At 48.1% G+C, this 121,896-nt stretch overlaps 2 protein-coding genes and 1 long non-coding RNA gene across 9 annotated transcripts; 1 reads left to right on the forward strand and 2 right to left on the reverse strand.

The window, feature by feature from the left end:
* Positions 1-18,264: 18,264 nt before the first annotated feature.
* ARHGAP40 (Rho GTPase activating protein 40) lies at positions 18,265-87,997 on the reverse strand. 5 transcript variants are annotated; one of them, XR_010307627.1, is made up of 17 exons: positions 87,873-87,997; positions 65,317-65,519; positions 57,468-57,688; positions 55,340-55,415; positions 54,632-54,783; positions 53,892-54,057; positions 53,439-53,530; positions 53,244-53,321; positions 52,152-52,311; positions 51,325-51,407; positions 50,822-51,028; positions 49,575-49,715; positions 47,098-47,258; positions 45,998-46,053; positions 39,105-39,223; positions 37,632-37,821; positions 18,265-20,293 (listed from the first exon to the last, which is right to left on the reverse strand). XR_010307627.1 is itself a non-coding variant. In XM_064167542.1 (16 exons), exons 1-15 carry the CDS (start codon positions 87,992-87,994, stop codon positions 39,150-39,152), a joined length of 1,992 nt encoding a protein of 663 aa, XP_064023612.1. In that variant the 5' UTR covers positions 87,995-87,997; the 3' UTR covers positions 37,563-37,821; positions 39,105-39,149. The 5 variants fall into 5 exon arrangements, 3 of the variants coding, with proteins under 3 accessions (XP_064023612.1, XP_064023610.1, XP_064023611.1); XM_064167542.1 differs by lacking the exon at positions 18,265-20,293 and having other exon boundaries at positions 37,563-37,821; XM_064167540.1 differs by lacking the exons at positions 18,265-20,293; positions 37,632-37,821; positions 39,105-39,223 and adding an exon at positions 41,973-44,482.
* Positions 87,998-92,821: 4,824 nt separating this feature from the next.
* LOC135188132 (uncharacterized) lies at positions 92,822-95,719 on the reverse strand. The gene is made up of 3 exons (XR_010307575.1): positions 95,588-95,719; positions 95,402-95,437; positions 92,822-92,872 (listed from the first exon to the last, which is right to left on the reverse strand). It is a non-coding gene; the product is annotated as an uncharacterized LOC135188132 (long non-coding RNA).
* ACTR5 (actin related protein 5) lies at positions 93,112-121,351 on the forward strand. 3 transcript variants are annotated; one of them, XM_064167411.1, is made up of 11 exons: positions 93,112-93,131; positions 94,117-94,241; positions 100,109-100,338; positions 101,685-101,854; positions 103,071-103,288; positions 103,583-103,765; positions 106,459-106,581; positions 107,754-107,893; positions 109,240-109,372; positions 110,771-110,968; positions 119,948-121,351. In XM_064167411.1, the coding sequence occupies exons 3-11, from the start codon at positions 100,172-100,174 to the stop codon at positions 120,272-120,274; spliced, it is 1,659 nt and encodes a 552-aa protein (XP_064023481.1). In that variant the 5' UTR covers positions 93,112-93,131; positions 94,117-94,241; positions 100,109-100,171; the 3' UTR covers positions 120,275-121,351. The 3 variants fall into 3 exon arrangements, with proteins under 3 accessions (XP_064023481.1, XP_064023479.1, XP_064023480.1); XM_064167409.1 differs by lacking the exons at positions 93,112-93,131; positions 94,117-94,241 and adding an exon at positions 98,684-99,282; XM_064167410.1 differs by lacking the exons at positions 93,112-93,131; positions 94,117-94,241; positions 119,948-121,351 and adding an exon at positions 98,684-99,282 and having other exon boundaries at positions 110,771-111,846.
* The last annotated feature ends 545 nt before the right edge of the window (positions 121,352-121,896 follow it).

Genomic DNA, 121,896 nt, shown 5'->3' on the forward strand with positions numbered 1-121,896 from the left:
GGGTTTGGGGGTTTTTTTGTGTGTCTGTGTTTTCTTCTTGTTTTGGGGTTTCAACGTTATTTTTCTCTTGATGTTATTTAATCTGTGCAGGCTGTGAGGAAGAATCTCTCTGAGCAGAGGCAGCCAGTTTGCCTTTGGGGTGTTTCTTGTCAGGAGGGCTCAATCTCAGCCAGCTCCACCTCCCATCTGTCCATTTTCCTTCTCCATGCCGTGTTATTTCCTGACAAAGGCAGGGTGACAACACAAACAGCTACTCACATCTTTTGCAAGCATCTCTGAGTCCCCTACAAAAGCCAGCACCAGCACACTGAGGAAAACCTGGCCCCAGCTTTGTGACATTCCTAGTGACTCAGCCAGGGAAAGGCAGCAGACACAGGCTTGTGCATTTTCCTCTATCAGGACCTTGCTGGATGTTTTTGAGTCCCTCAAAGAGGGTACACCTAAGACTGATGCTAGCAGCAGAAACATCTGGATCTTTCAACCTGGTCCCTATTTCTCTTTGTGGAGCCTCACACATAGGGGCTGCTGTTTCCAGAGGCAGGATTTGGAGGCTCAGTCTCTGCCTGTTGCTATCCATTAGTGTGGGTCAGATTTTGTTGGTTCTGCTGTTGTTTGTTGTTCTTTATGTGGTTGTTGTTGTTGTTTTGGCCAGAGGCCAAAAATAGCAGCCATTATAAAGGATACAGTCAAACTCTGAGCAGAGAAAAATATCATGGGAAGCTGTTTCTGTGCTGTAAGGGAAACCAAAGGGCCAAGTGAGGTGTCGTTGCTCAGTCCAAAGAGGTTCACAGCTCAGCACATAGCAATGCTTCCATCTGCTGCTGGAAAGGCTGAGCCAGATAACCCTGCTTCGTGCTTGTGTTGGTGAACCCTCTGCATGCCCACCGAGATCCTGGTGCCTGTGGGTGAGGGCTGGGTGCTGTACTCCCTTCTGCAGTCCAGGCAGGGTCCTCTTCCTTAAAAAAGACAGTTTAAGAAAGAGGAAAAGCCTTTTTTTTTGTAGAGTGGCTCCAAACACTTTGTTGTCTTTCATCCCAGGCACCCCAGTGTGAGCATAGCAGTGCACAGCATTGGCCAGAGCTGCAGCCCACTGGATTTCTGCAGCCAAAAGGGACTCAGCATTGAGCTGAACCAGCTTTCTGGGGCCAGTGTTGTAACTGGGGGTAAATGCAGGGAAATATCTTTGTCTACTGCTGCTCAGAGAGAGCAACTAACCTCAGTGTTCCAATTTGCTGTTGCATGCTGCCCCTGTCTAGCATCTAATTCTCACTAGCACAAGCAGCTCATCTCTTCCTGCTGCAGACAGCTCCTCTGTGCTGACTGCAGTGGACAGTCCATGCTCAGCACACTCGAAATGTAGCTTTTCTAGAGAGTTTATCAAATACTCTGACCTGAAAAGCTTTCCTGGCAGCAGTGCAGAACAGGAAAATGGGGGCAGAGTGATGTTTGCTGTCCTCACGAGCAGGTGAGCAGCGAGACATGCTGCAGGAGCACTCCCTGGCCAGGGGCACCTGCAAAGCCAGACCAACCCAATCCTCCTGCCATCAGGAATTACAGGATTGTTTTGCTTGGAAAAGACCTCTGAGGTCATTGAGTTCAACCACTGACTCACCACCACCATGGCCATTAAATCGCATCCCCAAGTGCCATTTCCACACGTTTTTTTAACACCTCTAGGGATGGTGACTCCACCACCCCTCTGTGCAGCCTGATCCAATGCCTGACCACTCTTACAGGAAAGAAGTTTTCCCTAATATTCAATCTAAACCTCTTCTGGCACAATTTCAATCCATTTCCTCTGGTTCTATCACCTCATACTAGAGAGAAGAGACCAACCCCCACCTCATTCCAACCTTCCTTCAGGTATTGCACAGAGCAATGAGGTCTCCTCTCAGCCTTCTCTTCACCAGACTAAACAACCACAGTTTCCTCAGCTGCTTCTTGTAAGGTTTGCCCTCTCAGACTCACACCCAGGGGCTGCTGAATCCCAGTTCCATGGCCCCATCCTGCTCCTGCTCTGCCCAGAGGTGTCTTCACAGCCACTACTAGCAGTGCTTGGGGTTACTCAGAGACGTGTGTGTGGTGCTGCTGGTGCTGCTGTGTGGGTGGAAGCTCCGTTGTCCTGCCTTTCAGCCCCAGTAAATGGAGGCAGGAAGGGCCAGGTACAATGGGTATACACATGTCTAGCTCCCACATTACCTCCTGCAGCAAACTGCAGCCCATCACTTCAGCACTTAGATACATTTTCACCCGGATGAGTGGTGTGAACAGATTTTTCACACACACCTCAGCCATCACACAACTGATGTCCCAATCCCACGCCCGTGTCCATCATCCTGAATTTATTGGAATGATGCTAATGCTTAGGTGACCAGACCAGCTTGTGTGATTTCCCTGACATAGTTCCTGGAGGGAGAACCAACTTTAAGGCCCTTTTGAGTTTCCAGGTCAGCTGACAACCCCAAAAGGAAGGAGGAGTAGGGAAATATTGACTACTCCATCTCCCTGGTATCTTAAATGACAACTCCATCATAAGGTCATAGATCCCAAAGTACTAAAGACCCAAAGCCAAAAGTCCAAGACCCAGAGCTTTGACTTACCAGTGGGTGCTTGCTGGTCAACCTAGGTTGACCCACCTAAGAACCAGGTGTGGCTGGTGATGTTCTGAGTTAACATCTAAATTAAAGCTGCAGATGATTTAATCTGAGCTGTCAGTTGTCCTGACAATGAACATCCACCAAGGCTCCAGACACCACTCCTGCTTGGCAGGGACACCAAAGATTCTTCAGCAAAGACAGCAACCAATCTTTATCCATCCATGGAATTTTTCATCCATTCATGCCTTGGTTTAGACCTCTGTAAATGCCTGCCAGGATATTAATTTCACAGGGAAGTCTCAAGCTTTTGAACTTTGAAGAGAAGGTAGCAGCCCTAAAGCTCAAAGCACTGCTACCAAACAGAGAGTTCACACAGTAAACCATTTGGCATCATAACACTATCTTCTTTTAATAGCAAAGTACTTCTTGAGCAATTTAGTTAATTTGATTTATGACAAAAGGGAAATTTGGAGAGTGTAAAACCTCAGGAAAGGAACAGCAGGGAAGGGAGTTCTGTGATTACCTCCCCCTGCATGCACATAAACTGTGGCTGAGGCAAATTAATGATGAGGCTGAAAGTTACTACTTCTCCATGTTGCACATCATAACAGTGAGTGAAAGGAGCCTCAGAGAGGAGGGAGCAGCAGGATCTGAGAGGAGGGCTGTGATTCAGGAAGTTTTCTGATACAAACCCACCTAAGCCAGGGTCACAGAGCACTGGCACAGGCTCTCCAGAGAGGTTGTGGAGTCTCCTTCTCCAGAGACTTTCAAGGCCTGTCTGGATGCATTCCTCTGTGCCCTGAGCTAGATTGTGTGGTCCTGCTCTGGCAGGGGGGGGGGTTGGACTCAGATGATCTCTTTGGGTGCTTCCAACCCCTGACATCCTGTGATCTTAGGTTAGCTTTACTGATTAAACATGTGTTGGTGTTTGCACTGGGCAGAAGATCCTCAGGAGTTCCAGTTTCTCAAGACTTGCAAGAGTCACTGAGCTTAGCAAGCTAAGTACAGGACCTGCACAACGTTTTCAGGAGGTCCTGAAATCCTTCTGACTCTGTCAGAAGTTATCAAGTCAGAGGTTTAATTTTGCCCAAACCCCTCTTTTATGTGGCATAAACCCTTGATGGGTAAGGAGCAAGGTGGGATCCCAAACTCTGCCAACTGGTGTAAGCAAGCAGAGGTTAAACTTTCTTGTCCCCATTTCATTCACTGAAGCTTTGTGACTGTAGATAAACCATTTAACTCTGGTTCAGCTCACAGCCCAACTGATAGCAGGACAAAAGTGCCCAGTGGTGAGGTTAAACTAGAGGGTCTCTACTTCCCGTGGGCTTTCCAGGTTTATCTCTCTACAAATCAGGATGCCTTCCTGGTCATCCAGTACCACAGTATCACAGTATCATCAGGGTTGGAAGAGACCTCACAGATCATCAAGTCCAACCCTTTAGCACAGAGCTCAAGGCCAGACCATGGCACCAAGTGCCACGTCCAATCCTGCCTTGAACAGCTCCAGGGACGGCGACTCCACCACCTCCCCGGGCAGCCCATTCCAGTGTCCAATGACTCTCTCAGGGAAGAACTTTCTCCTCACCTCCAGCCTAAATCTCCCCTGGCACAGCCTGAGGCTGTGTCCTCTTGTTCTGGTGCTGGCCACCTGAGAGAAGAGAGCAACCTCCTCCTGGCCACAACCACCCCTCAGGTAGTTGCAGACAGCAATAAGGTCACCCCTGAGCCTCCTCTTCTCCAGGCTAACCAATCCCAGCTCCCTCAGCCTCTCCTCGTAGGGCTGTGCTCAAGGCCTCTCCCCAGCCTCGTTGCCCTTCTCTGGACATGCTCAAGCATCTCAATGTCCCTCCTAAACTGGGGGGCCCAGAAATGAACACAGTACTCAAGGTGTGGTCTAACCAGTGCAGAGTACAGGGGCAGAATGACCTCCCTGCTCCTGCTGACCACACCATTCCTGATGCAGGCCAGGATGCCACTGGCTCTCTTGGCCACCTGGGCACACTGCTGGCTCATGTTCAGGCAGGTATCAATCAGCACCCCCAGATCCCTCTCTGTCTGGCTGCTCTCAGCCACTCCGACCCCAGCCTGTATCTCTGCATGGGGTTGTTGTAGCCAAAGTGCAGCACCCTGCACTTGGAGCTATTGAACCCCATCCCATTGGCCTCTGCCCATCTGTCCAGGTGGTCAAGGTCCTGCTGCAGAGCCCTTCTGCCCTCCAACTCAGTCACATCTGCCCCCAGCTTAGTGTCATCTGCAAACTTGCTGATGACTGACTCCATGCCCTCATCCAGATCATCTATGAAGATGTTAAAGAGGATGGGGCCCAGCACTGATAGAGGATGGGTACCACACCTCCCTCTGGCATTCCTCTACCACCTCGCTGGCTGTCATCCCCTTAGTGCCCTCCCCAGGTGTGCCTTCCTCACCACATGGCTCTGCCAGCCTCATCAACCAGTCATGCTGGAAGCTTGTGCACACGCCAGGTTCATCCTCCCCCTTCCATTGCCACTTCTTTGCTACCCCAGGAGGTGTCATGCATGATGTGCCCACCCCTAACCCATGTGAGTGACATGATGCTGTGGAACTGGAGGGGCCAAAGGCAACACTGACTTGAGAGGTCTGAAGCTGCCAGGCCTGATAAATGAACATTAAGATACTCCTTACCTGCTTCCATTTTCCAGCTTGGCCAAGAACAGAGCATGCCAAGCCCCACTCTAGGAGGACTAAGAGTGACCTTTTATGTCCTTGTATCACAGACATGCTGCTAAGAGTAGCACCTCCTCTTGCTCTGAGTTCAAAGCTATTATCTGTTCAGATCATCACCCACGGCTTCAGTTGTGTTTGTGCCCATCAGTCAAATCTTCCAGAGGAAATTCAACCTTTAAAATGATTTCCCCATTAACCTTCACTATAGAAAGCCACTCTAAAGGACAGTAAAAGAGTCACCTTTGAAATCAGCTCTGGGAGCAAGCAGAGGTCTGGCCACCAGCTGCTGCCTGGCACCTCCCTAGAGCTATGGCAGCTAAAAGGTGACCATTGCTGAAAGAAACTTCTCAACAGCACAGTTCCAAAGGAAGGAGGAGCCCAGCACAGCTAACTCCATGTTCCCAGGAGCTCAGCTGGCATCTCTCAAGGAGACAAGGGTGTCCACAGGACCATTACTAGGGCTGAAAGCTGGGTAATGAGTCAATAATTGTGTAATCAGTGGCATCTTACTTTTTTTTAATGAACCTGTAGGAGGAGGATTTCCCCTCAGCATCCTCCCTTTGCTCTTTTCCCAGAGCTCATCTTTCACTTTGTCATGCAATTCCCAGCTGGCCAGCTGCAGGCTGCCTCACTCCCTTTCCCATTACACACTTGGCTGAGCCGAGGAGGGAAGGGCCCCTGGATTCCAGCGGGAAGGTAATTAATTGACTTTCTGCTCTCGTTGCTATGCAGCAAAGGTGGAAGCTGCAGCAGCTACAATTCGGTTTTAATCCGGGAAGATTAGTCACAAATGGCATCGTTGTGGAGGCCATCAACTGCCCACGGATCAGTGGCTGGATGAGGAGCTGGGATGGAGGACAGCAGGAGCTGTGAGGAGCACACACCCTGCTCAGCCATCAGCCAGGTACTGGTGCTCAGAGAGGGTGAGGAGCTGGGATGGAGGACAGCAGGAGCTGTGAGGAGCACACGCCCTGCTCAGCCATCAGCCAGGTACTGGTGCTCAGAGACTCTCTCCTGGGTAGGCTTTCTATTTTTCATCTCAAACCTGGGCTAAACTCCAGGCTGGGCAGAGATCAGAGCCACCACAGCTTTGGTGGCTGGTGTCACAGGATCACAGGGTGTTAGGGGTTGGAAGGATCCCTAAGAGATCATCGAGTCCAACCCCTCCTGACAGAGCAGGACCACACAATATAGCTCAGGGCACACAGGAACACATCCACACAGGCCTTGAAAGTCTCCAGAGAAGGAGACTCCACAGCCTCTCCAGAGAGCCTGCTCCAGTGCTCTGGGACCCTTGCAGTAAAGAAGTTTCCCTCTTGTGTTGAGCTGGAACCTCCTGTGCTGCAGCTTACACCCATTGCTCCTTGTCCTATCCCAGGGGACAAGTGAGCAGTACCTGTCCCCCTCTCCTGACCCCCAGCCCTCAGATACTCATAAACATTTATTAGATCCCCTCTCAGTCTTCTCTTCTCCAGCCCCAGGTCCCTCAGCCTCTCCTCATCAGGCAGTGCTTCAGTCCCCTGATCATCCTTGCAGCCCTCCCTCTCCAGCAGATCCCTATCCCTCCTTGGGGAGCCCAAAACTGAACCTGCAGTGAGGTGGTAGGAGAGAACCCCCCCACTTCTTGAAGCTCCAAGTAAAACAAGTGGCTGATTCCACATTGTGAGCAGCTTTCCCTGCTGTGAAGGCAGCACTGTGTCCTTGAAGGCACAGACATCACCAAGATGAGTTTCTCAGGATGAGGGAACAGCAAGTTCTACCAAAACTTGCTAGAGGATCACTTGTCAGCTCAAAACACTAAAAACTACTCTGCAGCAAGACCACCCCCAGAAAATGAGGCAGATGCTGAAAATCTGTTTGAATTTCATCTCCAAACTCACACTGGGAGTGATGAATCCCTCTCTCTTCAGCAGCAGCAATTCCCTGCAAAAAGAAACCAGGTTTACTACTGGAAGAAAAAATTGCTGAGCCAGAGGGATGGTCCCATCCTAAGCTTTAGCAAGTTTATAGTAAACCTGGGTCAGAATAATGGCTTTGTTAATTGTGCACAAGAGCTGCTTCCTCTTCAAGAGCTGGGTGTTTGCCTGATCATTTTCAACTGAGCTGCTCTTCTCTGTCTGCTGAGTTGTTGTTTAAGCACTTCCTAAGTTGTGTTCCAGATGTCACAGAATCACAGACAGGTTTGGGTTGGAAGGGAGCTTTAAAGGTCATCTGGCCCAGCCCTCCTGCAATCAGCAGGGACATCCCCTTAGAGTGGTTCTCTCACAGCACCATGCAACCTAACCTGGAATGGTTCCAGGGCATCTACCACCTCTCTGGGACAAGTGGGCCAGGGTCTCACCATCCTCAGTGCAAAACATTTTCTTCTCTTTAGTTTGAACCTCCCTCTATTAGTTGAAGTCCATCCTTCTTTGTCCTGTCACAACAGGCCCTGCTAAAACGTTGGTCCCCAGCTTTCTTTGCAGTCCCTTTAAGCACTGAAAGGCCACCAGAAGGTCTCCCCTGAGCCCTCTGTTCTCCAGGCTGCATAACCCCAACTCTCTCAGCCTGGCCTCAAAGCAGAAGGCTTTCTGAATATCCATCATTGCTGTGGCCTTCTCTGCACCCTGCTCCAACAGGTCCCTGTCTCTGCTGTGCTGAGCAGTCCAGAGCTGGCCCCAGCACTGCAGGTGGGATCCCAGCAGAGTGGAGCAGAGGAGCAGAATCTCCTCGCTCATTCTGCTTCCCAGGTTGCTGGGGATCAGCCCAGGACATGATTTGCTTTCTGGCTGTGAGTGCATGTTGGCATTTCCTGTCCAATTTTCATCCCCTAGTGCTCTTAAATCCTTCTTCACAGGACTGCTCTCCATAAAGTCATCCCCCAGCCAGTGTCAGTACTGAAGATTGCCCTGACAGACACAGGACCTTGCACTTGGCCCTCTTGAACCTTATGAGGTTCACATGAGCTCAATTCTCAAGCTTGTTCAGGTCCAAGATAAAGCAATGTGCTAAGAAAGCTCCCCCCCCAGGGGGCTAGAGGCATGCTGGTACCACAGGGCTCCCAAAACTGCTCCTGGTGTTGCCTAGAACCTGTGTCTGTACTGCTCCTGCAGCCAGCATCAAGCAGGGAGAGGGTGGGCAGCTTTGGACCTTCCTCTCACAGCCTAAGGGGCTTTTTGGTGCAGGTTCATCCTGATAGGAGCTTCTCCCTGTGCTGGAATTTGGGGAATTCATCGTGGCTCTCTTGATTAATCAGCTGCTTCTGCCCAGCCCTCTCTGCTCTTCTATGCTATCTCCCTCCCTGCAGCTTGATGCCTCCAGCCCCAGAGGCCTCCACACTATTTGCATGAGAAGGTCAGCAGCAGAACAAATATTTGCCCTTCCTGTGTCTCATTCAGGGCTTTGTAAGAATTAAAGTTTTAGTTTATGATCAGAATCTCTCTCGATATTTTTTCTCCTGGTTCTTCATTACTCCAGACCATTTAATCTGATTTCCAGGTAGTGCCAATGCCCTTTGCTTAGCACAGGAACACAAACATAAGACCCTGCAGGGCTCTAACTCTGTCTTAGTGATGGCCCAGGAAAGCATTCTTTCAGCCCAAGATTTCTGGATGGAAGCATCAGCCTAAGATCTGAGCCCTATACACAGCTTTTATAGTCTGAAACAGAAGCAGACCTGCTCAAGCAGCAGCATTTGCAGCAGTGCCCCATGCTTCATGAATAGAAGCCAGGACAATGACAGCATTACACACAAGGAGAGACCAAAGCAGAATCACAGAGTCATTAAGGCTGGAAAAAACTTTTAAGGCCATGGAGTCCAACCATAACCCAACTACCATGGCCACTAAAGTGTGTCCTGAGGCACCACATCTACAGCTTCTTGAATGCTGCCAGTGATGGTGACTCCACCACCTCCCTGGGCAGCTTGCCCAATGCCTCACCACTCTCTCAATAGCTTTTCCTAAGGTCCAGCCTAAACCTCCAGGGGAACAGCTTAAAACCATTTCCTCTTGTTTCCTTGCTGGTTACTTTGGAGAAGAGACCAACATCAGCCTCAACTATACCTCCTTTCAAGTAGTTGTAGAATGCAGTAAGATCTCCTCTCAGCCTTCTCTTCCCCAGACTGTACACCCCCAGCTCACTCAGCCTCTCCTCATAGACTGTTCAACCCCAGCTCACTCAGCCTCTCCTCATGGACTGTACACCCCCAGCTCATTCAGCCTCTTCTCACAGACTGTTCAACCCCAGCTCAGCCTCTCCTCATAGGCTGTACACCCCCAGCTCACTCAGCCTCTCCTCATAGGCTGTACACCCCCAGCTCACTCAGCCTCTCCTCATAGACTGTACAACCCCAGCTCACTCAGCCTCTCCTCATAGGCTGTACACCCCCAGCTCACTCAGCCTCTCCTCATAGACTGTACAACCCCAGCTCACTCAGCCTCTCCTCATAGACTGTACAACCCCAGCTCACTCAGCCTCTCCTCATAGGCTGTACACCCCCAGCTCATTCAGCCTCTTCTCACAGACTGTTCAACCCCAGCTCAGCCTCTCCTCATAGGCTGTACACCCCCAGCTCACTCAGCCTCTCCTCATAGGCTGTACACCCCCAGCTCACTCAGCCTCTCCTCATAGACTGTACAACCCCAGCTCACTCAGCCTCTCCTCATAGGCTGTACACCCCCAGCTCACTCAGCCTCTCCTCATAGACTGTACACCCCCAGCTCACTCAGCCTCTCCTCATAGGCTGTACACCCCCAGCTCACTCAGCCTCTCCTCATAGACTGTACAACCCCAGCTCAGCCTCTCCTCATAGGCTGTACAACCCCAGCTCACTCAGCCTCTCCTCATAGGCTGTACACCCCCAGCTCACTCAGCCTCTCCTCATAGACTGTACATCCTCAGCTCACTCAGCCTCTCCTCATAGACTGTACACCCCCAGCTCACTCAGCCTCTCCTCATAGGCTGTACACCCCCAGCTCACTCAGCCTCTCCTCATAGGCTGTACACCCTCAGCTCACTCAGCCTCTCCTCATAGGCTGTACACCCCCAGCTCACTCAGCCTCTCCTCATAGGCTGTACACCCTCAGCTCACTCAGCCTCTCCTCATAGGCTGTACACCCCCAGCTCACTCAGCCTCTCCTCATAGGCTGTACACCCCCAGCTCACTCAGCCTCTCCTCATAGGCTGTACACCCCCAGCTCACTCAGCCTCTCCTCATAGACTGTACACCCCCAGCTCACTCAGCCTCTCCTCATAGACTGTACAACCCCAGCTCACTCAGCCTCTCCTCATAGACTGTACATCCTCAGCTCACTCAGCCTCTCCTCATAGACTGTACACCCCCAGCTCACTCAGCCTCTCCTCATAGGCTGTACACCCTCAGCTCACTCAGCCTCTCCTCATAGGCTGTACACCCCCAGCTCACTCAGCCTCTCCTCATAGGCTGTACACCCCCAGCTCACTCAGCCTCTCCTCATAGGCTGTACACCCCCAGCTCACTCAGCCTCTCCTCATAGGCTGTACACCCCCAGCTCACTCAGCCTCTCCTCATAGGCTGTACACCCCCAGCTCACTCAGCCTCTCCTCATAGGCTGTACACCCCCAGCTCACTCAGCCTCTCCTCATAGGCTGTACAACCCCAGCTCACTCAGCCTCTCCTCATAGGCTGTACACTCCCAGCTCACTCAGCCTCTCCTCATACACCATATCCTCCATATCTCTCACCAGCATTGTTGCTTTTCTCTGGACATGCTCCAGAACCTCGATGTCTTTCCTATGCTGTGGTGCCTAGAACTGAACACAGTAGTCAAGCTGTGGTCTCACCAGGGGCACAATCGCATCACAGGCAGAGAATTGGCCAGCAGGACGAGGGAGGGGATTCTCCCTCTCTACTCTGCTCTGCTGTGACCCCACCTGGAGTACTGCATCCAGTTCTGGAGCTCCCATTACAAGAAGGATGTGGAGATGCTGGAGCGTGTCCAGAGCAGGGCCAGGAGGATGCTGAGAGGCTGCAGCAGCTCTGCTGTGAGCACAGACTGAAAGAGTTGGGGCCGTGCAGGCTGGAGCAGAGGAGGCTCCCAGGGGACCTTCTTGTGACATTCCAGTATCTGGGCCTACAAAAAACCTGGGGAGGGACTTTTTAGGCTCTCAGGGAGTGACAGGACTGGGGGGAATGGAGCAAAGCTGGAGATGGAGAGGTTTAGACTGGATGTGAGGAGGAAGTTGTTGAGCATGAGAGTGGTGAGAGCCTGGAATGGGTTGCCCAGGGAGGTGTTTGAGGCCCCATCCCTGGAGGTGTTCAAGGCCAGGCTGGACAAGGCTCTGGCCAACCTGCTCTAGGGTGGGGTGTCCCTGGCCATGGCAAGGGGGTTGGAACTGGCTGATCCTTGTGATCCCTTCCAACCCTGCCTGATTCTATGAACTGTGGAGAGGTCTCAGCTGTGACAACACCAGGAGCAAAAGCAGATTGTTAAAGGTGTCAGTTTACAGCACACAGCTGGCTCAAGGCAGAGATTCATTTTCACCTTTCTGAAATCATTGCAAAGCCTAAAAGTGTTTGTTCCCTGCCACTTTTCTGTGAGCATTGTGAACTGCCTTCTTCATCCCTGTGTGCTCTTTACTCTGAAGCCTAATGAAGATGACCTGTATGGCCACATCACCTGCAGGCAGCAGCTTTTGTGTGATCCTCACAAACCACAGGGCTTTGTAGTCTGTGGTACAGCAGCATGGAAGTCACTTGATGATGTTCCAAACCCCCTCCCCATCACCATATTCAAGGGATTTCTGCTTGTGCCATCAACAGCATTAGTAGGCTTACCTGCATAAGAGCTGTGTTTCCCCTCTCCTCCCCAGCAGTCTGCTGTCAGACCTGGAACACAGCTCTGAGGTGCTCTCTAGACGGGTGCTGAGCCAAAGCTAAATCAGTTTTACTCTTTGAACCTTCACCACCACACACAGACCTCACCAGCTTTAAATTCACAACCCACTGGACCTGTCCTGTGCCGAACAGGCTCAGTGTGAGCTGTGGTTTGTACCCATCTGTGCAGCTGCAGCACTTCCCCATGCCCACAACGAGGCTGGGAGCTGCTGTACTCTGCCTCCCTGTGGGGCCCTGTGGAACTGGAGGCATCATGCTGCAAAGAGGGAGAGCATTTAGTATCCGAGAAGTCAGGAGACAGCCACAGCAGCCTACAACTGGTCAAGCACTGAATCAGCTGCCCAGGGAGGTGGTGAAGTCACCATCCCCGAAGGTGCTCCAAAAGCTTGTAGACATGGCACTTTGGGACATAGTCTAATGGTCATGGAGGTGTTGGGTAGAAGGCTGGACTTGGTAATTTTAGAGGTCTTTTCCAATCTTAATGGCTTGCAGCAGCAAAACATTGCCTGGGGTTGTCAGGAAGCCTTTCTGGATGGGCACACAGCCTTCAGCAGAGCACTGCTTTATGAAGGAGAAGTTTATTGCCTGAGCCACGGTAAGGCCAAAGGTGACAAACTGTATGGTATGCCCAGCATATAGATGCAACTGCCATGGATATGCCTGAACAGAGAGGCCATGGCAGGTATTTTTCTGATCTCCTGGAGTCACAGCAGGGTGTGACTTGGCTTGTTAGTCTGATGCCCTTAGATTCTAAGGACTCTGTCCTGCAGGTTACTGGGCAGATACCAGAGGTACAGCCACCCACTGACATGCACCCATAATTACTCCAGTCACCCCTATGCTCAGGCAGTTCCATTACTCTTTGGAGGTCACTAACTGAGCAGCCAGCTCCTGCTCACACCTTTCAAAGTGGCTGAGGTGTGGAGGCTCAGAGCCAATGAGCTCAGAACCTCTGGTGGTGGCACCGAAACGCTGCGCGGGGATTGTTGTGACGGACACCAAGAGCTCTGCGCTCGCAGACCAAGGCTGTGATGATGTAGATAAGAGGCCTGAAGCAAGGGAGGCAACAGGGAATTATTCCTTGCCTTATCTCCCTCCTTCAGGGTACGTCATCATCCCTGCTATTCCCTGATCTGGCAGATCCCAGGAGGACATGTGTGCTGGTGTTGCTCACCTGATAAGGTCTGCACGGGTTCCTTCCTGATGTACTTTGCACAGCCACAACTGTTCATCTGCGTGTTGTCACTGTGAGGAGACACAGAAGGAAGCCCACACAGCTGACTAACATGCAAGCAGAGGCTGAGGATGTTACAGCCTTCACAGTGGAGACCAGACCTGGAGGCCTGATATTTGCATGTTGTAGTGTAACATGCAAATCTACACTGAATGCCATGATGGGAAGCAAAGCGATCACTACCCCAGAAAAAGCTGGCTGCAGAAAGAGATGTGGTGCACATTTCCTTCCCTGTCTCCCTCTCCTGTGTTTCAACAGCAGAGGTGAGATTTAGTGTAGCATTTTGAGATGCTCTGTACAGGGCAGCCAATCCCCAAGGGCACCATTTTACCTCCCTTACCTGCAACACCCACCCTGTCTGAGCTGGAGCCTCTGGTTTCCATCTGCAGTTGCAATATACTGTAAATAAAAAGCAGAACTTTTTAAGGTCCTGTCACCTCCTCTTATGCACATTCCTATGGCAAAGGTGAGCTCCATCACTCAGTCACAGAAACAAAACCCCAGAAAGCTAGCTAGAAAAAGGAGGTCAAACATTGCTCAGAATCACAGACTGGTGGGGTGTTGGAACAGACCTTTGGAGATCATCCAGTCCAACTCTCCTGCTAGAGCAGAGGCACTCATAGCAAGTTGCCCAGGATCACAATGTTCAGGTGGGTTTGGAATCTCTCCAGAGAAGGAGACTCCACAGCCTCTCTGGGCAGCCTACACGAGGGCTCCAGCACTCTCACAGCAAAGAAGTTTCTCCTCACATCCACATGGAACCTCCTGGGTTCCAGTTTGTGTCCACTGCAGTGTGTGGGCCTGCACTTGGAGACATGGTTTAGTGTTGCTCCTTCATTAATGGCTTGAGCATTGCACTGGATGATCTTGAAGGTCTCCTCCAAGCAGATACATTCTGTGATTCAGGGCATGGTTTGGTGGCCATGGTAGAGTTCAGTTGATGGCTGGACTCAGTGATCTTTTCCAGCAGAAACGATTCCATGATTCTATGATACCCACTGGGAATTTCAGAGCTTGTCCCTCTTCTGCATTTCAGGCTTGTCTAAGAATTGGCTCATTGTCTAGCCTGCTAATGTTTTCAATTATGTGAAACCCAATTCAATATCTTTACCTGATTAGGAGGCAGCAGGAGTTGGCTTTTTGTGTTCTCTGACCTAGAGCTGACTCCATTTGCTGCCTATCTGACTGACTGGTGAAGCAGAAAACACACACAATGCAGCACAATTAATGGCACAGCCTGAGAAACACACCAGAGCCCAGCAGAGGGGAAGGAATTAGGCTCTTGTACAGTGAAGGAGTTTGTTGACAATGTTTTACTATTTATAACATTTTAAAGGGGTGGGAGGGAGGTGTTAGGCTCAGTGGAAAATCCTCACTTTTGTTTTTCCTCTAAAATTGGCTTAATTCTTTCTTTTTTTTCACCCAATTGAAGTTGATAATATTAAAATCCATCCCAGCTGTGTGGCACTGCAGAGTGCCAAGAGAGGGAGAGGCTTTCTCTGGCCTCTAGCAATCTGCCTCTCCTGGCAAATATGGCACACAGTTTAAATCTGCAGAGAGAGAAAGGTGCTTCTTAAAAGCACAACAGTCTAGAGCCAAACAAATAGTCAAGTCAATAGTCTTGCTCCTCTGCTGTGCTGATTAGCTGTCACTACACAGGAATTTGTAACACAGATCTACATAGAAGACATCACAGTTTGACCTCTTGTTTGGTTGGGTTTGGTTGAGGTTTTTTTCCCCCCATCCAGAATGAGTGTGACATCTATTTTCATCCTGAACACTGCGTTTCTTGTGCCATACTGCAGTCAGCCAAACCCTTATCCTTCTAGATCCCAGAGCACCAAACCTGGTGCTGCAGTTCTGCTGAGTGATGCACATGCAGCCAACCCTTGAGCCAGGTATGAGAAGGGATGCAGACAGCAGCTACCTACCACCACCACCCCTTCAGCTGCAGCTTGCACCATAAACACCTCTGTGTGTAGGAAAACACCAAGGCTGTGTTAATCAAGCACTCGTTTCAATAAGTTCACTAATGAGATGAGTCTTTCTAATTGCCTGGTCTTTAGGTCTTGCATAGCAAGTGCTTTCAGAAGCTGTGAAAGAACTGGTGTGAGCAGCATAAACTCCTTAAAGTGATGCTAATGGAGTGGAAAGGAGCCCAGGTAGCAAAATGAGGTGTGACAAGGGGAAAGAGCAGACATATGAAGCTGCCTCAAGACATACATCCTTTAACTCAAGACTTTCACCTTAAAACTGGCCTGGGCCATCTTATCTAGACTGCTTTTCCCAGGAAAGATTGGACCAGACAATACTTAAGATCCCTTCAAGCCTGGTGTTCTATGATCCCCTGGCACAACTTGAGGCCATTTCCTCTCATTCTGTCACTTGTTCCTTAGAAGAAGAGGCCAACACCCATCAGGCTCCGACCTCCTCTCAGGGAGCTGTAAAGAGCAAGAAAGTCCTTCCTCAGCCTCCTTTTCTTCAGGCTAAACAACCCAAATTCCCTCAGCTGCTCCCCTCCACACCCTTCACCAGCTTTGCTACCCATCTGTGGACCTGCTCCAGCAGCTTAATATCCTTCTGGTAGTGAGAGGTCCAAAACTGAACACAGTATTTGAGGGGTGGCCTCACCTGTGTCGGGTACAGGGGGGTGAGCCCTGCCTTGGTTCTGCTGGCCACACCATCGCTGACAGGAGCCAGGATGCTCCATTCATTGCACAGGGGCAGACATTGTCCTGGCTGAGTGCACAGCAGCTCTACCAGCACAGCAATTCAGTAGAGCACAGCAGCATTGTTGCCACCTTACCTATGAAGCACAGGCTTTAACTCCACAGCTAGCTCCATGCACAGAGAATCCCATACTGTCCAATGGAGTCTGACATTCCTTATCAGCTGTGCAAAATCCAAACCCTGTTGGCTTCCATGGCAGACTGGAGGAGCTGGACTACTGAAAAACCAGGTCTGAAGTATCAAGTTGTGAAATCCCAACATAGCTCCACACATGTTATTTAATGAGCATTTTCTCTAAAAACAATATTCTTTAGTTTGGGAACATTTATTTAAATGCAAAACTCTTGCAGTCATCCAGTCTGGGGCACAGAGAGTGCAAACACTCAGCCCTGCACCAGAGCCAGGGCTGTGATGAGCAGGATTGTGCCTTTTGTCTTCCTCAAACTTGACATCTGCATATTTGACACTGAATTTCTAATACTCTGCTATTTACAAGAGCCACTGAAGCTTGCTGGGTTGCTTGGGTTTGTATTTGGGGCTTCCCCCCCCCATTGTTTTCCTTCATAACCAGTACATTGGTAAACTGATTATGTATTTTAGCACAAATAATGGAATACACCTCAGAAATTCCAGTTCCTTGCTGCTTTCCTGCACTTTCCACCTGTTTATTAGGAAGACTTCTTTCTGGGTCCAAGTGGCTCAAGAGAGCTTGCAAATGGATTCTAAATTACTGTTTAAAAGCCACCTTCTTTCCAAATGGGAGAGGCTAATGAGGATTAATTCCTTGGAAGGTCAACCCCTTCAGTAAAAAAGGAATTTTCTATCACTGGCAAATCATCTGTTTTGCAGACTGATTGGGTTTGTTTATGTATGTCCTGACCAAAAAGCATTTGATTAAGGCTCTGCTTTGTCAGTCAAGAAATCACAGAGAGTACACTGCTGGAGCGGGTTTCACTTTGCAACCACTCAAAAGGAAATAGAGGAGGAGTAGAATAAATGCATCAGCTGAAGGCCATGATTTGGCCACTTCTGCCAGCACTCTGGGACATAAATCATTTTCACGTGCTCATAGCAGCACATGGGGAAGCCACAGAGAGTGTGACCTACCTACAGGAAAAGCAGTTGGGTCCTGTTTCCACACTAAAGCCAAGGATAAAAATTCAAGTCCAGGCTCTTGACACAACCACAGAATCCCAGCATGGTGAGGGCTGGAAGGGACCTTTGCAGTTCACCCAGTCCAACCCCTCTGGCTAAAGCAGGGTCACCACCAGCAGGTTGCCCAAGATCACAATGGCCAGGTAGGTTTTACTTGAGTGAAGTAATGGAGCAAAGCTGGAGGTAGGTATCATAGAATCAACCATGTTGGAAGAGACCTCCAAGATCATCCAGTCCAACCTATCACCCTGCCCTAACCAATCACCTAGACCATGGCACTAAGTGCCTCATCCAGGCTTTTCTTGAAGACCTCCAGGGACAGTGCCTCCACCACCTCCCTGGGCAGCCCATTCCAATGGCAAATCACTCCCTCTGTGAAGAACTTCTTTCTAATATCCAGCCTATACCTACCCTGGCACAACTTGAGACTGTGTCCCCTTGTTCTGTTGCTGGTTGCCTGGGAGAAGAGGCCACCCCCACCTGGCTACAATGCCCCTTCAGGTAGTTGTAGACAGTAATAAGATCACCCCCAGCTAGGTTCAGACTGGATGTGAGGAGAAAGTTCTTCAGCCTGAGAGTGGTGAGAGCCAGGGAGGTGGTTGAGGCCCTATCCATGGAGGTGTTCAAGGCCAGGCTGGATGAGGCTGTGGCCACCCTGATCTAGAGTAGGGTGTCCTTGGCCATGAGAGTGCCAAGACACTAGAACAGGCTGCCCAGGGAGGTGGTGGAAGCCTCCCCCCTGGAAGTTTTTAAGGCCAGGCTGAATATGGCTCTGAACGACATGACCTAGAGTGAGATGTCTCTGCCCATGGCAGGGGTCTGGAATGACCTTTAAGATCCCTTCCAACCCTGACAGTTCTGTGATTGATGAAAGCCAAAACTAGAAGCCTCAGGAGTGAGATTTACCATTTGGTTAGCAACATCCTTCCCTTCCCCACCACCCCAGCAGGAAAAGAAAAAAAAAAAAAAGGAAGGGCTGAGTGGCTTTATCTTTATTCAGTGCCGTGGTCCTTCTGGGACACTTGACCATGATTGCATCATTTTCTGTGTCAGCTTTGATAAGATGCTGAATGTGTTTCCGCCCTTTTCCACGGCGGAGGACTCCCCAGCAGCCAGGATGGTTAATGGGAACTGACTGGCTCTGCACAGTCACCAGTGCTGTTCCCTTTGGCTGCCTGCTGCAGCACATTAACACAACAAATTAACAGTGTAATTGCCTTTTAACTATTTATCGTTGTGGGAAAAGGGAACAACAACAGAAAGGGAAAGGGGGGGAAAAAAAAAGCAAGAAAATATCAGGGGCAGCAGCCCAAGAGATACCCCAGGAGGGCAGGTCTCTGTCTGCCCCTCCCCTTATTTCTATTTATAGCCAGCCATTAAGTTATGCTAATAAACAGCCAGCTGCAGGGGATGGCAAATCCCTTGCTCAGGCACAGAAAAAAAACCCACCAAGTTAAATTTGCTCTTACAAACCCAGTGGCTGAAGTGGGCTACAGGAGAGCTGAGGAGGAACTTTCAACAAATATATGGAGTGATAGAACAAGGGGCAATGGTTTTCATCTAGGGCAGGGTTGATTTAGATTGGATATTAGGAAGAAGCTCTTTAGTATGAGAGTGGTGAGACAGTAGAGCCCACGTTGTAGAAGTGTTTAAGACCAGGCTGGATGAGGCTTTGAGCAACTTGGTCTACTGAGAGGTGTCCCTGCCACGGCAAGAGGTTTGGAACTAGATGCTCTTTTAAGGTTCTCTCCAACTCAAGTCATTCTACGACTCTATTCAGCTCACCCAGCTGGCAGGGCTGGTGTGACTGCTCCCAAACCATGGCTATCCAACCGCAGCCTTGGTGGCTTCCACTGAGAGCCACCACAGGAGCATGGCACCTGGCATGTGGTGCACATGGGAATGAAGCACAGGCTAGGTGAAGTGAGGAAATTCAAACAGAACACCCAGTATCAGTCACTCATCAGCTATTTTGACAAAGGGCAGTTCACAAACTGATTCGCTGGGGAGGAGACATCTCTCTCCTCCAAAAAGCAGCACTACTCCTCCACCACTGCTTTCTCCAGAGCAATTGTGTCAAGAGGAGCATTTACAGTGACTCTCCCTCCTGTACAACTGCTTCTTTTGCCATCTCCATCTCCATGCAGCTGCTCGTAAAGAGCACTGCATCAGGTCCTCACATAACCTGTATCTTTAATCAGACAATCCAATTAAATATTACAGCCTTGAAGGAGAAGTCTGCTGTTCCCTTGAGCAGCTCTGGGGAAGCTCTCATTGCTTGTTCTAGTGCTTAAAATGTACTAAGCAGCACTGCCTTCTGCAGCTATTTTTAGCTATCCAGACGTTTGTAAAGCACCCATCACTAATTTCTGGTTGTCAGTCCCTTCTTTTCCTCACCAGGTTACAGCAGTCAAAAATGTCACATCAATCTCTCAAGTCACAGAGCACATAAAAAGAATGATGCTGGCTTTGTCTTTTCAGACTGTGGGCAAATGCAGGATGAAAAAGAAATTGCTGCTGGTAAGGTTTGGGTAGGGCAAGGAGGGGAATCCCAGCTGGGTGATGAGACTGCTGTCCCCACACGGCACCTTTTGACATGTGCCAGTATGCACCTGGTAGAGAAGCAGCCACGGAGGCTGGGTGACCTTCGGGATTCCCTACCGTGTCCCCAGCAGCCATCACGATGAGATGTTGTGTGACAGATTCAGTTCTTGGGGTGACTCATCACGGTTCATCCCTGGCCACGGGACAGCAGCAGCTCTGCCATGTGAACCAACAGGGCAGGAGGCAGCACTAGCTTGTGCTGGGTGATCCTTCCTCAGGGATTCCAGACCTGAGTCTTTCTACAGCCTTCAGAGGGAGGGAAAGGCCTTTTATCAGTCCAGAGCAGAAAGTGCTGGAGTTTGCAAACGTCCAGGAAGATTTCACAGGTGGAAGGTCCTTGCAGGGCTGGATTTCACACAGGGAAGATCATCGCAGAGCTGTTGCGGAGTTAACTTCTTCCAGCAGTAAACCCTGCAAAGAAGGTAACAACACCTCTGGTTATTTTACCACCCGGTCTCCACAAGACATGCTGCCTTACTATCAATTCACAGCTCAACCCAATGTCTCCATCTATTTTAGCAACGATTAGACAGGCCGTCAGGAGGAGGGCCGGAGGTGTTAGAGCACTGCGGTCTCCCAGGCAGCGGAGGAAGCAGCGCAGCGTTGCAGCAGACACAAACACCAACTATTAGAACAAGGTGTTTGCCCAAGGGCGAAAGCAGGGAAAAGTGGCAAGCTCCATCTGAGCAGGCTGGCTGACCAGTCTCTGCTGCTGCTCTACCGGCTCTGCCGCAGCACTGCAGTCCCTCCGAAGACAAGGCACAAGGTCCAGGGCCGCCAGCTCCGCTCGCATCACCCAGCAGGACCGCACCGTGGAGCTCCTCTGGTCAGCGCTCAGGGGTTTCTGCCAGCCTGACTCTCCCGAAGCGCCCAAGCTCGGGCAGATGTAGAAATGCTGCCCAGAGCCCCAGAACACATTCTGTGTTCAGGCACCAGTTGAGCCACAGCCCTATGTCCAGAGCTGGTTGCTTGTGTTTGCCACTACCAAGCTGACCAAAAGATTCTCCAGCCACTTTCCTCCATCCCTAACACCAAAAGGTAATAAAATCATTTGGCTACTTAAAACCTCTTTATTTCTTTTCTCCTCCCTACCCCACACGCCCCAGTAAAGCAGGTGAGAGGTTTTCACCCCTGTGTTCCAGCTCTGGGATGTTCTCCAGCTTCCCGAACCTCTGCTTCCCCCGGAGAGCAGTTGGCTGGAAAGGGGGGGAGGTAACAGTCATGGAAATTTCGTTTTCTTTTTAAGCAGACACGCTGCCATCCCAAAAGCTCCCTGATGAGAATGCGATTGGCAGTCTGGGGAGGAGAGAGCTGAGGGAGGGGGGATGCAGAAAGGCAGCGACTGCGGGAGCAGCGGAGATGCTGTCAGCACGGGGAGGAGTTGGCTGCTTGCCAGCCTGCTCCGAGCTCTGACAAATAGCAGAGCTAATAACCTCAATTACAGCCCGGCCTCTCGGGGGGAGCCACTGATGCCTTTGTTTGTCTCGATCCCAACGTGAAAGCAAAGATTGTGTTCTGCCTGCAGGGGCAGAGGCTGTGCCGACACCTGAGAAAGAAGCGGCTTGGGTAAGGGAGAGAAAGGTCAGCTAGGCTTCCTTCCAGAATTCACCCCAGGTGCTGACAGCTTTCACTCTGGCTCCTTTGAGCTCTCAAAGATTTTAATTTGGCAGCCAAAAGGCTGTAAGTCATTGCCACGTTGGTGGCTTCCAATGTTTCAGCCTTGGCTGAGACAATGAGGGGTTTTCACCCTCTGTACCACAGCTCCCAATTCCACTGTGGCTCTCGCCACAGAAAATTACTTTCTGCATAAGCTTGGGGCCATTCTGTAACAGTATGTGGGGACTGATGTCCAAAACGTTTCTTAGGCAGGGATACCTGGATGGAATAGGCAGAAAGAGATGGATGGAATAGGCAGAAAGAGAACACTCAGCACCTGTGGAGATACTGCTCTTTTAAGCCATATCTCAAGGAACAGTTGTGACTTAAGCAACACTGTTAGACTTGCAGTTGTCCTCCGTGGTTGCACATCTAATCTACACTCAGGAAACCTGGAAAGATCAGGTAAGTAAACCCTTGTCTTCATCACAGGATGAAGGACCAGGAGACAGAGCAGGGCAGCAGCACCTCTGCAGGGTGAAGAACAGCACTGCAGGTTGTAAGAGGTGGGCTCTGCCAGCACCTCCACGAAGAAGAATTGCCTAGAATAGATTCCAGAGAAGGTGACTGTCACTGGAAAGTGTTTGGTCATATTTAAGCACTGTTCCTGTGACCAAATGAGCAATGCTTTTCCTCATGCGTGGCTTCCCTCCACGTGTCACTGGACACTGAGCCCTGCAGGCTCAGCCGTTCCTTTGGCTCTGCCAGATAGTCCATATGGATGGTCCCACGTTGCTGTTTTCATGCAGCTGGCTGTGCTGCAACTTCATTTCCTTCTCCTAGGAAAAGCCACACAAAGGCTTGTTTGGCCCAATACAGTCTGTGTGGCATTTGGTTCCAGGCTCACCTCAGTTTGTCAGCACACCCAAACAGATCTGCCACCCAAGGTGCTCACAGCAAGATGCCTTCAGGTCGCATTTGTGTACATTTCAATGCAGGTGACCTTATGGAATGGAAGTTAAACTCTCCCAAGTCCCTCAGGAAGCAGAGGCCACCAGCCAGTGCTCACAGACGGGTCACAGGTCAGCTCCATGCCCTGGGTGCACACACAAGACACACAAGGTTTGTTCACCTATGGTGGCAGAGATCCAGAAAAGACCTACTGAGTCCAGTTCCTACACTCACCAGATATTAGATGCAGAGAGACAAACCACTTGATCCTGGTAGAAGTCTTTAGCACCCCAGGTGTTGGATGGGTTATAGGTAGCATGCTACCAGGGTGTGTTAGATCAGGTTTACACAGCCTGACTAAAATCCATTCCTCCTCACAGCAAACACGGACAGGGAGGTGATGCTGGCAGTATGTTTTGTCTATGGAAAACCAGGGTCTAACAAGCTCGATAACAGCTCAGGTTAGCTCCCCTTGCCTCAGGCAGAAATCAGATCTTTTCTTGGCTAGGAGACCCTTGCAATTTAACCTTGCATGTGACTAGCTCTTAAAAAAAAAATACAGCAGACAAGCTGTGAAAGAAGGAGGAGGAGTTACTGTGCCTTTGACCTTGTTTGCTTGCATTAAATAACAAGGTACGGAAGGGCAAAGGCTGGGATCTGCATAGCCAGGCTAAACCTCACCATAGGCACAGGCTGGTTTCCACTAGGCACAAAGACATGATAGAAAATCTGTAGGAGTCAGTCATGCACGACACATAAACCAAAGCAGATGTCATTGTCTTGTCCTCAACTGAGAGCAGGTCTCCAGCTGCACTGGACCGGTGCTGCACTGCTCAGCAGCGACTGGAGCCTTTGCTACCCGACACCGCAGGCTGCACAGGTTGCACCTTCTGACTTAGACTCACTTTTCCTCTTTCAAGACAGTAAAGATTGCACAGAACTTAAGGCTGGATGCCTACCTAACAGGTATTACCTGACTTCTCAGTAACATCACAGAAATGCAAGCCAAATCCTCCTGAGACACCTCCAGGACTCCAAGTCCTCTTTTGCCCCCATACCTCTGCAGAAACACTTCCTATTCCTGCCACATTTGAGCACAGTGATGAGAACTGTGATATCAATGACCCAGGCAACAGCAGACAGAGCAGCAGAGGAAATGGGAGTGGTGACAGGAAAGGCCAATAGGGTTTTTTTGGGGTGATATATGCCTAAACAATCCAAGGAGCATGGATTGTTTGCCATCTAGTTGGGAATGTCCCTACTAGCTGCAGAGCAGGGGTTGGACTAGATGACCTTTAAAAATCCCTTCCAGTCCAATGCATTCTATGATTCTGTCAAGATCATCAGGGGCTGGAAAGAGGGCACTTAGCACAGGTTAGATACTCCAGTCCAAAATAGCTATGTGGGTGATGGACCAAACTACCTCCAGGTATCCTCCTGCAGATAATGTGGTTCTCCATACAGCATCCTTACCCTTTGGTGAAGAAATACAGTTTGTCATCCCAGACCTTGCCACCTGCAGAGGTGCCAACTGAACTCTGGTAGCACCCATACTCCACAATCAAGTCAGTAAGTGCTTGGCACTAGCTGAGAATCACTAAATTAACCAGGTTGGAAAAGACCTCTGGGATCATTGAGTCCAACCTATTATCTAAACTTTCTAATTAATTAAACCATGGCATTAAGTGCCTCATCCAGGTTCCTTTTAAACACTTCCAGGGATAATGACTCCACCACCTCCTTAGGAAGCCCATTCCTATGCCAGTCACTCTTGCTGTGAAGAACTTCTCCCTAACATCCAGCCTAAACGTCCCCTGGAGCAGTTTGAGGCTGTGTCCCCTTGTTCTGTCCATGGGTGCCTGGGAGAAGAGCCCCACCTCACCTAGCTACAATCTCCTTTCAGGTAATTGTAGACAGCAATGAGCTCTGCCCTGAGCCTCCTCTTCTGCAGGCTGCACACCCCCAGCTCCCTCAGCCTCTCCTCACAGGGCTGTGCTTCAGGCCCCTCACCAGCTTCGTTGCCCTTTTCTGGACATGTTGAAGCACCTCAACATCTTAAATTGAGAGGCCCAGAACTGGACACAGTAAGGTGACATCAACACCCAATGACCTGTCTGGGGCTCCAAGGGAACAGGACTTGCAGCGCATCCCCTAAAGCAATGACAAAGCCAGAGTGAGAGTAGTTCTATGCCACACACAGTGCTCTGGTACAAATACTGGTGTTACTGGTGCCAGGAGGAGATCTGATCTTCTGATTCAGGTCAAACTGTGTGACCCATAACTCCAGACTTAAGTAGCTCTCTGCTTAAAAATAAAGTTCAGCTAAATGTCAGCATAGCAACTAAATGAGCATAATAAATTGATCAACGTTTATAAACATCTGAGGGCTGACCAGGAGGGGGGGGAGGACAGGCTCTGCTCACTTGCTCCCTGGGATAGGGATGTAAATTGCAGCAAAAGAGGTTCTGCCTCAACACAAGGGGGAACTTATTTACTGTAAGGGTCACAGAGTTTCAACTCTTAAGCTTAGGGAAAATGCAGACAGCAAAAGATGCTTTCCCCTCTCCCCCATCCCAGTAAGATGAGAAAGAAATGAAGAAAGAGGGGACCATACAGATAGTGTTGATGATTGTGGGAGACCCGTGGGGTCGAGGTTGATTAGCAGCTGACAGTGTCCTTTCTGTGTCAGGAGCAGATAAGCCAGCAGCACAACACTGCAGGCAGCTGATAGCAGCAATTCCCAGATCAAGGCTCGTGGGGGCTGAGGATGCAGAGCAGGAAAGATTTCCCAGAGCAAACAGCTCATGATGCTGAATGGTTCTGAAGTTTGTGAAAAGTGCCTCAAGCCCACTAAATAAAAACATGCCACTGAACTCTTCTCATCTTGAAAAACCAAATTTTTTCAGCAGAGAGCACTATCTTCCTAAACTCAAGCCCAGACACGTTCCAACTGTAAGGAAGTTTGCCGACCTGCAGCCCACCAACCATCACTAACCACCTGAACTGCTTAAACTCACTCAAGTTCCTCCTTAAAAACATCACAGTTTTTACACCATCTCCCCATCTAGGTCTTCTAGCAAGCAAGGGACATGAAATTCACAGTTTTGCACCAGACTTAGGGAATGGTTGGCCTCAATGATCCAACTAAAAAGATCCTGTGGCTCTATGAATGCCAAACTTCTTCCCCCTAGTTCTCAAACAGAGCAATCACTCCTGGCCCACCTGGAGGTTTACACGAGGGTGTAGGTAACTGCAACAACCTGGGTGTGTTTAATTGTTTTAACCTCTGAAAACAAAGCTGTAGAGGGGGAAGTTTGAAAGCAAATTTGAGCTGTTTATTTACAGCCCCCTGTCGTGGTACAGAGGACAGGTTGAGAGCTCCCAGATGACTGTGAAGAGGGGATTCTCCCCCTCTACTCTGCTCTCATCAGACCCCACCAGAGTACTGTGTGAAGTTCTGGAGGCCCCAAGACAAGGAGAACATGGAACTGTTAGAGTGAGTCCAGAGGAGGGCTGCAGCAGCTCTGCTATGAGCACAGGCTACAAGAATTGGGGGTCTTCACCATAGAGAAGAGAAGGCTTCAAGGAGACCCCATAGTGGCCTATAGTATCTGAAGGGGGCCTGCAGGAAGGCTGGGGAGGGACTATTGACAAGGTCTTGTAGTGACAGGACAAGGGGTAATGGGTTTGAACTTGAAGAGGGAAGATTTAGACTAGATGTTAGGAGGAAGTTCTTTGCAGTGAGGATGGTGAGACACTGGCACAGGTTGCCCAGGGAGGTTGTGGCTGCTCTCTCCCTGGAGGTGTCCAAGGCCAGGTTGGATGAGGCCTTGAGAGACCTGTTCTAGTGGGAAGTGTCCTTGCCTATGGCAGGGGTTTGGAACTGGATGATCCTTGAGGTCCCTTCCAACCTAAACCATTCTATGATTCTAAATCTTTCCACTTCTTGTGTTCCTTGCCCAGAAACTTTCCCTTCCCACTGGCCCTGCTGGGGAAAGACCTCAAAGCTCATTGCTATGTCAGATAAAACTTTCCCCCTCATCTGTCTGGATGAAGCTCTGGACAGCCTGATCTAGCTTCAGATGTTCCTGCCCATGGCAGGGAGGTTTGAGCTAGATGATGCTTGTGGTATCTTTAGACCCTGCCTCATTCTACAGTTCTTTGGTATTGCAAGCAAAGCACCAATCTGGATGGTTGGAGCCCTAGGCTCACGGAGTGCTCCAGAGCAAAGGCACTAGCTGAGCACCACAGATGAGGGCCAGGCTGGTGACTCGGGACAGATTCCTTGTGCTGACCAAACCCCAACTGCTTCCCTGCATCAAACAAGCCCATCTCCTGCTCACCAAAAGGGCAAAAGAGCCCTAACAGCCCTGGGGCCACACCAAGTTCTGCAAACCCTTAGCTGCCAAGGGAAATAAAGAGACAGAGAGTCCACAGTCCTCAGGCAGGGCCACTCTCCCCCAGCCAGCTGGGCAGCAGAGGGGCTCCTCCTTACAGACAGAGCTCCCTTATGTGTAATAGCCCTGCAATTTAGACATCAAGCCCAGGCCAATGAGGGCTCAGCAGCCACAATCACCACTATTTCAGCCATCCAGCCTAACACAGAAACCCTCCTGCAATCCCCTTTTCCCAGCACATTATCCTTAATCATAGGCATAATAGAGATTCAATTGCAGCCCCCAGCTGCATTTACTTCCTTATTATTCACAGGACTGCACTTTCCTCAGCAATAAACAATTTTCCCCTGTCCCATTTTGCATTGATCTGCCTTGGAGTTCAAAGAGAGTCTTTTAAGGCTTTTGCAACCCTGTGTGGAAGCTCCTGGCCAGTAATGAAGGTAGGAACTGGGGTCTTACCCAGGTAACTGAAATCACAAAGCAACTGCCAAGAGAGCATCCACCACCTTTGGTTTCCTTCAGATAACATCTCTGGCAATTTGGCAGTTTCTGCAGCCATTTGCCAGTGCTGTTTTCATCCAAGAGCCCAAATCTCACCAAGCAAGGTTCCTCCAGCATGTGCTGTTCAGGATGATTCTCTCCCAGAGTGTCCCTCTAAATGCTTTGTTACCAGAGGTCAATGCTTCACCTCTTTCCTCTGGTACCTTCTCCAGTACCCAGTGAAAAAGGGGTGTGTGTGGTGGTAGTGGTGCAGGTTGGAAGGGACCTCTGGAAATCATCTGGTTCAAACCTCCTGCTAAAGGAGAGTCACCCACAGCAGCTTGCCCAGGATCACAATGCCCAGGTGGGTTTGGAATCTCTCCAGAGAAGGAGACTCCACAACTTCTCCAGGCAGCCTGCTCCAGGCTTTCAGCACCTTCCCAGTTAAGCTTCAACTCACGTTTTGGTGGGACCTCCTGGGGTCCAGTTTGTGATTATTGCCCCTAGTCATGGCTACCACTGGCAAGAGTTTGACCCCATCCTCTTGCCCTTCTAGCCTTCAGCTGTTGATCAGCATTGAGAAGATCCCCTCTCAGTCTGCTCTTCTCCAGGCTAAACAGCCCCAGGTGTCTCAGCCTGCACAAACAAGTTCTTTATGCAATCTGAGGAGACTCAACTGTCTAAAAAGAAAGTTGCCAAGCCACAGAATTAATCCAGGCTGTGTAAATACACAGCTTGCCCTTAATTGACTCTTTAGGTGCACCAATGTCAATGCAGCACCCCAGCGATGGATCAGCTTGCGAGACTGAAAGGTCTGTTCCCCCCTAGAGGCATCTGGGCTAACATTTCATAAATTACAGTCATGTTTTCCTCTTCTGTTAATATTGTCATTCCAAAGGTCATTTGCCACACACACACACACTCACAAATCAGGGGAAGCTGTGGAAGCTGTTTGATTTCCAGACTTAGGAATCGCAGTCCGGCTGTTAACGATGCAAATCCACAGCCTTACTCCAAAGACAGATCTATCTACAGCCACAGCACTCACCTAGAAGCAGCTCCATTCTTCACATCTGCACATGTAAGAACACCCAGGCTATGGGAGCAGGTGTGAGCTGCTCTTCCACCTGTCTCTTTGGCTACTGAAATGCCAGATGACCTTTTCTGAAGCTGGGCACCCTCACGCTGCACGAAAGCAGCCAACCTTCAGCGACCAAAGCCCTGGAGAAAGAACAGCTGTCTTGCTCTGAAGGGTCCTGCAGGTGATCTCTCCTCTTCCATAAGGATCAGAAAAGACCAGGCCAAGCAACAGGCAAGGGTCAGCACAAAAAGAGGGGCCCCAAATGTGACCAGAGTGTCAAGCCTGCTCTATTGCTTCTGTGTGAACTGAGGTCTGTAAGAAGGGATCACAGGATCGTGCAAGAAGCCTTCAGTGATCTAGTCCAGTGCTCTGCCACAGAGAGGGACATCTTTCACTGAAACCATGTTCTTCAAAGCCCTGTGCAACCTGACACTGAACACTTCCAATGATGAGGCAAGCACAAATTCTCTGGGCAAGCCGCTCCAGCATCTCACTTCCCTCACCATGAAAAGCTTCTTACATCCGACCTAAATTTCCTCTCTTTCAGTTTGAAACTGTTGCCCCCTGTCCTGTCACTATCAGCCTCAGTAAAAAGTCTCTCTCCACCTACAGTCTATAGTAAGGTTCCCCTGGAGCCTTTTCTTCTCCAAGCCAAACCACAGCTTCCTTAGGAGATAACATCCCCAGATACTACAGGTGTGTTGTCTTCTGTTTAAACATTTGCTTCCTGATGCCCATCCCAGAAACAAGCCGTTGCCTGAGCAGCATTTAGGTGAAGTGGGCATGGTTTATACATATAGATCTAGGAGCCTTCAATGAATGGCCAATTTGTTTTGGGACTACCTAACCATAGAATTGTTGAGGTCAGAAGATACCTTTAAGGTCACTGAGTCCAACTGCTTGCCTTGAGCTTGTAATTCCACCACAGCAGCTAAGCCACGTCCCCAAGCACCATATTCACATGTCTTAGGTACCTCCAGTGATGGGGACTCCACCAGTGCCCTGGGCAGCCTGTTCCAGGCTTGGCAACCTTTTTATGGAAGAAATTGTTTCTGATGTGCAACCTGAACCTCCCCTGGTGCAACTCGAGGCCATTTTCCTCCTGTCCTGTGACTTGTTGTGTGTGAGAAGAGACCAACCTCCACCTGGCTCCAACCTCCTTTCAGGGTCTTGGAAAGAGGTAAGGTCTCCCCTCAATCTTCTCTTCTGAAGACTAAACAACTCCAGCTCACAGTATCACCAAGGTTGGAAGAGACCTCACAGATCATCAAGTCCAACCCTTCACCACAGAGCTCAAGGCCAGACCATGGCACCAAGTGCCACATCCAACCTTGCCTTGAACAGCTCCAGGGACGGCGACTCCACCACCTCCCCGGGCAGCCCATTCCAGTGTCCAATGACTCTCTCAGTGAAGAACTTTCTCCTCACCTCCAGCCTAAATCTCCCCTGGCATAGCCTGAGGCTGTGTCCTCTCATTCTGGTGCTGGCCACCTGAGAGAAGAGAGCAACCTCCTCCTGGCTACAACCTCCCTTCAGCTGCTCCTCACCAGACCTGTTCTCCATACCCTTTCCCAGCTTCATTGCCCTTCTCTGGACACACTCCAGCACCTCATTGCCTTTCTTGTAGTGAGAAACCCAAGAGTGAAGGGGCACAACCACATCCCAGGGCCTGCTGGCCACACTGTTCCTGATATAAGCCAGGATGCTGTTGGCCTTCTTGGCCACCTGAGCACACTGCTGGCTTATACCTAAGGCCCACAACATTTTCTCTTCATATTACCATACTGTCCTGAGAGGGTTTGTGTACTCATTCTCCAGGGTGTCAGAAACTTAATGGTAATTAAATAGCAGACTTGGGGTTATTCCTCATCAAGCCAGCTGTGATCTGAATGATTGCTCCATGATATTCCACTTCTACTTGCTCACTGCTTTTGATGAATTATCTGCATTTGCTGCTTTCCAGCATACACATATTGCTTCAGACAGAGGCAGCTTTTGTGATCCTAACTGCATTACACTGCCTGGTCAGATGATGGATTGGACTTTTGAGCCTACCATAAACAGTAGCCCGTTCTTGCCAGCATGATATTTATCTGTATTCCATATTCACTCTTCAGTGTATCCTGTATTCAATCATCCTCATATTCATTTCTCCTGATATTATTATGATTAGCCTTGGGGAACTTGTTTTATAGGCTATTTAGTTTGAATTAAGCATGTGTGTCAGTCATTCCTTGTGTCCAAAAGAATGCAGATGATAAATGTTGGGATTTATGGACCAGATTCCACCTAAAGTAATTGTTGCATTAGGTTACATCATTTATATTAAGCCTTTATCTCAACTCTTTGTTTCAACCCAGAGTTTTTGTGTGTTACTTCTCCCTCACTTCTGTGTTAGGGGAGGAGGGGGAAACAGGCAGGTAAATCATAGAATCAACCAGGTTGGAAGAGACCTCCAAGATCAGCCAGTCCAAACTAGCACCCAGCCCTAGCCAGTCAACCAGACCATGGCACTAAGTGCCTCATCCAGGCTTTGCTTCAACACCTCCAGGCACGGTGACTCCACCACCTCTCTGGGCAGCCCATTCCAATGCCAATCACTCTCTCTGACAACAACTTCCTCCTAACATCCAGCCTAGACCTCCCCGGCACAACTTGAGACTGTGTCCCCTTGTTCCGTTGCTGGGTGCCTGGGAGAAGAGGCCACCCCCCACCTGGCTACAGCCTCCCTTCAGGTAGTTGTAGACAGCAATGAGGTTACCCCTGAGGCTCCTCTTCTCCAGGCTAAACAACCCCAGCTCCCTCAGCCTCTCCTCATAGAGTTTGTGTTCCAGGCCCCTCACCAGCTTTGGACTCATGATAGTGCCTTAACCTGTTACACCAAGTCACACTAAAAATCAGAGGGTTGCATTTACAACCCATTCTCTCTCTGCAGGCACTTGCTCCTTGACTCTGGCAGCACAATCTAACGTGGCTGTCACACACCACCAGACAAACCTGTACCTTAGTCTGCCCCAGAGCTCCAGGAGCAGAAGTGAGCAGCCTAATGCATGCAGAAGCGGATTAGGAAACTATTTAGTCACATCTGCACTGGAAGATTAGAAGCTATCAAATGATTCTCATCATGGAAACCCTCTAGAAAGGTTGGGAGCAGTTGGCACACCACCACCAGAGCTGCATATTGTAAAGGCTGGCAGACTGCCTGCTTTCTGTGTCTTTTTTGACACACTTCCAGCTCCCTGACCAAAGATTAAGGCAGAGAAGCCTCAAATCGGGCACAGCTTTTCAGACAGGAATTTTCCTCAGCCTTCAGTAGACAGTAGGTTGGATATTTGGGAGGGAAAACTAGACAAAGAAGTCATATCACAGGATGGGAAGTGTTGGAAGGGACCTCCACAGATCATGGAGTCCTCAGATCAAAAGTAAAGCATCTGTGAGCCAAAACATGAACAGAGAAGGAAAAAAAAGCACTCACAACCAGAGGCTATGCCTGAAAGTATCACAAATAATTTGCAGTTTTTCAAGGCCAAGCTGGATGAAGCCTTCAGCAACCTGGTCTAGTGGAAGGTGTCCCTGCTAGTGCAAGGGGGGGCTGGAACTAGATGATCATCAAGGTCCCTTCCAAACCAACCCATTCTACAGATCTATGAATTTAGATCATGGAATCACAGATTTGACCAGGTTGGAAAAGATCTCCAAGATCATCCAGTCCAAACTAGCACCCAGCCCTAGCCAATCAACCAGACCATGGCAATAAATGCCCTATCCAGGCTTTGCTTTAATGCCTCCAGGGATGGTGACTCCACCACCTCCCTGGGCAGCCCATTCCAATGCCAATCACTCTTTCTGCCAACAACTTCCTCCTAACATCCAGCCTAGACCTCCCCTGCCACAACTTGAGACTGTGTCCCCTTGTTCTGTTGCTGGGTGGCTGGCAGAAGAGACCAGCCCCACCTGGCTACAGCCTTCCTTCAGGTAGTTGTAGACAGCAATGAGCTCTGCCCTGAGCCTCCTTTTCTGCAGGCTGCACACCCCCAGCTCCCTCAGCCTCTCCTCTACAGGATTTATGTTCCAGGTCCCTCATCCACTTCATCATCCTTCTCTGGATGTATTTCAGTACTTCAACCTCTCCCTTGAATTGAGGAGCCCAGAACTGGACACAACCCTCAAGCTGTGGCCTGAACAGTGCTGAGTACTGCAGCAGAATAACCTCCCCTGTCCTGCTGGCCATACTGTTCCTGATGCAGCCCAGGATGCCATTGGCTCTCCTGCCCACCTGGGCACACTGCTGCCTCAGCTTCAGCTACTATCTACCAGTACCCCCAGGTCCCTTTCTTCCTGGCTGCTCTCAGTCACTCTGTCCCCAGCCTATAGCACTGCTTGGGGTTGTTGTGGCCAAACTTCACACTTGACTTTGCTCAATCTCTTCCCATTGGCCTCTGCCCACCCATCCAGCCTGGCCAGGTCCCTCTGCAGGGCTCTCCTACCCTCCAACAGCTCCACAGCTGCTCCTAGCTTGGTGTCATCTGCAAACTTACTGATGCTGGACTCAATCCCCTGGTCCAGATCATCAATAAAGATACAGCATCAATAAAGGTTACAATTATTGCTTTTCACAGCTCTTTAAGCAGCATATCTAAGCAAAATGAATCCCCACACTGGCAGAAAGCCTCAAAATGAAAGGAATAAACAAGGAATCCAAGGAGCAGGCAGCAATGCAGGCTCCTGGTCACCTGATCTAACAGCGGGCATCCCTGCGTGGCACATTGTGGTGCTGGGGACTTTGTCAGTGTCCCTGCAGCCAAACTCATCAAGCCATGACTCAGAAATGGCTTTGAAAGCAGAGACATCCCTGCGGATAGAACTGTGGGAGGATGAGCCATAATGCATCTATTCCATTTAATCCTTGCAGTGTAAGCAGGCTCCAGGACTCCTTTCATTCTGGTAAGAAAACAAAATGCATAGCCACCAGAGAAGCAACATTTGTCCCACTGCATTGTGCCTGCATCCTGCTGTAGGTCTTCACATGGATGTCCATCCCCAAGGTGCACTGAGCAGCAGAAGTGGAAGAGAGGTGATGAGAGGCTGTAGCCAGGTGGGGTTGGTCTCTTCTCCCAGGCAACCAGCAACAAAACAAGGGGACACAGCCTCAAGTTGTGGCAGGGGAGGTCTAGGCTGGATGTTAGGAGGAAGTTGTTGGCAGAGAGAGTGATTGGCATTGGAATGGGCTGCCCAGGGAGATGGTGGAGTCACCCTGGAGGTGTTCAAGCAAAGCCTGGATGAGGCACTTAGTGCCATGGTCTAGTTAACTGGATAGGGCTGGGTGAGAGGTTGGACTGGATAACCTTGGAGGTCTCTTCCAACCTGGCTGATTCTATGATTCTAGGCTTCTATGATTATGATATATCTCTGGTGGCAGAGATCCTTGCCAAGAGTCTTCATTCACTGGGTCAGAGAGAGATCACTGGCTTCAGGACAGAGAAGATATCTTTATACCTGACCTTTCTTTGAAGGTCAGAAGTTCAGGGGTTGTTTCTTGAAAGATTCAGGGCTTGATATCAAAGGAAGCTTTGCTGAAATGCTGCTGCAGAGGCAGCTTTTGTAGGTACCCACACTCCTAGGACGTCCAAGAAGCATTCTGAAAGGAAACCTCACTGAGAGAAGACAAATTCCCAGTCCCTGTGTATTAACAACAATCTACCCATTCCCACTTTTAAGAACTTATTCAGCTATGGAACATGGCAGATGCTGAAGGAAAGACCCTCTTGAACTGGAGAGCTCAAAGTTTCCTTCAGTGGAGCAAGTCACAAAGCAAAGCAATTCAGTTTGGTTCTTCAGCACACTCCATGATTCAGCAAGAGAAAATAAAGCCCAAACTCACCAACATCTCTGCTGGAATAGCCACAGAGGGAAGCAGGAGATAGGTGACTGTTGTTACACATTCCAGCTGACCTCCTCAATGTCCCATGTGGTTTGTAAAAGGTGTTTTCAAACAAACAGCATTAACTCACTCTGTTTCCTACAAGGTACTGATTTCCAATACTTGGAACAAGTCCTCTGAAACACGCTGCGATGTGTGCATTTATTGCTTGACTAGATTTGAGGTCTCAGGTGCAAAAGACTGCCTGGGGCTACACCTCTCTCTCTCCACCATGAACTTGATTAAAGGGAAAAAAAATCCTGACTGACCTGGAGAAGAACAATTTCACTGCTACCAGGAACAAACCTGTCTGGATGCGAGAGGAGCAGGATTCTCTCCCTTTGGCCACAGACGTTGCACTCGCTGCCAATAGTTCAGCAGGGAAATGTTGATTACAAAGAACATTTGGTTTCTGAAATAAGTCTCTGATTGGGTGGTCCTAAGAGCTAGACTATTCTCTGCACAGCCAGCTGAACTTGCCTGTGTTCTTCTCTCAGAAATCAGCTCTCTTCCATGCAAAATGCCTGCCACACTGCCTTAGTTATTACTGACCCGTCACAGTTTGGAAACACAGCTTAAAATAAATGAGCCTGGATGCCATGGCTGGAGAGTTATTAAACTGCCTGGCATTGAGGAAATTGCTTTTCATAAACATCCTGAGCTCCTCTGGGTTTTTTCCTTTAAGTGTTTAATACAGTGAGAGTCCAAGTTAATCTGAGTCAGTCTGCAGACTGAATTGCTAATGAGAAGGGAAGATGTATTATTGTTCAATCTGGAAAGGCTGAAGTGAGAGGGCAGAGTAGAGACAGGATTTCCACAATGGACTCATAATTCTCTCCTACTTGTTGTCACAGAACCCCAGCATGGTGGGAGTTGGAGGAGACCTTTGGAGATGGTCCAGTGCAAACTCCCTGCTAAAGCAGGGTTACCCAGCATTGCAATGCCCAGCTGGGTTTGGAACCAACCCAGAGAAGGAGTCTCCACAACCCCTCTGAGGCAGCCTGCTTCAGGGCTCCAGCAGCCTCACAGCAAACAAGTTTCTCCTTCTGTTTAAGTGACCTTCTTGCACTTAATGCACCAGCTCATCAGGTGTCTATGTTTAGCTTGTGTCCAGGGCCCATCTACAGCAGATGCTCTGTCACCAGCAGAGAAGGGGAGTCAGGTGAAGGGTCACTTGCCCTTGTTCTTATCCGTGATTTTAACCTGCCAGCCATCTGCTGGGACTTTAACAGTGCAGAGAAATAGCAGTCTAGAAGGTCCCTAGAGTGTATGGAGTACAACTTCTTACCTCAGCTGTTACGTGAGCCTAGCAGGGGTGCAGCTCTGAAAACGGATTTAATCAGCCAAACTGATTCTAAAGCCCTGACTGTGCAGAGCTGTAGAAGCCAAATAAATACCCATGTAGCTATTAATTCCCTGCTGAACACCTTCCCTTGATAGCACTCAGGCATGGCCCTGCTGTGCTAGCACTGTCTGGGGCACCCAGAGAGCAGCGTAGGTGCTGCATGTGAGTTCCCTTGGAAAGCCAGATGCCCTGCCCAGATTAACATGGACAGTGAGCTTCCCTGTACCAAGCTCACATCTCAGCACATCCAGTAGGGATGCCCAGATGGTGCCCCAGCAGCTCAGTTCCTCTTTCAGGGCAGACTGCCTCTACCACACTGCTGTTCCTACACCAGATGCACCAAAGGTGAAGCTGGGTAAGGCTCTTCGTGCCCCTTCTGTGTAAACTGAGCTGCAGCAGGACAGGCAGATGGTGGGATTCACTGTCCTGCCTGCACACTTGGCAATCCCACTCCTCAGTGCTGGGAATTGTTTCTTAACTGTAGAATCAGAGAATCATTTCACTGTTGAAACTAAAGAAACTTTTAAGATCATCAAGGCCAAGCATTAACTCAGCACTGCCAAGTCACCACATCTACTATGTGGCTTTAAAGCCCCTGCAGGAACAGGGAGTCCACCACTGCCCTGGGCTGCCTGTCCCACAGCTTGACCACGTTTTCAGGGAAGAGATGTTTCCTAATACCCAGCCTAAACTTGCCCTGGTGCAACTTCAGGCCATTTGCTCTCTTCCTGTCACTTGCTGCCTGTGCCTGGCTCACTGCTTGGGCCACATAATGATACTCTTCACAACAATCCTGGTCAAGGTCCCTTCACCTCAATCTCACCATCCAAGATTCCAGCCATGAAGCAGGTTGGTGAATCCATTTCCTAGCCACTCATCCAACAGCCCTGAGCATCTTCATAGGTATTGCAGATGGGAAGCTGCTCTGACCACTTCTCCAGCCTGGTATGGAGATACAGTAGGAGAACCACTCCCCTTCTGCTCTTGACTCTCTGAAGGGGGCTGAGAGAAAAGGAAACATGGTCACCTTTCTCACCTCCAACAACTGCCATGGTACCAAGGAGGGCTCCTAGAGATGCCTTTACTTCAAGCCTGAAAGGGAAAGTGCATTTTCCAGTCCTCATCCCATTTCAAGCAGGACCAAGGGCTGAAAACCAGCAGCCAGCCCTCGATTGTCCTGGGGTCATTTAACCCCTGAGTTTGTACCTACACAACGGAGGTACAAAGGAGGCTGCCAGCACCTGCCATCTCCTCAGTTGTAAAATCTGAGTGAATCCTTCATCAGTAATGAATTCCTGTTTGCAGTGCCTCTAAATTGAGGAAAATGAGTATTTCTTTTTGCTGGAGGAGCAGCAGTGCGGTACCCCAATGGGGTTGCTACGCAACCACCTCCTGCACATGGCTGATAACGCTCACAGCATTATTTCCCCGCCTGGCTGCACCCTCAGAACAAAGCCCTGCTAATGAAGCTTTCAAATGCTCTTGGCTCTGCCTTTGACGGCTCAACACGGGTTTTCCTTGCGTGTATGTGACAGTTGCAGCAGTGACTCGTTGTAGCCTCCAGCCAGGGATGGTTCCCGAGCTGAGCAGAGGAAAAGCCCAGTGGAGAGCGATGGATGGGGTTGGAGAAGAGCAGCAAAACAGCTGACAGACACAGCCAGCCTCGGCAACAGAGGGCAGCCACACACACCATAGCATCCGAGAACCATTTAGGCTGGAAAAAAACCTCAAGATCATTGATTCCAAACATTAACCCTTCTCTATCAAGTATATCACAAAGCCATATCCCTGAGCACCACATCTACATGGCCCTCTGAAACCTTGAGCCACCAGCATGAGACACCAAGCCAGACATCCTCCAGCACCCATTTATTCACAAGATGCAACACCCTTATCACAGCAGAGTTGTGGATTTGGGGACAGCAAGGATAAACCTCCCCCCAGTATATGGGAAGAGAGACTGGATGAAGACAACTCACCAGGATAAGCAGTTCCAGTCCCTTGAGGCACTTCCAGATTATTTCTTTTAAGAGTATGTTGAAATAAATCCAACCATGATTTTCTTAGCCAGCATGTGTAAGCAAACCCCTCTTCTGCTCGATGAATAGGTGTAGCCAGAACCAGCAGCAGCAAGGGGCACCAGCTTCCACCATAGACATCTTCACCCTCCTGTAAGAGCAATTAGCTGATGTTGAAGCAGTCCCATTTTGTAACTGGGACCTATTCTTCCTCCATCACTGCCAGATCTGCCCTTCATGGAATCAACCATAGGGACTGCCCCATTTCTGGCACTGAGCTACCCTCTCCATTCCCATGCTGACAGCTAAAGCTGCTTTCTCCTGCTATAGCAGATCTACCCTTTACCAGTTTGTTTCACATGAGAGAACACAGCAAAATGGAAAGAATCCTTCCAGTATCTTGTCTACTTCACAGCATCACCTTAACTTCATGTGCCAAACAGCCCTGGAGTGAGAAGACACTGAGGATGGGCTGAGGACCTGTGCACAGACACACCTCAAGAGCTTCAACAGGGACAAGTTCCTGCAGCTGAACATCTTTGTAGAGAGCATGCAGCTCCAAGTGGTGTTTCCATGAGGAAACTCCCATGAAATAAGCCAGGCCATGAATTCAAAGCCTGGTGACTGTTCTACACCCTGTGTTACTTGTACACACCCAGCACAAGCCAGGTGCAGCCTGACAGACCATGGATCTGCTATGGAGACGGTACCCACTGCCACAAAGGAGAGCTGGGAGGATTGGCCAGGGTTAAAAAGACATAGAATCATAGAATCAACCAGGTTGGAAAAGACCTCCAAGATCATCCAGTCCAGTTCTGGGCCCCTCAATTCAAGAAAGATGTTTAGGTGCTGGAACATGTCCAGAGAAGGGCAACAAAGCTGGTGAGGGGCCTGGAGCACAAACCCTATGAAGAGAGGTTGAGGGAGCTGGGCCTGTTTAGCCTGGAGAAGAGGAGGCTCAGGGGTGATCTTATTACTGTCTACAACTACCTGAAGGGGCATTGTAGCCAGGTGGGGGGTGGCCTCTTCTCCCAGGCAACCAGCAATAGAACAAGGGGACACAGTCTCAAGTTGTGCCAGGGTAGGTCTAGGCTGGATGTTAGGAAGAAGTTCTTCACAGAGAGAGTGATTTCCCATTGGAATGGGCTGCCCAGGGAGGTGGTGTTGGACAGCAAAGCAGCTGGAGGAATCACAGCAGGCAACATCTGCCACCCATACAACAACCTGAAGGATTAGCCTTGCTCTCAGCATTACTCTTTGAACACTGCACTTTGGAACGTGGCTTAATGGCCATGCTGAATGGTTGAGCTCAATGACCTTGGAGGTCTTTCCCAGCTGGAACAAGTCTGTGTTTCTGTGATTCCAAGACCTACATTCTGCAGATGCACAGATAAGAATCACAGGTGAGGAGAACACTCAGGGAATCCAACCCACCTCTGCTCCATATTTAGGGCAAAACAAGCCAACCCTCCTGGCTACTCACTGGCCCTGGCTCTGCCAGGCTGAGCTGAAGAAAGCACAGCTTGAGTGCTTTTTGTTGGAGGCTGAAATACCTAAAAAGAGACAATTATGGGACATTACCATTAAAAGCAGAGTGTGAAGAAAAAAATAATAACAATAATAATCCTCTAAGCCTGTGTTACCCTGAGATCTGCAAACCCCTTCCTCCACCTCTGTGCTAAACAGCTCTCATTTAGCCCATTTGTTCTGTCCCAGCCAGGCAACCTGAAAGTAGGGTTGATCGATTTGTTAATCACAGTAATTTTGTCTTAAATACAAGCAGCTGAGTGTTCATCAAGTCACAAATTCGCCTGTTACTGAGAGACCTCCCCCCAGCTTCATAATTAGGGATAATAAGTGCCTCATAATAAATGCAACCCACAACAAGGCGCTCCACGAGCGCGGCGAAGGACCAGGAGGGCTATTAGGGAACCCCCCAGGTCTATGTCTCCTTTTGAAGCAAACAATGCAATGTCTTTAATTGTCTCTCTTGAAACCCTGGGCCAGCTCTGCTGGTTTGTTATAAGTAAAAGGCAATTATTCCACTTTCTGGCTGCCTCTTGTGTCCAGAGAAGGCTTATTAGAGAGTCATCAGCACAGATTAGAGCAACTTTCTCCACCTGCACTCACTAGGCAGGTAAAAGGACTGAGACAGGAGCTAATATGAGCGTGTTACACACCACTGTGCTCCTCAGACCTCTGAAACTTCAGATGAGGCTCCAAAAATTCCTGTTTCAGTGCAAGCTACAAGCTGTTATAGAATCATCTCTAGTCTAAATACCCCTCTTTTAGTTTCAAACGATCACCCCTTGTCTGTCACAACAGACCCTGCTAAACTTTCTGCCCCCATCTTTCTGTTCAGCCCCTTTAAGCACCAAAATGCCACTATAATATCTCCTCAGAGCCTTCTCCTCCTCGAGCTGAACAACCCCAGCTCTCCCAGCCTGGCCTCACAGCAGAGAGGTTCAAATCCTTGAATCATTTTTGTGTCTTCTTCTGGATCTGCTGGCACAGTTCCAGTCAAGGCCAGAAAAATGATCTGAAAGCTGGACAGGTGGAGAGAATTGGGGCTGCAGTTGAAGCTTCCTTTGCTCCCCTGAGCAGGCTGTATTTCTGCAAAGACTTTTTTCCTCAGGCAACTAACTTGGGGTTTTTTTTTCCTTTATAATAGGTGATATTTCAGTTCCACTTCATCCACAAACATGTTTAACCAACACTGGCAAGACCCTTTTATGCCATGTCCCATTATCTCCACATACAACTCCAAGTTACATGCAGGATACACACTGGGCTTTTGTTCTGCCTGGGGGCCAGAGCTGTGCAATGACCAGTCAAGGAAGGCCCTTGGGAGGTGGGAGAGATTAGCACTTCGATGCTACTGAAGATGAATGGGTGAAAAGAGTTTGATACGCTGCTGTTTTCCTCAGATAATTGCTCCCAGAGCTTTCTAAAGCTGCTTGGATCCTCCTCCCTTCCCTTTTTCTGGATGGGAGAGCAAGTCCTGTGCTTCTCTCAGCAATACTGGACAGGCTGCTGCTGTTACTGGTTTTAAACTGATAGCAGGGGATGTGTGACACATTTCATCACTGGCTCTTGAGCACTACAGCATTAGCCACTATTTAATCAGAGATTCAGGTTCCATTCTTGTCATTCATGGGCAGCTTGGCCAGGCCTCCCAGCACACAGGTTACTGAGCACGGTCTCAGCAGAGAAGGGACTGAAGGGTGAGAAGAGGATCTCTTGTGAGCCAGGGGACATCTTTTCTCCAGCTTCAATTTTTAACAGCAGCTCTTCTTCCTTCAGAAGTCACTAATCCTTGGTGCTTACAGACCTTCAGCCTGTTGTGAAGACAGGGAATTAACATAGCACAGTCAGGAATATAAATAAAAATAGAGTTGTTTTATTTTCCTGAAACCTGCTCCCAAAAGTACATACAGACACTAATTTAATTAGCAGACTCAGTTTGATTGAGAATATCTTACAAAAGCTGCTATAGGTAAATCTGGCTATGTCAGAAGTCAGGAAATGGAAAAGGCTAAGCTATAAACAGAGCATTCCCCACTATTAATCAGGCTGAGCAGAAAGTTTACTCACAGGTGTGTCAGGCTGGCTGAAAGGGCAGTCCAGATGCTCCTCAGCTCGCTCTCTTCCCAAAGACATCCCAGGCTCTTAGGCCCATTAAGCTTGCACAGAGGAGTGCTTATGGTGAGAAGCCATCCTAAGCAGGGACGGTCCTGTTCCTCAGGGGCTTGTCCTTCACAGTGCCAGGGGATGCTCTGCAGGCACTATCCAGGCGGGGGAGAACTCTAAGGCAGGAAGCACCCCAATATTTACCCCTTTTCTAGACAAAGAGCTGAGTTACCACTCCCTAGGCACGAAGACCACAGCCAGTCCCCAGCCTGATTCCAGCGTGGGCATCTGCACAGGGCATCCCTCGTGCTGGAGGGGGCCTTTGCTCCTCCCTGCTACAAGCCTGCAGGGCTGGGGGGGGAAAACAGGTTTTTCACACCTTTCCTCTCCCTTTCAAACCACGGAGGGAGAGGAATTTTGTGGTATCCAGGACACAGCTATACCAACCTTTCTCCGGGCTTTCTACACCCAACACTGACCTATGCTTCCTCCTCGTGGATCCTGCTCTCACCACTCCCCCACAGGATCCAAGGAGAAACCTCTCCAGAAGCTTTAACATGAAACTTCCATCCAGGTCTCCTCAGGCATGAGGCACATCTGGGCATTCACAGGCAAGGTGGCACTTGCCAGGCTAACTCATCTTCAGACACTAATGAAACCTCAGCCAAGAGATTTTTGTTATGCTTTTATTGTTTTGTTGAATAAATGAATTTTAAATACAGAATTAAAAACTGGTCAAATAAAAAAGGGTACTAAAAGTCAGCATTTGGAAGCAGGCTGCACCTCAGTGATGGAAAAAGTCATATTTCTTGGAACAGAGAGAGGAAGAAAGAGTTCAGGAGCATAACCATCATCAGGAAAGGGAGAAGTTTAGTTGTGGGGTGGGGTTTTTTTGCTCTTCTTTCTAATTTGAGAGCTGATATTTGTCTCATGAGATTCTCCCACCAACTTGGCTTTCACAGCACTGATTCACATGGGTTTTGGTGTCACCTGCACCCCTTCAGAGCAGCAGTGACACAGCCTTGTCCCCTCGTGAGGCGTGGGGGGGAAATGCAGCATTATGTGATTTGCATGGATGCAATTTAGCTTACAAGGGATCTTTGAGTGGGAAGAGGTTCCCCTCTCTCTCTCTCACTGATACTCTGTGTTGGGTACTTCTCTTAAGAGTATCATAAACTCCGGCACTGGCTCTTTGCTAAGCTCCATCACTGCAACAAAGCTCCCCAGAAGTGATGAGTGAATAGGTACCATCAGTTTTTAATGCTCAGTTTTAAAGCAGCTTGGTCAACCCAAAAGCCACAAAACATCCAGCCTCAAGGACAAATATCAGACTCTTTCAGGTACAATTTAAGTCCATAACAACAGTAGTACCTCCAGAGGTCTTGGCTCTGGGATTCTAGGTCAGGCTTGGAAGGGGAGTTCTTTTGCATGATGGGTTTTCAGTGAAGATGATTCCATCACTCAGTCCATCTGCATCATCTCAACCAAAAATATAGACAGATTCTCTAATACAAGCATCATTTGAAGACATGAGCACCACTCACACATTACATACAACAGGTCAGAATCCATGTGGACTACAGCTCAGCTGTTCCTCAAGGATCTTAACCACATGGACAAAGAAGCCACAGAATGAAATGTCCTTACAATAGAGACTAGGACTTGGAGATACTGAATGGAGACAGCCACATATCAGCCTGAGGTTAAAAAAGAGCAGAGGAAGGTAAGTTCAGACTGCAATGGAGACAAATACACTGAACAAAGGAAATAATACTGGAGATTGTCACTAGTGCAGCTAGGGTTTGGCAAATGAAATCCTTGGAGTATACGCTTGCAGGGCAGCCCTGCTTCTGCCACAGGAATAAATACCAAAGTGTTTAAAAACAGTCTATAAAAAAAAATCATCAGCATGGTCAGAAAGGGTGCAAGTTCCACCCCCTCAACTGCAGAGTAGGGCTCCTCACACGAGGGTATTCCAGCTGAGCACTTCCGCACTCCTCTTGCACAGTCACAGCCTAATTTGAGGTGAGGTCAGAGGACGACTATGCAGTCATGCAAGGTGCAAGTCTTCTCTTCTCCAGCCATCATGCTGTGCTGTGGGGGATGTGAACATGCAGCCACAGCAGCCAAGGCTCAGCAGTGGGTACACTGTGCAAACAGAAAAAGGCCTGGATCTCTTCTTTCAGCCACTGCACATCTTAGGCAGGAAGTGTTTTATCTGCATCCTCCCAGAGTCTTCCAAAAAGAAGTTTAGTTCAGATGGCCAGGTCAGATTACTAACCTCAAGTTCACTTCAGAGTGTTTCTTTGGCCATCTGTTGACAAACAGGTTGTCCAGCAAGATCAGTGGATGGTTTGCCCTCATCAGTGGCAACCTGCCAGCAGAGCTGTGTGGGCCAGACATGTGTCCTATCACACTGTACATATAAAAGGCTGCTGTCCAGCTCATATTTATTCCAAGGCAAGTTACTTTCTTCTGCATGTATGTATTTAGTTACACTCATTGCAGTACAGGATGTTGGCCTCACATCCCCTCTGACCTTTTTGGAAGCATCCTTTCTCACTCTTCAAAGAATACAGCAGTGTCTTACTTAGTGAAAGACAAGACCACAATTTCTCATGATGTGCAAGAGTCAAGGGTGGATCTTACCAAAGGGACACCATTAGTACCACTGCAGCCTTGACTGTCTCTTCTCAAAGAAGTCACCAAAAGAAAGAGTAAATCCAGAACTGACACCTTCATGGTGTAAGAGATGAAACATTTCAACTTTGCTGCACAATCACTGTAGCTTTGTTTGCAGGGCTTGTTTTGAGGGGGGTTATTTTGACAAGAATAATTCATACCCCCTGCAAATTCTGCTACACACCAATAACTGCTGCCTGCTCTCAACACCCTGCTGGCATGCAGGCTGCTGAACTCACAGCCAGCTGCTGTGGAAGCAGCACACAAAGCTGCTTTTCCTTCAATGACACAAGCATTGTCCAGTCTGGGACTAAACCAGGAACATCTTCGCATGTTTTTGTCCATGCCTTCCAAAAAACATCAACTAAATGCTTCACTTCACTCCTGCTTTCCTTAGAACACTCGAGGATAAGATGGATTTTGCTTAATTATCCACTCTGCATGGGGGTTGATGTGGTACAGGTCTAAGAGGTAAGTGTCTGGGTCCAGGCAGTGTTCACCTATCAAAACAGGTTCAAAGGGAAAAAAATAAATAGTAAACCAAACATTTTTTGTATCCTGAGTTCTCTAGTTGCTAGGGTTAGGGGGTTCCTTTCCCCTCTAAAATCTGGTATTTGTTCACAGAAATGTCCATATCACAACTACTCAGCAGTGCTTCCACAGATGTGGAGAAGTTGTAGTTATTTGGGTTAAGGCAGTAGTATTCATGTTCAGTTGTAGTAGTTGTGTTTGTGTTAAGGTATGCTTCTTAAGACTACATTAAGCCCAAGCTTTGAGCTCTGTGGAAAGGTACTCTGCTCTGATACCCAAGGACTTCAGCTCTTGAAAACCATCCTGAAATATGTTAGGGATCTAATGCAGACACTGAGTTGCTTCCTGCAACAAAGCTTTTGTTCCACAGGTGGCTACTAAGAGAAATTCTAAGGAGCAATCCAAGCCCTCTAGGAATCAACAGTCTCCAGAAGCAGCTGTCATAAGGCAGGAGAATTCCCTTCCATTTTAAGACTCCCTGAATCCACTGTTACAATCATATCAGTCAAAGTTCCCTCTCCACTTGATGGCATTACCCTACTGGTGAGTAGAAATCAGTGACTGAGTCTCAAGGCATAGGACGAAGTTGCTCTTCACTTAGCTTACTGCAGTTTATAGTTCCGAGTTCTACACTTCATTCAAAACATGAATCTTTATCCTTGAGGGGAGAGGAAGCTTAATATCTGTGTGTCAAGGAATGGGAGTATGGTTTGGTTTTAAAATAGATAGTTTTGCATGCTCTGTTCTTGAGACTTCTGGACTTTGAGTTTCCACCTTTCTTGACAAACAGCTTCTCAGTAAGATCCATTAACACCTTTGCAAGTCCTAGCTTCAACTTGCCCACATAGTCCTGCTGTAAAGGCTTTGCAGTGATGGCTGGAAGATGTGAACCAGGAAGCCAGGAGCTTGTTTCATGTAGGTGAGGTTAACCCACACTTGTTCATTTGTCTTTTAACTTTTTGACTCCCCTCCAAATCTCATCCTTTTTTAAAACTCCCTCCTAAGAGAAGTTAGGCATTTAAAATGGATACAGAATCACAGAATCATCCAGGTTGGAAAACACCTTGGAGATCATTGATCCAACCACAAACCTAACACTGCACAGTCCATCACTAAACACATCCCTAAGTAACACTTAGAGAGTCACAGAATCAAGCAGGTTGGAAGAGACCTCCAAGCTCAGCCAGTCCAACCTATCCCCCAGCCCTAGCCAGTCAACCAGACCATGGCACTAAGTGTCTCATCCAGTCTTTGCCTGAACACTTCCAGGGATGGCAACTCCACCACCTCACTGGGCAGCCCATTCAATAGCTGCAGGGATACTGCCTCAAACACTTCCCTTGGCAGCCTTGTTCTAAAATACTTTTCCTAATGTTTGATCTAAACCTCCCCTGGAGGTTGTTTCCTCTCATCCTTTTCTGAATGAAATGACCAATCCCCTTTTCATTCCTAATAAACATGCGAATGCTGCCACCTAGACTTACCAATATTGCCTCCCACTTCATACAGAAGCAAGTTTGTGCAGTCCACTGAGTTGTTACTGTGGGAAGGAAAACACAATTAAGTGAACAAAGCTCTGCAAAAGGTAGGTCAGGTGTTCAGTAAAGTGTCTTCCCCCAAACTGATTATGGTTCCAAGACCAACAATGGTCAAGGAAGCAAGTGGCTATGGTTGGGAGACATTGCTGATGTGCAACTGCTGAAAAGGACACCCCAAGTGGAAAAGAAAGAAACAGACAATGAGGCAGATGGTCCTCACTTAGTGAGAAGCACAGCATATGCACACACTAACTTTTCAACAGGAAGGCAACAGGCACAACCACCAAAGCTCACTGAGAGTACTCCTTCAGAACTGTTGGTAAGTTAAAGAGATCATCTGCAGGAAGACTCTGGCACTAACAAGCTACCACTGCTCCTAGCTGACCTGTATTGAGCCAATTTCCCATCCACGCTCATCCAGACATCTGCCCACAGACACAGTCAGGAGATGCACTCTTTACCTACTAAACACAGTCCCCAGGCATGATGACAGAGCAAGTGTTTTGTTCATTTTTTTGGGGTTACTTCAGCAATTCACCACTGGAGCTGAAGAGGGAATTGCAGAGCTTATTTGGGAAGCTCCTACATTAGGACACACAGGCTGGAAGTAACTATTCCAGACAAATAACTCCCATGGGTAGATGTTTTCCACTGGGAGTGCTACAGAGGATTTGTGTTGAAGGTCAATGTTATTCCACTTTCCCTTCCATTCAGCAGGGCTTTGCACACACTGCTGGAGTTCATTTGCCATCCAGCAGCCCAGAGGGGACTCCTGACCTCCTGAGCACAGTGAAGAAATCATTGTTGAACTAACATTAGCTTGCCTCGCAGAACTATGGAGTTCATCAGGTTGGAAAAGATCCTCGAGATCACCAAGTCCAAGCTACTATCTAACACACTATTTCCAACAGCTAGAATTAAGGAGTGCAGAGCAGTCTCCTAAGGCCTCACCATGCCACCACATCAGACAAACTCACAGCTAGGCCACCTGGTCATTCTTCTGTTCCTTTAAAAAAACCAATCCAAACCAGAGAGAAGCCATTTACCACTTGAGAAGGTTGACAGTGTTAACAATATTCCAGCCATTCTGGCACAGGTTCTTTTGAAACTGCTTCAAGACATCAGCAACTCTGGTTGCATTGTTCAGATGTACTTCTAGGGAATCCTTCAGGAGAAGGGAAGCGTGGACTTTCACAGTCTTGGAAGGCTGAGCAAGTTAAAAAGAAAGAGATGCTTGAAGAAAGACTGCCAAAGCAGCAAGTTTCAAAATAGACCAGAGAGTATGAGAACTAAACCTATCCAGCCAAGTGTTCAGAGAATTTGGGTTTGTTTCTTATCACAGGGGCTGGAAGGGAACTTGAAAGCTCATCCAGTCCAACCCCCCTGCCACAGCAGGATCACCTATACCAGATCACACAGGAACACATGCAGGGGGTTGTGGAGTCTTCAGAGAGGAAGACTCCACAAGCCCCTGGGCAGCCTGTTCCAGTGTTCTGTCATCCTCACAGTGAGGACACAACATGGAACTTCCTATGCCTCAACTTCCATCCATAATCCAGACTGGAAGGTTACAGGACAAAGAGGCAATGGGCACAAACTAGAACCCAGGAGGTTCCATCTGAGCAAGAAGAAAATCTTTGCTGGAGCAGGCTGGCCAGAGAGGTTGAGGAGTCTCCTTCTCTGGAGAGATTCCAAACTCACCTGGTCATTGTGATTCTGAGCAATCTGCTGTGGGTGACCCTGATTTAGCAGGACTAGATGATCCCCAGAGGTCCCTTCCAACCTCTAGACTATGCTGGGGCTCTGTGAAGCCTCAAGGTAAGCACTGTAAAGAAACCATGGGCGCTGCGGCTGGGGAGGCAAAGGCTGCTCCCCACCAGCGTGCGCTGCTGCTCTCTGCTGCCCAAGCACAGCACCCGCAGGAGAAGCGACACAAGTTCCGATGGAGATGGGATGTGTCAGGGAGAAAAGCAAACAAATCGACCAACTGTTGTGCGTGAGGCTGGTAGATTTCTCTGGAATTCCTTTCAATTACTGAAAGAGGAGTTTGAGGCAGCTGAATTACAGAAAGGCAGCTGTAAACCAAGCCGAAGGAGGAAGCGCTGAGTTCAGATGCTTCCCTGAGCTGCTCTGTCAAGGCTGTTTTCACCAACTCCTTCACAAAGTCACTTCTCATGACTTTTGTGGAGAATGCTGAACTGTTCTCAGGGAGTCTCATCTGCAGCAAGTTCATTTTGCAATCTTAAACCACTGCAGAAACAGCACAGATCACTGACAGAAGCGTGCTAATGGTGCTTGCAAAGCATCAGCTCATCTGTCTGACTCCCTGAGCAGCAGCAGCTGTCCTCTCTGAAGTGCCAGCACCTTCAACAGTGGCATGCCACTTTAACCAGCCAGGTTTTAAGTATGTATCATCTCTGGAGACTATCAATGCTCACCTATACCTCAAGGGCAGGAGTGCAAGCAGATGGGACTAGACTCATTTTTTGTGGTGTCCAGTGACAGGACAAGGGGCACTGGGCACAAGCTGGAACCCAGGAGGTTCCATCTGAACAGCAGGAAAAATTCTTTGCTGTGAGGGTACCAGAGCCCTGGAGCAGGCTGCCCAGAGAGGTTGTGAAGTCTTCTTCTCTGGAGGGATTCCAAACCTACCAGAACATCGTGATCCTGGGCAACCTGTTTTGGGGGTGACACTGCTTGAGCAGGGAGATTGGACTAGAACTCCAAAAGGTCCCTTCCATTACCCACACTGTGGGATTCTATGATCCCAGCTTGTATAGAAAGGTTGGGTAGGTACTCCCTTGTGTGAACACAAACTCTTCTTCAGGACTGCATATTTCAGCTTTCAAAACATTCTACCTGCAAACCTCATCTGTCCTTAGAGCAGCCCAGTTGCACCACCACTGTTCCACAACACTTGAACATCCAGCATTGTGTGATGTTACCTAGCTCCTACAGTCTGACCCTCATTCAACTAACAGTGGCAACCAAAAAACACAGGCACATTGACTCCAATAATCTTCTCCCAAATTTGATAACCAAACTGATGTGGCAGTAACTTCTGCTTTACAATCTTCTCTCATTCGAAGTGGCAAAGACCTCAACCTCACACACATTTATACTGCTGCAGTAGTGTCAGTATTTGCATTAAGAGGATGAAAACAAGTCTGCCTTTCTCATGGCAGACATACCCACCTACTCACATGGGACATCTAGAGACACAATGAATTCTGCTCTTCACACGAGATTAAGACCAGCATTTCTGCTCCTGGTCTCTTTCACCCACCCTTGCAACCATGCAGCATCTCAGAGTGTTTTGTAGCCCCAAATTTATTTAGTCCTCTTGCTGTTGGGATGAGATTTTGTTACAGCTTGGCCAAAAGGGGCTGGGAAAATGTTTCTGCTTGTTCTGCATTTTTTTTCCACCTTTTGCTCTCTAAAGAGCATCACTCCTCAACAGCTGTCCAAGTTCTGAAAGCATTTGACTTAGGAGAGGGCTGTGTTTTTCCAAGCCCTAACTCACCTCTGCCTGGCTCTTCTCCACCTTGTCTTTATCAGCGTGTATCTTCCGCAGCAGGTTTTTAATCCGCTTGTCGCAGAACTGGTACCGTTTGCTGCTGCTCTCATTCAGCTTTCTCACTTGGGCTACCAGAAAAGAGGAGACCTGGGCAGGGCAGGAAGAGAAAAGAGGAATTAAAACAAATCAAGCAGGTGTAAGGATGCCATTTAAGAATCTAACTAGCACTTTATGAAGCTCCTTAGACAAAGTATCACAGTATCACAGTATCACCAAGGTTGGAAGAGACCTCACAGATCATCAAGTCCAACCCTTTACCACAGAGCTCAAGGCCAGACCATGGCACCAAGTGCCACGTCCAACCTTGCCTTGAACTGCCTCCACCACCTCCCCGGGCAGCCCATTCCAGTGTCCAATGACTCTCTCAGGGAAGAACTTTCTCCTCACCTCCAGCCTAAATTTCCCCTGGCGCAGCCTGAGGCTGTGTCCTCTTGTTCTGGTGCTGGCCACCTGAGAGAAGAGAGCAACCTCCTCCTGGCCACAACCACCCTTCAAGTAGTTGTAGACAGCAATAAGGTCTCCCCTGAGCCTCCTCTTCTCCAGGCTAACCAATCCCAGCTCCCTCAGCCTCTCCTCATAGGGCTGTGCTCAAGGCCTCTCCCCAGCCTCGTCGCCCTTCTCTGGACACGCTCAAGCATCTCAGTGTCCTTCCTAAACTGGGGGGCCCAGAACTGAACACAGTACTCAAGGTGTGGTCTAACCAGTGCAGAGTACAGGGGCAGAATGACCTCCCTGCTCCTGCTGACCACACCATTCTAAGTATCTATGTGCTGTCAATACAAGTAGTCTTGGAATTCAGCCTGAGGTTTTGCCTACAGACATTTGATTCCAATGAAACTGGACTACTGACAAGGGCTTCTAATGACAGGACAAGGGGTAACGGGTTTAAACTGTCATAGAGGAGATTTAAACTAGATGTTAGGAAGAAGTTCTTTACAGTGAGGGTGGTGAAACACTGGAACAGGTTGCCCAGGGAGGTTGTGGATGGTTCCTCCGTAGAGCTGTTCAAGACCAGGTTGGATGAGGCCTTGAGTGAGCTGTTCTAGTGGGAGGGGGGCTGGAACTGGATGATCTTTGAGATCCCTTCCAACCTAAACCATTCTATGATTCAATGAAATTTCCCTTCCCTTATCCCAGCTCTAACCAGACCAAGGCAGTGCTACACCATACTACAGAACACCTGCACAACTCACTGTCCAGAGTAAATCCTGGTAGTGGATCATCATCCGCACGACATCAGCTGCTCCCTCTGCCAGCTGTTTCTCCTTCCCTTCAGGAATCTTGTTTGGCAGCCCCTTGTGCATGAAGAGATTTGGGGCCATGACTGTGGAAACGTTCCAGAGGTTCATTTTGTTGTTGTTCTCCCTGGCAACCACTTTGCTGAGGAACTCAAGTAGAGCCTAAAGGGAGATGAAGAGACTTCAGACATCCACTACTAACAGTGCTCAAGGAACTGCTGTGGTAATTGCTGGGGAGATCACCTAATTAGTTTTTTTGTGTTGCTATACTGCAGCCAATTCTGTCCCTGCAACCTGGAAGTTCAGTGACCAGTTTCTAATACAGTATTGTCAAGGTCAGTGAAACAAAACAAGTAGCATGATGTACATTATTCACAAAAGCTGGGAAGTTTCCTTGAACAAAAACCTGGAACAGGATTGTGGTTTCCCAGTTAAGTCCAGAATAGGTAGTGAGTTACCTTTAGAGTGTTTCTGTTGGGCTCTGGCAGAATCAAGATCAGGAGGTTTAGAGCTTGCAGTCTCTGCTTCAGGTCTGGGATATCTGGAGGGAGAACAGCAAATATTACAGAGGATTCAGGCTTCTGACACCATTCTTTTTGAGTGTGGGAATCCTCCACGAAATAAGACAATTACTTATTTTAGTGGTTGCTATCTAAGACCTGAGACTTAGTTTTTTAGGAGCAAATCAAGTTCCTATTTGCCCTCTTAAGTGAATTGCCTCTGTTTCAGATAACTGGCTGCCTTGCTTCAGAGATTTGCTACCAGGAACTCTAATGCTTTGAAGAGCACCACAGGAACCACTATTGCATATTTCTTGAACAAAAAGAGTTGAGCACTTAAACAGTGAGCTTAACAGATTCAAACCATCTATTGAGGCATAAGCCTCACAATAAGGTTCTTGAAGAACAACTGCATTACCTGCAGACAAGCCAAGACTGTGCAGCTTTGGCCAGCTGCCAGAGTTCAGCCTGCATGTCGTTAACAGGTTGTCCTAATTCATGGCAACAACCTCACAAAACCCAACATAACTGAAGACCTGAGGACAGTGCTCCTACACAAGGTGTACACAATCAAGCACCAATGACTACAACCTTCAGGCTAAAATCCACAGTACATGTAGCACCCAGCAGACTGAGTTTGGTCATTGTTCATACAATGATGCTCTCCGTTCCCATCGACTCGACAGAGTCCCCCCCAATACCTGAAAAAACAGCCCAAGATGGGTAGAGCTTCACAAGAGAAGCACAAACCAGCAAACTGATGCTAGAGTTAAGCAGAGACTTACTTTGCACAGCAGCAAAAGCTGGGAGGTACTCTGCTGTCAGCAGTGGGGCTGGCAGCTCTCTTATGAATCTTTTCAGCAGCCCAGACACATCATTCTGGTGGACATCATCCCAGCGGAAGAGGCCAGTATAGAAATCCCTTTCTAGCTTCTGTTCCAGGCTCTGTTAGAAAATGTATCACATACTTCAATAAGAAATGCCAAGGCAAATCCCATAGCTGAAGACAAGCCACCAAGTCAAGAGAGCAAAGACCCTTGCAGCAGAGCCATCCACATTTCACAGCAACGGACACCTCTAGTTGTACTGGGAAAGGATGAGACAGCACAGCCCTGACAAAAAGGACTTGGGGGTGTTGGTAGATGAGAAGCTTAATATGAGCTACCAGTGTGAACTTGCAGCCCAGTGAGCCAACCAGAGCCTGGGCTGCAGCAAGAGAAGTGTGGCCAGCAGGGTGAGAGAGGTGACTCTTCCCCTCTACACCGCTCTCATGAGAGCCCACCTGGAGTACAGTGTCCAGCTCTGGAGCCCCTATTACAGGCAAGATCTGGATGTCTGGGCATGTTTCAGTACAAGGGTCATAAGTATGATCATAGGGCTGGAGTTCTCCTCCTGTGAGGACAGGCTGACAGAGTGGGGTTCTTCAGTCTGGAGAAGAGAAGGCTCTGAGGTGACCTTCTTGTGGCCTTCCAGTACCTGAAGTGGGCTACAAGAAAGCTGGGCATGGACTTCTTAGGATGCTGAGTAGTGATAGGCCTGGAGGAAATGGATCCAAGCTAGAGGAGGAGAGATTTACATTAGATCTTAGAAAGAAGTTCTTCACCATATGGGTGGTGAGACACTGGAAGAGGTTGCCCAGGGAGGTGGTGGAAGCTCCATCATTGGATGTTTTTAAAGCCAGGCTGCACGTGGGTCTGAGTAATGTGATCTAATGTAAGGTGTCCCTGCCCATGGCAGGGCGATTCGAGCTAGATGACCCTTGGGGTCCCTTGCAGCCCTGACAATTCTGTGATTCTGTAATTCAAGTCATTCTGATACTTGTTTCAGCACTCCCTAATCACCTCTGACACTTTCAAACGCTGCTGAAGAGCTCATACCTTGATTCTGGTCTGGGACCCTGAAACTCTCAAAATGCCTTCTGTTTCCAGTCCTCTCTTTTCCAAGCAGGATAGCAGCTATTAAAAGAGGGGGAAAGAAAGCTCTTAGACACAGAGGATGAAAAGTCAGCCCTTCCTTATCGCAGGCTTCCTAACTCTGAGGATCAGAGGCATGAATGAAACTAGACAACTTACTGCCTGAAGTAACAGAGGGACCTTGGTGTTGGGGAGCAGTTTTTGGTCATTTTCCAACAGGGTGTTGAGTGGAACTCCAAAGAGTCTCTTTTCTACAAGAAAAACAGCAGGTTCTAAGCCTGTATCATCTCTAATACAGGTGTAACAGATATATCCTCCCACTGCAAGCTCAGAAGGCACATTTTGTAGGTGTAAGAAAGAAAGGAATAGTGAAATAGGCCAAGTACATTTGATAGTTGCACATAGGCATGGTGCCAGGTCTTGATGTCATAATCCAGTGACTTCCAGGAGAAATTCTGATCAAGGAAAACACATCTATCACAAGGTTCCTTGCTGAAGACCTTCTCTGGTTAAAACACAAACCTATGAGAAGACCAGTGCAAAAAAAACCCAATCCCACAACAACAAAAACACAGACACAAAAAAAGCCATTCAAGATGACAGACAACTAACCTGTTGTTTTCAGTTTTGCTGCTTTGTTTCTCTTCAGCTCAAAGCCCAGAATATCACAGAGAGCTGTCAGTTCAATAAGGGCCAGTGTGGGGATTTTCTTCATGTCCTGAGTAGATAGATCTCCAATCCTGGTCACTCCTAGTCTGCCCTTGGGGATCTTAAACTTCTAAGGGAAAATACAAACACACAGGAGGTTCAGTGCAAGTTCTCACTGTTCAGTGCAAGTTGCCGCTACGAAACCCACTAGTTATCAAGCTCTGCTGCATTTTCATTGCTCCCTGCCATAACCTGGTGTCTATTTCTGTCTTCCACACCAGGCCAAAACTACTTCTACTTGTAGTCCATCCACAGTTAAGTATTTCCCTTTTTTTGGTATTGCTCTTTAATCATATTGGAGTTGCTAATTTACCTAAATTAAAGACAGCCTGGTACCCACTCTAATCCACTTGAATTTTAGAAGCAGCCAGGTACCATTGCAGAGAAGTGTTACAAGAAAGATCAGCTGTTCTCTTCTTTTCAGTGGAAATGACCCAGTTGCACACACAAGTTCTACTTCTTTCCTTGCTCAATCTTGCAAAAATAATAGCTCTATCTCTCCAAAAGTATCTACCTAACAAAGATCCATTACAACACTATCCATAGAGGATGTTTCCAAGAGCTGATCATACAGCTAGTCAAATGTTTTGCAGCCCTCTCAAGAAGAGATAAACTCTAGCAGGAGAAATTCCCTCAGTGCTTACAGTCAGGGCATTTCCATCCTTTAGCCTCCTAGATTCAGGCAGGAATGATCCCTTGAGCAGGACAGCTGCTTGCTCTGAGTAGGCAACATCCATGTTGAATGCCTCCTCTTTCCCAGTGTTTCGAACCGTGCAGGAGTAATCCTGGGCTTCTGCTGCAGAGGAGAAATCATCTTCCATTTCAGAGAACCAGAAGGGTGAAGCTTAGAAAACAACATACTAAAAGAGCAGTTGGAGACAGATTTGGGGACCAGCACTAACACCTGAAAAGTGTTGCCATAGCACAGCTCTGGGACTCAGCACTAGGGTAAGATTAGCTTGAAGCCGTAACACTACGGCTATGATCACTGCTAAGACATGAGCATGGCCTTAAATTGAAGGACATACCTATGGCTACCTTCTCTTTACACAGCTGTGGACAGCATTTAGGGTTTTCAGCACATGACCTTTGCTAGACTGATTTTATTTACACCTTCTAGTTTCTTGCTTGAAGAATTGTCAGCCTGAGCAGCAGTTCCTGACAACACTGGAGCCTAGAAGAGCCTACTAAATCCACAAGTAGGGATAACCATGCATTCAAAACCAACTCACAAACAAGACCAATGATTCAGAGCCCAGATCAGTGTAACTTCCCATCCACTTCCAGCCCTACTTTAGATCCTACTCCTTTCAGTCTGCTTCTTCATTAAAATAATACAACTTCCTTCTTACTTCTCTGTACACTTGAAGTCCGTAGATTGTGCCACAACTGATCTTTGCTGGGCACCTCTTTCTCTGCTGCTGTCTCCTGAAAAACAAACCAGAAGATGCTTATCTACACAAAGCAGAAGCTATCAGAAGACAAACCAAGTGTGGTGGACTGAATTCTGCTAGTCTAAGGAAATGCTGCTCCACTTTAGGGCTTCAAGACTGCTCTGAAATCAAGAATGCTAATTAGAGGGTTTGGCAGGAGTGGAAAATGGATGACTGTCTCGCAGAAGGTATCTGTGATACATTTGCAATTCATTAAATAAATTCCTCTTTCCATACAGTCATTAATCAATTTCCCCCTCATAGTTCCTGCACTGAGGGGCTAAAGAACTGGGCCGACCAAGCTGCATAGGAACTACCCTGTGCCTCTGATCACACGAGAAAGCATGGCAAGGAAACACCAGCAGCTAAAAGTTTTCCTTCATCAGCTTCACAGTTACCTATCTCATGCCCAGGCACAGACACAAACCTTTAGAAGAATAAGGAGGCATCTGGCAGGCAATTCTGTTAGTAACATTCCTACTTTTGCTAGAACTAGTGGAAAGACAGGAAAGCTTATTTTATTACCCAAACTTTCTGAGAACCTGCTTAGGACACGGAGTTGTGGACTGAAAGCTAACTTCCACTCAGGTGCCAGCTGAACTAAAGCAGCTTTAAGCTCAATTTGCTGATCACAGATTTTTCCATAGATACATCCCATTCAAACATTCTGTTCCCAGCACATCAAGAAGGCAGGCAGTGGTGGGAAGCATCCAAACCCTAACTGAGTTGTAAAGGCATAGATACAGGTTCTGGGCTCCAAATATGGACTTTCTCTGACTGCAGGAAAAAAAATGAAACAAAATAAAGCAAAACAACAGAAACAGAGAATTATAGGGATTGGAAAGGATCTCTGGAGATCATAATTTTAAGGGTTGTTTGGATGTGGTGCTTAGGGGTGTGGTTTAAGGTGAATCTTGTAGGGCAAGGTTATAAATTGATAACTCAGTGATCCTGAGGGGCTTTTCCAACCTGGATGTTTCTAGGATTCTGTGATCTAGTCCTGTTGAACCCAACAGGCACACCCAGGGCAGGTGGCACAGGATGGTGTGCAGGTGGGGTTTGGATGACTGCAGAGATGGAGATTCCACCACCTCTCCTGGCAGCCTGCTCCAGTGCTCTACCACAATCACAGTAAGGGAGTTCCTCCTCACGATTAGATGGAATTTCTTATATGCAAATTTGTGCCCATTAGCTCTTGTGCTGTCACAGGGCACCACTGAGGAAATCTTAAGTGGCCTTCCAGAATCTGAAGGGGCCTGAAGGAAGGCTGGGGAGGGACTATTGTCAAGGTCTTGTAATGACAGGACAAGGAGTAATGGGTTTAAACTAGCAGAGGGGAGATTCAAGCTTGATGTTAGGAAAGAGTTCTTTGCAGTGAGGGTGATGAGACACTGGCACAGGTTGCCCAGGGAGGTTGTGGCTGCTCCCTCCCTGGGGGTGTTCAAGACCAGGTTGGATGAGGCCTTCAGCAACCTATTCTAGGGGGAAGTGTCCCTGCCTATGGCAGGGGGTTGGAGCCCAATGATCTCTGAGGTCCCTTCCAACCTAAACCATTCTATGGTTCTGTTTCCTAGCATACAAAGTGGAGATTCCAAATGTCCTTTTGTGCAAATGCAATGCTCAAACCCCAAAAAACACAGGGCAGTGGCCAGCCTGTCTCTAGGGCTGAAGTTGTACAAGGTCAGCTTATCAGAACCCAACTCAAGAGTATCTTGTTTCTTTTCTCAGTGAGGATCTGACTTGTCGCTGGAATAAAAACAACACAAGAGGGCCCCAAAACGCTAGCAGTGCTGCATGAGGCTGCAGCGCTTAGACACCATACAGAAGCCTTCTAGCAGTCTCTAGGAAGTTTATGGATCTGCAGGTTTTGCAGCAGCATCTTAACACACTGCAGACTGGATGCAGAATTCCGACAACCTCAGCTTCATTTCAGCTCAAGAGATTCAGTCATCTATGTGGAAATAAGATTAGTCCCCAGATGCAGAAAGCCAAGCCAGTTGCCAGCAAGCAACAAAGTCTTTCAGGAGATGCCACTGACTGAAGATACCTCTGAGCTGACCACTCCAAAAATGTCTCTGACGTCACGCACAGGATGCTTGCTCCTCCTCCTCCGAGACCGTGAGTAGGTGTCCAGCCGCCGCTGCACGGCGGCAGCCTGCGTTTTGGTCAGGGTGGACAGCAGCACAATATTGTCATTTTCTGAGGCATGATCCCCAAGGAGGTTGGACAGACCTGCATCCTGGAGCCACTCAGCTTCAGCTTCTCCCTCTGCAAGACAAGAGATGAGAAGGGCAAGTGAGAAGAGAGAGGATAACAGCAATATGGGTGCCTGCAACACTTAGAATCATAGAATCAACCAGGTTGGAAGACACCTCCAAGAGCATCCAGTCCAACCTAACACCCAGCCCTATCCAATCAGCTGGACCATGGCACTAAGTGCCCCATCCAGTCTTTGCTTCAACACCTCCAGGGACGACAACTCCACCACCTCCCTGGGCAGTCCATTCCAATGCCAATCACTTTCTCTGCCAACAACTTCGTCCTGATATCCAGCCTAGACCTCCCCTGGCACAACTTGAGACTGCGTCCCCTTGTTCTGTTGCTGGTTGCCTGGGAGAAGAGCCCAACCCAAGCCTCCCTTCAGGTAGCTGTAGACAGAGGGCAAACTTCAGAGGCAAACCTCTAGAGGTCACTTCCAGCCCAGTGCATTCTACAAAACCAGAAGCCTTCCTTATCCTTTTTCTGGGCTGGTAGTGTGAGAGCACTGGAAGAGCACTAAATCTTCGTTGGGAAGTGATAGTGACTCTCAGAAATCTTAGCCCTATTCCCAGGTATACAATTGGGAATCAGAGTGGTCTATTTCCAGTCTATTTCCCCAACTAACAAGAACCAGGACAAGAACAGATGGCCTCAAGTTGCACCAGAGCAGGTTTAGGTTGGACACAAAGAAAACTTTCTTTCCTGAAAGGGTTGTCACACCCTGGAACAGACACTGGTGCAGCCCCCATCCCTGGAGAGTTTCAAAAGCTGTGTCAATGTGGTGCTGAGGAATATGGTTTAGTGGTGATCTGGCAGTGCTGAGTTAATGGTTGAACTTGATGGTCTTAAAGGTCTCTTCTGACTAAAACAACACTGCACTTGTGGCAGCTATAAGCTCTCCACATATTCCTTTCTCACCACCCTAGCTGAGGAAAAAGAGGAGAAAAAAAATAGAGAGGCATGGATAGTGCCAGGAACAAAGGTTCTCTCAAAAGACATCCCTGCTTCTGTCCCTAAGTTTGACTCTGCATGGCATTTATCACAAGAATTGCAACAGGAACTCCACTCAGCTGGGGCATTCACAGGACGTGGGAGGAAAGTCAGATCCTTGTGCTTTAAGCTGTCTTTACAGAGAGAGCCTGTGTAAAGGCAGCTCTGGCAGCAGAGCAGTGCATTTAATGGCCTTGCAGAGCTTCCTGTATGCACCATCCCAATTCTTTACCTTTTCAGGTGGATTGTTATCCATAGGCATCCAACAAAAGCAAAACCATTATTCTTGCTCTTTGCATCCGCTTTATGTCTGTGCCTATTCAAAACATCACTAGAATGAAAGACCATTCCAGTTCCAGAATGAAGTGTGAGAAGCCTGGAGACAGGACAGGAGCACTGCTCTGACAAGCTCAATCCCACTTTACTCTTCAATACATAAAAAGATGCCCTTCAAACACAGAAGGCCATTTTTTCCTTATGGGATGTGCCCTTTATGCAAGTGAGAAAGTGCTGAGAGCAAGGCAGCTACTTGAAATCTGGGGATAAAAGAAGCAATTTAGCAGGTGGCTTTAACTTCAACACAGTGAACACCACAAAGCCTTTATCTTCTCAGTTCTCTGTACCACATTTTCATTCATTGCAGGAAGCTCTAGCACAGCTCTCCTAAAGGTTTTGCTGGGAAAGAGAATTCACAACCAGACTGAAACAGAACAGTTCAATCTCACTCTTCCTTTCCAATACACACTGATATCTCCGCAGCTATCACAGCTACTCAGGCCAAGTGTTATTATTGCTGTATCAAGAATCAGAAAGCCAAGCAGCTCTTCCTCTTTTCTTCACAGATTTTCAGTCTGGAAGAGACCTTTAAGATCATCAAGAACAATCATTAACCCAGCACTGTCACATCCACCACTAAGCCATGGCCTCTCAGCATCCCACCTACACAGCTTTTCAATCACTCCAGGAACTTTTCAGCATCACTCTACAAGGAATAGAGCTGGCCTTGAAGTTCAGGCACTGCCTTTTAACAGATCGTCTAGCCAAGCTCCTAAGTTATCACAGGATGTTAGGGGTTGGAAGAGACCCAAAGAGATCATCGAGTCCAACCCCCCTGCCAGAGCAGGGCCATACAATCTAGCACAAATCAGAGAAATGCATCCAGACAGGCCTTGAAAGTCTCCAGAGAAGGAGACTCCACAACCTCTCTGGGTAGCCTGTTTCAGTGCTCTGGGACCCTTACAGAAAAGAAGTTCCCCCTTGTGTTGAGCTGGAACCTCCTGTGCTGCAGCTTCCATCGATTGCTCCTTGTCCTATCCCAGGGAGCAGTGAGCAGAGCCTGTCCCATCCCAGGGAGCAGTGAGCAGAGCCTGTCCCCTCCCTAAACCCAGCCCTCAGATATTCATAAAAAATTGTTAAATCTCCTCTCAGTCTTCTCTTCTCCAGACTAAGCAGCCCCAGGTCCCTCAGCCTCTCCTCATCAGGCAGTGCTCCAATCCCCTTCATCCTCATAGCCCTCTGTAGGACCTTCTCCAGCAGGTCCCTGTCCCTCTTAAACTGAGGAGTCAAAAACTGAACACACTACTCAAAACGGGGTCACACCAGGGCAGAGTAGAGAAAAAGGAGAACCTCCCTTGCTCTGCTGGACACACTCTTCTTAATGCACCCCAGGATCCCATTGGCCCTCTTGGGCACAAGAACACATTGCTGTGCCATGGATGTTATCCACCACCGCTCCCAGATCCCTCTCCACAAGACTGCTCTCCAGCAGATCACCTCCCAGTCTGCACTGCTGCTGTTATTTATTCCTCCTCAGATGCAGGACTCTGCACTTGTCCCTGTTGAACCCCATTAGGTTCCACTGTGCCCAGTTCTGCAGTCTGTCCAAGTCTCACTGGATGGCTATGCAGCCATCAGCTGTATCAGCCAAGCCCCCCAGTTTGGTGTCATCAGCAAACTTGCTGAGCAGAATTCCTACATGGTCTTAAACCTGAGACTTTTCCCATGTGTGATTCCACAGAAGTAAACAGTTAAGAGCATCTCCCCCAGCTCATGGTCCCATCCACAACTCTCTTGTACAGCTCTGTGTCACACCTCCTCGCTTTTGGGGCAATGCAGTGTGTAAAATCCTTCTGCTTTATTTTTTTCTTGAGGAACTAAAGGAAGTCCAGTGCACTGCTTGCAGATTTTGCAAATACTCAATTCCAGTCATAACAGGAAACCAATCTAACACACAACACTAAACAGCAGCCCCAAATCAGACATCCGTGTGGGCTGCAGCCCACCTGATGCCAAAGCCCCAGCTTTTAATTCCTCTAGGTAATATTTTTGGCCCAGTTATATTTGTCAGTAATGCAAAAGGAAGCCACTAGAATAGGCTATTTATGGGGATAAAAGGGAAACCAGAAAGAAAGAGGGATGTCCACAAGCTGAGCTGGAGGTTTGGGCCTGGAGAACTGCTTAGATTTGCCTTGTGAGTTCCAGACAAGCAGCATCTTAGACAGGCACAACTAGGAATCCATCTGCAAAACTGGAGAACACCAGTGTCAAAAACTTTCTTGAAACAGAATCAGTCAGGGCTGGAAGGGACCACAAGGATCACCCAGTTCCAACAGGCTGCCCTGAGAAGTTGTGGATGTCTCATCCCTCGAAGTATCCAAGTTTGGGTTGAATGATGCTTTTGAGCAACTTCATCTAGTCCCTGCCCATGGCAGAAGCGTTGGAACTAGAACCATAGAATCACTCAGGGTTGGAAGGGACCACAAGGATCATCCAGTTCCAACCCCCCTGCCATGCCCAGGGACACCCTACCCTAGAGCAGGCTGCACACAGCCTCAGCCAGCCTGGCCTGAAACACCTCCAGCCATGGGGCTGCAACCATCTTCCTGGGCAACCCATTCCAGGCTCTCACCACTCTCATGCTCAACAACTTCCTCCCCACCTCCAGCTTTGCTCCATTCCTCCCAGTCCTGTCACTCCCTGATAATCTAAAAAGTCCCTCCCCAGCTTTTCTGTAGGCCCCCTTCAGATCCTAGAAGGTCACCTAGGAGCCTCCTCTTCTCCACACTGAATGGCCCCAACTCTTTCAGTCTGTCCTCATTGCAGAGGTGCTCCAGCCACATGGCCCTTCTCTGGACATGTTCCAGCATCTCCACATCCCTCTACATCAAGGTAGCCAGAAGTAGCCTTCATCATAAAAAAAGTGACAGCCACAGCAGCCTACAACTGCTCAGGCACTGAACAGGCTGCTCAGGGAGGTGCTGGAGTCGCCACCTCTGCCAGGGTTTAAACAAAATGTGTAGACATGGCACTTTAGGGCAGGGATTCATGTGCATGGTGGTGTTGGGTTGATGCTTGGGTTTTACAGTCTTTAAGGTCTTTTCCAAGTGTAAAGATTCTCTGATAATCAGAAGCTAAAATTTAAGTGAAATTTTTCTACAGAGTTTTGGAAGGCAGAGCAGAATCACCCTTTGCAGACACTTCTCAGACACGATTACATGCTCCAGGGATGCCAGCAGATACTTCAGTGGCACAACCACATATAGCGCAAACCTCATCAGCCTGCTCTACTGCCTGACCCTGGAGAGAGCTGGCTGCACAGCAGACACCATGGACAGAACAGTGCTGCTCATACTCCAGGCAAAAGCTGCTTTCTGCTCCCTTCAACTGCTAGTGAGGCCACAAGAATCAACCTCAGCAGGTCAAGTGAAGTGATCCTCCTCCTATACTCCACACTGGTGAGACACCACCTGGAGTACTGTGTCCAGTTCTGGAGCCCCTAGGACAAGAGGGCTATCAATTGCTGGAAAGTGACCAGAGAAGGGCCATGAGGATGATCAGAGGACTGCAGCTCCTCAGCTATGAGGACAGACTGAGGGAGTTGGGGCTGTTCGGTCTGGAAAGGAGAAGGCTCCGAGGTGACCTTCTTGTGGCCCACAAGAAAGCTGGGGAGGGACTTTTTAGGATGTTGAGTAGTGATAGGATTGGGGGGAATACAGCAAAGCTAGAAATGGGTAGATTCAGAATGGATGTTAGGAAGAAGTTCACCATGAGGGTGGTGAGACCCTGGAAGGGGTTGCCCTGGGAGGTGGTGGAAGGCTCATCCCTGGAGGTGTTTAAAGCCAGGCTGGATGATGCTCTAGACAGCCTGATCTAGTGTGATGCGTCCCTGCCCATGGCAGGGGGGTTGGAACTAGATGATCCTTGTGGTCCCTTTCAACCCTGACTGATTCTATGAACTGACCCAGTTCACTGATTCACAGATTGCACTGGGTTGGCAGCTACCCTCAAAGGTAGCTGCCAACCCAGTGCAGTGAGCAGGGATGCCTCCAACTAGAGCAGGCTGCCCACTGCCACATCAAGTCTGAGCTTGAATGTACCCAGGGATACTCTCAACCACATTGCTGGGCAACCTGCTTTGCAGAGCTACACAATGGCCTCCCACTGTCTGCAGGTCACAAGCAGCTTCCCTTTACCCCACCTCCTACACAGACCAGCACTCTCCAACTAGGTCAGCACCTTCGAGCCGCCTTATCTAGACGTAGTCTCCACGCGGTCCCCATCTCCAGCTCTACCAGAAGTGATGGAGCCCTGGGCTGTGAGGAGCCCTGAAGCTGCTCTGCTGTACTGCCACCTCCTGGTGCTCCAACCATCAACGACAGAGACACTCAAGTCAAGAGGCACCAGCCAAATCCTGCACCCACACCACTGAAAGTTCCCCCGGCCATTAACCCTTCCAGCAGGATGCTCATTTGCCTAAAGTTCCTTTGCAGCAGGCGGCCAAGCGTGTCGCACCTCCCTCCTCAGCCTGCCAGGAAGGCTTCCCTACCAGAAGTGTCATTTCCAGTCAGGCTGGTTTCAATGGCCAATTAAGCAGGCAGCTCCTGCCTGCTAGATTAATGCTCAGCATTAAAAGACACTTCTCCTTGTGTCCCTGCTTACACACAGAAGTCAAATTGCCTCTGGCGTATCAGCCCTTCAGATATCCCAGACAGGCTTTCATCTTACAGCATGGCCTCCTTTCCACAGACTGCTTCCTGGCTCTCTCAGTTTCAGAGTCACTTTTGCACCTCTTGAACTCTATAAAATACATTTACATCCCTTATGTGAGGACACAAACAGCAGACTTTGATGTTTACAACATCTTGCCTACGACAGCAGACATAGATGATTAGAGAATCACAGAACTTTTTCAGTTGGAAAAGCCCTCTAAGACCACTGAGTCCAACTGTCAAATTAATACCATCATGGCCATTAAACCATGCTCCAAAATAGCATGGCCACAAGCTCCTCAAATATCTCCAGGGATGGTGACTCCACCACCTCCCTGGGCAGCCTGTGCTGATGCCCGACCACTCTTGCAGAAAGGACTTTTTCCTCATCTCCAATCTAAAACTCCCCTGGCACAGTTTCAGGCCATTTCCTCCTGTTCTATCACCAGATGCTAGAGAGAAGACACCAACCCTCACCTCACTGCAACCTCCTTCCAGGGAGTTGTAGAGAGCAATGAGGTCTCCCCTCAGCCTCCTCTGGATTGTTCAATCCCAGTTCCCTCAGCTGCTCCTCACCAGACCTGTTCTCCAAGCCCTTCACCAGCTTCACTGCTCTTCTCTGGACATGCTCCAGTACCTCAATGTTTTCCTTGTAGTCAAGGGCCTGAAAGCAAACTCAGTATTCACGGTGCAGCCTTTTCAGTGCTGAATTCAGGGGTCACGACCACTTCCCTGCTTCTGCTCTTCCCACCCTGCTCTCCAGAGCCAACTCTGTGCACCCAGCACAACAATTTACCCCTCCCAAGTATGGCAGCACACTGGGATTTTCACTCAAAAGACTTTCTCATTGGTATCAGGGCAGCACAACAGCTGGGGGCTGTTCAGTAGGCAAACCCAACAACCTAAGAGGATGCATAGCCAACTTAAACCAGTCTTCAACACAGACCTGGGAAAAGACTGATCCTGAGCTGCAAGACCACAGAATTCTTAGCACCATTTATCATCTCTCCAACAGCCCAAAATATTTCAGCTCCAATGTTGAAGAGCAATCAGACAGGTTCCAGTTATTCCAAGATATTGGATTAACATCAGCACTAAAGCAAGCCCATCAGAAACACTCCACACACATGAAGCAGTCTTCAAAAGATGGAAAGAACCAAAAAAAAAAAAAGGGAGGTCTATAAGAAAAAAAAAAAGTGTGGATGGGCTTGAGTTGCTCTGGATGTTTGTTACAGATTCCTAAACAGAGAATCAGAAAAGCCTTCCACAAAAGCAGCTCTCATAAAAGCCCTTGTGATGAAGTCTCAGAACCACATACACAAACAAGCCTTCCAAAACACCATCAGCTACCACAGCATGTTTACCATACAGCCACCTGCACGGGGAACAGGAGCCCCACATTTAGCAGGGGCTGCTCAAAACCATCTGGAGCCTTGGGCTGACCTTAACAGGCCAATTTGTTTCAAATGGTGAAGCCAGGGCAGAGCAGAGATCTCCTTCTGCAGCACACTACCCCACTCAAGGAAAATTTACTTCCCATATCTGAAGTTTGACTGGCAGTATTTCAACACACTTCTAAATCAGTCAAGTGGGGAAGCAAATTTTCTTTCTGGGATGTTCACCTTCCTCCCCTCACTCCCAACATTTTTGGCAACCTACCCTCTTGTGTTTTGACATCTGCAAGGCTGCATTCCTCTTGCTCAGCTTCAGTGCTCTGTTTAATGTTCTCTACTTCCAGCCAAAAACTGTCCATTGACATGTTGTCCAAAGAGTCTATCCTGGAATTCGTGCCCTCCGACAGCGGGGATGGCAAAGGGCTCTTCGGAGGAAGCTGGCTCATTTTGCAAGGGCAGTTTCTGGTACTAGGGGGGAAGAGATAAAGAGAGGTTAAACTACACATACTCAGATGTGGCAGAGATTAAGCTATGCGTACTCAGATGTGGCATGCACAACACATGGGGCTGCGCTGATGAATGACTGCACCAAGATGCAAACAGAGGTAAGTGCTGGACTTCCTTTGCTTACTGCTTTGCAACAACTGACAAGACTGAGACCAAACTCGCTGGAGAAGAGGACAAACTGCTGTCCAAACATGCAAAAGGATATAGTATCAACATGGCTTATCCAGTGCTGCCCTCTCAGTGACCTCCAGGACACTTAACCTACCTGCTGCCCAGGCTCCCCTGCAAACACGCACAGATAACCTCTACATTCACAGAGGAACAAGATGCCTCCAGCCTGGTGCGTGCATGCTCTGACAAACTGGCACACACAGCAAGCCCCCCCAACTCCCAGCCACTGCAGGCTGAAGCAAGTTTGTCCCCCACATACCAAAACCGGTGCAGCTCCGTCTCCTACACTTCAACTCAAGCAATAAACAACTAGGACACCTGAGGCCCTTTCTTCCTGCCCAGATCAGATTTTCCCAGCACAAGTGTCCTGGGAAACCCAAACACACTCAATCTTCTAACCATCCTGCTGATTAATTCATGGGTGGCCAAGGTCCCAGACTGGCCTTGCTCAAGCTTTCAACCTCTGTGCAGAAAGTTGTGAGGTTCTCAGCAGTTCATAAAACACCTCTCCTAAAATTCATTTTCATTTTCTTCAAAGGGTTACAAGCCATTTAAGCCCTGCTGTAGGTATTTTTTCCCAAGACTTCAAGAAACTGGGATAAACAGAACCAACTTGTGCCAACGCCTCAATGGTTCCGCTCATGAATACAAAATTGAAGAGATCACACACCATGCTGACACTGGATGGCTGGAAAAACACCTCTGAACACCCAACACCAAACACACACAGATTCACAGAGGATTAGGGGCTGGAAGGGACCTTGAAAGATCATGCAGTCCAAACCCCCTGCCAAGGCAGCATCATTATACCAGATCACACAGGTGGGCCTTGAATACCTCCAGAGAGGGAGAATCCACAACCCACCTGGGTGGCCTGATCCAGTGTTCTATCACCCTCACAGTGAAAAACCTCTCTTATGTTTACATGGAACTTCCTATGCCTCAGTTTCCACCCCTTGCCCTGTCATTGGGCAGAGAGCAGAGCCTTGCTCCATCTTCTTGGCACTTACGCTTTACATATTTATTAAGGGAGGCATAATTTATGAATGTGGCATCAGTGTCTCCCTATATCTATCATTTAAACATTCTGAACTTAAGAGTGAGCCTTTAATGTGCTTCACCACCCTCACACTAAAGAACTCCTTCCTCACATCTAATCTCAACCTTCCTGCTTTCACTTTAAAGCCATTTACCCCAAGTCCTATCCTGAAAGCAGGTTTTAGTCCAGGAGATGCTATGATGAAGTGGAGTAATACATTACAGACTAGTCCTGGTCCACATCTGAGAAGCACCACAACATCCTTACAGTCCAGGTTGCAGACTACAGCCTTGCCAGTAGCTACTTCTGATCTACCAGCACCTTCAGTCCATATCCAGACAAACACTGGTACAAGGGTATTATTTTGCCAGACAATGGCAAGCTACTGTACTCCATCCCACTGTGACCACCAGGTACTTTGCTTCCATCCACAGCTGGAAAACAGAGCCTGTCTAGTAGTGGTTGCATCAGAAAGCTCCACCACATCCCATATTTGAACTACTTGTGCATCAAAGAGGCCAAAAGCCATCCTAACTCTTCTCCTCGAGAACCCCATGAGCTAAACCCTGATTGCCCAAGGTGGTGGATGCTAATGGCACACAGAAGCTCTACGCTGCAGTAGCAGGTTTCAAAGCCCAGTTCTTCACCTCCTGAGATAGAGCTCCTGTTCTTGTCTCACAGAATAACTCCAAAGTAAACCCAGACCTCGGAAGCTAGAAAGCTTCTTGTCTAGGGTAAACATTCTTTTTCCTTGAACACACTACAGAATGCTTTAGCAATCCAAGTACCCAGGTGGAAGGTTAATTTTAGATTCAGCCCAGCTAGGAGACTGTTCTTCCTCATTGCATTGTCAGACCAAGGGAAGGGCAACTGGTGACGTAGAAACATAGCAACAGTTCAGATGGAAAGCGGAGATTGTTGGCTTAAAATGTTAATCGCTCAGTTGCACCTGGGCAAAGAGTAAGTGGAATAATGAAGTTCACTCAGTTGCACCCTCCCTGTAACAAAAAGCTCACATTTTAAAGGTTAACCCAACAAAAAGCACGCTGACCAGAAAGACCTGGTGAAGGGCAGCCATAAAGGAATGACTCTGTGCACAGAATGCCCATCCTTATGGAATTCTCTCCTCCCGTCTAAGCACACCACTAGTTTTGATGGAGCTCAAGATAGATTCAGCTGATTGCTCTAACACCTACAGTCTAATCATGACTTCACAAGCAGAGTCACGAGGCATTAGGCTGTCACAGACCTTACATAGATGGTTTACTTACCATTTCTTCTATAAACCTTTTCTTGTAGAGCTCTGGCAGCCTGGAGCAAGACCTGCATGCCCACAGAGTGCTGACTCCAAGTGCTCAGTGGCTCACTGGTCCTGGGCTAGACCATGTAGTCTCAGGGTAGCTTTTGATGTGTTCTTAGATACTGTCAACACATGGCAAATACTTTGCAAACACTCCTAGCCCTCTCGAATGTCAAAACAAGAAACAAACACAGTTGCTATGCCTTTGTTCATTCCAAACTTGAATCACTCTCATCAGAGAGCTTCTCAAAGGACCTGTAGCTTAGACTGCTTAGCTGCTTGCTCAATGTCCTTCCTTCAGTGAAATGCCTCTCTAGCAGATGAATAAATAAAAGAGGTTCCTTCTCAAGCATTTCAGAAAACAGGTCATGACAAATGTAAGCCAAGGAAATGGAATTCCTTTATTAATGCTTCCAGAAAAACTAAGATGAGAATAAGACAGTAAGACCAGGAAAATTAAGTCCTGCAGAGCACACAAGCACCTAATTTTTGAAGACACATCCACAGACCTGGAGCAAGCACAAAGGCAGACCTGGAGCAAACAGATGGTTATTAACCTCAGTTTGAGTTAAGCTCAAAAACAAGTTAGGAACAGAACACCAAGTCACAGCATCACAGTAATTCAGACCTCCAGCATGAAACACAAACTCTTTAGAAAGAAAAAAAAATAAGCTAGTGAGAAGTTACTCTATCAACTGGCCTCGGTTTGCAGATAAAGACATAAAGTCAGAGAACAAAAATACGTCAGCATCACAATTCATGCACAGCTCAGAGGCTTTTGATATGCTTCAAGGTCAAAAACAATCGATGGGTACAAAGCACAAGATTAAAACTAAACAACAACAGAAGTTCATGCAGGAAAAAGCCCCTCCAAGTTCCTACCCTAAGGAAGCAGCTTAAACACAGATGAATAACTGTGTGGTTGGTCCTGAAGAGAAAAGATCACAAGTTTGCTTCTCCAGAATCATTGTAGGATAAAGGCACCCAGCAACAACAGATGGGAGTGTTTGAAAAATAAGGGAGAAAACCCTGAAGCAGTAAGCCATACACATAGCTGTACCTATATAAATATAGATATTTTGCTTACTAAAATATTGATAGTTTTAAATGCAGTCTTTCACCACATGAACTTGGGAACAGCTCCCTGGATGAAAGAAGTCAACCTTCTTATGGAGATCTGAGATGAAACACGCACAATCAGCTATTTCTTTCAGACAGGCAAAATTACACAAGGCTCCATTCCCAAAACAGAGACAGAAAATTTATCCAAGAAATGCCTTGAGGACTCAACTTCCCTAACAAAGGTCAAAACCAAGAGGAAACTCTCCTGCAAATCTTTTAAGCCTGGTTTTGGTACCCTTACAATCCTTTGGATTTTGTAGGCAAACGCTACTGACTCCACATTGCTTCCTCCTCCCCACCACAAGCAGCAAAAGAGCAACACTCAAGTTGACTCAATGGAAAAATGAGAAGTACATGATTGGTTCAAACTCCTTGGACTCCTTGCATCAAAGTAATGACAGAGCAATTATCAGATGACTGGCAGAGAGGAATAGGAACTCACCCAATCTACTCTTACCATGATTCACTTTCCCTGCCTTACCTAAGCCAAGGCAGCTAAAAAGGCAGAATTAAAGCACTCTAAGCCACACCACCAAGCATCTCTAACTACAGGGGAGTTGCACACCCCCCTCATAGTTTCACCAAGAGCATCCCTGCAAGAAGTCATGATGCCTCTAGCTCGCTCAAGGTTCATGTAGCACTGGTGCCAACCACCACTTACATTTGCACTAAGGCCTTTTATCAAGGACTCAGCACCCATGGGATGGTGTGCTTGAAGGTCTGTCTCTATAGCACCAGCAAGAAGAGCTAAGATGTCACTACTGCAATTTGCTAATGAGATTAGAGCTTGTTTTCAGTAACACAGCAATCAGTTCATCAAGACCTTCCCTTATGCAAGCAGCTCATGGAGCAGTGTCATTTAAGGTTGTTTTGAAGAAGCCTGTTTTGCAAGTGATAAAGAGGATGTGCCAGATAGCTCTGCATGCGTGGAGCAATTCCTATCAGCTCCAGCTTTCTCCCTCCCCAACTCCTGCCCTGGCATCTCCAGTGATGCCAGAGACAAAAAACAGTGATCCTTTGCCCAGTGCTATGTGGAGTGAAAGACATGAACCCTGACACACTACTTTAGCTTAGCGCCTCCAGCACCTTCTGGACTCAAACTCCAGAGACTGCCTCCACCACAGCACTGGGAGGTTTAAATAAGGTAGAAGTGTCCTGACAAAACCCATTTCTATCAAAGCATTTAAGGGCAAAGAAGCTCCACTGTGGCCTTTCAGAACTTAAAGGGGCCTTTAAGAAAGATAAGGACAGACTTTAAGCAGGGCCTGTTGTGACAGTACAAGGGCTGATGGGTTTAAACTAAAAGACCAAGATTTATACTAGAGAGAAGGAAGAAATTATTTTACACTAAGGGTTGTGGAATACTGGTCCAAGTTGTCTAAAGAGATGGGTGATACCCCAATCCCTGGAAACATTCCAGGTCAGGCCAGACAGGGCTCTGAGCAGCTTTATCTGGTTGAAGATGTCCCACCCCTGCAGAAGGGCTGGACCGGATGGCCATTAATAGTCCCTTCCAACCCAAACCGGTCTGAGATTCTACGATCAGTATCTCAGGTCTTCACCAGGATTAGACTTGTCTCCACTCTCTCTAATGACGGTCCAAATAAGCAGAATAAGGAACTGAGACATTTGCCTGTAATTACAGAGCTGCCTGGAGGCATCTCAGACCGAAACTGAGCACAGATCGATAAGCCCATGCAGATGCAGTCAAATGAAAACCTTCAAAGCCATGTTTGGTTTAGTCTATTAGTTGGGCGTCTGTCCCATCACACCAGCATTACTTTTGGCCACAGAACTCCAAGGCCATGCTCTCTGTGTAGGCTCCTTGGTTTCACTGTAAGGTCACTGCAGAGGAGCCCGTTTTTCACTTTCCCTGCCTTATCGCCCTCAGCCAAACAGGAAAGGGCTGTCAGTGACATGGAAATCCAGCTGTGGGAAAGGGTACCTGGCCAAAACAAAGCTTTAGAGTACTGTGATCTTTGACACAACTGTGCACTGATAAGCCTGATCTACCAGATTATTAGGTGAGAGTCATTAATTAAAAGTGGCATTCCTATCCCTTTTTCCACCCCCATGCACTGCACTGAATGCACGTTCGTCTACACACACAAGCTTTGTCCATCCAGCAGGCACAGAGATCCATTCTGCCATTCGAGTTCATCACCCTTCTGTGATTCCTCCTATCAGCATGACACCAGGATGCCAAACTCCACAGACCCATCACAGAGTGGGGCTGCCAACCCCACAGACCAGTGCCACTGGCTCTGAACAGGAGTTCCCACATACCTGTTCTCACCCGTTAATCCCTCCCCAGCACAGCAGCTGCCTTGGGCTCCTGCCACTTGCCACCAGGCTCAGCCTGTGCACAGGATTCCCACGGAGCGGCTGGCACCGACTCGCTGCCCTTCAGTGACACGACTGTCCCAGCCCTGTGGCACACACTGCCAGGGATTTAGTCAAGGCCAGAATGAGTCAATACCTCCCAGTTACTAACTGCATCCTCAAAACACACTACCGTTACACCAAATGAGTCTGAGCTCATTTCCACCACCACTGCAATTCCAGGAGATGCTCAATCTCTGTGCACCTCAGCTGCCCAGCCTGAGGACAAAGTAGGTGAGATACCCTGTGACTCACAGAGCAAAGGCTGCTACTGGGCTTGAACCCCTCATAAAAAAAGCTGTGAACTTATGTTTTGTGTAATCATTCCTTAATACAACGGCATTTCACAAAACCAGATTCACTCATAGTAAATACTTATCCTACAACTTCTTTAACAATGAACTTAGTGTAAAGCAAGGTGGTGAAACTCATCTTTTTCCTGCAGCCCATTCCACCAGCTGGACCTACACCACAGCAGAGAACAGGTCATAACAAGCTGTTGCTCAGATACATGGGAAGAGGCAAGAGACTTTGAAGAGGTCACAAGAGTAAACCTGCTGACCAGCACAGAGCAAGGAGGGGCTGAGAGATGTGCTGGAACCCAGCTATGCTTCATGCATGAGAGGTTTAGGGATACAGGAAGAAAAGAAGGACAGTCATAAGCTTCTTGCTTGGATTTCTCAGATACAAATTATTACATGTAAGACACAATGCTTGGCTATTACATTGCCAAGACAAGCCTGTCCTTGGCTGAGATTTATAGCCAATTCTATAACTGGTATCTGAAGTGCCACCTGCAAGCCCAGGGCCACCAACCCCAGCCCCAGGTTCCACAATCTTCACAAGACCAACCAGAGAAGTACATGGGATGCAGAAATGGATAGGCAATTGCTTTTTCTCAGCACACCTTTAGAGGCAAAGCACTATCAAGTAAAACCAGTAGGTGTCAACAAGCACACCAGAGTTACTGGTGCAAAAATAAACAGTCATTAAAGTCAATTAATTAGAAGACTAGGATGTCTGGTATATCATGGCCTTAATCTATAGGCATGTTTAGGTCAATCCCAGCAGGGAGGTTTGGTTACACAGACACACAAGGACATGTTTCACCCACTAGTGAGATGTGAAGGAACAGCAGAGAATTCCCACTTCCTAGGAGTTAAATGTTCTGATCAAAGTTAGTGAGGAAGTTTGGTGTTCCTGCTGTAATACCTCTTCAGACCTGACCACAGAGGTGTCTTGGCACCGGTACAGACACTAGAACTCAACTAACTTGTCAGGCAAAACCCAGAAGCTGTCACTGAATGCTTTGATTTTTATCACTCAAGGTGCTAGTCTAGTCCCCTTACACACAGCTCATTTAAAAGCCATTCACTATATTTCTCCTGTCTCACTCCCCCTAAGAGTGTTAGTATTTTTTTTCAGTCTATTTTGCCTGGGATATCTTAAAGATTTCATTTCTTGCCTCTACATACAAGGTCAGAGGAAAAACATATGAGGAAAGATAGGTCAAAAACATGACAGCATGAGCTATGGTGAGAAGTTAAATCACTGTGAGTACATCCACACAAACCCAACACCTTGCTGCAGCTGGAAAACACTCTGAAGCTTGACACAACTTGTAAGCTGATGCAAATAGAAGTTAGATGAAGTCTTAAATCATTTCAGTGTCATTTAAGCACACAAAGAGTACAGTATTGATCAAGCAAAGCAATTCTACTTTCTGTGGGATCCTTCAGTATACACAGTATTTATAAACCTGCAGCTCCTACCTTCATGTGGTTCTAAAACAATGACGGAACAGCGCTCAAACCCCACAGCCTGGCAGGGCAGTACTACCACTGCATCGCAAGCAAACACACAGCCTGAAGCTTAACCCCCTACACACACCCCCCAGGTCCCACTTCACATCTTGCTGCACTCCTCCCGATTCTGGAGTGAACACAGAGGGGCAAAGAGCATTTTAATAGGCTTCATATCGGCATCAAGGCAACCAAAGCAGAGTTTTCAAGGGCATATTACAAAAGCACACTTCCAGAGATGTGCAGGCTGCTTCCACCTCTCCTGCCCCGGGTAGTGCCTCGCCCCCACGCTCTGCCTTCAGCGATCGCCCCGTACCCCCCAGCCACGCTGCCTACCTGCCGAGGCTGCCGAGCTGGGCACAGCTGGCGGAGCGGGCACCTGCCAGCACCACCCGGGGCCTGGGGATGATCCTGCTCCTGGCCACGGCGGAGCTACACGTGCCCTGCTTGTCCATGGCGAGGCGGGCAGCAGCCTGGCGCTCAGTCCATCCGTGCCCTCCGCTGCCGGGTCGAGCAGCGCCTGCCGAGCCCCGCAGCTGGTATGCGAGCGCCGTTCCTCGTCACCCACGCAGCGCCTGTGAGGTGGCTCTCTGCATCCTCTCCTCCCTCCCTGCCCACACCGACCCGCCCGGGCAGAGCGAGCAGAAGTGACCAGGGGCAATCCACCTGCGCCTTCAAGGCAGCCGTGCCCGAGGCTGAGCCACCCGCGCCCGGCACACGGGCTGCAGGACGCAGCCCACAGCCAGCCCCCGGCGCTCGAGTAAGCAGAAAACACCAAGGAGCTCTTTCGCAGCCTTGGCTGCAGCGGAGGCTTGCTAAACATTAATCCAAGCCCTGTGAAAAAGTCACTCCCCAAAATAGCGCTGGGAAGGAATCGTCAAACAGCACCTCTGCTCCTCGGAACTGTGCTTCTCCGAAGTAAGGGAACAGAGAGAAAGGCACAAAATACCTGCCCGGGGACTCAGGAGGGGCAACGAAACACCCGAGCGCTGATTAAAACAGCCAGTTCAGCGTTTCTTGACATAGCAGAACAGTGAGTAAATCCCAGGTGGCTCTCAGACGCTGGTGTTGAAAGAGCAGTGTAAACTCGTAACACCCAGAGAAGATTTTGCAAGATTCAAGCCCTTAAAGCCTCGTCAAAAAGGCAACACACCAGCGAACAAAGGGTTAAAGGACTCTCATTCCTTGGGGCCATCATAACAGGTTTGGTTCTTTCCTTGTTATTCTCTCCACCAAACCTCCTTTCACAGTGTAACTTCCTTTTCCTTAGACATTTACTACTCAGAATCCTGACGTTAAAGGGACAAGCAAGTAATTTAAAGTTTCCTTAACAAGCCCATGCAAAGCTTTCCCAGCACAGGGCACAACACTGCTCTCCGTTTCCAACATCCCCAGTAGGACTGGCTCTATGGCTTCGCCTCCAATGACTTAGAGTGCAGCAACAGCTATTTTGGAGACAGCTCCTCATAAAAGCATGCAAAGAGGCCATCTCAGTTTTGCTCCTTACCCTATTTTTCCAGCCACAGCTTTAGTTCAGCTGCTTTCACCCCACTTGGTGAATAGACAGCAATGTGCTGTGGAAGGAACATTGCCCAACTGCCCAAACTTCAGACTCTGGGGCAGGTGGTGGAGGAGGGTTGGTCTGGGACACCTACAACTCCTCATGCTAAGCATGCAAAAATATCCATGGAAATGTCTCTTTTTCCATGGCAATGAGACCTTCCTTCCACTAGACCAGGATGCTCAAAGCCTCATCCAACCTGGCCTTGGACACTTCCAGAGATAAAATATCCATGGAATCTAAGAGCAAACCATTCCAGTGTCTCATCACCCTCACAGTGAGTATTCCTTTCTAATATTAAATTATTACACTTTCACCCAAAGGCTTTTGCAATGTGCAAAAGGCAAATCAAAGCAGTTCTGATGTTTTCATTCAGGTACACAGACAACAGCTGCTGCAAAACGATGTCAGGCAGAAGTCTACGTGACCACGCAAACTGCCCAGGAGTTGAGACGCAGGAGGGGAGAGAAGCAGGAGCAGCCACAAAAGCTTCCATGAGAGATGGGGCTGCTCTAAGCTTCGCTGTCTGCACAAAGTCAGGAACATGTTATTTCTCTCCAGGGAGCTCCTCGCCTTTCCAAAAGGCTTCCCACCAAGCACATGTTGTCCTGAAACACAATAGTAGGGGTTGCAAGGTACCTCTGGAGATCAAGTCCAACTTCTCTGCCAAGGCAGGTTCACCTGAAGAAGATCACAAACATGCCCAGCTAGGTTTTGAGTGTCTCAGAAGATGGAAACTCCACCACCTGTTCCAATGAACTGTCACCCTTACAGTTTTTCCTCAGACTGGTGTCACCCTCCAACACCTACCCTTTAAGTGTTTTTAAGTACTTATGAGATCCCCCTTTCAGTCTCCTCTTTTCTAGACTAAAAGGATCCAACTACCTGAAAGGAGAATGTAGCCAGGTAGGGGTCAATCTCTTCTCCCAGGCAACCAGCAACAGAACATGGAGACACAGTCTCAAGCTGTGCTGGGGGAGTTCCAGGCTGGATGTTAGGAGAAAGTTGTTGGCAGAGAGAGTGACTGGCATTGGAATGGGCTGCCCAGGGAGGTGGAGGAGTCACCATCCCTGGAAGTGTTCAAGCAAAGCCTGGGTAAGGCACTTAGTGCCATGGTTTAGTTGATTGGAAAGGCTGAGTGATAGGTTGGACTGGATGATCTTGGAGGTCTCTTCCAACCTGGTTGATTCTATTCTATTTGATTGTCTTACTCTTCCCTCATAATAGATGTTCCAATCCCCTGATTATCTTCGTAGCCCTTTGCAAGCAGCTCCCTATCCTGCAACTGGGGAGCCCTGAGCTGGACACAGTATTCCAGATGCGGCCTCCTCAGGGCAGAGCAAAGGGGGAGGAAAATTTCCCTCGAGCTGCTGGCCACACTCTTCCCGATGCACCCTAGGATGCCACTGGCATTCTTGGCCACAAGGACACATAGTGGGCTCATGGTCATCCTGTCACCCACCAGCACTCCCAGGTCCTTTTCCTTAGAGCTGCTCTCCAACAGATCAGCCCCCAACCTGTATTAATCCTTGGGGCTGTTCTTCCCAGATGCAGGACTTCACACTTGCTCTTACTGAATTAGATTACAGAATCACAGAGTGAAACAAGTGTTTGGGATTCAGGTTGCTCCTCTGCACAAAACCACACTTAAGTGCCAGTACTGCAAGCAGAAGGGCGTGACAGCCCACAGTGACATTTCTTTTCTCCCTCAGCTATGCTCCTTCTCATCAGATTTCTTTTAACAACTTCAGCCAGTGCTTTCTGAAAGGCAGATCTTCAGACAGACGGGCTGCCAGTCACTCCTACATGCCAGCTTTATTGTCAGAGGTTTCTAGCAGCAGTGATAATTCCAGCAGGCTTGTTGCACAACTCAGGAGAATTTAAAGTATCCAAAATGAAAACAGAATTCTTTAATTGTAGGTTTGGCTTTGATTACTCACATAAAGCACACATAGGCATTACTGAAAGCCTAAGATCTCTGTAGATAAGAACAGCTGCACCACCATCTACAGCCTTCTACACAGTCACTCCTGTCTGGACTTTGGTTGTTCATGGAGCAATCAGCAAATTTATGGCCTATCTCGCAAGAAAAAGGTGGAGGAAGAGGACATGAGGCCAGCTGAGTCTGCATTTTTGGAGAGAGTGAATCAGGATAAATGTTCCAGCTCTGGTTTTGAGTTTTCCAGCATGTTTCATGCTCCAAGACAGCCTTTCTGGCGCCATCAGAGATAAACCAAGCTCACCAGGACGAGATCATCTGGATCACAGGAGCTGAATCTTACTCAAATATGGAGACAGAGATACAGCAATGCTCTCAGCAGCCAATTAACTCAAATGAATCACTGGTCCAGACCCAGCACTATTATCATCACAGCTTCAGCGCATGAGTTCCTTCTGAAGGTATCTGCACATCCTGCCAAACTGACATGACTTGGCTCGCACAGCGAAGTGGGTTTTGTCAGAACCAAAAAGGAGGAGAACAAACATCCAGCATGCTTTCAGACAATCAGGAATCACAGCTGGGCAAAGCACATGCAGGCTGGAGACCTAGAGACTACAGGAAACTTGTCAGATCACAGAGACCCTGCCAGTCTTGGAGACCTGCCTCTAAAAACCACCTGACAGAGCTCAGCATCGGGGCCTTCAGGTTGGCTTGAACACAGTGTCCACCAGCCACAAGGCAAGACCTTGCACTCAATCACCAGAGGTCCCTTCCTACTCCTACCCATCTATGATCTTGTAGCCATGTCACATTGTTCAGGCATCCTCAAATCAACCTGTCACCATCAAAATCAAATGCAAGAGAAAGACATTGCAGTGTGAAGTGGAAAGACCTGAAGGTAGTTGAAATCCCCAACGCCCAATTCTTTCTTTTCTGCAGCAGGTTTATTTTTACAGAGTACATAACATTAAGAAAGCTTGAAAATAATTTATCCTACCTCCACCCAATCACATATCAAGAAAACCTGTAAGTAATGTTTCCTATCCATCACCTGGACCCACTAAGATCAAGAGATTATTTCAGTTTCTGGAGTCACCAAGGCGCTGAGATTATCCAAGTCACAGCTTGTTCCCAGTCTGCCAGGACAGCAGCACCCAGGCTACAGCCTGGGGCAAAGCACTCAACTGAAATGTGGTAACATTCTGGCATTGACTTCCAGCTGCCAGATCCTACAGCACTGCCTGGCTCCTCCTTGCCCTGAGCTGGGACATCCAACAAGCACCTCTCAGCAAAACAGCTGTCAACACTCAGACCCTACTAAGTGCTTCTGCTTGTGACTTGACATCATGAGATGAGGCCAAATTTGTCATCCTACTTAGGTATGGACAGATCCACATCTGCATCAAGCCAGAGCAGGTGGAGAAGTAAAGCATTACCTTCCCCATCTGTCCAGCATCACCCCCTCAACCATCCCCTCTCTATCTGTGGTTCTGACCTGACTATAAAGAGGAAGACTCTCCTTACTGTCAAACCCAACCTGCCTGCAGCCACAAGCTCTGTCAGAGCATATAATCTGCTTTACTGAACCCAAGAGTTGTGGCAAACAGAAGATTAAGACTTCATGCAGAGGACAGACAGCAAGGACTGATGCCTCCTAAAATAAGCTGGTTTGCATGCAGATGGCTATTAATGTCACAGTTAAGAAAGAGGATCAAATCTGGGCAAAGGAGGAGCCACTGGCATCCTGTGGGATGCAATGCTGCAATATGGTGGGGGTTGGTCTTTTCTCCCAGGCAGCCACCAACAGAACAAGGGGACACAGTCTCAAGTTGTGCCAGGGGAGGTATAGGCTGGGTGTTAGGAGGAAGTTGTTGGCAGAGAGAGTGATTGGCATTGGAATGGGCTGCCCAGGGAGGTGGTGGATTTGCCGTCCCTGGAGGTGTTCAAGAAAAAGACTGGATGAGGCACTCAGTACCACAGTCTAGTTGATTGGATAGGACTGAGTGCTAGGTTGGACTGAATGATCCTGGAGGTCTGTTACAACCTGGTTGATTCTATGACTCTAATAAAGTGGGACAAGCTGGTTGGTAGTCAAAACCAGAGCTACTCCACCATGTTACCATCAGAAGAATCAGCACCCCTGAGCAGAGACCTCCATCAGACATGGACCAGTGTCTGGGTACAGAACCACATCCAGCTGCCCACCCCGTTTGACAGTGTCATACTTGGGGAGTGAAGGAGAAGGGAGTAAAAGTAAATCATACACTCTTCAGACACAGGTGTCTATTTAGTTGACTGAACTGCAAAGTTGCTTACACCTAATCACTACTGTAAATGCCATTTAAACTACCCAAAACGCTTCCAGTGCTCGAGGAAGAGCTGCAACAATGGGAGGAAGTGCTAAGACCCAGCAGCTATTCTTAATGCACAAAAAACACTTATTCTGATGAATAACCAAGACTTACTAATTCAAAACGAGTATGTTGCTGTCTTCAGGGCATTTTCAGGCTGTACAAATTTGGAAGTCTCAGCAGGTTTCTGAGGATGACTTTGCTTACCTCCCTATTCAAACACGTGCCTGACAGCTACTGGGTGCTGTGCCTTGTAAATCTATCTCTTGCTAGACACTCAAGACAGCAACAAGTGACAGGCACCAGATTAATAACCAGTGAGCTTGCTCACTTCCTTCAAACCCAAGGAGCAGCACTGCAACCAGCTGACCAAGTGTCACACATCACTTCTAAGGTGCGATAGATGAGGCAGAGGGGACACAGGACCAGCAGTCGGTTCTCTCTCCAGCTCCAATGAGTAACCAGCAGCTGATGTCAGCCCAGCTGTGTCAGTTGAGCTCACGTGGGACTGGAGTCTGTGCTACAGAGTTCACCCTTCATGGGGTGCTGAGCACCTCCTTAATTTCCACAGAAAAATGTGGAACAGCTCAAACTCTCTATCTCATGGCCCAGCCCATCTCACAAACCTCATTTTGATATTTGCCAGTTGGATTTTCTGTTCCCTTCTGGGAAATGGATGGGGCAACAGAGACACAAATAAGAATGCCAGAAATTAACTATCTTACTGTGCTGCCCCAGATCTCAGGCCAAAGATGTGATGGATGAAGTTGTCATCTTGTTTATTTCCTGCACCACAATCACAAGGAGCAGGATGGGCTCCGTGGGCTGAATTCACCATCATGAGTCAGTGCGTTTTCGGGCATCACACAGGAGTGACTGCCCAAAGAATGCCAAACATCCACTCCTGAAAGAGGAGAAGGTATGCACATGGCACAGCCCCACCATCAGCACGGAGCAAACGGATCAGAGCTACCAAGGTTATGAGACAGCTAAACAATAGGTGCTGATAGTTTGACTTAGATGAGCAAGAGCTTTAGCGAGGAGGAAAGTAGGAGTGACCTGATCATAGCTACACAACTAAGATATTTATTAAGGCTAAAAGTGAAACACCTCAAGATCAGGGAGTGTGGACTGAGTACAAATGCAAGGCAGTCTCATTTGGGTCTTTACATGATACTAAAACATGTCAGACTTTAAAAAAATCTTCCTGAAGTTTTGATTTCTTTTTCCTTGTTATTTTTCCTCTAGGAGGGAGCTGGGACAGAAACAGAACTGGACTGCTGCTTTAAAGGCTCAGAAGCTTAAAGCAAAAAGCCAGCTGTCACTATTTTTATGCTGTGCTGGCATCCTGCTCTGAAGTCACCACACAGAGCTTGTCTGTACTAGTTTCATCTATAAACGATGCAACAGCTGGAACAAGACTGCTTGGGATGCTGAAGCTGATTGCACAACACAGCTCAGGGCTCTCACAGAGCTGTTACTAGTCCAGAGTGTGTTAACTCATTAGGAGAGGGCTTGCTTTCCCAAAATATTCATGACAAAGTTAAATTACCCAAGTGTTCATGAAAACCAAGGTCAGAAGACCACAGGCATGATCTAAGACTGAGAGGCCAATGAAAGGATGGAAGAGCTTGCTACAGACATTTGCAAACAGCTTTGTAGTGCAGGACATAAAGGAAAAAGAACACAGGGCAGGTGAGGTCAGTGGTGCAAGATCACCTCAAGGGTCAGCCACAGACAAGAGCAGTGCCTGTAAATCCCCACAAGCTGCTTGCTCTTGTATGAACCCTGCTGTTCTACCTGCAGGGCCAAAGAGGAGATCAGAGAGAGAACTCTCAGGTATCAATGTCAAGTGATGTTGCAAGGCAAGTTTCTATTCTTCAGTGCACAAGTTCAGAGTCACACAGTGCTATTGCAAAAGCAGAAAGCCAACAGCACAGAGACGACCCACAGAGCCAGCACTGCAAAATCCAGCAAGCTAAACAGGCAGAAATTCAATTCAGTTGCAGGTGTCTTGAAAGGAATAAAGATATAAAAGTCAGTGTAAAGACATCCACAAGCAGATACAATAAACAACTATGTGTTACCTCACAGCTGTAGTTAATCTGATCAACCAAACTCCCATTCAGGAGTTCAACAAGGGTGGTCTAAGCAACCAAACTGAGACAATGGGCATTTTCTAACACAGACATCACTTGATTATGAGAGAAAAGGTTTTTGAGGTGTTCCAAAGGAAGATTAGGTTGGATATTAGAAGACACTTCTTCACTGAAAGTGTTCTCTAAGACTGGAACAGACTCCTCAGGGAGGTGGTTGAATGCACATCTCCTGAAGGAGTTTCAAAGATCTAGACCTAGGGTGCTGAGGGACATGATTTAAGCACCAGGCTTGATAGAGTTAAAGAACAGATGGACTGGACATCCTTGGAGGTCTTTTCCAACTAAAATGATTATGCAATCATATGACTGCAGGTGCCAACTCAGCTCCTGCCCAGTTTTGGCCTAGCACAGCTCACACTGACACAGCTCAGCCTGATCTATGCTGGGAACAGCCCCAGTGGGCTACAGCAACAGCTACAGGTATGCCAGATGGAAAGCAGAGGAGAGAGGAGACAAGACCTGCAGTTCTTGCAGCTGTACAAAAGCAGCTTCTGATAAGACTGAACATCTTCAGAATTAACTGAGGCCACCCACAGAAGTAGCAGAAACCAAACTTCTGTGATGAAAAGTGTAAGTACCTCACCCAAAAAGCTGTTGAGCTGACCCATTAGCATCCACACGGCTCCCAGGCTTCCCACTGTGATACTGAGACACCTGCACTGCAGTGGAAGAAGGGCAAGCACTCTCACCAGCAGTTGGGAAACTAGCTTCCTCACAAGCCCATGAGTTAGGGAATTAACAAAGTAATTAATTAGAAAATTAGCAAGTTACACCAGCCCACCAAAAGGCGACTGAGCTCTGGTTTGATCTGTACCTAGTGAGCTGTGTAACAAAGGTGGATTCACAGGGTACATCCTCCCATACCATTCAGAGGACCAAATGAACCATGACAGCTGCCTCTACCATTGTCAGAACACGATTTGGTTTAGGGTTAAATGTTATTTATAAATCTCCAGCCAGCACCCAAGCAGCAGCTTCTTGACCTTTACAGAAACGAGTTTGTCTTTGCCATCTGCTTTGCTGACATTTCAATGAGGTAATGCTAACCCATTACAGAATTGCATGAATCTCACAGCAGAGATGACACAAGAGCCTGAAAGGAGCAATTCCTTTCTCCTTTCCCCTTAGTTAGGTTTCTTTCAGCTAACACACTGCTGCAGCTAGAACAAGCTTCACCAAGGGCCATCCTTCAAAAGCCATTTTTCCACAGTCTGTGTTATTTAGTAATAGCCTTGGATTCTCCCAACTGACCTGGCAGTGCTGTGCTTGCTTCAAACTCTTCCTGGCCTGCAAACACCCAGCAGCCTCACGCCTGCTTTGAGCCAGCCAAGAGTGTGTAGGAAGCTAAGTGAATGAACTCTGAAACTCTTGGATTAAGGCTATCGTTAGGAGGGCTGCTCCTAGGAGGTATCCTTCCTCTCCCGTTAGCCACAGGAAATAGTGCAGCTAAATACAGCTGTTACCTTTATCTCCCTTTACCCTTCTTAGGCACAAGCTGGAGCAAGTCCAGGATTCTGGAATATTTGACCACAACAAAGGTATCTCAGATCAGCTGCCGGGATGTATATATTGCAGCCTCATGCCTGCCTTCCGCTGTGAGGCATGCAAGGATTTCCTTCCACTGTGTTGGCCCAGCTGTTATCAAACAGGAACATTGTCTGAGCTTTACCTTGACTGAGAAAAACAACGTTCATCAGCAAAGCTACATTTATTTGTTGCCTGGAGAGGATATCCTTCCAGTTCCATTCTGTACTGGCCACCTGCTATAGACCTTGCAAGAGCTGCAGTGTCCTTTTCATTCAAGAGCTTACACACACTCTCCATGTAAGCAACACCACTTTCAGTTCCAGTCTTGGTCACTTGGTTAGGGCTGTCAGGATCAAGCAGGAGAAATGAGGGCTCAAGCATCTGCAACATGCTCAGCTGTGTATGTATGGATACAAGAAATCCAAGCTCCCAGCACAACTGTTCATTTGGCAGCAGAGGTGAAAAAGGTTGGAGTGACTGAATGGCAACCACTGTCAGCAGGACAGCCTCACTCACAAGCTTCAGAGCCATCATGCCAAAGTCATGGGCCCCAAACCCAGCCCCTCAAACACCCCAGCAGCCCAACACCCTGATTTCCTTTCCTTGTGGGTGTGCTCTCCACATCCACCACAAGCCAAGCCCAGTGAAGGTTCACTTCAATAACTGAAGGTGAAGGAAAAACATATCTGCTAAGCCACCTCCTCCAGGAAGCAGGCACTTAGCTGACCTCAGCTAATTAAGAATGAGACCCTTCAAAGCATGCAGAGCACAGGGAGTGATGAGTGGTCTACATTCATGCCATTCCCTTGTTTCTTACAGTGGTGTTTCTCCCATGTTTCATTAGGTCATCCAGGCAGGGATACTGAGGAGTTTAATATGATAACTCCTGGTCAGGGGCCTGATGTCATTGCTTCATCAGTGCACTACCTGCCTGCAATGCTACCAATCAGTCATCAGTGTTGACCAGGCTCCTGCCATTGCCCCCACCACGTTCTGGGCAAACTCTTCCCAATGTACACACAACAGAAACATGTCAGTAGCAACCTCCAGTGCTAATATCTATCATCCTAAAAGGAATCTTCTACAAAGGGGCAAAACGGGACAAAGGGATAAGTACATCAGTGCTGCAAAAAAATCAACTAACAGGAATTGATGCACCAGAAGTGTGCTTAGGTCTCAGCCAAGCTCTTTGCTGAGATCTCAACTCCATGTTGCACCTAGGGTCATTTCCTGTGCTCAGGCTCCACCATATGCTGTGACAGTGTATGTTCATGGTCATCTCACAGATTGCAAGCTCCACTACTCAATTCAAGCAGCCAGGCACACTGCAAGTCATCAGAGATGGACAAAATCTCATGTTTCATAAAACCAAACCAACTCTCAGACAACTGGTGAATTAGAAACAGGCTTGCCAGGCATTGTGCAAGAAGATTTGAGGGTCCTGAAACTTCCCCCTCTCATGGAATAAAGACCAGAATGTCTGTCTTAAAAGGTCCTCCAGTGAGGGTTGCCCTGTGATTTTTCTGTATGACAACAGCAAAGTTCCCTTCACACACAGCAGAGAGGACTTAGTGAGAAGTTCTCCTTTTTACAACAGCCCCAAGTTCTGCAGACAACTCCACAGCCCAGGCTCTGGCAGCCCTGGGGCTGACGGAGTAAGCTCTGCAGATGGAAACAATTATTTAGGAGGGGAAGGACTCCTGCATGCACGGAGCAACATCTCACTCAAACTGAAGCCTCCCACCGACACATTCCAGACTCTTGGAGTAATCTACTTTGGGGAATATGCTTTAAGCCACATCAGCTTTTGCATTTCTTTCTCCAAAATTCTTCACAATCACATAAGATACTCCCCTGCAAAGTGAGCTGGCAGTTCTGCCCAAAAAACAACAAACACCAGAAAGGATTAGAAACATCTGAACCCAAAACCTTTCCAGAGACCTAACTTCTCAAGTAACAAGTTCTGATACCAGACAAGCTTTTCAGTATTCAGCACACCTGGAAGGACTTACAGTTAACAATGCTCCTGTGATTGCCTGTGACCTAAAGTCCATGGCATAAAATTGATGAATAAATCATAGAGGGCATACTTGATAGGTTGAATATCAAATCCAAGTGCCTTGAGGAATTCAGTGTAATGGTTCTTAGGAAGAGAATTACAGAAAGAAATAGCACTAATTGATCAGAAATACCTAAGGGTAGTCCTTTCAAGGCAGCTGCAAAAGGAACATTTCATATAATAAGCTGCAGGGGAAAAAAAATTACTCCAGCAGTTTTCAATTAAGATTTGCTGCCATATGGATTTCACATCTGCAGCAGGAAGGCTCAAACACCATGTCACAGCTAAGACATTTTTATGTCGTCAACTGAAAGCACTTCTACTGCTTGGAAGAGAAGCACATGGGCCAGAATATCCCCAGTTAAGCAAACGTTTTGCTGAACTGGGAGCCTAAAAGCCACACAAAGCTAGAATATACTGTAGTCTTGGTCATGTGTTGGAGCCTCCAAATTTGAAGGACAAAAATCCCACACTTAGCAGCAGCATACAGCATGGAACCTTTAATGCCCTCCCCACCCAAAGCCGAACCACCCAGCAGAAGTCACGCAATGATATTTAATGACGCACTGAAGGGGGGGGAAGTCCTTTTCCCCCATGCAGACCAAGAGGAGCAGCTTTCCTGGAGCAGTTTACATGTGCTATCACAAGCACAGGTGAAGGCCCATCAGATCATCACCTCATCCAACCTCCTGCCTAGAGCTGAGTCAAAACGAAAACCAGACCTGGATGCTGAGAGCTTTGGTTGGTTGAGTCCTGCAAAGGAGTGAGGTGCCACAACCTCTGTAAGTGCCTGTTTCAGCAGTGCCCTGTACTCATGTGGAGTCACTTTAAGGCAAGGTGGACTCTCATCCATTTCAGCTTAAAAAGCTTTGACAAGCAATACCATTCTCCATCCAACCAATTAAAGATGCTGTGATCTGGAAAACAACATTTATGGGTTTTTCCTTTCAGCACCAAAATCCTCATCTCCAAAACCATGTTCTGATTAAACCAAGAGCTGTGCTGCTGCCCATGCACCCTCTTGGGGCATGAGGGACCACAAGCCAAATCTTGAACATTATTTTTCTCCATGCAGCTGGCCCCAAAAAGCCCCATTTCTCTTGACTAAAACCAGATGTCAGCCAAGTTAAATCATCCTATGACTCCTCCAGAGAAGGATGTAAACAGCCACAGCTCACCCAGCTGTTACCAAGAGAGGCCCCTCTGTCAAATTTAGGGATCCCAACATGGTGCAAGGCCTTATCCCAAAATGCTTTAGGACACATTTATTACTTAAATCCATCAACATTAGGTCACTTGAGCTTACACTAGATGAGAGTTTGGGTCTTCTTCCAACTTCTTTCAAAGGTTTGAGCTCAGAGGAGGAAAGTGTTATCTATGTTTTTCAGCAAACACTGATTCCCAATGGACTCTTACTGTTTAACAAACCCCAGCCCACAAGATGCTTGCAGTGTAAATGCCCTACAAATACAAACTGGGGAGAGGAGAGGGGAGAAGAGAGCAATACTGAGCAATGTTGAAAGGGTCATAAACCATCTAAGGTACAGTTTGGTGTACAGAAATGCAGGGCTCTGTCTCCCAGAACCCTTTTGGCTCAACCTCAGCCAAAAGAAGCTATCAAAAAGGAACTTCCACTAACAGTGTGCTCCAAAGTGTTCCATGCAGGTTATGGCACCAAACTTTTGCAGCTAAGAAAATTACATGCTACACCATAGAAATACTCTGGGATAGAGGCTGCTGGGTGCATGCTTTGCCACCTGGTGAACAAGAGACCTTATATAGGTGAAATAAATCAACATCTAGAGAAAATTCTTCATTTAAAAAAAATTAAATCACCTATTTGCAGCCACTGTAAGCAACCACAGTGGCAGGGGCTCTGCTACAACACCCAAGTCTGCAAGCTCTAATGCTCCTGCTGATGCCCAGGAAACAGCTTTTGCACACAACAGCAAAGGGACATTAAAGGACAAATTCACTGATGCTATTCAAGCGCTTGCAGAGAAGGTTATGCTGCAGTGACACTGTGAACTCCAAATGCCCAGCACACAAAGCACGGAGATAAACCTCACAGTAAGATTCAAGGCAATCAAAATGTAACGTAGGTGGACCCCAACATGAAGCCTACAAAGCTCAAACCGAGCACTCAGCCTCTGCAGGTCAGGACCCATTCTCCAGGTCATGTTCACACATCAGCAACCTCTTGCAAGAAGCATGGACCAATAGTAGAGCCCAAATAGCCCTTCCATACTACCTTTAGCCACACAGACACAGGAAAAAAGTCTTTCTCTTAACAGCCAAATACTGAGTTGTGTATTATTTCTCATAGCTTGGAGGCAGGAAAACCAGCTATGAACCACTACTGCCATCAGCATAGCAGTGGTACTGGGGAACCCTGCAGGAACCAGTAAGCCTCAAAGTAGGCTTCTCCAACACATTTTCCTTGCTGGCACAAACTGCCCTGCTATTAGAGCAGCCCTGTAAGCAACAGCCACACTGCAGCTATTCCCTGTGTATTTACACAGACTAAAAAGGACCCAAAGCATATACTTTGCTGTCCCCAGGCTTTCAAACATCTCCATGTAATACAAAAAGCAGCAATACTCCATTAGACCCTTAAACGGTTCTCTTACCTCAGCACATCTACCTCTTTGCAGCAACAACCCCACTAAAACGTTTTTAACTTGCATTGTGGCATTTTGGCAACTGCCTCAAGATAATAACGTTCGTTATTGAACTCAGGTGAGGAGAGCACAACACATTTAGGCAGCTTAAACAAGTGGCGTCCCACAGGGGTAAAGAGATATCACCGTAATTCAGCTACAAAATTAAATCCCTCTTGCCAACAGGTCTTCAAACGCAGTGGTAGGGGAAAAAAAGAGAGAGAAAGAGAGCGAGAAACCTTGAGGCTACCAGAAAACGCTCTCCTGCCTGCCTCAGTTGTCCCAGGAGGGGCTGTGGCCAGCAACGCGGCTCCCCACGGCGCAGAGAAGCCAGGTCTAGACCGGAGCGCCGCCGCAGCATCCCAAGCAGTAGTCACCCCACACCCTCGGGCACTGCCGGTCTGCCCGCACCCAGCATCAGCCTCACCTGGTCAGCGTAGCGCTGCGGGCACCAGCCGAGGGAAGGCAGAGAAGCGAAGCAGGAGCTCCCTCGCCAGCCGAAGCGCCTCGCCCCGCGGCACCGCCCGCGCTCTCCCCTCCACCGCGCTCCCTACAGCCGCTGCTGGGCTCGCACCGACCGCACGGCCCGAGCCGCCCCCCGGCCGCCAATGACCAGGAGTCACCCCGGGCGGGCGGGGCGAGCCGAGGCGTCCCCGTCCCTGCGCTCGGCGTGGGCGGGAGGCGAGGGCCAGCCTGTGCGCGGGGCGGGGGCGCTGCCGGGCCCGGGGCTCTCCCTGTGAGGGCTCAGGGGAGGGCGGGCCCGGGCCCACCCCGCCCAGGCTCACGTCTACCCCACACCGCCTCCTCCCGGGAGCGGGAAGACACCGGCTGCGTCTGCTAGCCGACCTCGGCCCCGGTACCGGCGGCTATAAGCGGTCTCAGCACTCGCCCTAGCCACCCCCTCCCCACTGCCAGACAGGGGAATAACGGGATGGCCTCGAAGGAGAGGTACCCCACCCCCGGAGAGAGAGCGAGCGAGGGAACTCCTCGGCAAACAGCTGAGGAACAGCAAACATTATTGGGGGTTTTGTCTAAATAAAGGTGCTGTGGAAATAAAGGCTTGCACGAACAGGTTTTATTTAACAGCGCGCCGCTCTGCACAAACACTTGGACACGGAGAGTTGAGGGGCTGGGGAGGGCAAGACGAGCTCAAACCAGGCGAGCTGCAGGGCAGGTCAGTGTGATGGTCCCACAGTCCTTGCATCCACAGACGCTTTGCCCCATGAGCAGCGACAAAGCATTTTTCACCAGTGGCAATGTGCCCTTTGGGATGCAAGTTCTTAGCTCAGGTCCTCTTAAAAAGAGCCTGTTGAATGCATGCGCCCATGCTAGGCGCAGGCTGCTCTGCTCTTCACAGCCCAGTGACTGCATAAAGCCTTACACCACAAATCCATGGCTCATCCCAGCCCCACCAAGCTCCTTATAGTTCCACCAACTAGTTAAATCAAGTGGTAAGGAGTGCCACTCTGGGCTGTAATGCCTTTTAGACAAGCTGCAGGCTTCAGGCAGAGTGGCTGGGAAATTGCTGGGGATGTGGGGGGGCTGGTGGACAATTGGCTGAGTATGAGCCAGCAGCGTGCCCAGGGGGCTAAGGAGGCCAACAGCATCCTGGCCTGGATCAGAATGGTGTGGCCAGCAGCTCCAAGGATGTAACCATTCCTGGTCTGGGCACTGGTGAGATGGTAGCTCGAGTATTCTGTCCACTTCTGGGGCCCCTAACTCCAAGAAGGACGTGAAGCAGCTGGAGAATGTTCAGAGAAGGGAAATGAAGCTGGTGAAGGCCCTGGAGAACAGGGCTGGTGGGGAGCAGCTAAAGGAACTGGGGCTGCTTAGTCTAGAGACGTGAAGGCAGAGGGGAGACCTTCTCTACAACTACCTGACAGGAGGTTGGAACGAGGTGGGGAGTTGGTCTCTTCTGCCAAGTAGCCAGCAACAGGGCAAGAGGAAACAGCCTCAAGTTGTGTCAGGGGAGGCTTAGGTTAGATACTAGGAAAAAAAACTCCTCACTGGAGGAGCTGCCAGGTATCAGGACAAGCTCCCTGGAGAAGTGGTGGAGTGCTCAAAACATGGCACTTCAGGACGTGGTTTAGTGGTTGTGACAGTGTTGGATTGCCAGTTGGGCATTAGGAGCTTAAAGATCTTTTCCAGACGTTATGATTCTATTCTACCCTTGTACCAGCTGCACTGGAAAGCATTCCCTGGACAGGAATGAAGGAAATCATAGAATGATTTAGGTTGGAAGGGACCTCAAAAGATGATCTAGTTCCAACCCGACCCCCTCTATAGGCAGGACACCTCCCACTAGAACAGGTCGCTGAAGGCCTCATCCAACCTGGCCTTGAACACCTCCAGGGAGGGAGCAGCCACAACCTCCCTGGGCAACCTGTGCCAGTGTCTCACCACCCTCGATGGAAAGAACTCTTCCTAACATCCAGTCTAAATCTCCCCTCTTCAAATTTAAACCCATTACTCCTCAAACTGTCATTACCAGACCTTGTCAACAGTCCCTCCCCAGCCTTCCTGTAGGCCCCCTTCAGACACTGGAGGGCCACTATAAGGTCTCCTCAAAGCCTTCTCTTCTCATGCTCAGTGTCTGCTGATCTCATTATTTCTTGTTAATTGGGGTAGGCTCATTACATCTGCTAGACCTGAGTGCTGGAGAGTGGTGTCCTTCTTTGAGAACTGACAAGTTGGAGATCAGAAAAGGGCTAATTGCAGCATGAGTAAAGTAATCCTAGGCTGTGCTGCACCAGGCTCCAGCAAGAACTGACACAGGGAGCTTGCCTAGACCTTACTTGTGTGAAATCTAAGGTTACCAGAGGGTACTACTGGTGCCAGGGTAGCGTTTGGTCCTTATGAGACAGGAACTCACCCCTCTGTAATGTGGGAGGGGAGCAGAGTACACAGCCAGGCCTCAGACAAGAGGCTGGCTGCTGTTGCTCATTTAACACCTTGCCAGGCATTACTGTCCACTCTGGAAGTAGCTATTGTGACCCAAGGTTGTGTTGATTTCATCCTGACCAGGTTTCCTGTTCAGAGACTTAGCCTCCCTCTGCCACACTGCAGGAGCTCTCTCCGATGCCATGTGGGACTGCTGCTAATGGTGGTGGGACTACTTGCTTTATTTCCACCCTAAAGTGGTTCTCCAAGCTTCATCACTGTTTCAGCCTCCTCCCCAAGACTGACGCCAACAACCCTGTGCTCTCCAGCCCCAAGGAGCCCAGGATTTTCACAGCTTTTTCACCCAGAAAAGCAAACAGCTGTGGCAGGTGGAGAAGCAAAGAGGACTGCATCAGTTGAATCCTCAGGATATTAGAGATCTGTAGCAAATGGCAGACCACGTTGCAGGTGAAAGAAGAAATCATGGTGAACAACAGCTGGTGAAGAAAAGAGGAACACATGAGTAACCACAATGATATTTTCAATAGAATATAAATCATTTGAGACTTAGTGCTTGTTCCTTTCCTCCCAACCAATCTGTGGTGGCGTTTCCACCCAACACAACTAGCAAATCATTCAGTAGGACAAATTTAAACCCCAGTTCTTCAAAATGATGTGTTGAAACCCATACTTGTATATGTGTAGAGCTCTAGGCAGGAGAGCCAAGTGGTACCCTTAGACAAGTCCAAACTCACTCCCCACATTGCTTCTCTAGCCTTCGAGCAACAAGCAAAAACCAAAATGTTACTCCACTGCCTAGGCAGTGTAAACCATGTGAAAAAAACTGATGTATGACCAATCCCATGCCAAAGATCAGCTTCAGAGTGTGCTGGTCGAAGAACTGCAACAGTTTAAGATGACATCTATTATTAGCTACTCTAGCCTGACACAATTACTGCTCCAGCAAAACTAATGCTAGTGAAAGTAAGAGAGTACAGCAGCCGCTGCAGTGTGAATGACCAGCTTTCCCTTCTGAGCGCCTTCTGCAAAGGAGCATACAGTTAAGGCACAAGGAAAGAGAAAGCACACAAGACCCCAAGCTCTTCCACTGCTTCAAGGATATCTTTGGGGATTTGTATAAAGCCTAAGTAGATTGGGACTGCCATGTTTGCAAAGACATTGCTGGCTTCAGCTATTACTGAGCAAGTGAAACATGTCTAATTTTAAGTCATATAGTCCACTCCAAGAAATCTGTGGCAAGTGGAGGAACTGGAGTTATTCAACCTGGAGAAAAGGAGGCTGAAGGGAGGCCTTTTTGCTCTCTACAACTATCTGAAAGGAGATTTGAACCCTGTGGAGCTTAGTATGTTCTCCCAGGTAACAAGTGATAGGACAAGAGAAGAAGACCTCATGATGCATGAAGGGAGATTTAGGTTGGACATTGGAAAAAAACTTCATCACTGAAAGAAGTTTCTCAAACACTAGAATAAGCTCCCGAGGGAGATGGTTGAATCCTAATCCCTGGAAATGTTTAGAAGAGGCAGACATGTGGTGCTGAGGCACATGGTTTAGCAACAGATTTGCTAGCACTAGATAATGTTTGGACTCCATGTTCATAAATACTTTCTACAACCAAAATTAGTCTATGAAATTGGAAGCAACTTTTAAAAACACTTGATATCAGCCACATATACCATCAGTTTCTATATGTAGTTGAATTAAACATCTTACTTAAAGGAATAAGTAGCAATTTCCACTGCTTCAGCTGCAGTTCTCAAGGAGTTCAAAAATATGAGTGTATAGAAAGGTATGGACACATTTACAGAGCACACAAGCAATGGTTATTCAGGATGGTTTGCCAGTATCTTTATCTTGTCTACAGCAGGAGTCATTCAAACAGGGAAGACAAAAAAGTATCTCTTGTTAGTCATTAACCAAACAGAAACCAATCTTTCTCTTAGACAGGAGACCAAAGAATTAAGCAGAGGTGGGAAAAAAAACCCTCAGAGCTAAAGCACAGAAGCAGCAGATATGCAAAGAGGTAACCTAGTCACGCTACTCACCGTCATGATGCTACAGAAATTGCTCTGGGGGGAATATCTTATCTTCTGCCTCTTAAACCAGCGGTCTGTGATCAGAGAAAAAAGACTCTGCTCTTGGCTTTGGGGATTTGAGCTCAGATAAGCAGGCTTGGGACTGAGGTTTTTCCCAGATCCACCGGATTCTATCTCTTCTTGTGTTCCTATACTGGATGTGTCATTCTGGCTTTCTTCTTCTGTTGATCCATCATCAAAGTTAGAGTCAGAGTCAGGTTTACCAGAAGTTTGTTTCTTCATTTCTTCTGCACTGGGCATCTGTGCTAGAGGTAGATTTCAAAAGAGCATGTAAAATACCTGCCTGTGACATTCTGTCCCTAGCTGGGAAACTCGAATGTTCCATCTAGAAACAAACTTGATCTGCATTGTTTTCACCTGAAATAAAGCTAACTCTATCTAGACAATAAGGAGCCTCTACAAGTGTTCGATTTTAACCAGTTAGCGCTTAATTAGCAACCCTATTAAAGCAGGAGCTGAAACACACATCACCCAATGCTTGTGCCTGCTGTAGCCTAGCATGAAGTAAGTGGAGGGGACTGAATTTGTCTGTTATTAGAAAATACTGTTTTCTTTTTCTTTCTTAAGAGTATTTGAAGAAAAGCTTTAACTTTTTTTGTAGGACAAGAGAAAATGACTTCAAGTTGTTCCAGTAGAGGTTTAGGTTGAACATGAGGAACAATTTTCTTTCTGTAATAGATTGTTAGGGCCTGGAACAGGCTGCTTAGGGCAGTGGTGGAGTCTCCACCCCTAGGGATACTTTGAAGCCATATAGATGTGGTGCTGAGGGATGTGAGCTCAGGTAATCTGGAGTACTGCATCCACTTCTGGAGCCCCTACTACAAAAGACCTGTGGGCACGCTGAAGCATGCCCAGAGGAGTGCCACATGGATGACCAGAGGGCTGGAGCACCTCTCCTGTGAAAACAGACTGAAAGAGTTGGGGCTGTTCAGTCTGGAGAAGAGGCGGCTCTGAAGTGACCTTATTGTGGTCTTCCAGTATCTGAAAAGGACTTTCAAAAAAGCTGGGGAAGGACTTTTTAGGAGAGAGTCAGGCTGGGTGTGAGGAGGAAGTTCTTCAGCATGAGAGTGGTGAGAGTCTGGAATGGGCTGCCCAGGGAAGTGGTTGAAGCCCCCTCCCTGGAGCTGTTTAAGGCCAGGCTGGATGAGGCTCTGGCCAGCCTGGTCTAGTGTAGGGTGTTCCTGCCCATGGCAGGGGGGTTGGAACTAGATGTTCCTTGTGGTCCCTTCCAACCCTGACTGATTCTGTGATATGGTTTAGTGGTGACCTGGCAGTGCTGGGTTAATGATAGTCTGAAACATCACTTCCAGTCTGAACATCTAAGATTTTAAGAACAGCTGCTTTTCTTAGGTAGCTTTTTAATTCTTGATGCAGCAATAATAAAACTTGACCTAAGGAGCATTGATAGCTGAAGAGATATCAGTGTGCCTAGGGAAGGAAGAGTGAGATTGAACTGTTTTAGTCTAATTGTGATTTTTCTTTTTCCCAGTAAAACCTTCAGTAGAGCTAACAACAGTATCTACACATCCAGAAATTGTGAAGGTATAATCTGAAAATCTCATCCAAGGCATCAAGAAATTCTGGAATTACTCTGTCCAGGCTGGCACTTAAGTAGTAAGTACATGGCACTGCTGTTCTTTTCCTATAGGCATTTTATTCTGCTTTTCAGGATAAAATCAGCACTAAGCCAGGCCTGTGCTGCTCAGGGTAGCTTGTAGACTTGTCACAATCTCTTACAACCTTCACACTTTACTGTGCTCGGTTACACACCAGAGTGCTCTTGAGTGTGTAGAGGGAAAACCCTTTACTAATGAAGCACACTAAGGCTGTTCTGAGCATCAGTTGTGTACTCAACCTGCAAGATGGGAGCTGAAAGTAAAAAAAAGTCAGCATGTGCAGACATGCAGGACAGGAACAGGAGGAGGAAGAGCACAGGTTTTCTTGTGGTATCTCCAGTTCTTCTGCTGTCTGTGGATATTGTCTCATTGTTGCTATTCCCATGGGACCTACTACAGGACAGGCTGCCATATTATTAAGTGAAAACAAAAGGACACCCAATAGAAGTTGGTGAAGTACATTTTTGTTCTTCTTTTTCTTCCTATAGCTGTTATGCAGAGGCTTCTTAAGTTAGGATTCATTCCTCAGCCAGGACTGCTTATGCTCCAGCATTGGAACAAACTAGCAAGGCTTGATCCTCCTGAGTACATCAACAAGCCTCTTATCAGCCTAACCCAAAGCCTGCTATCAGTTACTGACAGGTTAAGATATAAGAATCAGTGATGGATTGGAAAGAGGAGCAAAATGCACAAGAGAAAATGCACGTCCTACTCCCTTCAAAAATTGAGCATTGATAAAAGAATCCCTTAGCAGGTCTCCCAGCAGCACCCCCAGATAAGGAGAAGTATAAGAGAACTACAATGCCAGAGTTGGAAAGTGTACCAAATTATAAGGTTAAATTTGCTCTTTGTTTCAGTATTGTTTCATAAAAACATATAAAAATTACTTGTCCTTTGCCTTCCTTAAATGAAATTACCTCTGAGGAAAAGGAAGAAGAACAAACAGCAGCATGTTAGCTTATAAGTAATTTAAACAGACAAGCAGAGTAATTCAGGCTTGGTTTCAGTACTGCTATTAACAGTACTGAAAAACCCTTTACTTTTCTTCTGTGACACATGACATTAACTTGAAATTAGATAGCAGAGTGCTTTAAAGATGAAGCTTCTAGTCAAAACCTTTATGCATGAGCATTTTATCTGATCAGCTGCAGAACTTACCTTCATTGAGCAGAAGCCGCAGCCAGATAATCGTCACTATCAACAGCATTACAAATGGCAAACAAAACCAGAAGAAAAGAAGAGGAAAGGTCAGCTCAGTCACCAAAGGAACCAGAGGGTACTTCATGGCTTGCTTCAGGTTACACTAAGTTTAGAACAGCTTGCCTGCTCTGCTTTACTACCTACCTTTTAATAACTCTCATTGCATCACTCTGTTAATCACCAGGAGATGGCTGATACCCTCAGCATGGACAGCAGATGAGGCAGTCCTGTGCTGGTCTGGGAAGGTAATACGGCTTAAGTAAGGGATAAGAACAACTGAGGAAGCATCTGACTTGATTGTCTTTTCTACAGCTGCTATTTAAAGCAGAAATACAAATTGGGAAGTGTTCAAAGCTTCTATTGAAGCAGTAGTTAAAGGTATGGTCATGTCCTTAGATACAGGAGAGACAGCCAAGTGCTTCATCCCCTTTGAGACTGGGTAGCCAAGGTTGCCTTTGAGAAATCATTAAACCAGAGTTAACCCTGAGAAGGTGAGGTGAGTGGAGGATGGCTAGCTAACAATATCTTTTCCCAAGCTCTCCTATTTGACATGGAGCATAAAAATGTCCCATGGGGTCTACTCTTAGCCTGCTCTCTTTGTTTCCATCTGCTAATACATCCATTAGGAAAACAATCCTTTGTGTTGTAGTCACCTTTCTATCTCATTTCCTTCCAAGTAAGGCAAACCAGCATGGTTCATGGGATGTGTATCTATAAATGTGCTGCTTTAGAGTAAAGGAGGTCAGTAGTGATCAAAATAAGAACAGATATGTGACTTGATACTCCTCTCACTGTATGGTTCTCTCTCAATAGAACAAACCCACTATGTACTACTTGTCTCACAGTGGGGTGTCTGTCTAAATTAATTGTTTCTGTAGCTCTCAGTAAACCTTAGGAGACAGCAGCTGAGTAAGTGCATGTTATGAATGATTGCAGGCACTTAACTTTGGTGCCTCTGTGTGTGTGCTTGTTTAAATGCAGTAATGGTCCCTTGAAACAGACTTTTTTTATCTCAAGATCTAAATGAATGTTGCAAATTGTTATTAATTGACATTAATAAACACCCCTGTGTGATAAAAGCAAGCTAATGGCCCTCCTTTGTGCAGTGGGTAAGCAAGTGAGAAGAGCTGTTCATAACACTAAATATTTGCAGCCCCCATTGCACACAGCATGGGTGGCAGGTGGGTGGCTGCGCTAGTTTGAGCCTTGCTGGGATGTTTTGGTGAGAAGAATTAGATGACAGGCTGTGAAAAGGAAACAGCGGTGATGGCTACTGCACTCATAGGCTTGCTGAGATGAGATGTATAAGAACAAGAACATAAACATAGATAACAGAGTTGTATGCTCTCTGGCTTTGGGGCTGCACATCTGTCTCTAACCTGCTGTCTGTGTGACTAATCCATCTGCTTCCTAACCCCCCTGGCCAACCCTCCAAACTCACCTTGAATGTAAGGCAAAGTCTGGGGTAAGGTAGAGAGGTGGGGAGAAGGTGAAAGGGTAGTTGGGAGCCCCTCCAGGGGACTCTGGTTTATGGGAGGGCTGCTGTGTTTCTGTATTACTTTTTAACTTGTGTATTTGAGTATCTAGCTGTAAATATCTGCTTGTATATTGTGCTAAGCTGTAAATTATAGAACCAGCCAGGTTGGAAGAGACCTCCAAGATCATCCAGTCCAACCTAGCACCCAGCCTTATCCAGTCAACTAGACCATGGCACTAAGTGCCTCATCCAGGCTTTTCTTGAACATCTCCAGGGATGGTGACTCCACCACCTTCCTGGGCAGCCCAAAACGAGCTTTGTTCTTCAATTTCCAGCAGTTGAGTCTAGTCTGGGTGATTTTTATTAAGTGGGGGGGGACAAGCAACACCCAAACCATCACAGTGGTGTTTCTAAAGATCTGGCTGTTGGTGGTGTGCCTGCAAATGCAGTGACGGGGAGGAGCTGTGATCTCCTGATTTAGGGTAGGGTGCCCCTGCCCATGGCAGGTGGATTGGAACTGGATGATCCTTGTGGCCCCTTCTAACTCTGACTGATTCTATGGCTCTTCAGTTTTAATGGTTGTTTCCTATAGTCGCTGGGACCTCTCAGGGTCCACCCCTTTTCAATGAACCAAGCTGGTGCCCAGGTTTGCTGAGCAGCCTTCTCTCCACTGGCATGGCAGGATGGCTCCCATCCTGTGTGCCTATCTCCCTGCTGCAGGGAAAGCGAGGAAAAGGCAAGGGGGTCTCATCCATGGCTGGTCCCCTGTTATGGCAGGCAGGTGTGCCCACTAAGCGCAGCTGAGACCGTGGGGCAGGGCACAGCCTTGGTGGGACCTTGTGACAGTTTGGGTGATGGTCTTACAAAATCAGCCAGACTAGACTCAGCCAGCTGGAAATTCAGAAATGAAGCTTTATATTTACAGCTTAGCACAATACACAAGCAGGTATTTATTATATAGAGAGAAATATACAAGTTAAAAGTGATACAGAAACACAGCAACCCTCCCAGAAACCTGAGTGTCCAGGAGGGGCTCCCAACCACCCTTCCACCCACTTTCCACCCCTTTGCCTTAACCCAGACTTTGCCCTACACACAAGGTGAGTTTGGAGGATCGGCCAGGGGGGTTAGAAAGCAGAAGGATTAGTTACACAGATGGCAGCCCAGGGAGAAACGTCCAGGCACCAGCTGTGACAGAGAGCCACTGCAACTCTGTTATCTATGTTTTGTGTTCTTGTTTTTGCACATCTTGGCAAGCCTTTGAGTGAAGCAGACATCCCCACTGCTTCCTTTTCACAGCCTATAACCCATTTTCTCGTGCCAAAGTATTCCAGCTTGTCTCAAGCCGGCGCAGACCTCCAGCCGTGTTTTGGCACAGGCCAAGGCTGTAGGGTCTCGATTTCATGCAGGTCACAGACATTAGAGAGCTCTTAGGGTCCAAGTTCACCTCAGAGGCAGATAGTTATGCTCTTGTGTAAGAGAGGAGTTTGGGTTAGAATCATGGAATCGTTGCCCAGCACTGTCAGGTCACCACTAAACCTCAGCACCACATCTACGGGGCTTTAACAACCCTCCAGGGATGAGGACTCCGCCACTGCCCTGGGCAGCCTGTTCCAGGCTTTAGCAACCCTTCTGGGGAAGAAACTGCTCCTCATGTCCAACCTAAGCCTCTGCTGGCACAACTTGAAGCTGTTTCCTCCTGCCCTATCGCTTGTTTCTTGGAGGGCTGAACCCCTCCTCAGTCTAACTCCTTCCAGGGAGTTGGGGTTGTGCAGAACCCCCCAGCCCTGTGTCTCCCTCGGGGTCTGTCACCGCGTACAGCAGGAAGCTGCCGTGAAGTGCGGTGAACACGATGCTCTTAGCCATGGTGTGGTTTCATTCCGCTCCGCCCTGCCCGCCGCGCCGGAACGCGTGGTCGTGCCCGGAACGCGTGTTCGTGCCCCCGCTTCCGGCCGGAGAGAGCAGGGACGGACCCGCAATGGCGGCGGCCGCGCGGGTGTTCGCCTTCCGCGATGCGCGCTGGGCCCCGGACCCGGTGCTGGTGCCGAGCGCGGCCGTGCGAGCGCCGCAGCCGGTGCCGCTGGTCATCGACAACGGCTCCTTCCAGACGCGGGCGGGATGGGCCTCCGCCGACCCTGCCGTCCCCGCACAGCCTCTGCTGCGCTTCCGCTCGCTGGCGGCGCGCAGTCGCGGGGCCCGCGGCGGGGCCGGCGCCGAGACGCAGGTGGGCAACGACCTGGGGAGCCCCGAGCCGCTGCGGTGGCTGCTCCGCTCGCCCTTCGACCGCAACGTGCCCGTCCAGATGGAGCTGCAGGAGCTGCTTTTCGACCACGTGTTCCAGCGCCTCGGCGTCGCCTCGCAGGTACCGCCGGGGCTGGGGGGCGCCGGTGAGGCCCGGGGGCGCCGGGGAAACCGCAGCCGGCTTTGTGAGGGGCTTGCATGGAAGAGGTGGATGTGCCAGGTGGGAACGGAGGATCCAGCACCAGTCTGGTTGTCCTGGGAGGCACTGTCTGTCCCTCTCTTCGCGGATACTCAGTGGCCAGGATGGACGGGGCCAGAATAACTTGCTGTGAGGAGCCAGGCTCAGGCAGGCGCTCCCTAGGAGCCTCTTCTGAACCCACTGTTCTCTTGATTTCCGTGTAGTGTTGTAGTAAAACGAAAGTGAGAGGATACAGCTGAAGAGTGAGAGGTTCGGGCCACAGCATCTTGTCAGGTTGTGGCTGAGAATCAGCATCCAGGGCCAGCTTTTGTTGAGAAGAGCACAGAACATAGTTAGTTCTGTGTAGTGCTCAATGACTACCGATTTGTACACCCAGCTGAGTTCAGTTACTCCTCGGAACACGAAGGCTTTTGCCCGTGTGATAGCACCAGCTTGAAAGCTTTGCGTAGTGCTGAGCTACCACCAGTTTTGGCTCACCCTTCTCCTCATTGTATAGATTTTGGTTGCTCAAATTGTTGGTAATTCATATATGCTTTAAAGAAATCCATACTCCTACAAACTGAGGAGCTGTTTGCTGTAGACAGAACTTTTTTTTTTGCCCCTTTAAACACCAGATGTAGTTTGACTTAAATGATTAAGTCTACACATATCTGGAGGAGTTCTTGCTGATGTTCAAAAGAAGCAGCAAGCATAAGTGTCTCTGGAGGTTGCTATCATACTTTTATTGGTTTTGTTTTATCTCTTACAGGGTTGTGTTGATCACCCCATTGTGTTGACAGAAGCAGTGTGCAATCCTCTGTATTCAAGACAAATGATGTCAGAGCTCCTCTTCGAATGCTACCAAGTGCCAAAAGTCTCCTATGGTGTAGACAGCTTGTACAGTTTTTACCACAACAGAAGGCAGAACTGGCCCTGCAGTGGTTTGGTCATCTCTTCAGGTTATCAGTGTACCCACATCTTGCCAGTCTTAGAAGGCAGGTGAGTTCTTGGTGCTTTGAGTATTGTGCAGCCTCCCTTTATCAGTCATTGGCAAAGAGACTTCTTAGTCTCACTAAGTCTCATTGACTTTTAGTGGTGCTAATACCTGCTCCTTTAGCATTCCAGTTCTAGCAGTATAAACTCTTACCAGGCCTTAATTTATACAGAATTAAAGGTAAGTTCTGTTGAACTTTGAGCTGAAAAAGCAGTGCTGTCCTTGTAGTTACTGTGTTTTGAGTTACTATTCATGCCTGGATCTGTACTTGGAAAAGTATAAGGGGATATATGTCCTAAGTAAGAGACCAGGAACTAAAAACACATTAGATTTTAAAGGAGCTTTGAGGCAAAGGAAAATGCTGTATGAGATTTCTGCAGTTCTTGATTCTTCCATCACTCTCTACTCTTGAGTTGCTTTGTTTTCCAGTCCTTACTGCAGGAGATGGCTCTGTTATATCTGGTAGGTACAAATACATCTGGTAGATATATCAGAGATATATCTGGTAGATATAACAGAGCCATTTCCTGCAGTAAGGACTGGGGGACACATTTACAAGGGTTGCACCTGGCCAATTGTGAAATGTGACCAAAGTTAAAGGGACTACTTTTAGCTCTGCTAATCATCACTTCCCTTCTTAAAGGAGAACATTTCTCTGCTTTAGCCAGAATTATTTGATGTTTATGGGATTATTTTAAGCAGAACAGAGCATTTCAAAATTATCTGCAATAAACAAAGCAGTGCTGCTCCTTGTTGTCTGAGAAAAACAGGTGTGTCACATTCTCTGGTGACTGAGCTTGAACTGCTTGCCTGTGAGTATTTATCTGTCTGCTTAACCACATCAGAATCACAGAATTGTTTCAGTTGTTAAAGACCTTTAAGATCATCAAGTCCAAATGTTCTCTAACTCTGCCTAGTCTGGTGCCAAACCATATCTGTTACCATCACATCTCTATGTCTTTTAAACTTCTCCAGTGATGAGTATTCAACCATCTCCCTGGAGAGCCTATTCCAGTGTTTTGAGAACCCTTAAAGTGAAGAGATTTGTTCTAGTATCCAATCCAAACCTCCCCTAGTACAACTTGAGGTCATTTTCTCTTGTCCTGTCACTTGTTATTTGAGGGAAAAAGTCCAGCCCCCACCTGGCTCCAGCCTCCCTTTAGGGAGTCAGAGAGAGCCAGGTCGTCTCCCCTCAGCCTGCTTTTCTCCAGACAAAACACTTTTGGGTCCCTCAGCTGCTGCTCATAAGACCACTTCTCCAAAAATGAACTAATACTGGGGAAAGCAGATGATGTTTCCTGCTGAACTCGTGGATTTCTCTTATTGCAGTTGTGTCTCTTTGAATTTTCAGGCTGGATGCTAAAAACTGCAAACGTATTAACCTTGGAGGGTGTCAGGCAGCTGTGTATCTCCAGCGCCTCCTCCAGTTGAAGTACCCAGGACATTTTGCTGCCATCACTCTCAGTCGCATGGAGGAAATAGTGCATGAGCATAGCTACATTGCAGAGGACTATATAGAAGGTAAAAGCAGCTGTAATTTACCTCTAGCTTCTGTTCATCCAAGCTTGCTTTTCTCTTCTGTATCTCTTGTGCTCGAGGTTGCTGGGGTTTTGGCAGGAATATTCTACTCTTTTGCTTTCCTTATAACTATCTTTCTGCTTATTTGCCTCATGGGAAATGCTTGGCAACAGTTTGGGATTTAACATTAAGATACAAACAAATTTTTAAGAATAGAGACTGTATTGGTTCAACTTTTCCTATGAATAAAAATTGGGTCGAATTCAGGGGAAAAGAATGTGAATTTGGTTTATTAGTTAATTCATACTTCCAACAAAACGTTATTTTGGTCAGGAAGATTTCTTCTCTCTGATGCTTCTCATCTGCTTTAAGGTTTCCAGAATTGCAGAGGACACTTCTCATGACTTTCTGTGAATTAAAGACCTGTTAACATTTCCATGGTAAATGTTATCAGCAATGCTGGCCAATGAAATGGTTTCCTTAAGTTTGTCACTTATCTGCAGGAGCCTTAGAAATGTGTGAGAAGTGAGGGCAGGCTACAAGAGTTGGGGTTCTTGAGCCTGGAGAAGAGAAGGCTTCGAGGAGACCTTAGAGTGGCCTTCCAGTATCTGAAGGGGCCTGCAGGAGAGCTGGGGAGGGACTATTTACAAGATCTTGTAACAACAGGACAAAGGGTAATGGGTTTAAACTGGAAGAGGGGAAAGTTAAACTAGATGTTAGGAAAGGGTTCTTTCCAGTGAGCGTGGTGAGACACTGGCGCAGGTTACCCAGGGAGGTTGTGGATGCTCCCTCCCTGGAGGTGTTCAGGTCTAGGTTGGATAAGGCCTTGAGTGACCTGTTCTAGAGCAACCTATGGGGGGAGGGCTTGGAACTAGATGATCTTTGAGGTCTCTTCCAGCCTAAACCATTCTAAGATTCTATAAGTCTTCTTTATTTGGGAGTAAAAGAGACATCCGTGCACACTTCCTTCTTGTTAGTACTGTGTATTTCATGCTGGAGAGCAGAGCACTGAGAACCATGTGCACTGAGGATGCAAGTGGGAGGGAGTGCTCTGAAGGGGCAGCTGAACAGGGGAGCAGCTGCCAAGAGGTGACAGACTCCTCGGCTGGACTTTTGTTATCCTCTTTCTTCTGAGTCTGAACTTAGTGTGGCGCGTGTGCAACATAGAAATCGTCACTTGCAGCCTGACAAAGCAGGTCTTTTGCTTTCAAACACTCAGAGCTGCAGAAGTGGCGATCCCCAGAGTACTATGAGAACAACATGCACAAGATGCAGCTGCCTTTCTCTAACAAGCTACTGGGAAGCACTCTGACATCAGAGGAGAAACAGGAGAAGAAGCAGCAGCAGCTGCGTCGGCTTCAAGAGCTCAATGCACGTCGTCGAGAAGAGAAGCTGCAGCTCGACCAAGAGAGGCTGGACAGGTTACTCTATGTGCAGGTAAGCAGGGCAAGGTTTTCTGTGTGATCCTCTGGGAGAAGGGCAAGCTGCCTTCAGGGCTTGATCAGAAGGCATTGCTGTAAAGAAACTGCAGCTGCCCTATGGTTGTTACAGGAGGGTTTTAGGATGCTTCCAGGTTCTGAACAATCTTTCTTCTGTGAAATGTTTTGAGTGCCGCTAAAGCCTGCACATGGTAACACCTAGTAAGGAATGCACAGTGTTTGTACACACACCGTTGACAGGTGGTTGATTGCCCTGTATTGTTCATCACAGCTAACTCTGATCTGCCTCTAGGAGCTTCTGGAAGATGGTCAGATGGATCAATTCCACAAAGCTTTGGTGGAGCTAAACATGGATTCTGCAGAAGAACTTCAGTCTTACATCAACAAGTTGAGTCTGTCTGTTGAACAAACGAAGCAGAAAATCCTACAGGCAGAAGTCAATGTTGAAGTAGATGTTGTGGACAGCAAGCCAGAGGTAAAATGTTTCTACCAAGTTAATCCTCCACTTACCTCTGAGAAAATTAAGTTTCTTGCTTGAAAATGTGCCCCTTTGGATTTCTGTTGCTGAGCTAAGCTTTTCTGTTAGTTTGGCTGGGGCAGTACACCTGTCAAAACGTAATGCAGGTGTCCTAAGGTGAGCTCAGGGAGGACAGAAACCTCCCGTGGGGCAGAAGGGCAAAAGCTCACTTGATCTTGATTTTCACACTGCAGCTCCTTGATTTGAGAACTGCTTCACTCTCTTCCAGCTTTCCTATGAAGCTCCAGTTTCAGAAAGTGAAAGTTTTGATTATGTAGCACATGCCTGAAACCAGTAACCCTTCTTTTCTGTTCCCACTTGTGTCCTGGAACATAACTCAGAGTTTAATTCTTGACTGCATGACCTCTAGGCTTCCTGACAGTAGCTGAAGTATTTTTACATTAAATAAGTATTTCCTTGAAAAAAAAATCTTTCACATGATTAAGAACTTGGGAGGAAAAGGAAATAGCCCTCATGAGTGAAAGAAAGTCCCACTGAAAGTACAACTGCTTCCCATTTTACTTACCTGTGACAGTGTAGGCCAGACACTCCTTGCTTAAGGCTGACTTCTAAGAGGTTGTAAATGCAGCAGCAAACATCATGCAAAATTTGGTTTCTAGTTTCAACCAGCCTCTTAATTCTGCTTCTGGATTAACTTTGGTAAAATAAGTGAGCCTGGTATGTTAAAACATGTAATTACTTTTTGTTTTTCTGGTGACTGAAAATAAAATGACCTGAAGTTTTAAGAACTTAAACCTTAAGTGGTAATAATCCTAAACCAACCATCTTTAAATGTCAGCAACCTTCTCTTAAAGGTGTAGAAGAACCTACTGGGCTTTTGAAGAGCACTGTTTTCTTTTCCATACTTTAAGGTTGACAACTAACCCTTGGCTTTCTTTCTGGCTCTCCTTTTTCGGTTGGTGGCAGTTAAGCAGCATGTTCTATTTTGTGTTCTTAATAATGAAAGATAAATTGTTACACATGGTTGTAGGAGTTTTCTTGAAGGTGAGAAACTTGTTTGTCTGCTTTATTGGACTATCCTGGGTGCAGCACACAGCAGTTGCTCCTAAGAGATGAGCTAAGGCTGTTTGTGCATTTACTTGTAACTGCTTAGAGCTTTTTAGTCATATCATATAGAGACAACCAGAAAATTGAAGCATAGAGGAGAGTGGTGCAAGTTAGAGGAGTTTTTATGTCTTATTTGGAACTTGAGATGTAGCCAAAACTAGCAACTGCTTGGATATCCCTGGAAGCTGGATGGGGCTCTGAGCAACCTGATCAAGTGTGAGGTGTGCCTGCCTATGGTAGGCAAGTTGGAGCTAGATGATCCTTGAGGTACCTTCCAGCCCTGACACTTGTGTGATATTTTCTGGCTGTTACCTTCTGCCCATCCTTGTCAGTAAAGCTTCTGTGAGAATCAGAATGGTTGTGTTGGGGCAGAATTGAAGTAGATGATAGATTTACCTTTCTGCCTTCAGTCAAAAGAAACTCACCTAGCTTCTTGTCATTTTGCTCAGTGTTCCCTGCCTAAATGCCCACATCTTGGATCCCATGCACTTTTACTAAGTGTAGTCTCAGACTTTGGGCTGAGTCTGCAAGCCTTGCTGTTTGGTCCATGCTTTGTGAGAGCTACAGATAGCATTCAGGCTCTTTGTGGTGACAGAACATCCCTCTACGGCCATGTGAAGGAGTCTAAAAGCTAATCCTGTTGTCCTAGGGTCTGTGCCTAGAGTCTGGCTGAGTTCTCTTTCTCTCTGTTGCTGTTTGTTGGTTGTTAATCCATAACAAGAAATGGATTAACAAAGCTGTTGGAGATAACTTCAGGTGACTCCTCTTTCTTTGTTCTAACAATGAACACTGCTAAAACTTCGGTTTGAGCAATTGCTTGGAGTTTAAATGGATGTAACTAAGTACTAAGAGTGTATTGCTTGCTGGACATTGCAACAAGTGTTTTAAGCTTAAGAAAACCAAAACAAATCTTTAGCAACAAAATCCCAAAGGTAATGTTGTAACAAGAATGAGATGATTAAAAGCCTGCTCCTATTTCACTATGGTGAAGTGCTCTGCGGTTTCCAGTGATGCCTTCCCTTAGAAAGGAGCTCTGGGAGAACCTTCATGGCTGTGGAAAAGAAAAGGGCTTTTGGTATATCCAGTGTGCTGATGTTGGCAGTTGAAAGTGTCAGGAGTTGTGTGGTGGCTCTGTAGGTAGCAAGTATTTGTTTTCCAGTCCCACACAACCAAGGCAGGGAATTCAGTGGTAATTATAGAGCAGTTAGAGGTGCTGGGAGTGTACCAAGCTTTAACCAGGTTAAAAAGCTAGTTTACTGAGTTGGAGTATGTTATATTTAGGACATGGCTAGCTAGACCCTGGCAGTCAGCCTCTTGACAAAGACCTTTAATTTCTGTGCTGACATCACAAGACATTTCTTGAAATCTGTTTCATTTTTAATCCTTTTAAGTTCATTTAATTTTCTGTTCTCTGGGTTGTTCACCATTTGGTATTTGAGAATCGCCAGCATTTTTGGTCTCAGGCATGTTAAAAGCTGAGATTGGAGGAAATAGGTGTCAAATTTTCCAAGTGTCACCAGAACTGAAGTCAGAGCCCTGCCCAGCATGCCCTAAGTCACCATCACACACTTTTCTCTTTCCAGACTCCTGACTTGGATACATTGGGCAGTGAGCAGTCCCTGGAGGATGTGGAAAGCATTAATGAGTTTGAACCTTTATTTGCTGAGGAACAGCCTGAAGTTGAGAAGCCTGTTGCTGCAGTGCAGGTTTGATTTCTGTACCTACCCCTTGGGTCACAGGTTTTCCAGCCTCCCAGTTGTCCAGCTAGTCTGCTAGCATTTCTCCAAAGGCAAATGTAGTTTGCCTTCTCTTGAAAGAGGTGCTAAAACTAACTGAACAGACACTGAGAGAGAAGCCCCTCTAGTATCAGGTGGTGGTTTACAACATGAACATGCCCACCTGGTGTGCTCTGCAGGCAGTGTCTGGCCTAGCAGTGCCATGCTATTAGGAAAAAATGTCCTCTTCAGTGGGTTTTATTGTTTGTGTAACTTAATAACTGTGTGCAGTTCTGGAGCCCCCAGCACAAGAAGATCATCAAACTGTTAGAGCGAGTCCAGAGGTTGCCATGAAGATGCTCAGAGGGCTGCAGCAGCTCTGCTGTGAGAACAGGCTACAATAGTTGGGGCTCTTCAGCCTGGAGAAGAGAAGGCTTTGAGAAGGCCTTCCAGTATCTGAAGGGGGCTGCAGGAGAGCTGGGAAGGGACTATTTACAAGATCTTGTAATGACAGGATGAGGAGTAATGGGTTTAAACTAGCAGAGAGGAGATTCAAACTAGAAGTTAGAAAAGGGTTCTTTGCAGTGAGGGTGGTGAGACACTGGCACAGGTTGCCCAGGGAGGTTGTGGCTGCTTCCTCCCTGGAGGTGTTCAAGGCCAAGTTGGATGATGCCTTGAGTGACTTGTTCTAGTGGGAGGTGTCCCTGCCTATGGCAGGGAGTCGGGACTGGATGCTTCTTGAGGTCCCTTGCAACCTAAACCATTCTGTGAATATCACATCCCAATAGACACAGCTTTCAAATTGTGAAGTTGAACCTGGGAAATGTGTGGCACCAAACGGTATAGAATCCAACCCTGGAGATATTCAAGGTCAAGCTTAACAGGTCTCTGAGCAACTTGATCTAGTTGATGACTTGAGCAACATGCTCTAGTGGAGCATGTCCCTGCTTACTGTGAGGGAGCTGGATGACTTTTACAAGTCCCTTCCAAATCAAAGCATTTCTATGGTTCTCGAAAGCATAGGCCAAGTCCAGCTTCCTTGGCCTTTTGGAAGCTCTTACAGTGTGGTCTTTTGTCTTTGAGAGCACTGCAGCCTAGGTTTTTTTGTACAACTGTTGGAAATATTGCTGTTCTCTAATGTAATTTTCCTTTCCTTTCTAAAGCCTGTGTTTAACCTGGCAGAGTATCACCAGCTTTTTCTTGGCACTGAAAGAATCAGAGCTCCAGAGATTCTTTTCCAGCCCTCCCTAATAGGAGAAGACCAGGCTGGTATAGCAGAAACCATGCAATATGTCCTCGAGAGGTGAGTTGGCAAAGCTGCTTGGTGCTTACTTCAAACAGGCTGGCCTTGTTTGGGTACCAGATCCTGCCACACTGGTCACTGGACAGTAGTTTGAGAAAATATGCTTGAATGCTTAGTTTAGGGGACTGAGCACTGCAGGTTGGAGATGTCTTTCTATTCAGGAACCCACACATAACTCTGCTTCTCTTAAGTCAGTGATCTCTTCAGTGGTGCCCAGTGATAGGGCAAGGGGCAACAGGCACAAACTGGAACCCAGGAGGTTCCACCTGAATAGGAGGAGAAAATTCTTTGCTCTGAGGGTCTTGGAGTTCTTGAGCAGGCTGCTTGGAGAGGTTGTGGAGTCTCCTTCTCTGGAGTGATGCCTGGACATTGTGATCCTGGGCAAGCTGCCGTGGGTTACCCTCCTTTAGCAGGGGTTTTGACTGGATGATTCCAGAGGTCCTTTCCAACCCCCACCATGCTGTGATTCTGTGTGTTCCCAAACTCTTTTCATTACCCCATCAATAAAAAAATTACCTAGGAGCACAAGCCTTCATGAACAGACAGTGTATTGGCATCTATGAAGTGCTTGCAGGTCCTACTGAACTAATGTGCTACATACTACATCTTAAAACATACACAAACCCAGAAATTAAAAAGGATGAGATAAAGGTAAAATAAACACCATGTAAATTAATTTGTTTGATAATGGTGTGAAAGAAGTCTTCTTGCTGGACCCCAATGGATTGTGATGCACACAACTCTCTTTGGAGACCAGCCTGTCCATCTTAAGAGGGAAACAACAAACCCATGTAAATAGCTATCCCATGAAACGAGGAGCTGGGGGTCTCTGGTTATGATACAGACACATTTCTGGGCAGCTGTTGGCAGGCAGCTTAGCATTAGCAAACTGCCACCCCTGAACTGTGTGAGCACAGCAGGTGGCACTTCCTGAAATCTAAGTTACAGCTCTCCTGGTTCTTGATTTATGTGGTACAGTGCAGAGAGTACTTTAAGGATTTGCTGCAGCCACCTTCTGAATTTTCAGAAAGCAAATGGAAAAACTTTCCATGCTGGTAAAGTGAAGGCAGCTTCTTAAAGTCAGTCCTGAGTCACAGAACACTTATAGGTTGAAATGAGCCTTTAAAGGTCATTTAGTCCAACCTTCCTGCAGTCAGCAGGACCATCTGCAACTAGAGCAGGTTGATCAAAGCCACAAACAACCTGACCTGGAATGGTTCCCAGGATGGGGCATCTACCACCTCTCTGGGCAACATGTTCTCAGGTTACCTGAAGACAAAGTATCAGCATTTCCCACCGCTGTTCAGCCCTCGAGAAAGGCTGAAGTTGCTTTTTGTTGCCTCTAGGTACTCAAAAGAACAACAAGCTGTTCTTGTCCAGAATGTTTTCCTCACTGGTGGAAACACAATGTACCCTGGACTGAAGGCCAGAGTCGAAAAGGAACTCCTTGAAATGAGGCCCTTCCAGTCATCTTTTCAGGTATGTACATTGCCAAGATGTCTGTGTTCAGTTGGTCAGAGGAACTCAGGCTGGGAGAGGCACAGAGCAGGTGTATTTGGAGCATGGCAGTGGAGAATAGGTAATGATAAGACTCTGCAAGAGCTTTTTTTGGTCTGAGGAGGTGGAGGTTAAGCAAAGACAGAGTTGCTCTTTCTGAAGGCATTAGAGTAAGGTAAAGTCCTTGGAAAAGACAAACCTGCTTCAGCTAAAAGACTCTGCACACACAGACATGTTTGCCTGGAAGTGTGCAGATTGCTTTCAAGGACTAGGACGGTTCCTTTCTGAAACAAGTGACCCTTGGTAGGATTAGTTCCTGGGAGCAAAACCTGCTTAAGTCAAGATGAAGTTGCATGTAGTGACCATCTGGGACAGCAACAGAAGACATACAGTGAGCTTCTTGTGGACCTGGGATCCTTTGTAACTGTAGCAAACACAGTACCAAGTGGGCAAGTCTCAGCCTTTGCCATGCAAGAACCTTCTCTGCTGTTCTGAAACCACCTCAATGTCTCTTCAGATAAAGGAGGTTGAAGGGGGATTGGACAGTGAGACTTTTAAAGGTCCTTTCCAACCTAAAGATTCTATGGAAGCTACTATCTTGTTAAATGGAAAATCAGGTTATAAAGTAAGGAGAGTTAAAAACAGTTATGTGATTCCACAACTCTTCTTTGCACATAGCTCTGAGTCAGGTGTGACTGACAGACCCCTAGTTACAGCCATGTACTTGAGAGTGTTAGGAAGGATATTGCTTGTTAAGTTGTGAGTGTGGAACTTGTGTCTGCAGGAGGAAAATGAGGATGGGTTTGTCTGCTTCTAGTGTCACTGATTGTAACTGAACAGAGCTCCTTCTTCCTATTAGAATATGGTCCACAGCATGCAGACATCCATCACTTCACAAACATCTCATGTGGGATTTACACAGTGTCTATCTAGTCTGGCAAAGCTTAGCCAGGAGAGCAGTTCATGATGCAACAGGAGTGGTTTAACTGCAAGCAGGAAAGAGCATGTGTGGGTCTTTCTCTCATGCTGCAATTTCTTAGCTTACTGCTTCAAGCAGGGAGGAAGCTTTGCTGGGGTAGTTGATATTTGTTTTGCAGTACCCCCAACTCATCCAGCTCTGAGGGCTGTTGATTGTGAGCATGCTGTGCCTATGTGCTTTCTCAACCTATAGAAACATAGCAGGCTCATAGAGAATGGATCTCAAGTTGAAAACACACTTGGAACCTGTTCCAAACATGACTACACTTCCCCAAAGGTACTTGAATCAGTTTAGACTTCTGAAATTCTGTGGTTTGTGTCATAGAGCATAACAATGGGAGTTAAAAGGATTTGTGTTCTGGTGTTGAACTGACATGGCTGTTCTGTTTTCCTTCCATCCAGGTTCACCTTGCTGCCAGCCCTGTTTTAGATGCCTGGTATGGGGCCAGGGATTGGGCAGTGGAATACATGACCCGTGAGGAAGGCTGGATTACCAGAAAAGACTATGAAGAAAAAGGAGGAGAATACCTCAAGGAACATTGTGCTTCAAATGTTTATGTCCCCATCCGCCTGCCCAAGCAGGCTCCGAGGACATCAGAGGTACTGGCACCCAGCAGAGCGCTGGCATCCAGCACTGGCAATCCCTGTGAACAGGCCTAGCACTGAGCCCTGGGCATGGCCCCAGGGAGAAAACAGGGCAGAGAAGAGAGGAGTTACTGCTGTGTGAGGAGCAGACCTCAGCCTGTCCTTGCAGGCTGCTGAGAGAGTGTGAAGCATCTCACCCAGGACCAGCCTTGCTGGGCAGCAGCTGGCACGGTCCTAGCTCTTCCACTCGTAGTGCTGCCTGTGCAGGGCACAGCAGTGTACATCAGCAAGGAGGAACACCGCAGCAGGGCATTCCAGAGGAAAACGGCATCTTACAGACATTCCTAGTGAGGCTCAGGGGTTTTGAAGAGTGTGTTTTACAGCTGCTTATTGAATGAGAACATCCTGCCTTTATACCGCCTCTACTGAGTGATCCGGAAGCCGGACCGAGGCTTGCACCGAGCGAGTCCGCCCAGCAGGCGTCCCCCTCGCTCCTCGCAGCCAGCCTTGGCCAGGGCTTCTGCTGCTGGTGAGGGGCTGACCTGTGCCTTTCCTTCTGAGGCCTCCCGTGCTCGCCTCATGTTTGATTTCCTTCCTGCTACACTTTACTAGGTCACCACTGAATACACAGTGGGATTCCAGATACTTTTTTACTGCATTTATCTCAGTAATCTCAGTGTCTTGCTCTGGAGTGGAGACCTGGTCATAAAGCGCTGCTCAGCTATGAGAGCACAACCTCTGCAAAGCACACTGCAAGGACTGGCAGGTCCTGTGCAGTCTTGACGTGGTGTTGCAGGAGTGGGGGCTGAGCAGGGCAGTTTGCCACTGATAGGAGGAACTTTTTTTTATCCAAAAGCTCTCTTAGCAATAAAGCAAACCTTTTGTTTCAGTGATCTGACCTCTTGAAAGAGAACAGTAAGGATGTGCTTGACTGTACCTTGCTGAGAAATGCAGGTTTGCAGCCAGGCCCCTGTGCTGCTGCTTGAATCTGAGTGAGGGGGTCAGTGCTTGTGCTGAGCAGCTCACTGTTGCTGTCCCACAGCAGTGATGAATACCAAATGCTGAACTGACAGCTAAGCAGACCCTTGCAGTTCGTCAAGAGCTGTGAACTGTACAGCTGGGGAAGGTATGATGGGGAAAACAGGCAGATCATAACTGATATAAAGGTGAGGTGGTGGCTTACTGTCCTCGAGTTGTCATCTGGCAGATTCAAAACCTGCAAGTGAGAGGAGGCTGAGGAGAGACCTTATTGCTGTCTACAACTGCCTGAAAGGAGGTTGTAACCAGGTGGGATTGGTCTCTTCTCTCGGGCAACCAGTGACAGAATGAGGGGACACAGCTTCAAGCTGCAGCAGGGGAGGTTCAACCTGGATATTGGGAAGAAGTTATTTGCAGAGAGAGTGATTGGCATTGGAATGGGCTGTCCAGGCAGGTGGTAGAGTCACTGTCCCTGGAAGTGTTTAAAAAGAGACTGGATGTGGCATTTGGTGCTGTGAGTTGGTTGATTAGATGGTGGAGGGTGGTAGGTTAGACTTGATGATCTCAAAGGTCTTTTCCAAGCTGATTGATTCTGTGTATGTGTGTGTGATTCTTGGTGCTCCAAGAGGGAGTTGGTTGCCACAGGATGTGATGCATCTGTTTTGGGGTTCAAAAATAATTACTCAGGGTTATGATTTTAATCCCAAGGTCTCCTCTCAAAGCTGGAGTCTGGCCTGTGTGTAGGAGGTCCTGCAGTCAGCAAGTGTGTGAGGACAGCATTGTGACAGACCTGATCTCTTATGCTGTTCAGGTGGGATACAGCTCTTTAGTGGACCTTTGCCCTGGCCCTAACAGCCTGGAAGGGGGAGCCTGTTGCCTTCAGGTCACCTCAAGTTTGGACTCTTGATCCTTAGCTGCCTGGAGGCCAGACTGACTTTTCAGGACCATTAAGGCAGTTCTATGAGTTGTAAAGAATGTGGAAAAACATGCTGTGCTGAAACACCACTGTTAGAGCCCAGGGAAGTGTCTTTTCTGATCTCAGCTCCTATCAGGGACCTGGAGCAGAGTCTATGATGTGCCATTGCTAGGTGACCCCTTTCAGATGCATCTTTAGCTGTTGTGAGCAGCTGCTTAAGACACAGAAATCTCTTCCCATCCTTGGTGTTGGTTGCTGAAAGGAGAAGAGGATGTTGGACATTATACTCCCAGAACTAGTCCTGATGCCTGAAGGGCATGGTTATTACTTTTAAATGGGCAAATTGTGCCAACCACTTTGCTTGCATTAGTTCAGAGCAGAGCTGTCTAATTCTGTGCAGAGGTGCTGGGTCAGCTGCTTCAACAGCTCCGAGGAAGCACAAGTTTATAATCTCCTCAATATTAGCTGTTAATTTGCCACTTGATCCCCACAGTAGCTGGAGTAAGTAATGAACTTGGGACAACGTGATCACAGTCACAGGCCATTCTGAACGTGCTGGTGGGCACTCAGTTGCCTGGGGAGCACCATGGAGAGCATGAACATTGCAAAATGAGATTAATTTTACCCTTTTAGGTTCAGTTCCTTGACAAAATTTGCTGCAGTGCTATGTGAGCGTTGTGCTGGCAGCAGACAAGTGGAAGGAGTGTGCAGTGCTGAGGACAGGAATCACAGGGATGTTACTTTGGACTCCTGTTGGTTGGAGCCCTGGGGGGGGCTCCACTCCTAAGACACTTGTGGCAAGGTTTTTTTTCATACCCACATACAGAATTTGGTTGCTCTTCATAAAGTTGGTACAGAGCCTGCCAGAGAGAAGGGGTCTGGACTATTTCTTCTGTGCCGTGGCTTCTCACAGAACCCCAGCCTGGTAGGGGTTATAAGGGACCTCTGGAAATCATCTAGTCCAACCCCCCCCTGCCAAAACAGCAGCTTGCCCAGGATCACAATGTCCAGGGGTGTTTGGAATCTGTCCAGAGGAGGAGACTCCACAGCCTCCCTGAACAGCCTACTGCAGGGCTCCAACACCATCAAGGTGAAGAAGCTTTTTTACTATGTTCAGGTGGAACCTCGTGGGTTCTACTTTGTGCCCATGCCCCTTGTCATGTCACTGGGCACCAGTGACAAGAGTCTGGCCCTATCCTGTTGCCTCCCCACCCTTTAGCTCCTGCTAAGCATTGATCAGATCCCCTCTCAGGCTGCTCTTCTCCCAGCTCAACAGCCCCAGGGCTCTCAGCCTTCCCCCTCTCAGATGTTCCAGGCCTCTCAGCATCTTTGTAGCCTCCGCTGGACTCACTCCAGTAGTTCCTTGTCCCTCTTGAACTGCCACCTGAGAGGGGAGCAGGCCAAAAGGACACCTGCTTGGCTCCTTTTCAATGAGTCTCCTGTTTGTGTGAGGAGCAGTGGGAGGGATTGTTAGGATGACAGAACTGTTCACTGGGAGAAAAAAAGAAAAGATCATTCTGTGGACAGGAAACTTGAAGTGACACTGTGAGGATCTTTGCCAAGTGATCACAGAGCTGCTGTTGAGTGAGCTGCTGTGCGAGCAGCCTCACAATCTCTGGCCTGTTTATCCTGGCAAGTGTCCTGCCAGCTGACAAAGCCCCATTGAAGGTTTGGAGGTGGTCAAGCGGTTCCCATTTGGTCCTCAGCAGATGGAGTTGAAAGCAACCTGTAGCCCCATTAGACAATTCAGAGAGTGCCCAGTTCAGGTCAGGGAACACAGAAGCACAGCTGCAGTTGGGCAGGCATGGTGAGCTGGGGCTGCTTAACCTAGAAGGCAGCTCCAAGTGGGTCCCACCTTTTGCAGAGTCCCAAAGACCTGCTCTGAGTGGAAGCAGCAGGTCAGGCAGCAGCCCTCCCCAGTTTAGGAGGGGCATCGAAATGCCTGAGTGTGTCCAGAGAAGGGCAATGAGGCTGGGGAGAGGCCTTGAGCACAGCCCTATGAGGAGAGGCTGAGGGAGCTGGGATTGGTTAGCCTGGAGAAGAGGAGGCTCAGGGGAGACCTTATTGCTGTCTACAACTACCTGAGGGGTGGTTGTGGCCAGGAGGAGGTTGCTCTCTTCTCTCAGGTGGCCAGCACCAGAACAAGAGGACACAGCCTCAGGCTGCGCCAGGGGAGATTTAGGCTGGAGGTGAGGAGAAAGTTCTTCCCTGAGAGAGTCATTGGCCACTGGAATGGGCTGCCCGGGGAGGTGGTGGAGTCGCCGTCCCTGGGGCTGTTCAAGGCAGGATTGGACGTGGCACTTGGTGCCATGGTCTGGCCTTGAGCTCTGTGGTAAAGGGTTGGACTTGATGATCTGTGAGGTCTCTTCCAATCCTGATAATACTGTGATACTGTGAGACTGAACACAGCCCATGTGCTCCATGTCCCAGATTGCCATCGCAGCTGCCTGTGAGCCTTGCTTTTGGCCTTCAAGGCTTCTTAGGTTGCCTGTGCCACAGCCACTTCAAACGCCAGCTAAAGCTCCGCTAGGACACCCAGATTAGAACTCTTTGCTCCAGTTATTAATCTCCAAAACACTTAATGTGCTGTGTAAGACAGCACTTCAGAAGAAAGAGAAGATGCCCATGAACTGTCACTGGGAATTTAGGATTATCCCTCCAGAGACAGCCTGCAATGATCCTCCAGCAGCCATGCATAAACCAGAAGTTTTGAAGCTTTGTGTAGGATGAGCAGGGGAGGAGAGAATGCTGCAGAGGATTTAACGTTATCCCCCAAGTCAGATGGGGGGGATTTCCACCAGGCATGCAGCAGCTGTGCTCACTTCCACTGCTTTGTGCAGAGAGTAAGCCTGCTCCTCAGCATCAGCTTCAGCAAAACTTCCTCTTTCCAAGGGCTCAAACCTTTGCAAGCTTAGCAAGAGTTCTTGGCTCCTCTTACTCCCTTTTCTTCGTGTGCTCACATTCCTATATTTATCTGACCAACACCTTTTCTCCACGTTGTTCATCACAGGAGCCCAGTCCTTGCTCTTCAGGCAGCAAAGTGCTAGAGTTTCAAGTTCTTTGGTTGGGTTTTAATTGTATTATTTGGTTTGGGGTTGTTTTTAGGTCCTTATGGATCTTTTCTTCCTCACTTAGACTCATAGAATCAACCAGGTTGGAACACACCTCCAAGATTATTCAGTCCAACCTAGCACCCAGCCCTGTGCAGTCAACCAGACCATGGCACTAAGTGCCTCATCCAGGCTTTGCTTGAACACCTTCAGGGACAGTGGTGATTCCACCTCCCTGGGCAGCCCATTCCAATGGCAGTCACTCTGTGAAGAACTTCCTCCTGATATCCAGCCTAGACCTCCCCTGGCACAACTTGAGACTGTGTCCCCTTTTTCTGTTGCTGGTTGCCTGGAGCAGAGGGCTTGCTTTTCATTTCCTAATGCAGCAGAGACTGCAATGAGAGTTCTGCAGTGAACTTGGTGACCTGCATCCATTTTCATGGCTACTTACTCAGGACAATCTGTGGCTGTTTGCTTTGACCTCAGTTCTGTGCCTTGGTGTCTCTAACAGCAAAGCTCACCTGACAATGGGGCTAGCTAGCAGCATGTTCCCCAGGGTGCACAGTTACTATAGAGGACAATAAGATGGAGGGATAGTGAGGAAGGAGGAAAGGTTAAGTAAAATCATGGAGAATAGGTCTAGCTATGTTTAATGCATAAAGGGCCAAGTGGAAGGTCTTCAAACCTGAAACTGAAGCAAGGATGTGGTATGGTGGGAATCACCCCATGCAGATGTGCTCTTGTCCTTAACTAACTGCCATTGACCACTGTCAGTGAGAATTTGAGGCCAGCTGAGGTCATGGTCAGGCTCAAAAGCTTTTTAGCTCTTAAAACCCCTGTGTTTAGGCAGGGCAGTATGTTTTTAGCTTCTTGTTTATTTCAGGGCTGAGGTGAAGTATGAAGCAGCTTCTTTCTTCATCTGCTGTGCAGATGGGGAAAGCATTTGTGCTGCCAGTGAGACTGTGAGAAGACATCCAGGCTCCTGCACTTGCAGTAGCCATGGCTGGGCTGCTGCCTCCAGGGCCAGCTCATGCCCAGGGAAGCTCAGTGCACTGCTCTGGGCAGGTCTGGCTGAACAAATCAGCTTTGAAACCTGCAAGGAACGACTGTGGCTTTGTTCACACCTATGCCAAGTGACTTCCAGAGGGAAGAGACCTTTGTATGGCATCTGAGATCATGTCTGAACTGCTTGGGAACGTGGTGGATGAGGGAGTATTGGACACAGGAAAACCATGCTGGGTTGGTTGCCTTCCTGACTTGGAGGAAGGGCAAGGGACCGTGGCGAACCTCCAGGGGGGCAGAAGTTTAGAGAGGTGATGGCAACCTGCAGCCCCAAAGGCCTCATGACTGCTGTGGTGGTATTGTGGGGGTGGCACACAGGGCTGCTGCGTGGGGACTTTCCCCAGTGCCCTGATGCCCAGGAGGGGTGGGAAGCTGTTGGCTGCAGATGAGGCTGATGTTCCTCCTGTCTAAAATGCCACTCTGTTTGTGCACCTGGCTGAGTGTCCTCCCTGCTCCTAAATGGCTGTGTGCCAGGTGAGCAGCCTGCCCTGTAGGAACGTGGCAGCCTGGCAGCTCACTGCCTCCTCCAGGACTTGCTTGGAGGTGAGTTTGAGTCTGTGAGAACAAGTTTGTGGTAGTCTTATCTTTCCACTGAAGATTTTGATGGGGAGATTTTGCTTTCCAGGGTCTTCTTGTGCTCTTCAAAGGAAAACAGCCATCAGCAAGAGCTAGCCTGGGTCACTGGCACTTGTTTCTGCAGCAGCCCAACTGTATCCAGATAAGAAACAGCTCTGCTGGGCTTATCTTCCTATTATGCTTTGAGGCTGTCAGGACTTTCACAAGGCTGCTCCAGATGATTGTACAAATAACTTCAGTTGCCTCTTGAATGTCCAGATGTCCCCTGAGGCACACAGGCCTCTGTTCCTTGGGGTGACCTTCCCTGTCACCTCTCTCATCTTGAGCACCAGTGCTTTGTCTGCTTTGCTTAGATAAATCCCCCTGGTTTAGACCCCAGCAGCTGATGTGCTGTTAGTGCTACAAAGTGCCTCAAGAAGGTCTCAAACTGTTTTCCTGGATGTATCCACAATGACATGTCCCTGGGATTCCACCCTGCACACAGGAGAGCTGTCACAAGATAGATGCCATCTGCTGATGCTGGGTTTGAGCTATCAGCAAGCTGTTTTCCTAGCACCTTGCCTAGGTCATCTAGGATTGGGAAAATCAGCTCTGTTGGATGACTCTGGCAGGGGTGGGCAGGGGTCTGTCATCTTTAAACTTAGTTTTGTGTCCCTTGGGTGAAGCCTTCTGTGGGTTAACCACGTGCAGCAGCATGATGCTCCTGCCTGATGCTGTTTCTCAGCTCTGGGGAATGAATTTCAGATCCTGATCCTTAGATCACTTTTTTTATGGGTTGTCTTTTTAATGTTTTTCCCCTGCCACACTACAGCTTGGTTAAATATACCCCACTCCTCCTCCTCACCCCAGATTCCTACCACATACCTGGCATTCCTTCATCCTTAATGAGATGAAAGAGTGGGGGATTTCACCCTCCTGGAATCTTAGAGGAATACTAAGTGGATTGTTCATGAAAAGCCCTATTTAGGGTACAAATCTCCCCAAAAGATAGTCCCTGTCTGACAAACTTTGCTTGTGCTGGTCACGGTGAGCAGAGTTTTCAGCTCCTGCTCCAACAGATACTTTCTGCTTGGGTTTTGTTGTAAGTTTTGCCTTTGATGCAGACCACATGGGAGCAAGCTCCTGGTGGTGTGGCTGAAGAAGAGGAAACTTGCATCCTTGCTAAGGTAGGCAGGGACACCAGCAGAGCTCCTGGGCTCTTGGCACTTGAAGTTTCAGCAGTTGCTGCCACGTGGGCAAACTCTCCATGCAAAAATGGGGCAACATAAATATTGCTGAATCAAAATCATTTTCTTCCAGGCTCAGTTATTAATTTACCCTAATTAACATAAGTCTGCACTGAATCTAAGGTTTTGCAGCCTGGGCCTGGGTGGCAAACGCCAGATGTTGAAGGAGGAGTGCAGGAAAGGTGTGTAAAGTAGGAAGTGTGTCCAGCAGGTCTGTGGAGGTTCTTCTTCCCCTCTACTCTGCCCTGGTGAGACCACACCTGGACTACTGTGTCTAGTTCTGGGCTTCCCAGTTCAGCAGGACAGGGATCTGCTGGACAGAGTCCAGTGGAGAGCCACGGGGATGACTGGGGGACTTGAGCACCTCCCCTACAAAGAGAGACTGAGAAACCTGGGGCTGCTTAGTCTGGAGAAGAGAGGACTGAGAGGAGATCTGATCAGTGTAAAGACTGTAAGTACAGCTGGTTAATGCTGTGTAGCCAGGGAGGCCTGTGGGCAGTGCTCCTGGAGTCTGTCTGCCTGGGATCCATGTCCATCACAGGACTCTGCCTCCTACACAGGACAGGTTATGGTGTCTTTAATGTATCCTGAGCTTGCAGCCTGCCCCCCAGCCATGTCCTGGGCTGATCCCCAAGCAGTACAGGCAGCAGGTGGAGTGAGGGGATTCTGCCCTGCTGAGATCCCACCTGCAGTGCTAAATCCAGCTCTGGAGTACTCAACGCAAGGAGGGCATGGAACTGTTAGAGCAGGTCCAGAGCAGGCCAAAAAGATGATCTGAGGGCTGGAACACCTCTGCTGTTAGAAAAGGCTGAGAGAGTTGGGGTTGTTCAGCCTGGTGAGGAAAAGGCTCTGGGGAGACCTTATAGCAAGCAGCCTTCCAGTTTTTGGTGAGGGCTACAGCAGAGGGACTTTATATGGAGGCATGAAGTGACAGGACAAGGAGTAAAGGGCTCAAACTGGAAGAACTTTAGTTTAGATCTGAAAGAAATTCTTCTCCATGAGGGTGGTGAGGCACTGGAAGAGGTTGGCCAGAGAAGTTGTGGAGGTTCCAAGCCTAGAAGTGTTGAAAGGATCCCTGAGCAACCCAATCTAGGAGGAGGTTGCACTGCCCAGGCCAAAGGGGTTGAAAGTAGGTCATCTTTAAGGTCCACTGCAACACCAACATCTCTCTGATTCTGTGATCCAGGTCAAAAAGCTCTCCCAGGACATGGATGTTGAAGCAGCAACATCACACTGGACTGTGAACAACCCCTTTGGAGGCACTGTGCTGTGTTGTGGATGTCCCAGAGCTGCTGTGATGGCCCCAAGCTGTGCTGCAGCAGCCGAGGGCTGGGACAGGACATTGCTTCTGGCCAGCAAGCCCAGCTCTGCCTCCTGCTCTAGGAGAGCAGTTTACTGCAGCTCCACGGGACAGACAAAGGCAGAGAGCCCTGGATCCTGTGGTGTGGGGGCCTTGGGCTGCTTTCATCCAGCTCCCTGGTGGCAGAGGGCCATGGGCTGCTCTCACTGCTGAGGAAACAATGGAGAGGAAAGCTTTGATTTCAGCAGTGATGGACACCCTCCTGCTCAAGGGTGGTGCAGATGGAAGGAACTGGGGGCTGGGGGCTCTTTTTGTTGGTTATTTTTTGGCTTTTATCCTTTGTTAACCACTGCTAACTTCTTGTTGTGGGAAGTGCTGTGAGCTCTCTTTAGGTTTTGTTTACGTGCCTGGCTGACACTGTTCACAGCAGGCCTTTAGTGCTCAGCCCCAGCAGTGTCCTCTGGCTTGGGAACAGCAGAGTTGAGCCCAACTCCTCCAGGGCCTATCCAGCCAGGCAAGGAAGGCTGGCACCACACAGCTCTGGAATTTTCTCTTGCCTCAGGAAGGCAAATCACAGAAGCAGTCAGGTTGGAAAAGGCCTTAGAGATCAGGCCCAGCCTCTCACCCAACATTATCTAATTAGCTAAACCATGGCACTAAGTGCCTCATCCAGTCTCTTTTTAAACACCTCCAGGGAGGGTGACTCCCTGGGCAGCCCCTTCCAGTGCCAATCACTCTTGCTGTGAAGAACTTCCTCCTAGTATCCAGCCTAAGCCTGGCTGTAATGGGCTGCCCCACGTCACTGACTTCTGCCCAGCATCTGCTCTCCCCAGCCGCAGCAGCAGCAGACAAAGCAGCAGCTCCTGCTCAGGCAGCAGCAGCTGATGCTGAAGATGCAAAGAACTTGGCATTTATGGGTGTACAGGGTTAACCCTCCAGGGGGAGTAACCTTGAACCTGACCCTAGGTGGTCTTGACCCCTCCCCAGGGGTGGGTCTGAACGCTACCAGGTGATGGTTAGCCCACTCTCTCTTCCTGTCTAAAGGTCCATAAAAGCAGGGGGGGTTCCTGTTTGTCTCTCTCTGCACTCCCTGCTTACCAGCATCACCAGCCTGTTCCTGGTTCTCTTCGTTTCACCATGTGGCCATCACCCACGAGGCAGACAAAGCCACCACCATCACAATATGATTGTATTTATACCTTTTGTATTTGCTTTCCCTTCCCTGTACCTTTTGTAACTTCCCTACCTCAGATACCTTTTTAAGTTATTGTTAAACTTTTCACTTCCAAATCGAGTGAGATTCATTTGGGTGTGCTTACCTTTTCTCTCCCTACATCTAATTCCTTCCTCTTGGGAAAGAAGGGGGAAGAGGGAAGGGCGCTCTAGAAAAATTGTTATTGGTTCTACCAAATTTGTTTGAGTCTCTGGAAATTTAAATGAGAACCCAGACCATGGGACTTTGTTGTGTTCTTCTAGAAAGAGAAGAACTAGGAAGCTGCAGAGCTTTTGCTCTAGGTCCAAGATGCAGGTTAACAGCTGGAAGAGCTGAGGGATGCCCAGCAAGTGTCTTCTTGGGGAGCTTTGCACAGGCCTCCTGTTAGCAAGGTCCTGGGGACCCTTTGGTGAGGACTGAAGTGGAGCTGGAAGGAATAATTTCCCAGCTCCTTCCCAAGGTGCTGCAGAGCATACACATGCATACCTTTTGTGATAGTCCCTGCTCACAAGAGGCTCTCTTTCTGCTTTCTCTTCTGCTTTCTCTTCTGCTCTCTTTCTGCTTTCTCTTCTGCTCTCTTTCTGCTCCTCCCTGCCTAGAAACACTTGGGTATGGAACAAAC

This window comes from Pogoniulus pusillus, chromosome 29 (assembly GCF_015220805.1).
Source record: "Pogoniulus pusillus isolate bPogPus1 chromosome 29, bPogPus1.pri, whole genome shotgun sequence".
Classification (NCBI taxonomy): domain Eukaryota; kingdom Metazoa; phylum Chordata; class Aves; order Piciformes; family Lybiidae; genus Pogoniulus; species Pogoniulus pusillus.

What these genes read in the sequence shown, in the direction of transcription:
- ARHGAP40 (XM_064167540.1), bottom strand. Translation starts at nt 87,994, where the DNA reads ATGCTGCGGCGGCGCTCCGGTCTAGACCTGGCTTCTCTGCGCCGTGGG. An exon ending in GACTTCAAGTGTACAGAGAA is followed by an intron (nt 54,784 to 55,339) that starts GTAAGAAGGAAG and finishes TCTCCTCTGCAG; the next exon opens with CAGAAGCCCAGGATTACTCC. An exon ending in CCAACAGAAACACTCTAAAG is followed by an intron (nt 51,029 to 51,324) that starts GTAACTCACTAC and finishes ATCTCCCTTTAG; the next exon opens with GCTCTACTTGAGTTCCTCAG.
- ACTR5 (XM_064167409.1), top strand. Translation starts at nt 98,773, where the DNA reads ATGCTCTTAGCCATGGTGTGGTTTCATTCCGCTCCGCCCTGCCCGCCG. An exon ending in TTGCCAGTCTTAGAAGGCAG is followed by an intron (nt 100,339 to 101,684) that starts GTGAGTTCTTGG and finishes TTGAATTTTCAG; the next exon opens with GCTGGATGCTAAAAACTGCA. An exon ending in ATGCAATATGTCCTCGAGAG is followed by an intron (nt 107,894 to 109,239) that starts GTGAGTTGGCAA and finishes TGTTGCCTCTAG; the next exon opens with GTACTCAAAAGAACAACAAG.